We start from the raw sequence: 120331 nt of genomic DNA, 5'->3' as shown, positions 1-120331 counted from the left end.
AAAAATTAAAAATCTTAATTTTGCATTACCTTTAACATTTTCGCATTGCACACACGCGCACGCGAGCGATTGGTGTGTACATTTAATTGTGTATATTGGTGTGCACATTTAATTTTTTATATTTTTATTTATGCAGGAATATGTGGATTTTTTCCGTGTGTGTGTGTGTTTTCCACCCATAGACTGTAAAATTCATATTTAAAAACCTTTAGCAGATGAACGGAAGTTTAGACGACAGACCGGAAATGTGCACCAATGTTATTATTCCTACCGCCCTTGTGAAGAGCAAGCTAACATATACATTCCTAATTTCCACCAACACTCATGGTAAGATGCCTTAAAAATTTCCCTGATATACATAAATAGATCAATTAAAACGATACGTTTTGTTTATTACACCATAATAGATGTAAAGTCTGACAAGGGCTATTAGCTTGTTGTATTAGCTAGTAACGTTAGCAGAATTAGCAACATCAAGATAGTGTAATGATTAACTTACATGTGTCATAGATACATCGTACAAGCTGTCAATAAAACTTCACGGGAAATTATAGTTTTGTAATACACAAGCTAACATGGTAAAGTACCTTGACAGGGTGCAGGGTGATCAATATGATTTTGTTGTCATTTATCTTATTACCACAAATTGTATATAACGTTAATACAGTCGTGTGAAATGTAGAAATTTAATTAGAATAAATAAAATGGTGAGTTAATTAATACATACAAAAAAATATTGCATTTCAGATGTCTTTAGAGTTTGCAGGTATTGAGACTGTTCATAATGTCTCATTTTGTAAACCTGCAGATACCGTTTTTGCTGCTGTGAAGGGCTAGGTAAAGATGGATGCATTGGATCACATGTTAACAGACCCACTGGAGTCTGGATTGGACCAGGATGGTCGTGTGATGGAAGAGTGCATGTTGGGAAACTGTAGAGTTCGGGTTCCTGAAGATTTGCTGGAGGATGTGAGTTATCAGCCAACGTTTCAGTGATAGTTCCACCATTTTCATGCAATTTTGAAAACATGAGAGTAACCATCTCTTTATCTTGTGGGCATGTGTGTCTATGTGAGAGCAGCCAGAGATTTTCTTTTCAGTGATGAGTGAGAGCACATGGACAGATGTTCTCTCAGATGCTCAACGGACACATCTTCGTCAACTCCTGCCTCAGTTCTCCGAGAATAACAACTCCGAGCAGAACAGCATCATCAGCGACCTTTTCAACGACCAGAATTTCTTTTTCGGAAACCCCTTGCACATTGCCCAGAAGCTCTTCAGAGGTTATCCTCCTTCCCTTTTATTTTCAATCCTAGTATTTTTATTTATAAAATAAAACTTCATGCATATTAGTTTGTTTATCTCTCCGTAGATGGTTACTTTAACCCAGAGGTTGTCAAGTACAGACAACTTTGTGCCAAACCACAGAAAAAAAGGCACATCTACTCCCTTCAACAGTACTACCACAAATTACTCAAGCAGATCCTGGTCTCCAGAAAGGTACAGTCACAGAAGAGCTAATTTAGTGTCTGTTACATGATCAATGTTTATCTCACCATATACACTGCCATTCAAAAGTTTGAAGTCAGTGATTTTTTTTTTTTTTTAAGGAAATTAATACTTTTATTTAACAGGGATGCATTAAATTGATCAAAAGTGACAGTAAAGACATTTATAATGTTACAAAAGATTTCTATTTCAAATACATGCTGTTAGCTTGAAAGTTTTTCCTCTGTATATTAAGCAGCACAACTGTTTTCAACATTGTTATTAGTCTGAAATGTTTCTTGAGCATCAAATCAGAATATTAGAATGATTTCTGAAGGATCATGTGACACTGAAGACCGGGGTAATGACTGCTTAATAAATCACCTTTTCTATGACAGGAATAAATTATATTTTAAAATATATTAATATATAAAACAGTTATTTTAAATTGTATTAATATTTCACAATATTGCTGTTTTACTGTATTTTTGATCAAATAAAAGCAGCGTTGGTGAGCACAAAAGACTTTTTCTTTAAAACAATGAAAAATAGTACCCCAAACTTTTGAACGGTAGTGTAAACAATGCAGTATCCTTGCTGTTTCTTGAAAGTTCAATGCTAGATTTGTACTTGCACCATATAGAAAACTAGCACAACTGAAGTCATGTGATCCTCGACTGGTCGACACAGACCTGACAGGTAGTTGCGGAAGAAATCGAATGGTTGGTGCAACCTCTGCTGTAACTCTATGCAACGTACAAATGTGTTTTTCTCTTGTAATGTAGGATTTGCTGGATTTGGCTGTCCGTAGTGGACCCGAGCTTGCGGTAAAACGGCGGTACCCTGTCCCTTCTCATAAGGAGATGCTGGAGCAGAGGGTGAGACGTCGAGTGGCTCACATACTGAAGGATGTGAAAACAGAGTGTGGGGACAGTAATGTGTCATCTGATGAAGATGGTGGGTGTGATGCAGTGTGTGAACTTTTTCAGCACCATTGTGTGTTCATGTAATGATGATTTAATATGATGGTTTTATGTTCCTGTAAACAGATACAGCCTTTTGGTTGCCTGTTCCTCCGTCGCCCTCCTCCCCAACTGCAACCGTCTCTCTCAGGGTCCTACCCAGCCTTTCTACTCAGGACATGAAAACCAGAGGTCAGTTAAAGCCGTTTTAAAGCTCCCCAGAAATGAAGTTATAAGAAACTAAAGCTGATTTTCCATGTAGACAAGCCTGAGCTGGGTGAGAAGGAACTAAGAACCATGCTGCAGAGACACAGAGAAAAAAGAAAACGCCAGCCAGTAAGTTGCCTGAAGGGGTCATTTATTGTTTTTATTGTCCCTCTTCTGAGGTCCAGTTATAATGTTAGTAATATTTTGTTTCTTATAATATTTTATTGTAACCTTTTCCATCATCTCTCTGGCTGTAAACGGTTAATTTCTTTCCCCTGCTTTACCTAAGAAACTTGTGATGTCACCAAGTTTCAAAAGTGCAGAACAAGCCATTTCTGCAGCTAAGTTACAATAAAGGATCATTTTTAAATGGGCCGATTTAAAGATACAGCATGGTTTTTATATTCAGGGATTAAAGTTATCCGTCGCTGCGGCGGATTTCCGTTAATTGCAGCGTGTCTACGACGGATTTCCATCAATTGCAGGGTTCCCGCCTGTCCTCATAATTTTAAGGCCGTAAATATGCTTACATATTAATTTCAGTTTGAATAGGTCTTAAATCAAGGAAAGATGAGGTGTGTTCACCCTGCTGAGGGGGATGTGATCAAAGCCTGGAGTGGAGCAAAAGCACATTCCTCTCTGCACTCTAAAGCTGCGTTCACACTACCAGCGACTTTGTCGCTGCAGGTCGCCAGTGGCTGGCGGTTAGTTCGCTTGAGGGCGTTCCCACCACTGGTTGCCTAGTAATGTTTGTGAGTGACATTTAACGATGTTACTCTATGTTGTAGACAACAAATACGTTTTCTTGCCGCTACAAACAAACATTTTGGAAGGAAAAGTCTAAATATAAATGGAAATATAAAATCGAGATGTAAGTAGCTAAACCAAACAACTGTTTACGATAAAAGTATTAAACGAGTAACAGAAACAATCAGTTTGCAAAGACTGTATCAATCAAAGCTCAGCTTTGGGAAGATAAGATATACACAGCTAAATATTAGGAGACTGCGAGAAGATGAAATAGAGAATGTGATGGAGATGAGAGAGGAAGAGCAGGTATTGCATACTGTGCCCATGAGATTAACATTATTACAATGTATTCCTATTTAACACATATAAATGTTCTTTGGAAAATATAAGCTCAATTTAACAACACAGGCACCTATTAATTATAATGCCATAATAGTAGTATTGTATAAATATTAATATTTGTATTTGTCCTTGAATATGTTATATTTCACCAGTATCAGCATTGGGAGTGTTTGCGCAACTTGCATCATTAAGCCAGTAGGTGGCGACAAGTGACTGTCTTCATGAGTGAACAATTGAAACAGATTAGTCCAAAAACAAGTTGCTGAAACCAATCTTTGATGCTTATATAATTTGCTTATTTGCCTCTGGACACAGAAGTATTGCATTGGTATTTGATTGTAATGCAACATCTATGCAAAATAATCCTTGAATCATTTCTAATTTAAGGCCATTCCCGTTTCGAATATGTGATTTGTGTTTTGTCAACAATAAGCATAAACATTCTGCATTTCCATTTTGTAGTGTGGATCATTCATTGTAGCATTTAAATTGATTCTCATGTTTAAAGTCCCCATGAATTCAAAATTGACCATACTTTCTTTGTTTGCCTAAATTGATCGTTTTGTGGTGAACAATTCATCCATGCAAGTCAATCCACACAAAAACATTTTTTGGCTTCGTAATCTTTAATCAAAATCTGAAAATTCCCCTCCCCTCTGCATTGGAGGACCTTCCCTGATGACGTAGGTTTGACAGTTTAGGTGTCTGCCTAACGTCCGTAACCACGCCCCTCCAACTGACAGTAGACAGGCTGCCTGTGTGTTTGCGAGCATTGACAGCGTGTGAAAGGAGAGATGGCGAGGAGGTGCATTTTTGGTTGTGGCACTCACGGGTTAGTGAATTACATGCAGGTTACTATCATAACGGTTAAGGTTGCAGCAGTAATAGCAAATAAAAATAGATTTATAATTCCAATTAGTGTTACCATAGGCTTGTTGCATAAAGATCTGCCTCCATTTCTGAATGAAACACAAACTTTTCTAGATCCAATCAGGTGCTAGTTGGAAAAAAAGCCACGCCCACTATTTTGCCTCATTTAGTATTCCGTTTCTCTTGGAAATACGTCACAACACTGGAGAAAAGTCATTTGCAACTTCCGGTTCACGGGGACTTTAAGAATCTGTTGGGGGGGGGGGGTGTACCCACGGTGCATAGCAGGATTACTATAGCAAGGACCTCGGTATTTATAAAATCCTGCGTACAGTCCTGCTCATGCTGTTCACTTTTCATATAATCAACCTAGATAAAATAAAAAAATAACATTATATTATTTTTTTGTTATTATTATTTAATAATTATTTATTTATAATGGCTAGGTTAAATACAGATATTATATTATGTATAGTTTGTGACATTAGCTCATGTGGCGAGCAAGACGAGGTCGAGCTCACTTTTCGGCAAAAGCTCTGTTGGCTTTTATTATTTGAGAAATAAAAACTTGTGTTAAAGTTATGCAAATGGTTAATTATTTGTATGACTACATCACAAATAGTCCAGTCTTGTAAAATTTCATAAAGTGTGTAAATAATAGAAACGCAGTTCAAAATGGCCTTTCTTTAAATGCAAATGTTCTTTGAGTATTTAATTTGTGAAGGTAAAACATGTACTCACTATACTCCTAATTACAAGAAGAAGAAAAAAAACTGCTCTTAAACTGTGTGTGTGACAGGCTGTGGAATGGGGTTTGGCCGAGTAAACATTTTCAGTCAAATTTTTTTTTTTTGCTTTAACCCCTGTATATCAAGCTCTTTTTTTTTCAAATGGTGAGAGAAGACTGGATTCTTTTATATGACCTTTTTTTCAAGCATATGTAAAGTTACGTTGCGAAAAAGTTTAAATAATGAAAATGAGATTAAATTAACTAACTACATAAATGAATAAAAAAAATAAAAAAGAATAAACAAGTTATACATTAGTACAACACTATACTGAGTAGGAAAAAAATGTAATAATGATTTTACATATATAATAATTTCCACATTTTATATCATACATTTTTCACAGTATAAGTTGGGTCTTTATACGTGAAAATGTATAGCTGTAGCTGCCTTTTCAATTTTAGAATGGGGGTTCCGACCTGCACGAGGTGGATGATCATATATTATGGGTCCGGGACATCGAAAAGATTGAAAGCCATTGCACTAGAAGACAAGATTGATATGAGTAATGATTTTATTTATTGATGTCATTTTTAGGATCACCCTGACCTTATGATCTCCGACCTCCATCTTGGTGATATCATGTCACGAGTAAACATCGGCAGAAAAGGATCCGTTACAAGTGAGAATAATAAGCTCAGTTTATTCTCTTCAATATTAGATGCATGAATCATTGCAGCAGGTGGGAATCTATGTCTGTTTTGGCCTGTAGCCGTCTTTGACCTGGCCCTACCTAAGAAGAAGATAAAGGAGGAGAGGAAGAAGAAAAAGATGCGCCCTATTAAAATGGAATCGGAGGAGGTCTGTGATGTTCCGATGTCGGCAGCTTCCATGAACTCAGGCCTTAATGATAGCCCCACAGTTCCTACACAATCCGTTAAAGAAGAGTAAGTCTTTGTTCTGTACATAAAATACTTTGTCCAAAACGACCAGCATTTTAAATACCTTGCTGATCTGGGACCTAATCTGTTTCGTTTGTACCAAAGGCCCATAGACGAGTCCCAGACAAGCCCTGACAGAGTGGAAGAGATAGCAATGAGCTTTTTTCATTTGCTTGAGGACATCCTCAGACTGGAAAGTCTAGCAACATCCTCTGCGGTACATACAGCACCTATAAATACATACAGTATTGGTCAAAAGTTTAGACACATGTACTAATTCTTTATTATTACAATTTTCCCCATTTTAAATATTAAAGTCATTAAAAACTGTTTAGTGACAGATGGTAGTATGGAAAAATATGCAGTTTGCAGTATGATATTTAGTAAGAAGAAACTTCTATTTTTTTTAGCAAGGATTCATTAAATTGATCAGATATGACAGTGAAGACATATAGGCATATATTAGAATGATTTCTGAAGGATCATGTGACAGTGAAGACTGGAGTAATGACTGCTAAAAATTCAGCTATAATAACAGGAATAAATTATATTTTAAGATATATTAAAATATAAATTTTTTTTAATGATAATATTTCACAATATTGCCGTTTTACTGTATTTTAATCAAATGAATGCAGCCTTGGTGAAGTGAAGAGGTTTCTTTCAAAAACAATAAAAACATCTTACCGTCCCCAAACTTCTGAAGGGTTGTGTATATGGTATGGGAAATATGCAGTGAAACAATTAAAAATCAAAACTATATTATATATTACATCCACCGTGGCTTGGATATGCGCAATCTTCTACATGAGGTGCATCCTGGGAACCTCTCAAACAGTACTGAAGGACTTTCCATGTGTGTTGGACAGTTTTTGGCCTCTTGTTCATAACTACCTCGTCGATCTCATCCATTTAAAAATCTTTAGATTTTACAACTGTAGTATAGTTTATAAATAAGGGAACACATAGGAATAATTTACATTTGTCTGCGTAACTAATTTCAGCATTTTTCCTTTAAGTCAAAAGGTCTTGTGATCATGAGAAATATACATGCAGGCAGGAGTTTCCAATCTTTGCTGCAACATGAGATGGCAGAAATAACTGAAGGGTGTTTAATAGTATTTCACTGTCTTCCTCTTATGGTTGCTCTCAGTTGGAGGAGAAAGTCCAACAGTGGCAGTCATCTCCGGCCAGCGCACTCAACCCCTGGTTCTCCATGGCCCCCTGCTGGTCAGAGTTGGTTGTACCTGCTCTACAGTTTCTCACTGGTGAGAGCAAAGGTATGCCTGAATCTATTTTTTTTTTTTATGAAAAATTCATGCAGCTATTAATTCATGATTTATACATTCAATGATGCATGTTGATATTTGGGTTTATGCTTCATATCTCTGTTTCCAGCTGGTGTGATGGTTCTGCCTACTGGCTTCATACCTTTTGTGGAATTCAAGGAACTCTCCCAGCAATGGAAATGGATATGTACGATGATCCCCCCCATTTTCCTCTACTTGTGTATTTTTTGGGGATGCAAATATAGGCTCTTCAATTATTAAAGGTTATATATAATGTTAGGATTGGTAAGGTAAAAAAAAAGTCACATGATCCTTCAGAAATCGTTTTAAAATGCTGATTCAGTGCTCAAGAAACATTTCTTAATATTATCAATGTCGAAACTGCTTAATATTTTTGTGGAAATTATTTTTTTCAGGATTCTTTGATGAATAGAAATTTCAAGCAAACAGCTATTTTTTTTAAATAGATTTTTTGCAACACTTAATCAACACTTTTTTTGATTAATGATGCTTTATGCTTGTTGCTTAACGTTTACCCAAACTATCATTTAAAAGTTTGGAGGGCTCAGTAAGATTTGTTTTAAGCCATTATTACTTTACGGTAGCCATTGACTTCCATAGTAGGAAAAGAAAAATACTATGGAAGTCAATGGGTTCCATCAACTGTCTGGTTACCAACATTCTCCAAAATATCTTCTTTTGTGTTCTACAGAAGAAAGAAACTCATACATGTTTGGAACAACATGAGGGTAAATAATTGATGACAACATTTTCATTTTTGGGTGAACTATCCCTTTAATAAAAGTAATAATGGCTTAAAACAAATCTTACTGAGCCCTCCAAACTTTTAAATGATAGTGAATACTACAATTCTCTTAAAAAGAAATATTAGAATATTAGTTTTGTAAAGACCTCCAGTCAAGCCGCCAGTTGTGTGCATTTCTTCACACTGATCTGTGCAGGTCCGAGTCAAGATGGAGACAAAGATCTAAGTGCCCTGTGCCAGTTATGGCTGGAGTCAAAGGATCATGTGATTGTCAAGGTACTTAAACGGCTTTCATGCTTTTCCATGATGATGTAAGGGCACACTCTCTGATTCCTGGTTCTATGTTTGTTTTACAGCAGGAGGGTGAGGAAAGCGCAGAACTCACTCCTCCAACACCCAGAGTGTGAGTTTGACAGTGGATTACAGTGTGTTTACTTAAAATAAGCATCATATTCAAACAACAATTTCTTTGTCTTTTTAGTTGAGACCGATGCACACATGCTTGTCATTTCATGCGTTTTTTTCTCTTTATTAGGTGGACTGACTATGTGGTGAGGCCTAGTACAGGAGAGGAAAGGCATGTTTTTCAAGAGCAGGTTAGTGCCTGGGTCACGCCTACCCTGAGGAGGCGTCCTGCCAACGCATCATTTTTACATTGTTACGCTGCTTATGGAATGTAGTCTGTTATTTTTCCTTTTGTCATTGAAATATTTTTGTGTATTAGGAGCAGCAACGTTATGATCAGCCACATAAAGCCTTTACTTACCGAATGCATGGCTTTGAATCTGTGGTGGGACCAGTCAAGGGAGTTTTTGACAAGGAGACGTCGCTCAATAAAGCACGAGAGCATTCTTTGCTGCGCTCCGACCGACCGGCCTATGTCACCATACTATCTCTTGGTAACCACTGGGTGCTCTTTCTTTTGCAGTTCTGTTAGGGATGTTACATAGTTTAGTAAATGAGAGCCTGGTTTTCTTCACCATTTCTGGTGTCAGTTCACCAGTGGCGGTTCTAGAACATTTCAACTGGGGGGGGCAAGCTGGGGCCAGTTACATTTAGACCTTATTGTTGTCATATCATTTTCTAAACTGGACTGCAGGCATAAACAGTCAAAATACCATGTTTATAATCATCCAACAATGTATTTGCATTTCCATTATATTTTTACATTTTCATTACATATTCAGCATCAGTCACATTAACTGTATTCTACGATTTTTGTGGGGGTTTTTTTGCAAAAAGATCAGCAAATTATCCTCTAAACTGGCCTTTTTAGGGGGCTTTCCTCTCAGGGTGAATGAGAGGATGCATAATTGCTTTTTACCTGACATCTTTGAAAGACAGATGCAATGATTAATGCATCCATGGCCAGGATATAAAATATGACATGATTTTAAAAGTGACCTATAACATCGACTATGCAATACTCTTTAATTTAGTGCTAATAAAATTATTAAGCCTATTTGGAGAGAGAGAGAGATGTTTATAATGTGACAATATGTCAGTCATCGTGTGATAACGAAAATATGACTAGACCTAGACTACTTGTTCTGAGCAGGTGTTGTCAGTGAACAGGCTGTAAAACTTTTGGCTAAGTTACAGACACTCAATGATGAAAAACTGATGCTAATTATCTGGGAAACATTCTCTAACAGCAGTCAAGTTGTCATTGTTTGTGTCAAACAAGTTGTGAATTTGTTGTAACATTAAAACAGGAGATCATGACTTACTCTGTGCTCAAAGTGATGCTCGAAGCTCCAGTGGTTAGTTTCATCTGTGGGTGAACGAAACTTTCGGAAGATGTTGTAGCAGAATCACGTGAACAATTCCAGGATATGTTTTTTTTTTTCATTGGTTGTTGCGTTAAATCTTACCCAGATACGATAGTGCTATTTTCTGATTGGCTATTGAGTAGCACCTTTCTTTTTTTGATTGGCTGATAAGTGGCAGGGTCGACTGCAGAACTCCAGGGGAGACGCGCTTGATTCCCGCCGGTAGTGAGAGCGGCGCGGCCAGAGAAATTGCGGCATATTAAATATATTATACAGTGGGGGAAATAAGTATTTGACCCCTTGCTGATTTTGCAGGTTTGCCCACTTACAAAGAATGCAACGATCTATAATTTTAATCATATGTACATTCTAACAGTGAAAGACAGAATCCCAAAGAAAATTCCAGAAAATCACATCATATGAATTTATAAAAATTGATAACCATCTGATGAGGAAAAACAAGTATTTGACCCCCTGGACAAACAGCATGTTAATATTTTGTAGAAAAGCCCTTATTGGCCAGCACAGATGTCAAACGCTTTTTATAGTTGGTGACAAGGTTTGTGCACATTTCGGCAGGGATGTTGTCCCACTCCTCCCTGCAGACAGCCTCCAAATCTTTCAGGTTCCGAGGTTGTCGCCTGGCAACTCGAATTTTAAGCTCCCTCCAAAGATTTTCAATTGGATTCAGGTCTGGAGACTGGCTAGGCCACTCCAGAACCTTGATGTGCTTCTTCTTCAGCCACTCTTTTGTTGCTTTGGCGGTGTGCTTAGGGTCGTTGTCGTGCTGAAACACCCATCCTCGACCCATCTTCAGCTCTCTCACTGAGGGAAGGAGATGTTGGTCCAGAATTCCACGATACATGGCCCCGTCCATCCTCCCCTCAATACGATGGAGTTGTCCCGTCCCCTTGGCTGAAAAGCACCCCCAAAGCATGATGTTGCCACCACCATGCTTGACGGTGGGGATGGTGTTCTTTGGGTTGTACTCGGTGTTCTTTGCCCTCCAAACACGACGAGTTGAGTTGAGGCCAAAAAGTTCTATTTTGGTCTCATCTGACCACATCACCTTCTTCCAGGCCTCTTCTGAGTCGTCCAGGTGGTGAATGGCGAACTTCATGCGGGCCTGTACATGTTTCTTCTTGAGCAGGGGGACCTTGCGTGCGCTGCAGGATTTCAATCCATGACGGCATAGTGTGTTACCAACCGTTTCTTTTGTAACTGTGGTCCCAGCTGCCTTCAGTTGATTCATCAGTTCCCCCCTTGTGGTTTTGGGATGATTTCTCACCGTTCGCATGATCAGGGACACCCCACGAGGCGAGATCTTGTGTGGAGGCCCAGACCGGGGAGGTTGGCGGTGGTGTGGTGCTTCTTCCATTTCCTGATAACTGCACCGACAGTTGATCTTTTCTCTCCAAGTTGCTTTCCGATTCTCTTGTAGCCCATCCCAGCCTTATGCAGATCAACAATCTTGTCCCTGATGTCCGTAGAAAGCTCTTTGGTCTTGCCCATGGTGGTGATGTTGGATGCTGGTTGTTTGGGTGTTGACAGGTGTCTTTTATACAGGTAACGAGGTGAGGCAGGTGTATTTGATGTAGATAATTGGTTGGGATTGGGGCTGTGTCTTAAAGAAAGACTAACTGGCTTGTAGGAGCCAGAATACTTGCTGTTTGGTAGGGGGTCATATACTTGTTTTTCCTCATCAGATGGTTATCAATTTTTATAAATTCATATGATGTGATTTTCTGGAATTTTCTTTGGGATTCTGTCTTTCACTGTTAGAATGTACATATGATTAAAATTATAGATCGTTGCATTCTTTGTAAGTGGGCAAACCTGCAAAATCAGCAAGGGGTCAAATACTTATTTCCCCCACTGTAAATAGTTTTTCCGCGTGAGAAATACAATGTGTGGCGGGAGTGCGTGACAAAAGACCGAAATGAGTGACTGTCACGCTCAATGCGTGACACACACTGTAAAAAATTATTTCACACTCCACATTTAGGGGGGCCACAAGGGGGTCCAAGCTTGTTGTCACAGGGGCACTGCCCCCCTCCCCCTAGAATCGCCACTGCAGTTCACCCAAAAACAGAATTTGGATAATTTCAAGCTCATTTGAGATTCTTTCATTCAGTCAGTACTAGATATAATTTTAAATAGGTTTGAAATGGCATGAAGGTGACTATTCCTATTCCCTTAATTATTCTCAGAAAGCAATATCAGTTTTCAATTGAGGTCAAACGAAGAAAATGTTTCCTGTTTTCATCAACACAGTGAGAGATGCTGCTGCCAGGCTTCCTAACGGAGAAGGTACCAGAGCTGAGATTTGTGAGTTACTGAAGGACTCCCAGTTCCTAGCCCCCGATGTCACCAGTGCTCAGGTCAGACACGTGTTTCATGCTGTCGTATTTATCGTTATAACACATTAGTCACTGTTACACTCACACATTTTGTCCATTTTTAGGTGAACACTGTGGTGAGTGGTGCCCTCGACCGCCTGCACTATGAGAAAGACCCTTGTGTGAAATACGACATCGGCCGCAAGCTGTGGATCTACCTCCACAGGGACCGGAGCCAGGAGGAGTTTGGTAAGCAACCCTGTGACCCCTGCAGTGATGCATGTGCATTACATAAAAAAGTCAAAAGGTTTCATTGCCACAGGCAAAATGTGGTACAGTATGTGTTTATGTACTTATGAATGGCAGACAAGTAGAACAGGTTTAGTACTCAGAGAATAGCAGGCCGTGTCAGGTTTCCATATTCTGCTATTTGCAAATATGAACCTGCAAATTCAGATAAAACCAAAACAGTGTAATATCAGTATTAATAATATACTATTGTTTTTTTATATTTAAAATGACCTTTTATATTTATATTTTCAGTTTGTATTTTATTTTTGTTGTAGTAAATGTGCTTTTGTCATTTTTATTAGTTTTTATTTTATTATTAATTTTATTTATTTACTTAAAAACATAAACTTAAAAATGTGTTGTTTTTTACATGTTGCCTTGGCAGCTAACTGAAATAAAGTAAAAAAAAAAATGCATCTAATATTTATATTTGATTATATTTCAGCTTAGTTCAATTACCAAAAAAATTTTTATAATTTGTTTTAGTTTACAAATAAGAACACTGCATCAAACAACAATGTTGTCATAGAGTTGGCCATTTCTCTCTTAACAGTCCCCAGCAGAGAGATATAACCCTGCACACCAGATGCTTCCAGACCTTTTCTAGATTCACAAATAACTATGCAAATAAAGCTTACGAGTGAAAAGCTGGCATGCTGGCTTTAATGAAAAAATAATAAACAGATTCAGACACTAACTGTAATCATCTTTCTTGAATCAGAGCGAATACACCAGGCCCAGGCCGCAGCTGCTAAAGCCAAGAAAGCTCTGCAGCAGAAGCCCAAACCAGCACCAAAACCTGTAAGTGCTTCCACACTCACTCATGTCATTGTTGTCGCAGTAATTTGAAATGTAAACCGTCAATGATGGTCCATGCTGATTTGCATAAGCTGTTGCATACGTTTATGTTTTTGTGTGTATGTTTGTGTGTACTGTAGAAGGCAGGTGGTAAGGAGCCAGGCAGTAAGAATGGTGCTGCAGAGGCTGGCCAGAGCTTAGGCAGTGAAGGAGTAGCCATTGCATCCTCCAGCTTGTCTCAAACTCCTTCCACCCCCACACAGAGCACCCCTGGAACCCCTAAATCGCCCCTCCCTCCCACAGCAGCTACTCTAACCAAAGTATGCGCCCCAGAACCCGTCAAAACCAATCCCAGGTCAGTGGTTGGTAAACAAAATTATTTTATGTGTAGTTCAGCAAAAAAATCATAATTTACTCATCTTCACTGTATGTCTTTGCGGAACCCGTAAGACTGACTTTCTTCCGTGGAAGAAAATTCCAAGGAATGTTTATGCCACTGAGATTCTTAGAATTTTTTCTTTAATGTTGAAGTCATTCAGGTTTGGAACAACATGACGGTGAGGAAATGACAGAACTGTCAGTTTTGGTTGAACTGTTACTTTAACGTTTGTATTTTACAGGGACAAAATACTTTTCTACTTTGTCAAAACCATAACATTGCTCCAACATGGGGCTCAGCAGTGTTCGGGTGAACTGATTTCGAGTCCTGGCTCGCGATCTCTTTCCTCCTATCACTTTTTCTCCTCAGTTGAACTATCGAATAAAGGCAAAAAGGCCAAAAATATAATGTACTTGAAAGTGACTTCTGTGTGAGCTATGCTTTATGCATTGCTTCACTATTGACAATTTTTTTTTTACCTTTTTACCTGTGAAATTTGGCTGGAATTTTGCTAATGTGATCGCACCTTAATGCAAAACAAGGCTGATATTCTGCTGTATCCTCAATCACATGCTATATTCTTTATCATTTGACTTTCATAGTCACAATTTGACTTTTTTCCCCGCAGTGTCCTGTTGGTGTCTCCTCCCTCCATGTCTCAGTTAGGAACGTTGCTGTCTGCGAGTCAGCCAGGTCCACAGGTTTCCCAGCAGGCCTCTGCGCAGCCTGCCACTCGGGTAGTGGCACACTCGGCTGCCACTGGCTCTCTGCCTCAGGTGCGAGTGGTCACTACACAGCCCGGTCTTCCGACGTCCTCTGCAAGCCAGGCGGCCACATTAGTGCACCAGAGCTCTCACCACATCAGGGTGCCGGTCACTGTGGCGCATGGAAAAAACATCACGCAGGTGCACTACAGAACCTCTAGCAATAATGTTTGTGTGTTCAGTGTAAGACAATGGGTCCAACACTGTCCAGTCAAATGCATGGGTCACATTCTTGTTTGTCTTTCTTTGAACAGGCAGTGGTAACTCTACCACTAAGAAACCAGTCTGCAGGAAGTCCCATTCAGGTGCAGGCTTCACGGGGTCAGGCCAATCTTACTGTTCCAGGTCTTGCATCTGGTGTCACAGTAACCAAACCTCAGATGAGTTCCCCCTCCAGCCCGGCACACAAACCAACATCGCCTGCTGTATTGCAGGGTGTCACCAGCCAGAATATCATCAAACAGGTACAAACCTACTCAGAATGCATTAGACTCTGTTTACACCTAATATAAGGTGAGATTGTTGAGACAAATAAACATTATCATGCGCTATGATATACACCCATTACATGCCCTAGAGGTGTTTCGACAGTGCACATTCAGTGGCAGGGAGATTCAACCAAAATGTAAAACTGAACGGCATCGTAAGTCTGCCTGCTGCTATTAGGCTCTTTAATGTGCAATAACTAATAACTGAGTCTGATGTCTGATTTATATTAATTTATTTATTCTTATATTGTTTTACCTATGTTCTTAATATTATTAAAATAGGGGTTGTATGCTTTAGTTAATTTTGTTTGTGTATTATTTGTTTTTAGTATTATCATTATAGGTTATATAGCATGTTTCAGTTAATATATTATAGGGTATAAAATGCTTTAGTGAAAGTTTTGTTTTATGATTGTAGATAGATTGATGTTGTCTATGTGCGAGGACTGAATGTGGTTGCTGCTATTGTAACAAATCTAATTTCCTGAGAAGGATTTATAAAGTATCTATCTATCTAAACTGAGGATGCACAATATATCAGTATATTGTTTATTGGCCGTTGTAAATGTTTTTTTTATATATATATATATATCTTATCAGATGTTGGATATCTACATCATAATTTCCCTTATTTTAACATTTAGATTACATTTGCTGTCCTTTAATGTTTAAAGTTAATCATTAAAAACACTAATAACTTCAATCTCAAAATAAATATACTTTTTATACTGTACATTATAATGTTATGATGCCTAAATTTACTTTGAATTCACTCAGCATTTAAAATGTTAAATTTGATTTAGTAAAAATAATACAGATTTCAATATTATTAATTTCCAGGATTGGTTGCTTGCTTAAAAAACAAAAAACAAAAAAAAACCTCGCTTTTCTGGAACTGGAAATACCAATACATGTTTGGTACCAATTTTGTAACCAAAATAATTTTAATGTTTTTATTTTATTGTAGAAATATATCTTGGTCATTGTACATGTTCCTTGTATAATGGAAAAACAATACAAATTAAAAATATATATATTAGCCATTTATCAGTTATTGGCCATAACAAAAATAAAAAAAAAATAAAAAAAATCATTTATATTTAGCTAGAATGTATCAGTGCATCCCTAATTAAAACACAGTATGACAAACCGAGTATATTGTCTGTTCTATTTCCCTGTCAAATCTCTCTCACTTTTGTTTTAACCAGGTTGCGATCACTGGGCAGTTAGGTGTAAAGACCCAGAGTGGGGCCGGGATCCCTCTCACCGCCACTAACCTACGCATTCAGGGGAAGGATGTGCTCCGCTTGCCCCCCTCCTCAATTACGACTGACGCCAAAGGTCAGACGGTACTTCGCATCACTCCGGACATGATGGCCACCCTTACTAAATCTCCAATGGCCACTGTCAAACTCACCCCAGAAATGCTGAGCAGTGCCACAAGCTCAGGCAGCAAGAGCATCTCTGCCACGCTACATGTGTCTCCATCCCAGCCTTCACCCCCTACCTCGATCACCACTGCATCCACAACAACTGAGAACCTGGCTGCCAAAGTGCCTACCACGGGCACCGCCACCCTAGTAAAAGTTCACCCTGAGCTGAAGGCCGCCTGTGACACGGCCATCCGCCTCATGCCGGCCCTGGCCGTCACTATGACTGACCCCAAGGCCCGTACATTCTCAACCGTCACCTCGTCTGACTCTAAAGCAGGAACCACTATTCGAATAGTGCCAAACCTTGGTGTGATTCCTCAGAAACACGGTCAAACTGTCTCAATTAGCACAACCACCACAAGTACAAAGCCTGTCACGGTATCATCAGGGGCAGCAACTGTTGCCATAGCCACCAGTGGAGTGGGAGGGGCCAAAAGCGTGACACTGGGCCCTGCAACCACAGGCTCTACGCTTTCTCTGGGCACTGCTGCGGCCACAGTCAGACAGGTGCCAGTTAGTGCTACCGTAGTAGCCACACAAGCTGTAAGTTTATCTTTTAGTACGATATTCTGTTCATCAGCACCTTTCAAAACCAGTGATAACTAAACAAAATAACATGTAACTTACTAGGGATTCTGACAAAATGTTAATTGCTGCAGTCTATTTAAAAAATACTTGATTCATTTGAATTTATTTTTAAAATCGGGTTGAATGAATGATTCAATGATTCACACATAAGGACTTGACTTGTTTCATTACTGGATGAATCCGCGTTTTTGAACAAATTTCTTGAATGAATAATTCAATGACAAATATAAATGTTTAATGTCACTTGTCGCCACCTACTGGCGTAATGATGTAATTGTAATCGCTAAACTAAACTACAGACCACAAACTTTTGAACAGTAGTGTGCATTGCATTCTAAACCAAAACCTAGAACCTACTTACAGCATCATTGGTGCATTCTTGATGTAAAAGCTGTCTAGTATAAGGTTTTTTGACCAAATTGCTTGTATCCTTTCCTTTTGTAGAAAATGCAATCCCATAATGCATTGCGACAAGCTTAGTGGATAAAAATCCAAGATGTAAAAAAAAAAAAATGTTGATTATAAATATACTTAATTGAATTGATCCTGAAAAGTATTAATAAAAAAACTGTTTCATCTTAGCCTGGCTAACGTCTGGGAACCACATGCTCATTTTTTTTCGTATTTGAGGCATGGTTTACGAATGCCCAGAGCCGTTTATTGGGTGCTACGAATGTCTATCAAATGCGCCTGTACGTAGCTCATAGCCAATCGTTTCAATTATACCAGATGACGTATGTAGAGCGACAGAAATTATACGAGGAAGAAGTCGATGGGTCAGAGATTCAGAGAACAATATCTAAGGCTGGATCGAAAGGTAACTTCGCGTCTGCTGCCATGTTTGATCCATAGGTATAAACAAACCGCTTTGGTGTGTCGCATAGACGTCGTCATCGTCTTGGTGCTCCCTCCCCGTTCTGTGATTGGTCCCCTCGCTGAGGCGAACATCTGGTCCATGGAATCCAGGCTGCCTAGCAGCGTGAATAAAGTCGCGCTGCGCAAAGGCAGCATGGGGAAACCCAGGCTAGTTACATCTAATAAAGGGTACAAATATGTAAGGCTTATTAGAGTAGCACATCATTAGTGTTGCAAGTCTAGGGGTTCATTGCAGTTAGGATGCTTCCTATCAATGCAGTAGACAGGGCTTTGGAGCAGAGCCACTGTTTGTTATGCATAATTGCCTGTTATGATGACGTTGGAAACTCTAATCTTTGCTCTTTTCAGGGGAAGCTTCCCACGAGGATCACGGTGCCTCTGTCTGTCCTCAGCCAACCTTTGAAAAATAAGAGTGTGGTCACTACCCCCATACTTAAAGGGAACATAAGCACCAAGTGAGCATTCCGTTTCATCATCTAATATTGCTATAGTAAACAAACAGGCTGGACAAACTGATACGGAACTACCAGTAGTTCCCCATCAGGTTTTTAAGGTCCCAATCATTTGAAATCTTGATTTTCTTCTGTTTTAGTATCAGCAATCTGGGGAGGAACATTATCTTGACTACCATGCCAGCAGGCACCAAGTTGATTGCCGGGAACAAGCCAGTCAGCTTTGTGACTGCTCAACAACTGCAGCAGCTACAGCAGCAGGGACAGGCCACACAGGTTGACTCATCTGACTCCCAAACAAACTGAAACTGGTCTTACAAGCCAAACCATACATGTCTGTTAACTGTAACCGAGTATGTTTCTTTACCCAAGGTTCGAATCCAGACCGTACCGGCTCAGCAGCTACAGCGCACAGCCGCCAGCTCTCCGAAATCCACAGTGTCAACGGTGGTGGTCTCTACTGCACCCTCGCCAAAAACAAACCCAGACCCTCAATGAGACATATACCACAGCTCTAGCCTCTGAGAGAAAACATCATAAAGATTCATAGACCTCGAAACAAAAAGAGCATGTGCACAAAGTTCTGCTCAACTTTCCCATGAAAGTTGCGGATGGGCAAAGCGGTGTCAGATTCTAAGGACTGCTCTTGTCCTGACTCAGCTTTTTCTGTCATTTTTTTTTAGATTTTTGCAGGTTGAAAAGGAGGTATGATTTGGATGCTGATATAATATCGGTGTGAACCGGGAAGCAATTGCGCATGGCTTGTATCAGTCTGAACTTGGTTAAAGTGAATGGCCTTTCTCTAGATGATGTTGACATCTACACAGAGGCAACTTTGTTTATTTGTGCTTTTTATATCTTAAGTTCTCCTAATGAAATGTAATTTAACAAGTACTGTTGATATTCAGTAGCCACTGTTTGTATTGTAATAAATAAATGATTGTGCTACACAAATCAAACCTAAACAGCTGGTACCTTCATTTCATACCTTCACACCAGATGCCGTTGTTTACTGCAGTCTAGGGACTGACCTTGAACTTGAATTGTGTATATGTAAAACAAATAATTTGCCTGCTTTTTACCACTTCATTTCCATGATGTGGCAAGTAACATGAATCAAGCTGACCATGCAGTGTAAGTGACACAATTATATGCTTGTATATTCCTCATTTGAATTTCATTATAATACATTTTAATGCGCATACATCTATTATAGGTATTTAGAAGTGAATGTCATTCATACATGCGTTTGATATTCTAAAAGAATATCATGATCTGGTTTTCCTCTGGTTTGTCAAATCCTGCCAAGTGCTTCTGACACCTGTGATAACCACATTTTTACATGTCCCTTTTTAATGAGATATTTTTGGCATGTGCACATGAAAATCTTTTGAATCTTTTGCAGATAAATTATGCAAACATAAATTCATAAAATCCTATTGGAAGACAGCTTGCAAGCAGAGAAAAAAGTGCATTCAATCTTGGCAGTCATCACAGGCTCCAACTACTCTTCATCTGATTCCTGGAGCAAAGCCTTCTGGGGGCTAGAGTCTGAGGCAGGACACTTTCTGAGCCCCATCTCCAAGTCGCCTATCTGCCTTCCATCACACCATTTTGAAGACCTGGAAAGATCATGGGCACAATGTAAGTAAAACAAAGACAGAGGAAACGTTTTTGTTCATCCATAATGACAGTGTCCACTCACCAAAAAACTCCACAGTAGCAGATGCCTACAATCAATAGAGCCACAGCGTAATGCCAGCAGAAGCACATGGTGATGAACATGATGTTGTCGTGCTTTTCCTGATCCCAAGGTGATCCACTCAGAGGAAACAGCACAAACCCGATCTGAAACATAACGAATATTTTCATATTGTAATTTAGATTTTTCCCAGAATCATATTAAGTGGTTAATTTTCTTCACCTCTGAGTTTGAGATGTTGTCTTTACCTGATAGAACCATGTTCCTTGTAGGATGGCCAAACTGCACCTGAAAAGTTCCAGCACTGTGTTATCTCGCTTAAACACCTCCAACATTGTGGTGGCGGATCCACCAAACACCGCAACCAGAAGCAGAGAGTGAATGTGCTGGTCCAGAAGAGGACGATTGTGGACATGGAAATAGAAAAGGAAACCTGGAAGAGAAATGCCATGACATTTCAGCGGGTACTATGGTGGGATATCACTGCATATTTACTTAATTATAGGCTCATTTTGCTTGATACCTTCCACAAAGAGAGCCAAGGAAAGGGAGAGACGGTCAAGACCAACTGGCACATGGCGAGAAGTCATGCTGAGAACGTCTGCGATGCCAGAGATACCGAAGAACAAGTACATGGTGCTGTGCTGCCAATTCATCAGCTTCACCCAGCCACCCTGATACAGATGTGCATGAGGACCATCAGGCACAAACTGCTCTGCCATGATCCCTGGGGAGAGATTTTAGTGTAAAACACCAGAATCTTTTGTAAACAAATGGTAAAAAAAAAAAAAAAAAAAATTGTATGGAGGAGAGCAGCTTGGACAGTCTGCTAAACTTCTCCTTTAATGTAACACAAAAGAAATTAAATCATATATTTTTTTAACTATTCCTTTAAGACATGCGCATCCTGTATATGTTAATTTTAAGAGTACAATGTAAAAAATTATCATGATTTTACAGATGAAAGACTGTTAAATGGTTAACAGTAATTTCCTTACTATATGGTGAAAAACTGTAATAGATTTAACCTTACATTTATTGTAATTTTACAGTAAACTGCTGTTAAATTTACAGCTTTGGAAGTGAAAAAGGTGTCATTGTATAATTTACAGTGAAAACTGCATTACACTTCACATTTTCATTTAAATAACTATTTCTTTTTAGTTATGTACATTAGTGTTTTATGTTACATCTGTTGTTAAATTAATGTTTATTAAATTACTTTAGTGTCATTTGGGTTTAGTATTTGTGTGAATGACACTGTGCACCTTCTATATATTAATATTTACCTTCTCAGCTTTTTGAAAAGCTATTGTGATGAGCTTTGATTCATCATGTGACTGTTTTTAGGTGGTTGTCAGTGTATTGCAGAGGTACAAAGCACTTTAATAGGTAACAGTATTTAATGAAATACTGTTTTTTACTGTCAATTTATGTTAAATCTGTAAAACCTAAAATGTTGCTACTGTATTTTTTATGGTAAATGTCTGGCAAGGCAACCACAGCTGCCATTTCTTTTTCCACGCAAATATCACAACTACACGTTGTACAGAGAATGTTACCTGTAACTACAATTGTAACTCACCAACAAATGCAAAAAAGATCTTTAGAGCTCCTTCAATTAAGTCTATGCGGTTTAAGAGTACAGTGTGCATTTGTCTATCTCTGTCTCCATGTTGCCTCTCTCGTTTCCTCCGTATCTGTCGGAAAGGGTACTTAATCGACCACCACAGGCCAAACAGCAGGAAGAATGTACCAGGTAGTGCATGTCCCTTGAAGTTGGCCATTCTGCCCTTTAAACAAAAACAAAACAATGTGAACTAAATGAAAAAGTATATAAATATATTAAGGCAAAAATACAAATATTCCCATGTTAACTATGTGTTTGTCTGTGTATCTGTGTGTCTGTGTCTTTGTCTGTGTGTCTGTGTCTGTTTGTCCGTGTCCATGTCTGTATGTCTGTGTGTCTGTGTCTGTGTCTGTGTGCACTCGCGCAAAAATAGGATCCAAAAAAAGACTGTTGTTTAAAGCTGGCTTTGAGTCAATTTGTCATGCACACCAAAGTTCACTATGCATAAGCATAAGCTTTTATAGCTTATAGACAGTTAGGTCCTCCCTGATAATCATTAACTAAAGAAATAAATATGCAGATTTAACATTTTTTATTGATAGGAATTTATGGTTATAATGCTCATATCTTAGAAACTATTATCATCTAGTTACCTGTTGGGATCCGGGGAGTTTTTCCTTGCCAACTGGGCACAAAAAAATGGGCCAAGCCCAAAATGGCTAAACACTAAGCTTTTGATTGTCTTAACCACAAACTATTGGTCATGAATTATAGCTAAATTTAAGCAAATACACTACTTAAAAGCCATTTCTCAGAAAAAAACAAAGACAGAATATGGGAAGTTGTGTGTGAAGTTGTACGGTGATGCTCCAGAGCGGTGTCTTCTAAAATCTGCTGAAAAATATAATAATAAATGCATGTCTATAGCACATGAAGCATGGATGAAGAGTTTCATTGTTCTGGGCCTTTTTAGTTGCTTGTATTGGTGAACTTCACAGTAAAATGTCATTTAATGCTTTGGAATACAGACGAATATTGCAGAAAGGCTTGCTTCCTACAAATGAAAAGATTTTATCTTAAGAGGAATGATCAAAAGATTATAAGAATTTGGCTTGGCCCTTTGTTTTTGTTTTTTGCCCAGGAGGATACCAGTGAGATGGATGGAAATCAAGTTTTTCTCGGTAGACAAGTAGCACTTTTATTTACTTGTGTGCGTGTGGGAGAGTTTATTGTCTTACAAATCCAGTTGACTCTTGTCTCTGCAGACTAGATAGAAACTTATCTATCACTAAGAAAAAAAAATGTATCCTTGGTAACCATTGGATAAAATATACCTACAATGGTTAGTTAGTGTTACTGTTTAAAATGTGCCACTTAGAAATAGAAAATAGTTATTTTTTCCAAAAACAATATAAATAAAAACCCTGTAATTAAAGACATTTAAAAAAAATCTCTTGCTTGTTTCAAGGAAATTTGTAATTTATGATGATGTTATAATTCGGTAACACTTTACAATAAAAGGTCTCATTTGTTAACATTAGTTAATGTATTAACTAACATGAACTAACACTGTAAAGACTATTGTTCATTCTTAGTTCAAAAGTATTTAACTAATGAAACCTTATTGTAAAATGTTACAAAAAGTGTTAGCCTTTCAAAAAAGTCGCCTATAGAGACAGATTAATAATTTGAGATTGTGCTGTATTAGTAGCCTATTCACATAGTCCATAAAATAAATCATTATTCTTTGGTAATTTTATTTTTGCATTACGAATTTTATTGTATTTTCTTTTTATTGTGTAGGCTACCGAAAATTGAAGATGTAGAGTTGAAGGTGTTAGCTTGTTTGTGTACTCTACCTGAACGCTGGCCTGTGTTGTCACGGCGGGGTGCCCAGTGCTCCTGTGCTCCTGTGCGGATCTTGTGATGGGAATATCCTAGTTACCTCTCTGCAAAAAGCGCACCTGCTCACCTGCTTTACGTTATTAAATATGACCACGCCCCTCCTGCGCTTGACTGACAGCAACGGGCAACTCTAGTAAAGATGACCCCGCCCATCTGCTCCTGCAGTGCCAACGACTTTTTTTATAAGGTAGTGCTTTCAGATTTATTAATTACAACTTAATTGTATTTAATTATTGGCTTTTATACTGTCATATAGAATAATAGGCAGTACTTGTGCTACAGCTAACCTGCTCCGGGGCAGGTTATGTTCCAGGTAAGAGATCTCAAACCGAAATTGGATCAATAGGCTGAGAGAGAGAGAGAGAAATGCAAATGACATTGTTAAAAAACATACATAAAATCCTAAACAAAACGTTAGCATTTGACAAAATTAATGCAGAGTCATTGGTTGTTTAGCTTATACAATTATTATAAGGAAATATCAACCATTACATTCATAAAACTGCAGAATATAAATAAATTTTAAGCAGTCAAAAAGGAAATGTCCAACACAGGACAAAACACAGTTCTTTTCACAATACATGACACACAACCCCACCTTCAAAATTGTATTTTTTACAATTTTGCATCACAGATAATTCCCACGATGCAGTGGGAATCACAGTTATTGCTGGGTTAGACCACTATGAGGCGCGTCTCCTATTGACGCTTAAGGGGTAGCCTACCATGTGCGTCGGCATGTTGACGCATGGTCAAAAGCGTCAGTTAGATGACGCCTTGGGATGAGAACGGGCTGGTTATTTACTGTAAAGAGAAATAGCAGTATAATACTGGGTGATTTAAATAACTGTAGAAATTACAGAAAAGTCTAACAGTGTACCCAATTTTTCATATCAACAGAAAAATATACTCTTGAGACTCCACTGCTTCAGAGCATAGTTAATGATATGCTAAAGCCCGCCCACATGTTGACGTTTAATTAAGATAATTATAGAATAGAATTTGTAAAATAGGCTACATAAGTCCTAAGGGATAGTTCAAATTAAAGAAAAAAAAAGGTATGCAGGTATTGATTTTGTCCAGGGATTGTATTGTAAGTTAATGTATAAACCGTTCACGGAAGCTGAGACAAAGACATAAAACAAACAAAGCTTAAGCAGAATGAACTTTGCTCTCTCTTCTTTTATTGCTGTTCTGAGACTAAGCAACCTCACCAAACACTCACAGCAGCTGTATGGGGGAATGACGATTGACAGATATTTGAAAACTGTAGCGCCACCATGAGGAAAAATAATATATCAATAAAGTCTAAATTATAATTTAAACAGTGACCTGGATAAATGAAAATTCCAAAACAAAGAATCCTGAAATAGCGCAGTTCTTGAAGACGACATAGGGAGATAGAGAGATTACTCACACTTGTTAACATTTAAGTGACATTTAGGGAATCAGCGAAAAATATCTTGGAAATATCCTAGAAAATAATCAAATAAACCTTGTGGATTCAAAATAAACACTACAAAATTTCACAAAAAATCTTTTTCTCTCTGAAGGGGTTTTCTGAGGATGGTACGGGGGCCACCAGGGGGTCTTCTTTTGCATGGGTCTCACAGTAAGCCATCAGCTCAGCTGCTGCTTTAGATACCTGTGCCAAGAGAGACAAGCCAACACTACACATCCAGGAATAACATCCCATAAATCTGATATTCTTTACCCCTGAAATAAACACAAATTATTTTAAATCATTTCCCATTCATTTTAAATAGCTTTTGCAATTATTATTATTATTATGTTAATGAATACATCTAACCAAACTCTTTTGGCATGTGTCTTACCATCATCCTGTCAATATTAACCTCCAGTTTCAATTGTTCCACTGTTTTTCGTGCATCTGCAATCTTGGCCATGTTATTAGACATTCTGCTCTCCTGTAGACACCAAATTAACCCTGCAGGAATAAAACAAACCCCAGGTGAGTCCAGCTAAATGCATCTGGTGGATAACAGCTTAACTCCAGTTCTACAGATGTCTGATGTTTTAGTTCCCTAAACAGACAGTGCTATTGGCTCCTCTAGGCTATTAAAGACATCTCTGTTGCAGAGTTGCAGTAATTGTTTTGCTGGGTCTCAGCTGGTCGTGTTTTGGATGAGGCTCAGTGGGAGAGAGGAGTGCAGATATCCTCCAGAGAGCACAAATAATCTGCTCACTTATTAATATGCAGTCACTTGACACGTTCACTATCAATCTTCTTAATTTACTGTTATAGCTTAAAAACCCAAACAATACGTTTCCGTTGGTTTCGGATGTTCTTTTTGAGTTTTGCTAAATCTTTCTAATTATTTTTTTCATAGATTGAACACAATGGAAATCATTATAATTGGGAACATATAGATTTTCATATGTAAATCTTACAATGCAATATGAATGAGGTATAACCATTCGTCATATTATATCACAGTTTCAGTGCAATACAAATCTTCCTTTTTAAAGATTCCAAGTACTTTGCAGATAATTAAAAGAAATAAATCCCCCATTTTTTTTTTTTTTATGTTTCTACAAAAACAAAACACATATATTTAATACAGCATGCTGCTTATATATCCAATTGGCTTACCACAGTTTATCCAGATGTATCCGTGATGCTGGTAGAAGAAACGTCTTGTTATCGTTGATTGTTTGTTGTACACATTACGACCTGCAGGACTGAATGAAGAGATAGTAAGGAGTGGAGGGATGGGAAAGGCTGCCACCTCTCATAATTAGCTTTTATTCCTCCCCCATATTGGGCTGAAGAGGCAAGTCACAGGCATCATGGGGTGTGACCTTCAGCTGAATATCTCAGTCATGCATAATAGTGTATGAGTGATACCTGTCTGCCAACACAATGAGCTGCACTGAGCTTTTATGTTTTGTGAAAAAGTGCCATTTCAACAGACAGATAAATCATCAATAAATTATTGGTCAGAAGAAAATAATTAATGGAAATTTAAAAATGTTTATTATTTGTACTAGTACACCGTTAAAATAAATTATTGTTTCAACTTTTTTTTTAAAGTAAGTGTTCGTGCTGATTAAAATTTTAAGTTTAGTTAACTTAAATATCCAAGTTGTCACCAAGTACAACTTCACATTTCAAGTTGACTAAACTTAAAATTTTGAGGTAGCACAAACAATTACTTTTTTTTAAGTTGAAACAACCTTTTTTTGTCCTAGGGTACAGTGATGTTTTCCATGCCCTCATAACAAAAGTTTACAATCTGTGAAGACCAAACACTATTACAGTTTTTATTGATTGCTAACACACTATAACTGATTCAGTTGGCCCAATTTCCCAAACCATCCATTCAGTTCTCGAAATAACACATTTCACCTGCATTGCACACGTTCCAATTTTCTCAATGTTTTCTGCAAAACTACACAGATGTCCTCGTTTTGCACAGGTTTAATCCTGTTCTCATTCAGAAAACACAAGTACACAATTACCTCATTTATCCATGTGTAAACATTAAGTAGATAAAGTGATGACACACCACTCAGAATCACAGGATATAATTTGGGCCACAGGTGATTATGTGCTTTTGAAAATGAATCCTAATGGTGGAAGACAAAGAGGAAAGGAAAATTAAGAGGATAGGGTCAAAGGACATTTGTTCCTGATAAAATACAAAGCTATATATAACTAGTTGACCATGTTCTTGTGCATGGAGGGAAGTTGGCCTACAGGCTCATCTACGTATAGGGTTTTTATACACATACAGTATAATTACAGTGCACACTTTAGATGGGAGACCTTCACTATTCTATGTAAATACTGTAGCACATGTTGTACACCCTCAAACTCATAATTGTCAATTGATTTGTAGCCATGTACTTCTTACATTTGGTATTTTTGCAGAACAGAGAGACGACTGAGAGAAAGTCATGTCAGAAGATAAAAAAAAACGTTATACTATGGCAAATATGATGAATTATTTATTTATTTTTACTGTACTGACACTATACTGTATTGATACCAAGTTTATATTCAATTCTTTGGTATTTCAACTTTTCTTTTACAGAGCTCTTAATAGAAGTGTACTGAAAATAAACTTTTCTTAAAGCTTACTGTTAAACTTCACTGTGTCTCACCCCTCTATGTATGTTGAATGTATACTGTAATAGACCTTATTCACAGCAGCGCCATCTTTGTGGAGGCTGTGAGAGACAGACGTGCATCTCTTCAATGGGCCAATGGGTGATTTAATGTGTTTTTGGATTGTTCTGCTCATGAAACACTGGAAAAATATCTTTCCAAGAAATTTCAGTTGACAAAAAACTCCCGACAATATAAGCTGTGGAAAATTATAAGTAATCTATAGGAGCTTTATACAGCTTTTTACAGCGGATGCCAACATGGCACGTGAAAACACGGCAAGTCTATCCCTCACAGCCTCACTTTCACCTGTCATGGCGCTGCTCTGAATAAACATTCTGTAATGATTCCTGATTGCCAAAAAGAGGTTTTTGTAACAGTGTTCTGAACTGATCTCACTAGTGCTCTGGAGTAGTCTTTGTATTTGTTGGGTTTTGTGTGTCATCTGAGGCCAAAGTTTGATTCTGACAAAAGATAATATTTTTTTGACTAAAACATTTGAATTTAAAGTGGAAGTTTGATGTTTGTACAAGCTGATGTGTAGGTTTGAGATTTATTTTATTTTATTTTATTATTTTGTGTGAAAATAAATATTGGGCACCAGATAAGGACAGTGACTCCAGCAGAGAAGCTGAAGCGGTGGTTAAGTGTTTCAGTTCTCATCATTAATACCTGGGAAAGGATTGGTTGTTGAGCTCACTGCAGGTGGCTCAAAGCTCCTCTCTAGGGCTTTAATGTCAACTGGCTCATTAGCAGCTGTTTTCAGACATGATTTATTGATCTACAAGTATAGTGCAGATGTGAGAAATGTAGTTAAATCCAGCCTTGAATTATGAACTGAAATATGGGAGGGGGAGACATTTTCATATACAGAAGGACACAACAACATAGTGTCCTATATGAAACCATGATGTAATCTGACGTGTCTTTCATGAACGACTCATCTTCCCTTTGCACCATTCATTACAGTATATTGTGCAGTATAATGGTTTTGATATTTAGATGCTTTTGAATATGTTCACAAAGCGGTTTATTGATGTGAAACCAGGAATAAAAAAAATATCTAAAATTTAAATTATGCTTTAATTTCACATTTCAAGCACTGATGTTGTTAATTTATTTGACTTATAACTAAAAGGTTAATTTTCAAAACTTGACTGTAACTTGGCAATACTTTCAAAACCCTTGCTTCGTTACATTTAAAACAATAAAAATAATCATGCACCAAGTCTTGAATGCAGAGATTCCCTGCAGTAACATGGTGTTTAATTCACTTGCAGGCATTGAGCAGATTTACAATGAGCAGAATGTCTGAAAACAGAGAGTTTACAGCTGTTCTTTTGTATCATTGACATTATATGTTAAAGTCTTTTAGGACTCTGTCTTCGGTCTTGCTTCACGTCTAACATGTGCAGTAGTATCCAGAGATGGAATCGTTCCAGTTTCCAAACAGGCCTTTCTTCACTTCCTTAAGGTGATACACGATGCCAGCAGAAAACTTCTTCTTGTATCCTTCCTTCTTGGATTTAGACCACACTGTCAGGGAGCAGCCTCGACCCACCACAAAAGAGGAAATACGGTTATCCCAAGCCCGTGGCATGATGGGGGTGTCTTCATCAGGATAGACATGAATGAAACTGCCAGCACAGCTGTCATCATAGTAGTAGCTGCTGTCTTCGAACATCTGGGCGCAGAGTTTGCTTCCATAATCATCTTTCAGGGTGGCTGGGTCGGGACACTCTGCATTGAGCCCCTCGAAGCACAGAGCAGCCAGGAGAAGAGCGATGACCCCCTTCATGTTTTCAGCGTGTTGAGCAAAAAGAGATCTTTTGCCCTGACCTTTATACATGGAGCTTCTCCATACGAATGACGTGCGTGAGAAACATCAGGGTTTCCAACAGACTCCGTGAAGGTTGCAGCTGCAGCATTTACACAAAGTTCTTTGCAATTCTGTCAAATGTGTTCTTAGAAATGTTTATTTTAGATAATTTTCGTGAACTGAAAATGCATGCAATTTTAACAATATTCACAACCAACCAGCCATATCTAGTGCCTTTTAGTCAATAATTTCATTCATATCAAGACCGTGACATTTGGGTGTATAGCTTAACTTTTGCATAAACTATCATTATATCTGAGCTTGATAATGAGATTACACATGAGAACACTATTTCATAACTTTGACTGAAAAGCTATTTGGATATTGTTGGTTCTCAATGTGTTAGCATGATTTTAAAAGATTTAGTTCAAATCTCTGGTCCCAATGCACTGCCCAAATTCAAAGTATTGTGTAGGTTATGGCTCCATTATGTATCACTATTATACTCATGGGCAAAAAAAAGACCAAGCCCAAAATGTCTAAACATTAGGCTTTTGATTGTCTTAAACACAAATTATTGGTCAAGAAATCAGCTAAATTTAAGCAAATGCACTACTAAAGCCATTACTGTCTCTGAAAACCATCAGAAAAGTATTTGTGCAAATCTTGATAATTTCCTGAGACCATTTATAGACCACTAAATATTTAGCTTTTTTTTTTTTTGCCCAGAAGTGTAGACTGTCACATTTACTATAATCAATAAAGAGAAAATGAACAAACTATATGTGTCTGCAGAGATTCTGAAAACTGTTCTCTTGTCTCAATACATATACGTATTTTATTCTAAATTCTAGTCTGCTGACTAGTGTTTCTTCAATGCCAGGGGAAAACTTTTTCGATCCTTCCATCCAAACCCCTCACAGCCCAGAGCAGCGAGCAGAAAGCGATTTAAATGAGAAACCTTTGGTTTACCGACAGATGCTCTGAAGGTTGAATTCAAACAGCTTTTAGTTAAATAAATCTCTGAACTTTGAGTTAAGCAGTTTGAGATGAGAACAGGCTCTAGTCCGTTAATTATTGTTGAGTTTCAATAGTACATTTTTACCAGTCTGTAATTTGTTGTGTGCGATTGACAACTGACACCACAGAATTTGATATTCAGTGATGCAAAACTAGCCTACTTTACAGTATATCTTGGATTATGCATCCAATAATCTGGGTCAGAAGCAGTCATCAGTCATAAATTATTTATTTACTTACTTTTCCTCCAATACTTTTTGGGCTTGTTATCTGCTGCTGTTTTAGCACTGTGTGCAATCTGTAACATAGGTACAGAAAATTATTAATTTCAAACTATTGTTACTGTTCTTGACATTTCTGAATTGTAGAAAAATGTGTGCCTTGTGAAAGAGGACGATAAACAATTTTATTGAATAATTCTTATCAGAATTGTACATTTTCTTTTTTGGTTTCATAATGTTATTGTTGTATGGTGAAAAACATCACTTGCACACCACGGCAAGAACGGTGTCTTTTTTGGCATGCACTGGCCTCCACAGATCTGTAGCATTCATTTGTAGGCATGCAGACACAGATCTTGTTGCGATCGGTATCTACTTGTTTTTAGGTCGGGCATTGTGTATTATCGTCTTCATATTTTCAGTCTCTTTAGGTTTCATTGTCCTAGATTTGAATGCAAAGAGATAATCTGATCCATTTGTCAGTGTGAGAAACTTTAGGTTGCCAACAGATGCTCTGAAGGTTAAGAGTTTCAACAAACCTTCACAGGTTTTATCCGGCAAGTCAATATTTTATTTAGTGTTTGGGGTCAGTGTGACTGCATTTGAACTTTCTTTAGTTAAAAACATGGTCCCTCTCATCTCAGTTGAATAATTGTGTGACTTTTTTATTTTTTATTTTTTTACATTATCTATACACACACAGCTTGATTCGGTTGTTCTGAAGATATATAAGGTTGTTCTGAAGATAAAAAAGTCACTCTCTTGGTGTTTGGGGTAAACATTACCCCACATTAAAAATGAATGGGAAAAGAGAGAGAGAAAAAAGTTTATTAAAAAAAATCTTTCTTTTTTTTCTTCAATTTTCATATTTTTAATTTTTCAAAATAATAATAATAATAACAATAATAAATCAATAATTCCAGCATAAATCTGAAGATTTCCACACATAAATGAAGGCCTGGTACACACACATACACTGTAATTGAGTTTTTACCCTTCACTCCTGTTCATATCTACCTTTTTATTCGTAAGTAAACTTTTTTTATACATTTGGATTATTGAAAATATGTGATTGTAATCAAGTCTTGTCTTTTAGTGACACGCTATGTGGTATTATTATTGCAAAAAACAAGACAATACACTTAAACAAGACACTTCAAAAGACCTCAAACAACAACAACAACAACAACAAGAAAAATACAAAATAGACAAAAATACTGATTTAATGTTGGCTATTTTATAATGTTTAAATTTATATTCACTAAATATACATCACAGAAGGCAGCTGTTATACGTAAAATCATAAACAAGGCTATGTCTCTTTTGTAATGAGCTCGTTCTGTAACATTTTGGTGTAAATTACAGAACATTATTAATTTTAAATAATAAAGTGTTCATATTTCATTGTTTTAGTGCTTCTTGATAAGTGTTCATGTGCTTCTTGTTTTCGCTTATTATCGTAAAAAGGAAGTTAAACAATTTTGTTTAATTAATTGTATCAGATTTTCCATTTTCTTTGCTAGCTTGTTAAGTACCAGCTATATTTTTTAATATTATTAATTTATAAATAAAAAGTCACTGGCTCCCTTTGCCGGAAGTGACGGCATGTCAGATCTGTTTTGTTCCTGTCGTGGCGGGAATACGCGCTACTGACGGTCAACATGGATGTTGAGATGAAAGAGACAGACAGTGAACAAAGTCAAGTCGACGGACAGCCTAAAAAGGATGATACTGCACCGAAAACATCAACGACTGCTTATGAACTACCATGGTACTGTTTGTGGCTGTTTGTAAGCGCGCTGTCGTGGCATTTGAATGAATTGCATGTCGTAAAAGATAGCGAGCCTGCAGCATTTTTTTTTTAACAACAACAACTGAACTGCCAAGCAAGCTCTTCTTTTTTTGCAGTTTCATGTTCATTGTGATAAGTAATTGTGATTTACGTGTGTTATTAATTCCAGGGTAGAGAAATACAGACCCCTGAAGTTGAATGAAATAGTTGGAAATGAGGAAACTGTCAGCAGACTGGAGGTTAGTGCGACGTGCTGTATTAATTTGCCTGATGTGGTGAGTAGACTTCTGGAAATATTGACATGTTCCCTCTTTTGCTCCATTATTGTCGCAGGTGTTTGCAAGAGAAGGAAATGTGCCCAACATCATCATTGCTGTAAGTTAAAATATGCTTTCACATCCAGGTGCCATCTGAATTTACGTTTGATATGTCACTATGCATGCACTAAACCAATAACCACTTTTGTATTTAGGGTCCTCCTGGTACTGGAAAAACTACCAGCATTTTGTGTTTGGCTAGAGCTCTTCTTGGCCCGACCATGAAAGATGCTGTTCTTGAGCTGAATGCCTCAAATGACCGGTAAGAAACACTTAAGGTGAAGGGATTGTGAGTGGAAAGTAATGACAGTTTTCAAACTGGTTTTCTGCAGATATTTTGGGTGATCATATTCTTTTTTTTTTTATGTCTGTTTCTTTATATTTGTTTGTATATTACTTATTCCAGAGGTATTGATGTTGTAAGAAACAAGATTAAAATGTTTGCCCAGCAAAAGGTCACACTCCCTAAAGGTCGCCACAAGATCATAATCTTGGATGAGGCTGACAGGTAATAAAAGTATTTTTATTAAAAATATTGATTTTTAAGGGGAAAAAAATATTAGTGATGCACCAACATGAAAATTCTGTGCCAAAACCAAAAATTATTGATGTACTTGGCTGAAAACTGAAAATTACCCTTTTTTTTATAGTTATTAATTTCTTATTTTAAATTAGTTTTTCTTTGTATAATTATATTAATATTATACATTTTTTTTAACTCAGTAATTTGAATGAATCTAAAAATCTGTTTCTGTTTCTTCCTCTGCATTGTTTCTTGTCTATGGCTCCCACACCTACTTATGTACTACGGTGGCGCTGGGAATTTGTTTTGCCCAGGAGTAAAACAAAAAGACATGAACTTTCTTTTATTCCAATTTTTTTACAAGTAACATACAGGTGCTTGATTTTATGAATCCTGATGTATTTCAGGGTTTTTTTCTGTGTGTCTGTGTTGTACTACCTCACAGAAGTCGATGATATTATTATTATTTTACTTCACCTGTTTTTTTAAATTTGTTTTAAATCAGATTTATAAGATTGTTTTGAGTATGTTTTATGTTTGACACATTTCAGGGTTTTGTGCTGCAATATCCTGCCTTTTCAAACTTTAAATAAAACTAAACTAAACTATACATTAAAACGTGGGAAGCAGGACGAGGCCGAGGGTCATGAGAGAACGGCCTTCAGCCCCGTCCTGCTCGCAACAATTAAATATCAATATATTGACTGAAACCTGAGCGCTAAATACTGAGGGGTAGGGGGTGGCATGGCATATGTTAAAGGACATTTTCGGCCGATAATTTTCAGTGACCAAAATGTTGGTGCATCACTATTAAAAGTTAATATTAGAAATATTTTTAAAATTATCAAATGTATGTTTTCGTATTTCTAAACTAGCATGACAGATGGAGCTCAGCAGGCTCTCAGAAGAACCATGGAGATTTACTCTAAAACCACACGCTTTGCTCTGGCATGTAATGCATCAGATAAGATCATAGGTGAGCAAAGTGCCACATAAATAACATAATGCTTGCTGTTTATTATAATTGTCATTTAAACATGCTCAAAAAAGTACATGCCAGCACAGGCATAATACAAAGGTTTTTCAGATGATCCTATCATTGTGTTGCAGAGCCCATCCAGTCCCGCTGCGCTGTTCTGCGTTACAGCAAACTCCGAGACGACCAGATCATGATGCGTCTCACGGAGGTGGTAGAGAAGGAGAACTTGCATGTCACCAACGACGGCCTTGAGGCCATTATCTTCACCGCTCAAGGGGACATGAGACAGGTCAGGTCAATTATCTTTTTCAGGGATGTGATTCTTCCGGATTAATCTGGAATTCCGGTTATTTCAGCCTAAAATCATGACCCACGTGAATCATGCAAGATCAGCAATAAAAATCAAATCGGGGGTGGTGGGGGGTGTTTGGAAGTTTTGGGAAAGTCATTGTAATTTGTTTCAAAATATTTATATAATAGAATATTCTTAAGTGATCATATTAGTTAAACAAACTACAATACTTAACGTTCATTCGATCCATCCGACTACGGCATTTCCATCAGATTTCGTTTTGCAGCGTTGAGCATTTTAACCCATCGCACTCGTGTCCGTTGAGTTTATGAGCGTGATGACCAATCAGAGGCGTTCAGATTAGTCATCGCTGAAACGAATAGTTTTATCCAGTGCGCTGACTGAATTCTTCTGACTTCCATCATAAACAACAAAGTGCAGATTCGATGTAAGAGATTCATGTCGCACGTTTCTGTGATTTTTAACGGGAGTTTTAAGCGTGCTTAAACTCGCGCTAGACCCAAGTTATGGACAGCCTCACGATCGTTCCTGGCACTGCGTATCTAGGCCTATAGCACGAGTGCTTTTATTAGGCTTGCTCTTTATACGCAAAAGTAATACGTGCATCTGGTAGGCAAAAAAAGTGCGTATCATATGTAGCCTACGGCGCTAAATTGCTTATTGGATGCATGTAAAAGGTCATTTATGCGTATAAAGAGCACGCAAAGCTCAATCGGTCACATTCTCTTCTCCCTTTCTGTACGTACAGTTTATTCCAGTTAATATAATTTATTCATCATGCTGATAAGATTGTGTAGTCTTCATTTTCTAATGCGTAAAAAGCATTAATATAATTCATAAATGGTTCTTCTTAGGTTGTTTTATCTGTGTAGCCAGAATATGATGTGCAGTTTACCAAAACACAAAAAACATTTTATGTTGTCTATTCCTATTGTAGAAGTTTAAGTGGAATTTGATTTACTGAATGAGATTGATCGGTATTGGAAACACAGTTGTTTTCTTTACAGAACTACAGAACAGTTATCGCCCTTACATTTTCCCCAAAGATAAGTTAAGATGTCCTGTTTTGTATTACTAGAAATAAATGATAGCTGTTAAATATATTTCCATGTGTGTCACTCATCACAGTTCCTGGTAGTTCATGCAGTAAATGGCTGATTCAGGTGTTTAAAAAGTAAAAAGTGCTTTACGCCGGGTCTTAAAAAAATGTCCTGCTTTTTTTCACTCGCACAATCACATCCCTGCTTTTTATGTATATATTAATATACATAATAACACATATTATTTGCATTTTAGATTAACATGTAATTAATGATAATAATAAAAATTAATAAGATTAATAATGTATTATTATTTATATATATTTACTATTTACCTACCATTTGAATATTTTTTTCTATTATTATAACTATTGTATACACACTATTTCAGTTTTTACTGTATTTCTTTTTTTTTATTTAGGCTCTGAATAACTTGCAGTCAACAAATTCTGGATTTGGTTACATCAACAGTGAAAATGTGTTCAAGGTATTTTTGGATAGGTTTTGTTTTCTTTCTAATGCATGGAAATCCTTTCAGGATAAAAATGTATTGAAGTACAGTGTTGCTTGTGCAGGTGTGTGACGAGCCTCATCCTCTGCTGGTTAAAAGCATGCTAGAACACTGCGTCAACGCCAACATTGATGAAGCCTACAAGGTATCACTAAACATTTGCCCTTGAAAATATACCGTATCCTTTCTTTTTTAAAAAGACACTAGACAAAAATAATGCTTCTTTCTACAGGTTATTGAGCAGCTTTGGTCACTAGGATACTCACCGGAGGACATAATCGGAAACATCTTTAGAGTGTGTAAGACCTTTCAGATGGCAGAATATTTGAAGCTGGAATATATTAAGGTATTTATTGCCCTTGTAGAGTCTCCATAAGAAGCTTTAAACTTTAAAGAGGCACTTTTAAAGAGTAATTTATTCTCTTATATTGTGTTGAGGCCTAGTGCTATTGTTGTTTTTTTCCATGAGTAAAAGTATCTGATAACAGTGATGGTACAGAGATAGAACAATCTTTATTTTAATCACACATTTGATTCCTCAGGAAATTGGCTACACGCATATGAAAGTGGCAGAAGGGGTGAACTCTCTGTTACAGATGGCTGGTCTGTTGGGTCGACTGTGCAGTAAGACGGCTGCGCCTGATGCAAGCTAAAGACAAGAGATGTTACCAAATAATCACACTTCTCCTCATTGTTCTTAATCTCCAGAACTTTTATATTTTGAATAATTATACAAATATGACAAGTTGCAGTAATAAAAATGTAAAAAAAATCCTTTTGATGCTTGTGAATGATTCAAGGACCTGTTTTTGGTGTCTGAGTACTTTGGTGCACAGGTGCAACATAGTAGAACTAATTCCATTTACCTAATAAGAATTTAAGGCAATTTATAAATCATGATTAGGTTAATTCCAACAAAACATTTCCTTGTTGTACCATATGTTAGAAATAGAACAGCAGAAGAAGTGATAGTTTTAGAGGTTTCATTTTAAACATAGCCAATGACAATTTTAGAGCAAGGAGGAAAAAGTATTATCAAGTTGCAGACACCAAATTAGACATAAGACTTGTTTGTATATAATGTTCCCCCACTAAAACGTACCTTTTGTCCCCAGTAGTTTTTTGTTTAACTTGTGATGGAAAGGACAGGTTACTTTTCTGACTCATCTGTCACACCTTTATGAAACGGGCTTAAAAAAGCTCTTGATATGTATTATTAACACATTAAGTTCCCCTGTTGCGTGAAGTATTTTAAACGGTCTTGTAATAGTTGTAGAGCACTAGTCCATATTCGTTCACTAAAGCTGAATTGAACCATTGTTTATCGATCAGCAGAGCTGAACATTATTTAACATTAAAAGTTTGATCATAGAACACTTTTTTTTTTACTTTACAGTAAATGCACATCAAGATAAAAATAAGATCTAATGTTAAAATCAAAATTAAAAAAATTCTCACCTCATTTCATTCTGATACAAATGTTTTTCTTTTTGGTGCGTTCACGTATTCTGATTCTGTATAAAAGGGAAAGGACAAAGTGAGTGGTGCCGTCTTGTGAATTAATAGAAATATTTTATCAACCAAACCAAAAATTAACATATTACCTTCCTCACTTTCATTTTTCATGTTTTCATAACTACAGCTGTCTGGTGAAACAATGCCAAACACAACAATAAACAAAGAAACAATGTTTATTTATTTAATGGTACAGTAATATGTAATGGCACACAAAAAGTTTAGGTAACACGTGCATAATAAAATATATATATATATATATATAAATTGAAAGTCAGGGCAATTACAAAGTACGGTCAAACTAGCGAATAATAAACAAACAAATAAAATAAATGTGTGTAACATTGTGACTGAACATTAATATTTGCTAAAAACACCAACCTGAGTCATGTTGCACGTCTTTTGTTGGAAAAACATTCTCGTATGTTCCTGTATGGAACGTGACGTGACATATCATTAATAGAACTGCTTTAAGCATCTTGTCATCCATTTGTGCAATGTATCATGCACCTATGATCTATTTTTTTTTTCAGTGTGTGACTTGTGTCCTCTATTGAAATAGACATAAATCATTTATCATCAACTGCTTTTTGACATCACCGGTTCAGAGGTATCCAGTTTAAAATGTGTCACTTGACCTAATTTTTCTGAAGAAAGCGAACCGTGCTCAACGGTTGAATTAGACTAACATTTACCTGCATCATCGTCGTTTGCATAAAGGGAATTTGGAATTGGGTCCCTATAAAAATAAAAAGGCATAAAGCATATCAAATACAGACTGTAGCGTAATTTTGAGCAAGCTTAGCTTTTGTAAACCAAAATCTTTGATTAGTATCTGACTTGTTTTCCTCACATAACCATTATGAAAAAAACACTCACACATATGTTGGTTCCAAGATGCCACGTTCTACAGCCGAAGCAAAAACACGCATTACTTTAGGCTACATGTTCATATTTAAAAATGCTATTCAATCATAACAAGTGACATCTTAATATCGTATTAACAATGACTCTTACCATCTGTAAGGTTCTGATAACTCCAATGGATGTCACCTGCTGGAAAACAGTTGAAATAACCCAAATGATTCAACATATTGAAAGAATTGCCCTAAATTGGTACCATAGAGATGAGTTCAAACATTGCAAATTTAAATAGGAAATTCTTACTATTCGCAGGCATGTTCGCCATTGATTGCCTGTGAAAATACATTTAGCACATCTGTAATGTTTTCTTCATTTTGATCTTTCTATTATGACTAAGAAAAGACAGTTAATTTTCTTAATTGAATCATTACAGCCTCTAATGGCTTTCAGTTATGTACAAGAACACCCCCCTTTTCCCGACTCAAAATAATATGGTATTTTAGATAAAGAGTAAAGTGGATGTAAATATAACAGTAAATAAAACTAAATGACTCAACAGCAAGTAGCTGAATTGGTTATTGTTCAAAAGACCTCACCTTGAAGTTGAAGGCGTCTCTCTTTGGTTTGGTCTAATCACTAAAAAAATGACAAGATAGGAATAAAATCTCATTCATGGATAACGAAGAGCGCATTCTGAATTTCAGCTTTCCTGTGACAGAAAATGTGTGATTAATTCTCTTCAGAATGTGATGAAAGAGGACATAGTTTACCTGTGTTAGATTGTCTGTTGTCATCAAATTTACCGTCTAGATTGCTAAAATCAAAAAATTATAAATAGTATTATTATTATTTATTTATTTTATAATAATAGTATCCATTATTTGTAAGCACGCATTTGCATATATATATTGTTTATTATATATATATATATATATATATATATATATATATATATATATATATATATATGTATATAGTGTATATATGTATATATTATTTGGTCAATAAGTTAAGCAATTCTATACAAGAAAAGTTATACAAGATTCAACTCATTTTTAAAATAATACTTTTAATATGATTTGAAACGACTTAAATATCCAAGTTGATTGTACTTACAAATTTAAGGCAGCCACACTTTCTTACAGTGTATATAATATATGTCTATAATGTATATTATGTAATATATTCATTATATTACATAGTTGAATTAATATTTAGTGAACATTTATAAATAGATAAAACATTTAACTTACAAAGGATCTTGGTCATACAGGTCATTGTCTTCTTGTTGCATATCTCAAAATAAAAAATACAACTTAATCAGATGACAAAGACAAATATATGTATAGGGCACATGTAAGATAAAGGTAAAGCAGCTGAGAAAAATGATAATGCATTGTTCTAAAGCTGTTGTGATGTCAGACCACTTACTAGATTTCTTTCTGCAGCACAGACAGAGAGCATAAACACAACCAAGACAAGCCACAGAAACGAGGGCAAGGACAACTCCTTGCTGGCTTTGGACTTCAATCATGCCTTAATCAATACTAATAAACAAAACAAAAAAAAGATTTTCTTAGAAAATATAATTCTCTTCCATCTAATTGAATTCTTTCAGAGGTTTACAGATGTTCTTCTACATAGAGTGAGGAAATGAGAACAAATTGCAGCGTGTTATCTATTCATTACCACAAATACAGCTCTCACCCCTCCGACACAATGGCACTTGATCAACGATAAGTGAATTATTCATATGTGAGATGAGTGAACTTGATAGCCTTCGATGCAGTTAACATTAATTTGTTAGCAGCTAACTGAACCACAGGATGCAAGTTATGTAACCATCAATAGTTCCTTTTTTTTTTTATAACAGGTCATTTAATGTGATGAAGTGGTAAAAGTATCTGACAACTTTCAAAACTAACTTCTTCCCCCCTCCCCATCCCCCTTGAATTATGTAGAGTATTAGTTGGTGAGTTGTTACCTTTTTTGAGGTACCGATCTCCATTCTGATTAATTTAGCTTGAAGTCGAATGAAGGACTAATGAGAGAGAAAAATGAACCTGAGTGTTTCCTGTTTCAAACTGAATCTAACCACATCCGTGCAGAATCATGCCGGACACCGGTGAAGAGACCACCACAAACCCACAGCAACACAAAAGACGAGGCGAAAACACAAGTCTGCTAGCTACATGTGAGTTTACTGTCATACAAAATGTCAAACCTTTGAAATGCAGCCCCTTCATTAGCATTCGGTAAAAAAAAAAAAAAAAAAATTATTGCAACCAGAAAGAGAATCATAGAATTAGGGCAGATTGTGATTTCAAAGGTTGAGTTTATAACGAACTCACATTTTTGGAGGGTCTTGAGCTTATATAGGTTTGTAAGTGTTTGCAAGACATAGCTTTTTTAATGCTAGGGTGATGTTTCATTATTTAAGCTTTATGACATTTGAAAAAGTCTGTAGGTGGTGTGTGGGTATGTTTTTCCGCTTTAAGCATTTTGTAACATTGCTTTCTTACTACAACAATGGCTTACATTTGACAAGAATCTTCATTTCAAGATTATTTCTTATGAAAAGAGGGTTAAATGATTAACGATACGTCTAATTCAATTCATTAAAAGTTCATGTAATGTTACACAGTATTTTAACGTTTTACAAACTAAATATAAAATAAATGAGTATAGACATTGTTTTATATTTATTTATATATTTTTATACATATTATTTAAAGAATGTGTATGTACATTTTATATGCATATATATATATATATATATATATATATATATATATATATATATATATATATATATATATTATTTGGTCAATAAGTTATGACAATATGTTTTAGATTGCTTTAACTCATCAGAATAAGTTAAGCAATTATATACAAGAAAAGTTATACAAGATTCAACTCATTTTTTAAATAATATTTTAATGTGATTTGATTTGAAACGACTAAAATATCCAAGTTGATTGTACTTAAAAATTTAAGGCAGCCCCACTTTTTTACAGTGTGTGTGTGTATATATATATATATATATATATATATATATATACATATATATTTTTTTTTACAGACACATTGTATTATTATTAAATTAATAATTATTAGAATTGAGATTTGATTGAAATTTTACATGGAAAGATTACAGACCACTGTGTTTTTTCATCAGTAATGACCAGATTGGATTTTAATTTTTTTATTATTGTAGCAGGAAGTGATGCATGAAAAGAAACAAAATCATGCAAAAACAATATCGACATTTTGATATGGTGTTTAAATGATTACAGAATTTGGACCCTCGTCAAAAATTACCATACAAAATGAACATACAGATAGGGAATTAATCTTTTTCATCGTTATGTTAAATATGTGACGGCGGTCTAAATGTGTGAACTTATTGGAGGCGTTCTTCATGAAGCGTGATGGTAGGCTTCCTTTCTATGCCCCATTTTTGGAAGCTCAGCATTCTGTTGTGGCTTGATGAGTGGAGGTTGTGAATCTTCAGTAAACAGAGGATGATACTGGGTGAAAACAATGGAAAGTGTGACTACAAGCGAACTTGACATTTCACAGCAAAGAATTTGCGAAAGCCATTTTTTACCATTTAAGTTAAGCTAGTGGGGTCCTAAAGCCTGAGACCACAACTAAAAATTGCTTGTCTATTTTAATATAATTCACTTATACACTATATTATAAGCAGAACAATTTAAGTGAAAAGATGAACATAGTCATTTTACATTATAATGTTCATAATGTTTACAAAGTTTTAGTTTATCTACACTACAGCTTTAAATCCCAGATTTGCAAAGTGGCCTCAGACCTCTGGAGCGCACTACACATGTTTGTATATAACATATGGTGTACACGTATGAAAGCATTTATGAATACTTACAGGCACTGCTGCTCAGGCTGGAGGACATGTAACTACTCCCTGCACCGTAGGAACTTCCTGCACCTGCTCCAAAGACCAGTCCTCCACCGAGTCCCAGTCCTAGACCCCCAAGACCTCCTCCTAGCCCTCCGCCCAGCCCGTATCCACCTCCGAGACCCAGACCGGCACCTCCACCCAGACCTGCACCTCCTGCACCCAGACCTAGACCTCCTCCTCCTCCTCCTCCTCCTCCTCCTCCGACCACGGTCTTAGACATGTGCACGGTGACACCACCTCCAGATCTCAACCTGGTCCACGAGACAGATACGATGTGATCGTTGAGTGAACAAAACCTCACATTAAACTCATGTTAAACCTCCTCACCTGTTCTCTTCACTGTCCAGGAGTTTCTTATAAGCTGTGATTTCAACATCCAGGGACATCTTGCTGGCTAGAAGCTCCTGATATTCTTGACCGTAATGAGTAATTTGCTGAAGAAAATGCCCATTTAGATTTAGTAGAGTCTGAGTGACGCCTTTATTTAATTATTAATAATGATTGTCATTTAGTCTTAATTGAGTTTACCTTTCTGAGGTCATCAAGCTGAGATCTGAGAATTAGAACTTGATCCTGGTACGTCTCCGTGTGGGAGTTGGAGTGACACTCTGCCTCCTCCGCCTGAGACTCCACCTGTAAGTTCTGTCATTGGAGAGGGCAGCAGTTATTCACAAGAATGCCAAAAAAGGGGCAATCTGACATCTTTTACCCAGTGTTAATCTCCCTTGTTTTGACGCACCAGAGTTTTGAGCCTGTCGATCTCCCTCTGCACAGAGTCAATCTGTAGTTTGTAAACCCGCAGCTCCTCTTTGGCTGTGGTGAGTGTGTGAGAACTTGGCTGTGAAGACATCATGGTGAGCTATATAGACGAACAAACGAAAAAAGGCTGTAAGTTGATCTCAGTCTGGCCGAAAACATGTGGTTATGTCATTACACCTGCAATACAAGGACTCGGCACTTGGGGGAAGCAGTTTGTTAAAGATGAATCAAGTAAGACTATAAAGTCATGTAAGGATAGGGTGACCACCGAAATTGGGAGCTTTTGAAATGACAATATCACAATAAGAAATATAGGTTAATACTAAAATTGACCAGCAAAATCGCATCTACCGTCCTGCATCAGAGCAATAACCAGGTGGTCACCCTATGTAAGGATGCATCAGTCTTACATTAGTCATTACCAAAGGTTCGTATAATGTACATATTAATATTAAGCATCAAATTACTATAAGATTCTATATGTTAATAATGCATTAGTTAATAAAAAATGAGGATTAATTATCTTTAATATTTACATTCATATTTATACATTTATATTAAATAATGTACTTAATTAGATTTAGTTTAATTGTTAAATATTCATTTATTAGAACCACAATATAAAAGTATATATTATATTATATTTGAAAATTTTATATAAAATTTAGTGTTTAATGTTAACTAATGTTAAAGGCCTATACAATCTGGTTATTTAAAGGGATAGTTCACCCAAAAATGATAGTTCTGTCAGCCTCAACCTGCATTAATTTTCTTTCTTCTGCTGAACACAATAGAACATATTTTGAAGAAAATGGGTAACCAGACAGTTGATGTACCCCATTGACTTAGTAGGGGAAAAAATACTATGAAATCAATGGGGTTTGGTTACTGACATTCTTCAAAATATCTTCTTCTAGAAGAAAGAAATTCATACAGGTTTGGAACAACATGGGGGTGAGTAAATAATGACAGAACTATCCTTTAATATTTCAAATAGCTTGCTTATAACAGAGCAAAGGTTTCATACACTGTCCTGCACTGAGAGGAGGGCGTCCTGCTTGCTGCGTTGAGCCAGGGCTTCATAGTGAGCTTTGACTTCAGTCAGCGCTGAGGTCAGATCCTGGGCCTGGGCTGCGTTATCCACTGAGATAGACACTGCTGACTTCACACCACCAGTCACAATGTTTCTCACCTCTTTCACTTTCTAACACACAATCAGACAGACATGTACACAAGCTTAGGTCATTGGGGAAATTCATAATTCACTGTATTTTAACAGTGCTGAAATGAAACTGAGGTATGTTGAAATAAATGGAGGTATCCTGCACACTCACAGCGTCATACACCTGCTTGGACAGAGCAATATGATCCTCCAAACCACCGATGATGGTTTGCAACTCAAAGATGGAAAGGTACAGATTATCCACTTCCTGATGGAGGAGAATTTGTGAGACTCGTTCATCTGTAAATCTATGGGAAACCTCCTGATGTATGTTTCATACCTCTTTCAACGCAGTCCAATCGAGCTCCAAAGTTTTGGTTTGAGAGGTTTCCTCATCATACCTGAGTAAAGGAGGAGAGAATGTGCAGGTGTATTAGCAGATGTCCTCTTGACTGGACCTTTCGTACCCCAAAGGCTGTGACAATCACATATACAGACTCATTTGAGAAACTTTAAATGCCTTACTCATTATGGTACAATTACTAGATTGATGTAGAGTATTACAATCAAACCACAAAGTGCCAATAAGAAGACAGAACTACATGAATAGCAGTTAAGCAGAATATAATTACAAATGTCCACTGAAATGTAATGACAATTTAAATTGAATGAAAGTGCTTCTAAAATTAGCTTTATCAATTATGTTTCTTTAACACCATATTTTAAACTACTGATCAAAAGTTTGTGGGCTGTATTTTTTTAAAGATGCTTTTGAAAGTCTTTTCTGCTCACCAAGGCAGCATTTATTTGATTAAAAAAACAGTAATATTATTACAATTTAAAATAACAGTTTTCTATTTGAATACATTTTTAAATGTAATTTATTCCTGTGATGACAAAGCTGAATTGCAGTGTCATCCTTCAGAAATATGATTTGATGCTCAAGAAACATTTCTTATTATTATCAATGCTGAAAAAAGTTGTGCTGGTTGATATTCTTCCGATTGAGTTTTGTTTGATAGAAAGTTTAAAAGAACATACAACTTTTCTTTTCTTTTTTTACAAGATTATAAATGTCTTTACTGTCACTCTTGATACATTTTTAATGCATTGTTGCTGAATAAACGCATAAAAAAAATTAGAAACAAAATCTTACTGACCCCAAAAATTTAGTATATTTTTATACATGAATGTACATTTCTTTTGCTGCAGTGAGAGATTCACCTGGCTTGAACATCCTCAATAATGCCTTTATAGTGCTCAATCTCAGCAATGATGGCCTCTTTAGTAACGGTGAGGCTGTCAATCTGAGATTTATAGGTTCCGATGGCAGAGGTCAGAAGGATGGAACTGCTCGCAGGTCCTCCCTGCTCTGGGTTAGTAAACATAGAAATCTTAGCTTTTAGTACTGCGTTGTGCTGCTCCAGAGACCGGGCCTGTGAAACGACAAAGTCATAGTCATTAAAACCTTATCTTTTCTTTTTACTCATCCGAAATGAATCCAATTTAGCATGATATTTGTAAAAACGCTTGTAAATAAACCCACCTGAAACTTTCACTCACCTTATCAATGAAAGATGCAAATTTGTCATTGAGGGCCTGCAGCTCCCCCTTCTCTTTCATGCGCGTGATCTGCACTGTGTCCAACGACGGGAGTGTGGGATCGATGCTGAGCACTGGACCGGCACCTGCGTCCACCGTAGTGGTAGAGCTGATGAAGGACGGGTTGAAACCATAGCCTCCGATTTTGAAGACTCTGCCCCCCAGACGGGCTCTCAGAGGAGCCACACCAGCCCTCATCCCCGCTGCTCTGGCTCCTCCGGCACCCAAGCCGAATCCGCCACCGAAAGCGAGAGCGCCCAGTCCTGCTCCTGCACCAGCTCCAGCCCCATAACCTACACCCAGACCTCCTCCCAGGCCAAAACCAGCTCCGGCTCCTGCTCCACCCCCCCTCGACAAGCCGAGCGAACGGGACAGAGCCATGCTAACACCTCCACCACCACTCCTAGCTCCAGAGAACAGACGGTTGCCTCCATAGGTGGCTCCAAATCTGACGGCTCCCCCACTGATACGCAAGCTTGAATCTGTCATATCTGCACTCAGAGCTGGGGTCCAGGCCTTTGCCGAGGTGCTCAGTCAGGATGCCTAGCTCCAACTTTGTGCTTTAAATACCCAGCTCTTTGAAGGGCCGCCCAGAAAGGTTTGCTGTCAGTGAAAGTCACATGTCCTGGCGGACAGACAGCCAAGCGTCCCCCCTGCAGGCACTGATTTCTCTCCAACATGTTTCAGTAATTTAACAGCCTTGGTATGTGAGGTTGAGAGAAACAAAAACCCTGCAACTATGTGCACATTTAAAGAGAGTCTCATATGATTGAGATTTGGAAAGTAATTATTTGAGTAAGGCACTTTTTTTATTGATTTGACTACACTGACACTATTGGATGAGAACAAAACTTGAACTGAATTGAGCTGGATCGTAACACTATTGTCTTCCGTAGAGCTGCTTTATAGCTAATTAGTTTCATTATTGACGAATTTTGCAATATCGACAGTTATTAAACTGAATCGAACTGCGCTGATTCATGACACTGTTGCCTTATAGCTAAATTGAATTAGTTTCATAATTGATGAACTTTTCAGTTATTGAACTGAACTGAATCAACACTGAACTAACTTCAGCTGAATAATGACACTATTGTCGTTTTTAGAGCTGCTTTCCAGCAAAATTTTAATTAGTCTTATATTTGATGAAATGTGCATCATTCATACTGTTCAGACTTGCCTTGCTTATAGTCTTTTTTTATTACTGTCAATGTTAAAAACAGTTGTGCAGCTTAATATTTTTGTGGAACCTGTTCTACATTTTTTCAGGATTCTTTGATGAATAGAATGTTTGAAAGGACACCATTTCCTTTGCAAGATTATAAATGTCTTTACTGCCACTTTTGATCAATTTAATGTCCTTGTTTGTGTACATTCATAGAGAGCATCATTATTGCATTTTAAAACGGTGTAGTCTTATTCATCCGCGCATGGGAGAAAAACAGTGAATTCATGTTACTGAGCTGACAAGTCTGCAAGAGCAGCCTGTCATAAATCAAAATGACTGTGACAGTGAGAGGCAGGTGAAATACTTTTTTTTACCCCAAAGGATAACATGTAGTTGCTGACAGGTATGCAGCGTGCTGTAACAGATTCTAGAGTGTAATGATGGGTCAGCCTATGCTATAACTGTTACTTAAACCTCTGAGCTGTATCTTAGTTACAGGAATCAACTCTTTTTCTTTCAAATAAAGAGTTACAATAGCAGTCAGAATGTGCTAGTGTCCGCTGCATCTATAGGCCTGAGATGGAAGAGACGTGGAAGTTATTGTCCCAGGATAGCTCATCCCGACCCTGATACACCATCCAGCTGATTCCAGGCTTTTAATCTGCCATTTTTAATCAAGCCTCTCAAATCAAACTCTTTGTTAATCATTGTTTCACATGATCACCCAGTATTGTAAGACATAGATAATGCAATTCTGAGATTACTAATGAAATATTGGATTAGTTGTACAGATTCATACCTTTATAAACACATAATCAGATTCAGAGACGCAGTGTGGTCTCATTTAAAGGCTCAATCCCAATTCACCCCTTGCCCCTAGGGCTAAGGGGTAGGGCTACATAGCCCTCGAAACGGAGATTTTTCAGAGGCACACTCCAAACGGAGGGCTACGAGAAAGTTCGCAGAATACATAGCGAATCACCGGCGAGATGGCTTCACAAACGGTTAGCTAAACATTTAAATTTAGCGCCAGATGACACCACCGTGCACTTTATTTACTCTTATAATAATGATATAGTCATACAGAATACAGATACAGAAAAGACATACATTTCGACGAAGGAACGTTATAAGCATCATGTTTCCTCAAAGTTATAAGAGCAGCTGCGCTGATTGTCAGTCGTTGTCATTAGGGTGACCACCTGCTAATAAGCCCAAGGGGGGACAAGGGGTATGTTTCTGAGGGACAATGTGGGACACTGCCTGGCGCGGCGGTGCCCCCACCCCACGGGCAGACTCACTGATAGTGGTTTACCCATTTCTAGCACATACCACTTTACATGGTATATTAATAATGCCCTATTCCCCTAAACATGTGTAATTGCTGATGTATGCTCATGAATAGGCTAACCAATGTGTATTTTTTTCTAAATAAAGATTCATAATATTTTGAACATTCAATGAATTGACAGATGCACTTCCACTTACGATTTACTTTAGCTGTTTAATTTGATTTATTTTTCATTACAATGTATTCACTTTAAATAAGTAATAATATAAAATTATAGGATTAACAGGAATTGTAGTTGCTCAACACCACAGGAACAGTTAAAAAAAAATCTTAACTCACAACTCCAGAGAGTTGGTGCGCTCACTGCGCTGTCATGACAACAATGAAAAAGTTGACAACAACCTAGTCAGCAGTTCAACTGAGGTCACGTGGGTGTGCGCTGTGCGCGCACGCGCTACGCGGGACGGGTGGTCACCCTAGTTGTCATGGAGAAATCCTGTAAAAACTCCGTAACGGCAGAGCCATCGCCGACGACTGATGACGTATCGGGTTCATGAAGGGTTGTTCCATTTCGTAGGGGAATATTTCAACCCCTTGGCCCTTGTAACTCTGTTTTAAGGGCCAAGGGGTAAAACAAGGGGTAGGGCCAATGGGTGAATTGGGATTGAGCCAAAGACAATACACAGGCTAGTAAGAAAATAACACATTTATGTCTGGAAATGGTCTGCTTTGTCATGCTTTCCAATAACAAGACGCAAATGATGGTCTGTAGTTTTGGCATGGATTATGCTGCAACTTTGCCAGAGGAAAAGCAAAAGCTTTCATGAGTGTCCATCCACGCATGTGGTCTTCTTAGTGATCACTGCTATACAGATGACTCCAGAAATACAGAAGTACCAAGTCTTGCACAAGCGTTTAAATAAAAATAAATGTGGCAAAAATGCTCAATTTGTCTGCATGATGTGTAGGCAAATAAGCTTTATTTGTACAAGAAAACCATCACAACTGTAAGAGTACCTTTAATAACAAATTAATCAGAAGAATAAATCTGAAAGAAACATCTTAATGATGATCTTTTAGATCAATGTGCTTTGATATTGGCATGATGAACACATGGTTCTGCTAAATGCTTGGTTATGGCAAAATCAAGTGCATAGGATAAACAAAGTTGACTGAGTTCCTCTCTGCAATATTGTTTCATCTTCAGTTACAAATATACAGTCAAATAATAATAGTTACTAACAGCAGAATAGTAAAGTTCATAGTATTACATCAGTGCCCTCCTTATTCGTCAGGATTAACCCATTTGATTCCAAATTTGGTCACAATTGTAGCCGGTGAGAAAACATTACAAAAAATAAAATCCATATATTGTATATGTTCTCAGGCAGTTTTGAAAAAAGAGAAAGGTAAAAATGAGTGAATATTACTTAATGCTGTTTCATTAATGTAACAATACCTTGTCATTCAAAAAAGTTAATTATTCAACGTGGGACACTGGGTTTCCCACCGGGGCACAAATGTAACCACTGATATCTTGAACAGAGCAATCTAAATGATACATTAATAATAGGCCCTTTAAATATTATGATGTACTGAACTTGGTAGTTATATCTGTATTATGACATTATCCTCAGAGGGGCAGATTGGAATTAAACCAGTGGTCAAGTGACAATTTACACCACCAGCCATGTAACAAATGTTCACATGAAATCAACACATTCTGCTCTTTCATTTATAGTTGACAGATGTGTGTAAAATGCTAAACTTTTCGTTTTAAACCATTCAAATTCAAAAGTACAAATAAATTGAGGGATTAAATGGATTGAATTCAGCACCTTGGACAGCACCTACGGAGAATCCCACTTTAAGATTGCCTAAAACCCACCATCCAAATCAATTCCATTTATAACACATTAGGCTCAGCTGTTATTAAACTAAAGGACAGTCATTATTCAGAGACTTTGTAAAGTCCGCCATAAGGAGATCGTAAGAAAGCCCAATCATATTCCCCAACGTGAACAAAGATAAGCTTCCTGCTCATCTTACATATTCACAAACGCCATGTTTCATTCGGCCCGTTATGAGGATCCAGCAAGTCCTTCAAACACGACACCCTCGCGCTGTTTCGCGTCAGTGTTTGTCGGCGGATGTTGCGGTGGAGCGGGGCGAGCGATCACGCAGCGGCTCAGTGAGTGCTTTTGCCTGAGCGGGACAGAGGAGCCACAGTTATCCCGCTCAAATTCCTCCTGTGCCCTTAGCATCTTCCTCTTCTTCATCTTGCTTTTGTGAATGTGGTAGGTGGTCAGTGAGATTAATATAATCCCTATAATGACCAACCCCAGCACCAGAAGAGCAACGGTGGACGAGAAAGGCTGGAGCACGTGCTGAACTTTCTCCGCGCGCGTCCCGTTAGTCTCGGATGCCCCGTTAAAAGCGCCCCACATAATCTCAGATGCCTTCATTATTCACAATCCGTGAATTCAGGTTTACAATGCCACGAGAACTGCTTTTAAATATCCAGATTTATTTCAATTAGCCATCTCTTATGACAACCCTTAAAAGGAGAAAAATATGTTTCAAAACTTAAAAGACGACAAACGTAAATAACTGTCTTAAATTTAATTTACTGACTTCCTAGACAACAATAATTGCTTTTGGAAGATAAAGAATGTTAAATAAATGTCTTATCCGTACCTGATATAACAGCCCAGTCGCGTTCACTGAATTGGTGTGGGAAAAGGTGTTGGTTTGGAAAGACGACTTCCCACAGATCTCTGACGTAACCTGTATTCATTACGCATTCTGCGAGCCTTCTCCTACAACGCTGTAAAAACCTTTCGTGGAGAGGTTTACGTTTAATACAACTGTCTTTTTATAACGAAATAAATAAATCACAACGTTGCAAAAATGTCGTCTTCACGTAAGCACATCCCCTTGCGACGTTTTCGTAACATCCTAGTTCAGCATATGCCGTGGTTTTTGTCAGGCACGATTCAAAGTAAAGTGGTTACCAATAACATAAATCAGCATTTGTGAGAGAAAGATAGAAATCAAATATTAACAACTAATATAATTTGTCGTGAGGTAAAAGCGTCTTACCTCAGAAAGCGTTCTGTCAGACTCCTGCGCGCGCTGCTCCAATCAGGTAAAGTTTTTGAATGAGAAAACTGTCTCGTGCGCACGACTAAAAAAAAGAAAAGAAAAGTAGCCCATCTTCCATCCACGATGAAAAACTAGGAATAACCATAGTTACTTAAGTGTCTGGCAGTTGTGGTAAAATGACTTAAATGTGTCATATTTCTTTAATTCAGACGCGTAATCAGCAGCCCAAAAGAGTGTTCTCATATTCACTATCCAGTTCGTGGTCCCCTACTATTTGTCGCCATTTATTTTTAATGACGCACGAGGACTGCTCACTCGGCCAAATAAACCCCATGAGAAGGAACATTTGGAGCACCAACGGCTAGTGAATCAATGAAGTGCTCCAGTAAACACTTAACAGAGAGGGATCGCGTGGACTTGAATTTAAATGAGACAACAGCCTATAACAAATCCCCAGAAAGATACAGCTAGACTAGAGAGATGGTGCTGTCCGGTGCTGAAAACATACATTTTCCATTTTGAATAGATGATATCAATGTAAATTCCTTTATGGTTTTAAACTATCAGACAATGTTTTTTTAAGCAGTTGCATTGTGCCACCTCTAGCTATGCCTTTAAAAAAGTAACAAGGCTGACATTTCATTACCAGCCTCCTCTGGAAACTAGTTTTTTCGAAAAAATTATAATTTAATGCTGATATTTTGCAAAGACCCAGTCTTAAATGATTTTTTTTTTGGTCCAAAATCATGGTAACAGGGTTTTTTAATCAGGGTTGACTTAAGTCCCCAACACAGACTGCACAAAGAAAAGAGAAAAAAAGAGACACTTACTTGTCCTTTACTACACCATTATATACTTAAAATAATAATTATTAAACCATGGTTTTTGTCTGAAAACTCGATTCTGATACTTGAGCCGTGGATTATCCCTAATAAGCGATTCAACCACAAGCAATGACCGAATCAGAATACAGTATAATAAGATGTGAACCCATTCACCCCAGCAACAAAAAAAATTACAATTTAAATCACATAATCCTCATAATTCACAACAATGCTGTCACCACGGGGAAATAAAAAGCAACGATTCAGGGAGTAGAAGAGGTAAATAGCACCTTGGGCATCTCATTAATTCAGGTTGTGGATCATAATGTTCTACAATGTTACAAATTACAGCATATGGAGAGGCGCTCTCAAATGCATCCACCAGATCAGAGGCACCAGTTGTGATAAATCTTGGCTTTTCTGTCGCTAACGACAACAAGGTACATCTCATCCTCTCCCAAAAGGCACTGCAGTCGATCCATTCTTAATAACCAGGTCTGGAACAGAAGAGCCACTAAAACATCAAGCAACAGACATCAACTAGCTTGGAACCACTTCGCAGCTTCATCTTAATCTTTGAGATGTACAAAATATTTTTTCAAATCTGCTTCCATTAGCCTGAAAAGAACAGTTCATCCAAAAATCCAACGTTCCAAACCTGCATGACTTCCTTTCTTCTGTGGAACACAATGAAAGAAATTTTATAGCAGAATGTTCAAGCTTGTCTTTTTTTATTCAATGAAAGTAAATGGCGACAGTTTTCAGTGAAAATGATTTAAATTTCAGTCTGGTTCTTACACAAAGCTTTTGTGCCGCTTTCAAAGACTTGGAATACAGTACTCAAGGTGCATGGACTACTATTATAATGGTTTTAATTGTGCTTTTTGTCATTATGCACTTTTATTGCATGGAACTGCTAGAAGAAAGTCATATAGCTTCAGAGAGAGATAGATTCGTGAGAGAGAGAGAGTATAAATGATGAAATAATTGTCATTTTTAGGTAAACTATTTCTTTAACAACCTTTCTTTGTTAAACAAAACAGTAGCTGGAATTTGTATCATCATTAACATGTGCATGAAGCTCTGGGTGCACACTGCTACAGAGAAATGTCTGAAGTGCTACACACTCCTCAGTGCTGAAACAGTCATTAGAGGGGAGAAATAGCACCGAGGGAAATAGCTTTTCCAGGCAGGATGAAGGCGCCTAATAAACTCACGTCTGTGATAGATGACTACACCCACAAACCCAGAACACAAAAAGAATCTATGCAACCCAGTCATACACAAACATAATACATCAAGCTGCATGCCTGTCACATCCACCACAAACACTACGAGTACTGCCTGCCTGCAGTCGTTCGGGAAAGGTGATAAGTGATAAGAATCAAAGAATGATAAACAAGTCATCTCTGAACTACACAGAGAGAGTCAAAACATTAAACAAGCCCACTGCGAGAAGAGTCACTCCCATCATGTAGTAGTACAGTTTAATGTGATATATTGGATAGCACAAGTTTGACAAAACAATGACAAAATTCACATTTGGAAGATATATGCCTCCACCACCAACACAGATCAATAATTTCGAATCATTCTGCACTTCAGCTTCTCAGATTTTCTGTCCAATTAAATGCTCTCTAGAATCTTTATATTCCTTATAATAAGCATGTACAGAAATACATTATTTCTTAATATTATTGTTGTATAAAAAAGGACTAAAATATATTATTATATAATAAATTATATATATATATAATAAAAATACATTATTTTTGACATTAGTATTAGTATTTTGCAATGCGTTAAAAAAAAAAGGTAAAAATTATAAAAAGTCGACAGCGTCATGTAAGCAAACTCAATCCCTCATTGAGCAATGATTAACTTTAGATTTTTATTTCCATCCTATTATTTTCTATCCTGTTAATAATCTTTTCATTGTGCTAATAAGTGATAATTAAAAGGACTGTTCACCCAAAAATGAAAATTGTCATCATTTACTCACACTCAAGTTATTCAAAACCTTTATGAGTTTCTTTCTTCTGTTGAACACAATTTTACAGTAACCAAACAGTTGACGGTAGCCTTTGACTTTCTATAGTAAAAAAAAAAAAAAAACTATGGACGTCAATGGCGTCTGGCATCTGTCTGGTTACCAACACTCTTTAGAATATCTTTTGTGTTCTCATACAAGTTTGGAACAACTTGAGGGTGAGTAAGCAATGACAACATTTTTGGGGGAACTATCCCTTTAATAAATTACGTGAACTTGACCAGAGCATATTTCTGAAAGTTTGGAACACTTTTTTTTAGAAATATGTCCTTAAACTACAACTCAAGTATATTCACTGTGGTACTGTATAGCAGGAGTGACTCAGGACACCTATGCTATATAACAGTGATTGTGGAAAACTGGCTGCCAAATCAGAGTGGGCGAATAATTATATCTCCAGAGGATTTTGAGAAGCCATTAACGGATCTAAAAACAGGGTGAATAAGGTCACCATGGCACAATGCAAGGTTATGCTGGTGCTAAACGGTGGCTTTTTGTATAGTATAAACCCAATCCAATCTCCCTCTCGACATGAGCCACCTAAATACAGACAAAAAGACAATTCAGAAAGATAGATCTGTGTTGAATAGGGGACAACAGCCACTAAACCAAAGTTTTCTTAGAGAATCCTCCATTTCCAGCAGAAATGAGTGAGAGTAAGTCACAGATTAAGTGACAGTTCAATGTGACAGGAAGGCAATATTCAAACCAGAAATAATGAGAGCAGTTTAACAGTAATAGGTTATAGATGGCACCTGGGACTTCACAGTGGTTCTCTATCAGGATTGGCATCAGCTACGCTGCTTTTTTTTTGCTTCACTGCAAAACAGGAGTTTTTAGGTAATTTGAGGCTGTCTGGCAAGACGCCACATGAGAATTCAATTCCTGTCTTGAGGAGAGGATGTAAAGAAGGGAAGAGGCAGGAAAGGAAATTATAACCTGCACACTCACACAATAAATCACAAAAATATGTGCAGCACTGAATCTTAAAGTTTCCATCACAATCAGGAATATTTTTATTAGTAAAGGGGCATTCTTAATATTCAACATACAATTACAATGAATAAGAAACTCTGAAGGGGAAGATGGGTATAGGAACCTTTTTTCCAAAGGAACTAGCTGCGACTGCCCAATAAATGTAACACAAGCTCCTCGTCTTCGGCCAGCGACAGGCCAGTGTCCAGAGGAGCTGCTGTGGACTCCTTCCTGGGCTTCTTTCTGCCCACCTGTGTCTGCTGTACTTCAACATCACCATCATCATCCTCACTGCTGTCGCTGCTGAAACTTCTCTTCCTGCCACCATGGTCTGATGAATCACTGCAAAGACAAAGACAAAACAAGAGTTAATGTAAAGCTGTGAAACCAGAATAGAAGGGAAAGACCAGCTATATACTGTATACAGGGGAAAGTGGGGTAAGATGTGCCAGCGGTGTCACCCCATTAATCTAGGAAAATGCACACATTTTAGTCATGTAAGCCTATATATAGCCTATTAACCTACAATTGCTTTAGCATAAAATCATTTTTCCATATTGTGTACAATGAGTTTTTCCTGAAAGTCTTTGTTATATACACTATCATTCAAAAGTTTGGGGTCAGTAATATTTTTAAATTATTATTTTAGATAATTATTTTTTGAAAGTGTCTTGTGCTCACCAAGACTGTATTTATTTGATAAAAAAAAAAACAGTAAAAACAATAATATTTAAAAGAATTGAAAAGAACTGTTTTCTACATTTTTTAAATGTAATTTATTCCTGTGATGGCAAAGTGGTTTATTTTTTATTTATTTATTTTGTAGATTAAATTGTTTTTCATTTTCAGCAGCCATTACTTTTCTTCCGTGTCACATGGTCCTTCAGAAAACAAAGGATCATCAGAAATCATCTGATTTTGTGCTCAAGAAACAATTTTATTACCAATGTTATTTAACATTAATATTTGTATTATGAATGTTAAAAATAGTTGTGCTGCTTAGTATTTTTGTGGAAACTGCGCTAATTTTTTAAAGAATGGAAAGTTCAAAGAACAGCATTTATTTGAAAAAGAAATCTTTTATAACATTATAGATGTCTTTATTGTTTAACAATTGAATGCCTCCCTGCTGAATAAAAGTATTCATTTTGTAAGATTTTTTTTTAAACTACTGACCCCAAAAAAGTTAAAGAAAAGGTAAAAACCTTTTAAGAACCTACCTTTAAAAAAAAAAAAAAAAAAAAAAAAAAAAAAGTTTAAAAATTGTTTCACTACATTAAAATATTCTGAATATCAAATGTTGCTTGGTTGATTTATGGATTTCTTTGAAAAGGGTACTGAATTATTGAAATGACCATCAAAGAATGTTCATAATTTTAATTAAAAACACCTTGCTTTAAAAAAATGCTGCTTTTTGAGAAGTCTAATTTTAATGGCTTTACCTTCAAGATGCGGTCTTTTAATTTCAGTTAAAAGAGACATTATATTTGCTTTATATTTTGTTTTACCTCCATCTTACTCCATCTCCTACTTGCAAAAACAAAAGATCCTGTGATGTGCTACTCTTACTTAATCTTTTAAAGACAGCCTGATGCGCCACAGTGTTTGTAAAAGCAATAATTTGAGATGCATCTGGGAGGCGTTGACAATTCCAACCATCAACATGCATCTAGAGGTAAAGGGCTTTTTCAATGTACCGGCTCATGTGGGTGACCTTGATAGCCAATGCAGACAATTCCCAACTTAATTAAATGAGTTAAGGCTAGAATGATGCACTCATGCACATCCAGGGCAACGAATACTATTAAAGTCCTGTCAAGAGACCTTGAGGTGTGAAAAGCAGTCCTCTGGTCTGATTTATAGCAAGAACCAAAAATTCATCTATTTTGTAAAGGAAATGTTATTGGACTTTCACTAGAGCTGCACAAAAAATTATTAAAAGATCACAATCTTGATTCAAACATCCATGTGATCTTATTTTTAAATGACAACGATTCTACCATGTCTAATAAACCTTTGACAAAATTACACCGGAACATTTAAAATCTCACCCAGGAAAGCAGTTATCATGAACCGCATTCGGGCAGGCTAAAAGCTGGCGTGCTAATGCGTGCCAGGGCCAATCGCATTTCCACTGTCACTTCCTGGGCTTGATCGGGCCTCGTCGGGGATAACATCCAGGGTTTTTTGGCCCGCCGAATACCTTTGTCCAAAGCGGGCCATGCAGCTCGGCCTTGAGGAGTGGTTACGAACACAGGCGGAGTTTATCTGAGTCTTGAGACGTCAGCGCCGCAGATGATTTCATATACAAGCTAACATATTTTTGCGTATTTGTGCCCGAGTTATGATCTAGTAGGGATCTCATCTAAAGTTGGTTCTGCACAGCTTTTCTACATAATTAAACCGTGAAGAAACCAGGAAGGATGACAGATCAGCACAGAATTTAATTAAGTTAGAGGGTCTTAAATGGTCCTAACTTAATTACATGAGTTAAGACTTAAGAATTGTGCACTCATGTATATCCAGGACAACTAATATCATTAAAGGCCTATCCAGAGACCTGGAGGTGGGGAAATCTATGCTCTGGTCTATAGCTGTCAGGGTTGTATCTAGCACACATCATTAAGTGGTTAAGGGCTTCTGGTCTTACAAAGTTTTAAATCACAGGCTATGTCCAGCCAGCTCAATGACTCAGGATTAGGGATGTGCAAAATTATGTCTTCAAAATCAACTAGCTAAATAAAGCACCTCTGGTATATATATAAAAAAAAGCAATTATACAAGAGTACACTATTAGTTTTTAAATATTTCTATCTTCAAACTATTTAATAATTATGTAAACATTTTCATAATTCATCAACAGTAGATAATTTGCAATCGTCAATCTCATTCCAGTTCAACCTATAGCATGAGTTTGGTGCGTGGCTACTGTTTCAGGCGGAGCCAGAGGGTGTTTAGCCGGTGTGGGACCATGGCTGATGCGTTACATGGGGTTGAGACATTCAATTCGGTTACAGAAGTGCAAGCCAAATTTTGCTCTGCTTAGACCTTCAAAGATGAAACAAGCCATGAACACATCAAAGCGAACAGGGCATTGCGATGCAACGCGCTACAATGGACACTTCAATGTCATACAGCATTATCATGCACCCATTAAGAAAGACAAATGTTCCAGTTATATAGTTTACTTTGATGTGTCCAATGTAGAATGCCTCAAACAGTTGTGGCACATAATATCAAAAAATGTGCCCGGTGCAGATACGTTGGATGGGTTTATTATAAGCGAGACGCTCGTGTTCGCTCTAGAGAGAGTGTTAGGGTGTATTCACACCTGCCTTGTTTGGTTCGATTGAATCGAACTCTAGTTCGTTTCCCCCCTTGGTGCGGATCTTTTGGGCAGGTGTGAATACAGCAATCGAACTCGGGTGCGGACCAAACAACCGAACCGAGACCCAGCTGAAGAGGTGGTCTCGGTACGGTTCCAAACGAACTCTGGTACGGTTCGTTTACGGTGTGAACATGAACCGACCCAATTGCAAGAAAGCACTGCGCCTTTGAGTTAAAAGGCTTCCGTAGTCGGAGATTTTGGCATAATGGTTTGTGTTATTGTTTAAGTGCGAAAGAGAATTCCATTCCGGCGCGCTGTCTGGCCACACGATACTGTTGCGAGTCTTTCTGCGCGCCGTGTGTGCGTCATTAGAATGGAATGAATGAATGAGTGTGTGCATCAGGACATTCACATACAGCGCGTTCTCTTTAGTCTAATCGCGCATAGATGCAAAAAAAGCTTTTGCAGTTCATGTATTGTAACTATCGTTACATTATAAGGATGACGCTGCATTAAACTGGACAAACTTAAATCGCAAGCGTTAACATTGACAGCACTTGTTAGCAGTAGCCTATATACAATAAGATTCTCATTATTTGAATGTGTGAACATAGCCCCTCTCTATGAATCAAAACTTTATACCTTATCCGTCTTCTGCGCAGTTTCTTCATATTGCGTTTGTACAGAATAACACAAAATTAGTAAAATAACAAATATTGCAGTACGAAATATCTCCATGCTGAGCCTTTTTTGCATTTCCTGATTTCCCTACTTGAGAATCCTTGTCCAATGAATGGACGACCTTAGCACACGTGTGGTTTTGTTGACAAATTTTGGTTCACTTGCAAAAAGAGCAGTGTGAAAGCGAACCGTACCAAAAAAAAAAAAATAATAATTATTATTTGGTCCGGACCAAAGCAAGTGAACTATCGGACTTTCCTGGTGTGAATACACCCTTAGTCTTACTTATGACACATAGCAACCAGGGTTTCCGTTGTCCGTTAATTACCGGACATTGGCTGGGAAAAAAATGAAATGTCCGACAAAATTTAATCTCTCCGGTCAAATTGTCCGATTAAAATTGCGTAATAATCCCGCCCGCCTAACACAATATGAATTTGAGAATAAGCCTAAAATGTATAAAGCAAAAATACACCGACCTTTGGCTATGTTATAAAGGAACAGGCTCTACCGTTTGAAAGTTATTAAACAACATCACATGCTGCATTTCAAATAAAGCGCACGCCTAGAACGGCTGTATCGAGACGTTGTGAGACGTTTCAAATATGGCCAGGCTCAGGCAGGCTAGCCTTAAAGGAACACTCCACCATTTTTTTTATTTTAGCGCTAGATCTCTTATTTAATAGCGAACTAAATGAATGATCTGCTAGTTAACTGGAGATGTTTTATTTATTTGTATTAGGTACATCCGTGCCTCAATGTTTCAAAAAGTGAATGTGTGTGAAACCATAGTAAAAAACAATTGGTGTTGATTGGACGTTCATGTTTTTTTCCGTCTATTTGAAAGTTAGGCTAATAATAACATGTTGCATTCTATACGGCCTGATTATGTCATTTTTTAAGTTACATAGCCTGCCTCCAGTTTTCCTCAACTTGACTAATTAAGAGGCGATATTTGACCGGCATATCATCAAAATGTCCGTTAAACGAAACCTCTGCCGGTCACTCTGACCGGCACCATTTTTTTCTAGCGGAAACTCTGATAGCAACACAGCTAAAAGTATCCCTAAAATGTTGGACCGTTTATTGAAAGTATCCGTAAGAGCTGCACCTGCAATGTTTGAGTTGGTGGAGGGTTGACTCGCGAAAGGAGTGCAACTAGTGTCGAGAAACTACATATGTTACCCTTTAAAACCTCTTCAAATTATAGTTAAAACTTTTGTTATGCCATTTGAGATTTTTCTGAAAAAAAAAAAACATCACTTATTTTTATTTGCAAATATGAGTGAAATGCTGAGCCCTGTAAATTATGACAGAATTTTTTATTTTGGGTGAACTATCAGTTTAGGAACTGTGTATTGGTTTAATTTTGATTATTCGTGCAGCCCTAGTTGTTGAATCCCCTCCTTTGATCTGTTAACTGCTGTGACAGGATCAATGAGTAAGTCAGTTAAACTTGAGAATGAATAACTGAGAAGAGAGTCGTAAATGAAAGACCAGATCAACTGATTCATTCACAAACATTGATGCTTTTCACATGAACCTTCTTCATTAACTGACCAATCATTTATTTCATTGTAACTCAGCATTCCTTGTGACTGCACTCTCCCTTTTAGAAATATTCCCAAAGACTTGAACAGCATCTTGCTAGTCTGGATGCAAAGTACTGGCAGGGGCAGAGGTGAGACAGCGCCAATAAGATCCCATTAGATTTATGGGAGGGGGGTATCTGTCAAGACAGCAAAGCAGGAAGACAGGAACCGCAACAGGAAAGAGCTCAGGGTTAGTGATGCCTCTGGCTCCAGTCCCGAACAACAGCCTTCGATATGACGGAAGAGAAAGTGGTTGAGTGAGCCAAAGGAAGAGGAAGAGAGAGATTTATCAGATTTACAGCGCCGGAGCCTCTCTTGCATTCGGTAAGTGTAGCCATGCAGTAAACACCCCGCACCAAGTCATTAATCAGAACCACTGCTCCTGTCTATGCCGTATCACCTGCACCGCTACACCAAGAGTGTTTGTGTGTGTCGGCGAGCGTCCTAATGTGCGTACACGAATGACAGAAAAACAGAGACATAAAGGTGCAGGCCGACAGTTGGAAAGATCAACGCCAAAGGAGAACAGAGGACGTGATCAGGCTTTACAAGAAAGACAAAAAGCGAGTGTTAGAAACAAAGAGTGTGAGAGTGCCAAAAAAATACATAACGTATGGTCCTACCTCTCACTTTAAATCTGGATGTAATTATGCATTTTATAGATTCTCTACAGACAACTAAAGGATTAGTGCCTAATGCTGCCATGGGGAAAATGAATCATCATGATTCATTTTCCCCTGTAGAGGGATTCCTCCTCTAAGAGGCAATTCTGCAGCGGACCTCAGTACAAAAAGAACACCGGATCAGCATGCCTGAGCCTAATCGAAGGCTACAAACTCAATACAAGCAGAGAGAGCTGAGAAAGCCGAGGCGGTAATTAAGTATCAGAAGAATCAATTCCTCATTTCGGAATAATTACGGCCTCATGATGTGGTGTCAGACTGATTGGCTTGATTTACCAGTGTAATGGTTTTTCCACTAACACAAAACACTGCGTACCCTTCGCAATGCAATGATGATGGGAAAATATGATACTTGGTTCCACTCTCAAATATAGGGATTAAATTTGAAGCTGTACACAATTAGAAACTTCATATTTTAGAGGATCAATATCAGTTAGGCCATGTCCTGTGCCTTTTTAGTGCTCCTAGCTTTTCACAAAAAACTCAATCGGCTTTCATTGAGATGAATTTCAGAGCTTTAAAATGCAGCACGACCTTTGAAAATGATGAAAGTCATTCATGTTGTTCACAAAAGCTTCATTCTTACCCATCTTCCTTGGAGGAGGACTCCGATTCACACACTTTGTCAGGGTCAGGAAGGCTGCTGGGATCAAATTCTTCATCAGCACCCGACAGGTATGCTACCACCTCTTCATCCTCATCCTCATCATCGTCATCAGGAGCAGCAGCTGCTTTGTTTTTCTCCTGTGTAACAGAGGGAATACGTACATTTCATACTGTTTTTTTCAGATTTATCCTTGTAATATACCAGATAATAAGTATAAATACAGAGTATATGATATCTTTTGCAATTAATATTTTCTTTCCCATTCACACTTTTGGGATTTAGCCTGATTACCCTTGTGATTTAATTTTAGAAGTCAGTGCTTAATATAGGTTTAATCAGGGTCAAAAATGTTTTGTGATCCCATTTGTAGTCAAAAATGCATGTTGCCATATTGCATTTTTAGTGTAAATACTGATGCGCCCCTGACGCATGCTGATGGATAGCCAACTCACCTATAAAAAAACCATTGTGCAAAAAAAAAAAAAAAAAAAAACCTCATAAAACAGCAACAAAAAAAAAAGTGAAAAAATAGTACTTTTAGAGGTACAGCAGCATCTCACTGGAGCATTACATTAAAGGAACAATTTATCTACCCCTAAAAGGTGCATATTAGTACCTTAGAGAATAGACTACCATGATAGGTACATTTAGAGAGAAGTTACAAAGTTGTCCCTTTAACTTAAGGGTATTGTCCCAGTGACAAGCTGTTGTACCGCTAAAGGTAGAATTTTTGCACATATTTTCTGAGTGTATTCGAGTCCAGCTGAGCAACTGCCTTTGAGATAAAGGCTAATGCTAATGGATAGATCTCTCCAGGTATTCTAGACCTTCTTGTGGCCATTGGCAGTACTTCTCATCCTCTTCAAGCGACACCTCTCCCTAAATATGTCCACTCTTTGATCATTTAGAACCAAATAGTGTCCATTTTTTTCAGTGGTAGCGTTGAAGGAATCAATTCCAGCTCGGTCTCTGTTCTTTAAAATTACCAAGAATCTAACAAATCTGACCCTGTGCCGGCAAAAAACAGGTTTATTTTCCCACTGGCCTGCTCCACCTTCAGACTGACTTCTTGTGCCCTCAGGCAAGCTTCTTAAACCTGGTACGGTTTGTCTGACCCTGTGTTCTGATCTTTTCTTCTTTAGTTTAGGTAAGACATAGAAAAATGAATAGCTGTGGCCAGACAGCAATTTCTTCCTCCTTTTCTTTTCCTTCTGGACTCTTTCTACACCCACACTGTGTACATTCAAATAAATACAGTACTACGCACATCTAAACAGAATTTCATAGATACAGATATTAGGTATAATAGATATATACCTAGTTTGGTAGAAAATTAATTTTCTGCATCAATCTTGTATTGTAAAATGAAGCATACAAATTGAACTGTGGTTGGTCACTTCACACATCAGACAATGTCTTCCTGTCCAAGTTGGGTGGCACTTTGACTGAATAATCTACAATGTAGACCAGCCTTTTGCTGTCAAAGTTTTGGTTACAAGGGACTGTGTATATCTGTGCTTGGACCTGATAAGGGGTCTGTTCAGGTACAGGATACTCAGCATTCAGCAGAGTTTCTGCCTGTGCTGTAATCTAATCATGCTTTGTAAGTCCTATTTGAATTCTGCTGACAGACCTGCGCTTTGAACAGACCAGTCTATGTGCACTGAATAACGCCAGAGTATGAGAACATAAATATAGTATAGTTAGTATAAAACTCTCTGGAATAAAGCAAGAACTTCAAACAAAACTAGAGCAGACAAAAAGAAAAGGAAAATTAAAGTATACATTATTCTCTCAATAGACATTTACATCGATAGTCTGGCGTTATAATTTATTTGCTTTTGGTGTACTGTGGAGTGGGTAAAACAGTTTTTAATGGCAGGCTAGCAGTTACCGTTGACTTGCGCTAGCCTAGCACTGGCGAACTATGCAACTGGAAGGACTGGATGAAATTATTTGAAAACTGTCTCCACTGATAAATAACACCCAGGCTAACTTGGAAATGAGGTCCGATGTCCAAAATCCTGAACCACCCCTTTAAGAGTATTTTTAATCAAATAAATGCAGCCTTGGTGAGCAGAAGAATTTCAAAAACATAAAAAAAATCTTACAGAGCCCAAACTTTTGAATGGTAGGCTATATGTAAGCTGTAAATAGTGGATTCAGGCATTACATTAAATGTTACAAAAATATAATTCTGAATTATAAAAACATTATTTAAATTTATGTAATATTTATTATTTAATACAAAAGGGATTTCTGGGATGCTGGTTAGATAGATGCTGTCAGAAACATTTTAATATCCAATATTGGCTGGAAAATATATTATATAGCCTAAGTCATATATATATATATTAGTGCTGTCAAACGAGTAAAATATTTAAACGCCATTAATCGCATTAATGTCATAGTTAACTCGCGATTAATCGCAATTAACCGCACATTTTTATCTATTCTAAATGTCTCTTGATTTCTTTTTGTCCCATTATTTTTTCTCATTTTAATGCTCTTATCAACATGGAAAACTGGATCAGCTTGCTTTGTGCAAATGTTTTTTATTGAAAACAACATTGACATATACTGTGTTCAATTTCACACTAACATTCTCACTTGGAGCAAATAATCTCTCACACAATGTTACACTGTCCATCAATAAAAGGGTGAAAGAAATACTGACGAGGTCCTGATATTGACGAGGGGGCGGAGAATTCGCATCAGCTGTGTGTGTTTGCTTGGCCATCATCAAGTGGTATTTCAGACTGGACGTGCTGCGATGATGATAGCTCAGTTCACAACGGCAAAACACACAGATCACTTTGGTCTTGTCATTGGAATTTGGCAACTTTTTAAAAAGTAAACTTTCCATTCAGAATCTTATTGACATACATTTCGGCGTCTCGCGCTCGTCATCCACTCAAAACGTAACGTTAACCAACTATTTGGCCGGCTCGCAAGCCTAAACAAGTGTGTGCGGCGTGCCTGTTGTTTTGTTTCTGTTCTAGCTAGATCCGCTTGCGCTTTGGTCGACGAAGCAAGCCATTGAAATGAATGGGTTTCATAGCGCATGCCGCATCCTGTTGCAAAAGCATGTGAAAAAAACTACAAAGTTTTCTAGGCCAAAAAGACAGTTAATCGCGCGATAAAAAAATTGACGCCGTTAAAATGGGTTTGCGTTAATGCTGTTAATAACGAGTTTAACTGACAGACCTAATATATATATATATATATACACATACATACAATATGACATCAGTATATACAGTGTATCTCTAAAATAAATAATATATTCACTACATACATTTCCATGATTTAAAAAAAAAAAAATGTATTTGAAAATGTGCTCTCTGGAAAAAAATATATTTTGGAAAGGTAAAACTGAGAATTTTGAAGAGAAGTTCAGTAAACAGATGGTGTGATATTAATGAATATCTCTGTGATGACTGCCACCGATTGAACAACAAGACTTTGAAAGGTACATCTATTTCCTCAAACTGACAGGAAATGAAGCAGCACTGCTATCTGTAACAGCATATGCTGTCAAAAGGGTGATTCAATAGCTCTCTAAATTAATCTGGACTACTCATAACGATGGACAGATCGACCACCAGTCAGGCTGTTAAGTCGAAGGAATGAATGAATGCTAAAAGAGCGCTGAGATTCATTGTTAGGGAGGTGATGAATAGTCTCGAGTTCTTGGACAGTCCGCTGCATTGATCAGATGACAAACGAGAGGAGAGCAGCAGCTGCATTTCCATATGGATGCGCAGAGCTCAATCCCCCAGCGAGGACAGGCAGAGAGAGACGGGACACATGACAGCTGCCAGCCTATGAATTATGGGCTGTCTGCGGGAGGGAAAGGCCAGAGACTGAGGGGCATCTCTCCCCTCTGACTCCCTGTGACAGGAATTCCTCATTTCAAATCAGAAACCATTTAATGCGCCTTTGAAATCATCAAAATTGCTTTAAAACCTTAATTCACGTACACAACCAGCACTCATCATTAATATCTAACTAGTTGTTACAGCTTTCCGAGATGACTTAGGGATCCGGTTGACATACCTCTTTTTGCTGTTTGTTCGCTTCCCTCCGAGCTGCTTTCTCCTTCAGTCTTTTCTCCTGTTCAAAATAAGAGATAAAAGAAATAGACTTAATAAAAAGCTGCACTATACTCAGATTTGGTCATGGCACAATATCATAAACATGTCAAACAGCCAGAGGTGGAGATTATTACATACGACTCAATTTAACTTTAGTGCTCTGCATTTCTTTTGGAGAGAGATTGAAGAGGACTTGATGTTTGTCTTGTGTCACTTTCTAATATGAAGGGTGACTGGACTGTCAGACACAACTATACACATTACTAGTGACTCGCAGATGTCTGGGAGACGGGAAATATTAAGAGGTTGAGGGTTGAATGGAAATCAGAAAACTGAGTGTGTAATAAAACCAATGTCAAGTGCATTTCATTGGCTTTTCATTACTTTCGAAATGTCAAATGATGCTAAATGTGGTAACATATCAATTGGTTCACTTGGATACATCATTGAACAAATATCAGTGCCACAGCATTAAAGTCAGATACAGCGGTAGTTTGCCGTTAAATATGTCTAAATGTTTTGTATAAAATATTAAACTAATACTTTTTAAAGACAGATATCATTAGTTAGATCACTTTAATCAAAACATTTCAAATAATTTCACTACTGGTTTGAGCAGATATTATCATTTTTTGCCATGTTCCAGGGTACGCTTGTGGTAAATTGAGGTAATTTATTAAGAATAAATATTGTTTTAATTCATAATTAATTACTAGGATTTACCCATGTACTCAAATAAAATTTCCAACCAGTCAGCCTTTGTTATTTTCTCTTATTTTTACTATGGTATATTTTATTAATAATACAAGTTAAATGATGAAATACATATATAATAATAATATAGCTGCAAGCAGCAATTATCAGGGCCAAGCACAAAAAGGAACAATGTGACGTAAGCAATAAGCAGCTAAAGATGTTTTTAGATTATTTTAATCAAAATGGCTAAAAAAAAAAAAAAAAAAATCACAAAAACAATCACTGTAATATGATTAAATTGCTTATCACTTGATCAATAAGTGGCGCTGTTATCAAATTATTATGGTGTGGTCAGTGTTAGGTGACCAATATGCAAAGTTTGGACTCAATATGCCAAATAGTTACCGCCAAAGAATTAGTTTGGCATCATGCCAACAAATTTGTTGATGCGTTACTCGAGAACGGACTGGTCTATCGAAAAGCTTTTGATAACTTTTTGCCAACATGGTTTGAAGATGATCTGAGCCAATTTTGGTGAAAATCAGACCAATGGTCTGTTCGAGCAAATATGCTATAATTGGTATCATTGTTCTCGGCATGACCCAAGGAATCTATCAAGTTTCGTTAAAATAGGCAAAATTAATAAAAAGTTATTAGCATTTTTGGAAATGTCTTTAAACTTTGAGTAAGCTCAGCTTTTTGGTTTATCAAAAAACCTTTGATAACTTATTGCCTACATGGTCTGAAGATGATCTCATTTGATTTTCATGAAAATCTGAGCACCTGTCTAGGAGTTTGAAAAAGTAGATTTTGGGAAATTTTTCATATGATGTTATATGATGCAATCGATTAGACTTGAGCAAATGAATCAGAGGAAAACATAAATTTGTTTCTAGCCCTTACGGTTCAAAAGTTATTAGCATAAATGTAAGTAAAACTTTGGACAGTTGGTGGCGCTAGAGGGATTGAGTAAGAGACTCCAAATTTGCTGTGGTAAATGTTTGGACTGACCTCTGTCAGTGAGCCAAATTTCACAACTTTTTACCATATGGTTCTATGGGCTGCCATAGACTCCCATGGCAGCAGAAAAAGAAGCAGTAGACGACGACTAACGGATACATACACCACACCATTCGGTGCTTGCCTGGCCCCTAAATATACAGAAAGGTCTAATTCATTTTCATAAACAGAAAATATCATGACTTTAATGACAGTGTCGTATAAGCTAACTCTCGTTTTGGTCGATCGGATCACAAGTAGATGAGGGAGACACATTCCCTGGTGTTTTAATCCGTCTCTTTTGTCCACTTTCGACCACTTTGGTCCTGATTTCTTCAAGGGGAAGGCCTTTGGGTAGGTAAATGTATGGGCCTTTTCAGAACTTTCGATCTAATTGATGAAATAAGTTCACGCAATTTACATATGAATGCAACCAGAGACGATGGAAAAACATACGAAGAGCAGCAGCTTTCGTTTCTGCTCTGATAGCCCCAAGAAACGCAGAGTGCGTGTTAGAATCAGGAATGATGAGAGAACATTGTGCTTGGTACTTGGATCCTCAGCCGACAAATCCCGTCTGGCTAGTGCACTTACCATGTATGTATTAAATCAGTAGGTGGACAGTGGGCGGTCTTTTGTGGCTGTGTGAAGGCATTTGACCTCATGAGCGTTTCCACCAAGACCGCAATCTGGTCTAATGCGTTTTCCACTACCTCTGGAAGTGGTCAAAAGTGGACAAGCTCAAAACGTTTTAGACCCCGTTTACACCAGTATTTAGTGTCTTCCACTTGTGATCCAATTGACCAAAAAGCCTTAATACCAGGTGTAAACAGGTTCTTAGATATGCCATTAATATATATATAAAAAAGTTATATTAAATAAAGTTTAAGCATGAGCTTGACCAGAGCATACCTGAGAAAGCCATAAATAGTTCACTCTATAAATAGGTTACCATCCACCCACAGATCCACAAGGACACCATGGTACTTTTTCATAACAAAAATATCTTAGGAGGTCTAAGGACTAAGCCTACCCTTAAAGTTAGACAAAGTTAGACTACCCTTAGAGTTCCTGACACGTCACATATGCAGCAAAACCCATCAGCGGTTTTAAAGGAACAGGAAAAAGTCTAGGCGTTATGTTAGTCTCTGAATCTAACAGGGCTCAGTTACAAATGCTATTATGCTTGAGTAATAAAGACTCCATGAGAGAATAAAAAATAAATAAATAAAGTCAGTGTGTCTGATTAATGAGCATGTGCACGTATCTGATGGATTACTGGGTAGCTGCCTCTCAAAGTCTATGACAGCACTATGACTAAATAAATTAGAATGGTTAAGCTTTTCACAGGAACTTTCACAGACACACGACAATGTGTTCTGCGTTCTGCCTCGTATCTTTCAGAGAAAAAAAAATAAAAGAGGAGTTTTTACTGTATGCCAGTCTTCATGTCAGCACTTGACAGCACTGGCAGGAGAAATTGGCAGGAGAGACTGGCACCAACATGTTTTTATTTTAGTTTTTGCTTGGCTGAGAAGTGAAACACATAAAAATGTACTATCCTGGGTTAACATGAACAATAACATCTCTTTTAAAATATTCTGATATTTTAATATTCATGGCCAATTAAAGTCAGTGTAAAATGAGTTTGCAACCCTTTTTAGTAACACAATTCTGAAATAGTATATTCGATGAGACACAATTTGTAAAAACCAATTTATTTTATCTATTGGGAATACAACCTGACCAGATATTATAACATTGGCTAAATAACGGTTTGGCTACTGGGGAACATTGTTGTATCAGAGATTATGCTAAACAAATGTTTTATTCATTGAAATGACGAGGCAAAAAAAAAAAGGCATTACATCTTATTTCATGCTAGGAATGTGCCCGAAGCCTAAATCCAAATTCAGGCATGGAAAATGAATAAACCATTCTACGGAGCCTCTAAAGGGACATTGTTAGGCTTGCTGTGGTAGTCGGTTACATTACAGTACATCAGATTTAACTTATCACGTGAAGATAGTAAGGAGGGAGGATTTGGTGCGCAACAGATCCTGGGTGTAATTGACAAATATCTTACCTTGTAAAATGTTTGGTCAGTCCTGCCGCTCCCTATACAAAGTATGCATTCAAAAGCGATTTCAATACCCGCATATTGATAGCGGCTCCCTGATGCCTGCAAATTAATTACCCAACCATATAATTGCGAGAAAACGCAAAGCACTGAAATATGTTTTTCTTCTATTTCATTTCCATCACCAGTACCTTTAGGGGCTCCGTAGAATGCATTATTTCCTTTCCAAACATAGTATTTGGCTTCAGGCTCATCCCCATTTCACACTGACTTTAATATTTGTTTTTTCAATGGATGATTCTTTTGGTTAAACAGAGCCAGATAGCCTAGTGCAAACTGGCAGATGGCCTAGTGCAGAGATTGCAGGAACTTTTTTGTCAGTCAAAGCTCTAACCAAAATATTTACTTGTACCCCCTGAGACTTTAAGTTCATATTTGGGTAATTTAACAACACATTTGCATATGCACAGTTCTTTGATTTAGGTTATTGGTTAAATGCAGGTAAACAAATGATAAATTATACATTTTTTACTTCCTCAAAATTAATAAATATGTAATCTTTTAGAAAACATTTAATTTTGATTGATTTTATTTTAAAATATTTATTTAACAATTTAAATGTTTATGATTATTGATTTTATTTTAAAATATTTATTTAACAATTTAAATGTTCATGATTTAATTAATTATTTGTTTTTATTTCATTACTATTTTAGGAAACTAACTTTGGGCTTTAACTGGAATGGAGAAAGGCCAGTCCTCATCTGTGTCCAGTTATAGGAATAGAAACCATTATTTTTGTGCTTTCCCAGTCCCAGCGATCGATTCCAAAAAAAACGAATAAACTGAAAACTGCATCAGACGTAAACCAGGGATGTGCTTCACCAAACTTGACTCTTAACAAGAAAACAATCTCCACTGGAATGGTGCAAATAGTGTAATTTTGCCAGAGAGAAATCCTTTAAAAGCTTGTCCAATACTCAGAACTACAGTAATAAGTCAGAGGCCCAATCTCGAACACTAATGCCTGGAGCTTGAAGCCTCTCTGCCTGCACAGGTATCTCAGTTATTTTCGATCTGCCTGAACCTGCGAGAGCACCAGCCACAGGGCCAGAGTGTCTTTTCGATTGCCCATTGCCCTCAGCTCCTTCAATATTACTTTAATCTGAACACCTGGAGCTGAATACAATGAATCAAAGGCCTCTCTGAATCATTTTATTAAAGGAGGAGCCACATGGACTTTAGCATGAACCAGGAGGATGGAAAATATGATGGTATAGTTGATCTCACCCTGTGTTTCTCCTGGATTTTACGGCGGTACTCGATCTTGTCAAACTCCTGGTCTTCTCTGCGGAGTCGCTCTTTGGCTGCTTCCACGTTAATGCCAGATATCTCTTCGTCCTCCTCTTCATCTGGTACCATGGTCCTTTGCAGCGGAGGCCACTGCTGCACCTCCTGCACACATATATCACAGTTCATTTACACTGCGTTTCATGACTATCCCTCACATATGAGTTCTGATAATACAAACCTTTCCCTCTTCAGTGAAGATCTTCTTAGTGTTGACCTTTAAGTTTCTTTTATGTATTTTCTTTGCATCTTTGAATTTGGACTCCCTTTGTTTGTTATTCTTGGAATTAGCATCTGAGCCCTAAAGAAAGAAAAACATGTTTTACATAACCATATGTAATCATAAAAGCTGTCTTTTCAAACTCCCTGGAGCCAAGATTAAACCTACTGAAAACGAGAATTCATAAACAAGCTCCGGAAGCAGTTCATTCGATCCCTTCATTCAACCAGGGCATTGACACCCAACACCACTCCACACTATTGCTTTCTCCTTTGCAGTCATTAAAGTTGAGTGCTGATGACATGTGAAAAGGTTCAGATCTTGAAGAAAACCACTTTCCACTTAACTCCTCTGAAAACTAAAAAAAAAAAGGTACTTGCTCATCTGCACTTCCTGCACTTCTGCACAAACCGTAACAGCCTTTAGCCTGATCACATAATTTTGAAAAAGACTATAGACGCATCATTTTGAAAAAGACTATAGACGCAATAGTATATCTATAAAAATTAAAATCAAATCATTTACATGGTTCTGACTAATCAATATATATTGACAATTGAAAACTGTAAATATTGTTTTATGTCAATATTTTAATTGATTTTATTATTAAATATTATGCAGGGTTTATATTATGCATGTTTTAATTAGTTGAATAATTTTAGGGCATGATAAAATCTATTGTGTGTATGTGTGTATATATATTGTTGTCACACTACCGTTCAAACATTTGGGGTTAGTACGGTTTTTAATGTAAGATGTTTAAGTCTGTAATGCTCAACTAGGCTGCACTTCTTTACAAAAAAATAAAGTAAAAACAATTCTGTGAAATATACTGTACTGCAGTATTTGATTGTGAAGCCTAAAGACAAATCAGGTAATTTCGACATGACTCACAGGTCCGCGTCTCTCATAAACTTGCCAGGTCTGCACAGGAGTCATGCTGTGTCTCGGAGGCATATTGAGAGAAGTGTTACATAATTTAGCATGTCCTGATATCTGCAGGCCTACTGAAACAACAAGCTTTGAACGCAAAAGTGCACAGAACTTGAATAGAAGCCCTCCTGAATCACAGTGCAATGGATAAGCTGCATCTCAATTATTTTCCTCTTTTAGAGTCAAGGACTCATTAGAATATGCAGGTTTACAGCTGAAGTGTATAATTTGTGATTTGGTATGATGGATACAGGAACATCCTGTTAAGATATAATAATGTATTTAGATTTTCCTGCATGGAAAAATGTGACTATTACTCTATTACATGGCCAAAAGTATGTGGACATTTCCTTCTGAGTAATAAATTTAGCTATTTCCGTCACAATTATTAACAGGTGCATAAAATAAAGCATAGTCATGACATTCATTTTGAAATGGGACCCTTTACTGCTGCCAGTGAGCACAAAGCGCAGACCATCAGAAATGTGGAATAACTGTAATGACACCAGACGTGTGTTGTTTATTTACCTCATCGTCTTGGCTTTCTTCATTGGTATTGAACACGTCTTTACGTTTGACAGTCAGCAGGTCCAGATCGTCGTCCTCCTCTTCTTCATTAAAGCCACATAGCAGAGCTGCAGGCTTTAATGTCTCCTCCTCTTCTTCTTCTTCTTCCTCCTCAGACTGTGAGGACTGAGACTCAGCTTGTTGTCCTTCGAGTTTGGCTTTGAAGCTCTGCAGCTCATCTTCAGACTCGTGTCCTGCAGCACCGCTGTCGTCCTGCGCACCTCCGCTCTTTTGCTGCTGGGTCTTACTGAGGAACCGGACCCGTGGTGCCACTGCCAAACCCATTGACCTGACAGTGATGAGATCACACAAAAATGAAATCGAACGATCAAAAGCCTTTTTTTTTGGTTCTTTTATGAGAACCAAATTTTTTTTTAAACCTTTTTTTAAAATCAGAGACAGTTTTGGCCAAAACAACAACAAAAGTTTATAAAAAACATATATATATATAATATATTAATAAAAGCTAAATATTTAAAAAATAAATAAAAAAAAGTTACATGCTGTTTTAAAAGAAAGTAACTATTCAAATATGATTATAATATGACTGCTGAATATATATATATATATATTCCCCCTTTTAATAAATAGATAGAAATTTGCCCACATGAAAATAATTTACCGTTTGTAAAATGTATAGTAATATTTTTTTTTTTAAACAGTTACATGCTGCTTTAAAAAAAACTGTTCAAATAGGACCATAAATATGACAGATAATTTTCAAAATCAAATAGAGACAGTTGTGGACAGGAAAACATGAGGAAAGAGAGCCGAGAATATAGACACTAACCAATGATTTTTTTTTTTTATTACGAATGAAAAAATAAGTATTAAACGGTCTCTTCAAATCAGATGGTGAAGGTTTCTTTTAGGAGGATTTAATTGCATAACAAAGACACATAATTTTAAAGTACTCATGCGTTTGTTGAAAGAGGACACACACGCAAACACATTTACACAGAAGACAGCTGGTACTGGGCATTACTTCACAGCATCCACTCACATGGCATATTCTGGGAGTTTGAGCTGGAAAACATCAAAGACATCTTTGTTCTTCATCAGATAGACTGAGCGGAGGTAGGACACAAAACACTGCAGTTGAGAGGAGGGGAAAAAATAGAAGAGGTATTACAGAGGATAAAATCTGAAAACTTATCCCTGATAAACACATTAGTGAGAGTGCACAAGCAGGCGTTTTGCCCGATTACATTTCACGCTGCTCATCTCTCTATAATAAGCCTCACAAAGCTCAGTCCCGAGCGTGGGGCAGACAATCAGATTATCCTAAAAGCATGGCTCTGCTCTACAGTATAACATCAACCTTCAGTGTTCAAGTCGAGGTGTGACAGACTGCACAGGAAGTCAGGTCTCCTCTTTGACCTTACCCTCTGCGCCCGCTCCTTTTGGTCCATCTCCTGCGCCAGGAAGGCTTCCAACTTCTGCTGAACTGACACCAACTTCTCTGGGTTCACTCTGAGAACAAATTAAAACAAACGATTAAGTCAATGGCCTTGTTTACACTTGGTATTACAATCTGTGGTCAAGGCAAGTATATATATCTAAAATGGATATACAATGTATACTGCTTAAAAAAATAAAACAGTTTTAAACTGTAAAAAATAAAAAGGCTTATTAATACTTAGTTTATTAACTGATATCAAAAACAGTTTATTAAAAATTAAATGGTTTGTAAAAAAAATCATATACATATAGATCACATATATTGTATATATCACACATATACAATGTATATGATAATAACACACACACACATATATATATATAAAATAAAAAGTAAAAACCCATACAAATAAAAAATATTTTATATTCTTGTATTATTATGATGTTATTTTTATTATATTATATATAGTGTCTGATAATGAAATATATGTAAATAAATAAAAGTAGATCATGTAAAGCACACAAATTGACATCTCAGATACTCAACTACAGTAACAATGACTAATAGCAAACATAAAATCAGGCCGGTGGAGACTGCAGTTTCATTCTCTCAGCAGATATCACTGATTATAATGATCACATGAATTAAACTGCCATCTTTTGTTCTCAGCATGCACATTTCTTCACAAAGACCACGCATTCAGTCTCTGCATAATGCTGATGAACCAGCATCCAGAGAAGAAACAGGCCACATTTCACACACAAAACTAAACATTTCCAAAGCCCATCTTATTTTCACTGTGTAATCACACAGGAAAGAGCAGCTGCACTCACTGGATTTTGTTAATGGGAACTTTTTTCTCTTGAAGCTGTGCAATCATGCCTTTTTCCTCCGAGGGCAAAAGGACCAGAAGCGCCTCACCTTCCTCCTTATACCTACAGAGAAATAGAAAGTTAAAAGAAATAATTGCACTCAAAACATGTCCTCTTTTCTTTGACACAGAAAACAAATATTAGCATTCAGGTTTGGAACGGCATGAGTAAATGATGTCAGATTTTTTATTTTTGGGTGCACTATCCCTTTAAGGTCCCACTGGGTGGTCTGCTGCAATACAGGCCTCTCACACAAAGATGTCTTTTTTTAAACACTCAACTCTATGAGTGCTCGCGTTAAAGCTTTCTGCTGAGGGTGGTGATCTATGAAGGGGAGTTACTGAGGATATCGATTCCACACTGAAAAGACAAGTATAGCACAAAGAAAATAGACAGCTTTGGTGGACGGCAGGTGTGTGCTGTCTCGCTCTAAGCGTTGAGAAACTTGACATGTTTCTGTAGCTAGACTGTAGAGCCTAATACTTGCCCTCAAGGTGAAACTAACAAGTCAAGCCAGAGTCCAAAAATGGAACTCAATAGTTGAGCTGGCATTAATCCATCATGGGCAGTGTCGATAGACAAATCTGTACAGTGGTTGAATATGAATTATCAGTGCAAGTGTCAGAAAACCTACTGTTTATTTGAGAAATATATAAAACTAGTTATATATTCTAGTGTGTTTTTAAGAGCATCAAGGAATAAGAGCACATATAGAAGTCATTGCTGTCATTTTAAATGAAATGTTTTATGACAGCAATGACTTCTATATGTGCTCTTATTTGCACTAGAGTGTTTACAGTTGTAACACTAGATGGCAGATTTGATCATTTCCTCATCACTTCCATATTCTCGATCCATATGGAAACAGTGTTGATCGAGAATATGGAAGTGATGAGGAACAGATCAAATCTGCCATCTAGTGTTACAACTGTAAACACTCTAGTGCAAATGCAATTCCTGTTAAGATTTGTACAATGAGGTTTCAAAATGTAAAAAAAAGTTTATAATACAGTGTATCAGGGTTACCTGGCAGCTCTGCCAACTCTGTGAATGTATGTGTTTGCATCTTCAGGACAGTCAAACTGAAGCACCCAGTTCACAGCAGGGAAGTCTAGGACCAAAAACAAAAATGTTCAAATATGGCTGTCAATCAAACTGAATTCTTTGTAGGGCATGCGGATTAATACAATTTTAAACAGATATTCAAAAACATTTGCTGAGATTTGTAGTCAATCAACACAATAAATTGACAGCACTAGTTTCAGTCATTTAAACCAATATGGGCAGATGTCCACAGAACAAATTTCCATTACCAAGTCCTCTGGCAGCGATATCTGTGGCAAAAAGGACTGCAGAGGTCTTGCGGACAAAGTCATTGTAAACCTCCACCCTTTTCATCTGCTGCTGTTTCCCATGCAAAGCAAGTACGGAGATACCAGGACGTAACCGGCAGAAGACCCGGAACAGATACTGAACCTGAACATAAGAAGAAAAAACAATACATCTCAAAAGCATTACACAACTACTAATAAAAATAAATAATTACATTATATAACAGAATTACACTACTAGTATTCATAATGACCATCCTGAAAATAGATTTGTTATTAACCATTTTAAAAGGAATTAAGTTATAACAGCACACACAATAATTCAACAGGGGTTGGACAATGAAACTGATTTAGACCACAATATTTTATTAGTATGGTGTAGGGACTCTTTTTGCGGCCAATACAGCAGCAATTCATCTTGAGAAAAGACAGATAAAAGTCCTTCACAGTGGCCAGAGGGATTTTGAGCCATTCCTCTTCCAGAACAGCAGCCAGGTCACTATAGATACTTGTGGAGGAAAACTCCTCTAAAATACCACAAAGTGACTATTTAGATCTGGTGACTGAGCAGGCCATGGGAGATGTTCAACTTTTCATGTTTCATGTTCATCAAACCATTCTGTCACAAGTCTCGCAGTGTGTACTGGTGCATTATCATGCTGTTACACGGCACCCCCTTCAGGGTACAATGTTTGAATGGTTCGGTAGTCCTTGGCCATCAAGTACAGTAGGGAATGCCATGATATTGGAGGCAGCCCAAACCATCACTTATCCACCTCTGTGCTTCACTCTGGGCAGCAACAGTCCGGGTGTTAAGCCTCTTCAGGGATTCTCCACACCGTAACTCCCACGGATGTGGGAAAGACAGTGAAGGTTAACTTAATATTGCGAAATATTTTTTCACCATATAAGTGGTTTTATTGTATTTTTGATCAGATAAATGCAGCCTTGGTGGGTATAATTGCCTTCTTTCAAAAACATTTAAAACATCTTACCAATCCCTAAACATTTGAACAGTATTGCAAGTTATTTTTTAAAATTTACACAAATTCTAAAATACAATATTATAACAAATTTCCTATGTATTCTCTGAGAACATACACAGTGATGAACTACAGAACAGAAATAGTTTGAGCACTTACCTCTTTGCAACAGGCAAAGAAGACTATGATCTTCTTCTGAAGGTGACTCCTCAAAAATGAGAAGAGCATGTTGATTTTCTGGTGCAGCTCACACACCACATAGTTCTGTTCCAGAGTTGCAGGAGTACTGCAGAGAAGATTAGTGTAAAAGATCTGCATGCCCATGATGTCAAAAAGCCACTGACATTAAGAGCAAGCTGACTGAACCAACTGACAACACAAATTACTATAAAAATCACGATCTTACCTGAACTTGGCCTGCTCATGGACCGACACATACTCTGGGTCCTTCAGGCTCAGTCTGGCCAGATCTTTGACAGACCTGGTCTGAGTGGCGGAGAAGAGAAGGGTCTGTCGTGTTTTCGGGAGGTTTTCAACAATGGCATTGAGTGTGTCAGCGAAACCCATGTCTAGAATCCTGTCGGCTTCATCAAGTACTGCCGTGGAAGAGGATGCATGTCATGTTATTGAAAATAATGGGATGAAAATGAGACCTGTCCTGCACACATATACACCACAGTTGAAACGTTTGGGGTCAGGATGCACGGAATTGATCGAAAGTGACAGCAAAGACTTTTACATAAGATTTCTATTTCAAATAATGCTGTTCTTTTGAACTCTGTATTAGTCAAAGATCATGGAAAAATGCAGTTTCCACAAAAATATTAAGCAGCACAACTGTTTTCAACATTAATATGAAATGTTTCTTGAGCACAAAATCAGCATAGAATGATTTCTGAAGCACAATCATGTGAGCATTTTTTAAATAAATGCAGTTGCTTGAGCATAAGTCTTTCAAAAACATTAAAAAAATATCATCAACCCCAAACATTTGAACAGAAGTGTATTCACTATCTAAACATCATCTTACCAAGCATGTGTAGATTTGAAGCATGAAAGGTGGACGTCTCGTCCATGTGCTGCAGCAGACGTCCTGGGGTGCAGATAATGATATTTGTGCGATGGATCTTCTCTGATTCACCTTTCAGATCCTGCAGTCATTGACAAATAATAATCAATTATTACACAATAAAAAAAACCTAGATACAAACATGCAAGAACCACGCCAAACACTAAAAACTAGCGAGGCACACCTTTCCACCAATTATAAGGCCGGCAGAAAATTCATGGTTCTTGCCGATCTTCCTCAACACCTCAAAGGTCTGATAGGCCAGCTCTCGGGTGGGAGAGATGATGAGAGCGCCGAGGCCGTCATCCGCAGTCCACTGTTCACGATACAAGCACTCCAAAACCTGGAGACAGTATTAGAGAGGCTTCCAAATTAGGTTTGAATTCTGAGTAACACTGCAGAATGAAAGAACTCTCTTATACCCAACCAAGGCCGCATTATTGGATGAAAAATACAGTAAAAACACTAATTCTGCCAAAAATGATTACAACTGCAATATATTTTAAAATGTAATTTCTTCCTGTGGTACAAACTTGAATTTTCAGCATCATTACTCCAGTCTTTAGTTTCACATGATCCTTCAAAAATCATTCTTATATGCAGATTTGCTGCTCAAGAAACATTTCTTATTTTTATCAATGTTAAAAACAGCTGTGCTGCTTAATATTTTTGTGGAAACCAGGATACACTACCATTCAAAAGATTGGGGTACGTTTAAAAAAAGAAGTTTTATTCAGTAAGGACACATTAAATTGACCAAAAGTGAAATTTATTATAAATAAATACTTTTCTTTTGAACGTTCTATTCAATGTATTCTTTCTATACAAAGACATCAGTTTCCACAAAAATATTAAGCAGCAAAACTGTTCAAAATAGACAATATTAAGAACCATAATTACGAAAAATAATTGATAATAATTGAGCATCAAATCAGCATATAAGAATGATTTCTGAAGGATCATGTGACACTGAAGACTAGAGTAATGATGCTGAAAATTCAGCTGTGCCATCACAGGAATAAATGAATTTGAAAAAGTATTAAAATAGAAAACAGGTCTTTTAAACTGTAATAATATTTCACAGTATTTTTCTGTATTTTTGTTCAAATAAAAGCACAAGAGAATTATTTTAAAAACATTTAAAAATAAAAACTTAATTATTCCAAGCTATTGACCGGTAGTGTACATATTTCCAAAAAAATTATATAAATCTAAAACAATATTAATATAAACAAATTACCTTTTATATATATATATTTTTTTTTTTTAATTTTTTACAATTGTGTCCATATTAACACACCTATCTAACTTCTTGAAAGAATACTGGGTTGCGCTATTTAACAGTAAGTGTACTACTCAGACTGTAAAAAAATAGGTACTACTACTTAACGAAGAAAATACTGGGTAACATAAGGTAACTACATGGGTTAAGGTTAGGTTTATGCACAGGTTCAGGGTTAGTACCTAGTTATTAATCAATTATTGCAATTACTGTAATAAGTACATAGTATGTACATGGGGAACATGACTCTAAAATAAAGAGCTACCGAATAATGTTACTTACCAAGTTAAAACTACAACAAACCTCAGAGGTGTATTGCTTACCGGGATGAGGAAGGCCAAAGTCTTTCCAGAGCCCGTCTTTGCAGCACCAAGGACATCTTTACCTCGCAAAGCAAATCCAATAGTCTGCCTCTGAATCTCTGTGGGCTGCCTGTACTGAGCCACAAGAAGACCTAATGACATGATCAAGATCATTATTAAGGTCAAGAAGACATAAGTGAACGTATAAGCATGCAAATAAACAAGATTGCTCACCTTTCAGAGTCTTTTTTGAGAGTGGAAAATCAGAGAACTTAACAGCCTCTTTGGAATTGATCTAGGAAAACAGTTACTCATGTCAAAACCTTCACAAGTAAATCAAGTGGCATGTTTTAAAATGGATTGGGTGTATTAGGACCTCAGAAAATATCAAAGTGATGTATCAGATGTAGCATTTAAAATGCAAGATGCAGACCACTGAAACACGCCTGAACACTTAACATGCTTAATCAAATCAATCCAAATCCTTGATACGTTAAGATTTCTATCAGTTATGTACGTACACATATATGTGTTTTGTCCCAGGCCTCAAGAACCAGTGACCACTGAAAAAATATGTTTATGTGAAGACCTGAGCTGAAAGGCTTCCTGACCAGATACAACTATCAGCAACACTTGAAGCATGTCCCACAATATCCTAAGGACTAGTAAGATTTGTGCTTGTTAACATTCTTCTTAAATGTCAACGGTTTACACGGTAACTGATCTATCTGTCAAGCCAGATGTCACAACAGGTAAATAAACACGTGGCAGCCCCTAGAAACAAGCAATAGACGCCAGAAATGCTTCATAATTTCAGCAGATTCAAATATCTTACCTCCGAGTATTTATTCACCAGTCTCTGTATATTTTCTCTCTCCACCTCCCAGTCGCGTTTCTTCCTAGTGGTCTGTTGAGCTCGTTTGACTCTGGTTTTCGTTTTATCGTATTTCTTTTTCCATTTCTCAAAATTCTTTACAGGGTCATCGGTTACCTTTTTCTTCTCTTTGTTATTTTTCTCCCGCATTTTCACTATATTTCGTAGACTAGGTCGTGTGTGACCAACGTAACAACACGTGAATGTTTACTTCGTGAGATGTTTTGCTCGCAGTGAGCGTTGCTGGTTAAGTGAATCAGCGCCATCTAACGACCCGGGGCGGTGAGACACTTAATGACCTAAAATGATGCTATTGGCAAGTAAGCGCTATTCAAATAATTAATATTTTACACATTCCATTCTATTTGAACCTTTTATACATTTTATAAATCTACTTATAGTCTACGCGAAGAGATCATGGTATGGAAGAATGTAAGTTATTATTTACATCATGGGTATCTTGGTCTAATGGTCCACTATAGCCTATCTCAGAAACAGTTGCTTTGTGGATATTTTTTTCATTAAAATGTAAAAAAAGATCATGTTGTATTTGCTACTATAAGTTTTGTGTGAGTGCTGTTCCAAATATCAACAAAAAATATAACATACTGTACTATACATATGATAAAGATATATTATTGAATGTAATATTCTTTAACTAGAACTAGGGGGATACAAAAAGATTAATTGTAATGATAATACTTTTAACAATAACGTTTATTTAATAAAAACACATACATCGTGTATACTGCTTCAAACTGTTTATTTGCAAACCAAATAACAATCTTCTTCAACCAGAAATGCAAACAGCAGTAATCGGGAGGGTGAAAGCAGAATTTCAGTAAAGCATAACCATCCATTGTGAGTGAACAACGCGGTTCTCATTAGCAACAGGCTTCTCTGATGAGAGTAATAATATCCTTTTTTTGAAACAAAGGAGACATTTTCATATCTTTAAAATAGTATTCAGTATTTATACGACATCATTTATACAGTGTAAAGGCACTATGCCTCGCTCTGTCTCTCAGATATAAACATATTTACATAAATATAAAACAGAACAAAAATACAAAAGGCAAACCCGGTCACCTCTCTCTTGTAGCAGATTTCAGGCACTTTCCTGTAAACTCAAATCAGTGCAGTTGAACAGCACATCTCGTAGTTTCTAAAAATTACATTTGAAAGCCTGCAATAATCAGAAAGCGCTTTCTTGCAAATTATATGTACTACATTTATATATTGTGTCAAAATCATGAATAGTAATCTCACATTTATGCCATACAGTCAAATCTTCAGCTCATACTCTCAAAAGACATTCATACAAAAAAGCCTTCATCGCCTGTGTGAATGTTACTAACATAGGGCTCTTTAAAATGACATACTGAATGATATCGTAAGATCATATATCAAACAAGCAAAATGCTTTGGTCCTTGGAATGTGTCTAACGTATGTTTTAGGGAAACTCTTTCTCTAAGATAAAAAAACAAAAACAAATCTCATAGCGAGGCAACTACAGGCTTTAAACTCTTTTCCACTCTATACTCACATCATTTTACTGCTATTCTTTCTTAAGACTCACAGCACATTCACTCAAGTACTCTTGACCCCTACTTACTAAAGATTCCCTACTTGTCTCTTTCCACAGCAAAATTATTTCAATTTTGGTTAAACGAAATAAACAAAAAAGTACTCTGGCAGAACCTACTTTAAAGTAGGTAAATTGAGAAATCCAGTGTGTCATTACAGTAACAAACAAAAGGCTCCTTGCGTCACAAGTGAAGAGTTTGTCTGCTCATAAAGCATTTGCTGGGATGGGTGTCTGTTCTATGGCAAGACCTTTAAAACAGATCAGAAATGCTTTTCTCCCATCCTCTGTAAAGTTATATGCGTGTGTATTACTACCGGTAAGATGGGACTTTCTCCATCTGGTGATCCTTCAGATGTTCCTCCATGTCCTTTCAGGTTCATTCTGCTGTTCAGCTCATGCAGGATTGAGTAAAAAGTGGGTGGGACTTTCTTAGGGCACTGAAGAGAATTCCATTCTCTGTACACTTAAGTTACAAATCAATGTTATTTCATTTTTGGCACAGATGTCTTTATTTCCTTTGACAGATTCTTGCAGACTCATATTAGGTCCTGTGGAGGAAAGAAAGAGAGAATGAGCTTAAAATGGTGAGAAACAGATGTGGATGCCAGCTGCGTAGGTGCACGCAGTACCCTATTTGCCCATGATCCTCCTCTACCCAGGCCACGATCTTCCCTTCCCAGCCAGGCACCACTGCATCATCCTGGAAAACCTGAGAGAAGCCAGTAATCTCCATTACTTTCTGTTTACACAATATATGTAACATTTTAGTTACATTTTTTTAATTGACTTATTTCATTTAAATCAGTGGTTCTCAGCCTTTTTGACTGTGCAGTCAAAACATATTAATATATTTTTAACAGAAACGGGAAATATAGATATAGATAATTTAAAGGTGCAGTAAGCGATTTCTGAGAAATGCAGAAACGCTTTCAACAGCGTTAAAAACACCTAAACAAACAATTTTGTGAATATTTGTTAGATGTTTGTTCTGTGCTGAAAAAAAGGTGTTTGTACATAGTCCCCCTGGCTGTGTAAATAGGAGTTGATTGAATCGATCCAAGGAGCACCAAAACACACTTGTAGCCAATCAGCAGTAGGCGGTGTATAAACTCATGATGGGGGAGGAGAGAGAGAGCGAGTAAGGGGGACATTTGTCGAAAAAGACTATAGAAAGAGAGATGGCTGAGATATATTACCAAAGAGGAAAAGGTCAGAGGAATATACCATATTGCTCCGAATATAAGACGATCCCCCCTTTTTCAAGATGTACCTTTTGAAAAAAGGCTTTTGATAAAGAAAATGCTTTTATTTGAAAATAATTTTCATACTGCATATTTTTCATATTTAAATTTTTGTATTGAAAGTATGGGAAATACTGGTAAAATGTACCAAAGATCACATTAATAATTTTTTTTGGGAATACCATAAAAATAACCTGTAGCCCATCTGAATTATATTACAATTAGGCTATCATCTCATAGTGAAAACCATGTAGCCTACCAAAATTTCATTAACAGTAGAAGTGAAATCTTGTTTGTCTACTTTTGAAATCTAGGTATCGTCTTATGTTTTAAAATCACGTACAGGGGAAGTTTGGTCCTGTCAGCGAGGCACGCAAACATGACAGTCACATGGCTCTTAGACAGTAATTTTTTCACTCGTTTTTAAGCGTTGTTAGCGTCTTTTTGTGCTCGCGGTCTTTTAACATTACACTCTGACACGCCATATTTCTTACACTTGTTGTACACGTATTTGGCGCCACCTATTGTTGCGGGTGTATTATTGACATGTAAAAGTATAGACCCTGAATATAAGACGAACCCGTTTGTATTTCTAAGAAAAAAAACATCGTCTTCTATTCAGAACAATACGGTAATTGGAAAAAGAAGGGTTACAATCAGGCAAGAGCTTTAGAATCCATGTTAATATTGGAAAAGCTTTCCAGCGCTGGCGAGACGTTAGAGAGCAGGAAGGTCTGAAAACAGACTTCGAGGTTGCTTTGTTTCTGCTCGATAAGTGAGTAACATTTTTTTTTTTTTTGCCATTTTATAGATCCAAGATATGTTGTTGTATGCTGTTGTTGAATCTGAGTCATCCATCCTTGCACATAATTTTTTGTCTGTGTTGCATAGAGTGTTCATTATTTTGGGGGCGAAGCAATTGAGGGAGGACTGTGTTTGTTTGGGTGTTGATTTCAAATATTAACAGTGTTTCTCAGAAATCACTTACTGACCCATTAATTAACCACAATTCATTTTGTGATTCCAGAAAGTTTCACAAAGTGCGTGTTCTTCAATAAAAAACAATAGTGTTTATATTGAACTTTCTGGAATCACAAAATGAATTGTGGTTCATTCATTTACATCTCCTTTGAATATTGTTATAATTCTGTTCATAATATAGTATGCATTGAGGGAAAAAAATAAACAATTTCAGTTTACATAATTTATATAAAAATTATTGATATATTTTTAATAGCATTAATTTTACTTATATTATTAATAATAATATATTTTTTAGATAATTTTTAAGTCATCATGTCTGTGATTGTGTCTGTGATAAATCAGTGGTAAATCTCCCTTGAAAGCTTTCTGAGGTTGAGAACCCCTGATTTAGATGCTTGAATATAGAGAGAATATATTCTGTTGATTGATTATGTGGCATTACCTCTTCCTTCACAGTGCCAAACTCTGGATCCAGTGCTTTAAAATGGTACCGATAATTGCCTTCTCGATCTACGGCATCCTTGAAGTCTCGCAAGGTAACCTCCCCCAGCCTGCCGACATAAGACAATGGAAAGTTTCATAGCACATACCTAAAGTATACTGCATTATCGAGATTTAAGACTAGAGACCCACTCAAGCCAAATATATGTGTAACAAAGAGTTTGACTGACCTCTTGGCGATGTTGATCATGAATGGCGTGAGTGAGCGGTCAGTAAAGTACAGGACTTTGGTGCACGCTGAGGAGTTTAGCGCAGGGCTGCTGTGAGAATGGGCAATTTCTGTAAGCGAACAGAGGAGATTCTTCACTTTAGTAGTGTTTTAAATATGCAGCAATATACCTACCGAGAAACCAAGTACAAAATAAGGGGTCATGAATTGAAATGGCCAAAGATTTCCCCCAAGAACCCCCAAATTTCCCCTGATTTTTTTGTCATATAAGAGGTCATTGTGCTATATAAAGTTTCAGAACTCCAAATGTCCATGTTAGTACAAAAACAGCTTTTAATTGCCAAGCTGGAAAAGCAACTCGTTTTGTACTTCCCGGTTTTTATTACATAATAGAGATTAATTCATCAGCACAAGACTGCCTCCACTGTCAAATCAACGTCTACTTCTGCATCATTGCTTCTTTAGTCCCGCACACTCACATGTTATATAATAATTGCTACAACAGGATCACTGGACTAAAAATAAAATGACCTTTCAAGGGATCCTAATTTTAATGTGGCAGTTTATTTTTAAATGTTTGTTCGGTACATTTCACTGTGGATTCTTTGGTAAACCCGTCGCACTTCAACACAGGCTTTTACAGAAAGATATGGACCCGACAGTAATGCCACAACATGTAAGTAACTGTATTAATTCTAATGTCTAATCTGTAATCACTGACTTTTGATATATAAGGACTCATGAAAAATGGTTTATTGCTGTTTATAAGCCAGTGACTAAACGGTCAAATTCACATTGTTCCTCTTAGTCCTGTCATTTCCTGTTTTGGGATTAGGATGTATTCTTACTTGAAGTAGGAGGCCAGGAGTCTCCATCTGAGTGAGATGCTTTATGTCCTGGAGATTTGCCTCGGTTCTACAAAGGAACAGATTGATTTGAGAAGAAAGAATTCTGGGGCAATGTAGATCGGGTGCAAAACCCGCTGTGTGAGAATGAGCGAACATTCCTCGTACCCTCCTCTCCTGTTTGTGGCGTGTTTCCAGGTCACAGAGGCGATCCATCAGGCTGGCCACACCTTGCTCAAGAGTGTCCAGAGTGTGATGCTGAGGGTCGTGACCTCCAAAGCTGTTCCTCAGACTCCGCAGAGCATCTCTTACTAACTGGAGCTCCTCGGCCTACAAGAGACACAATTATATAGATCTCTATAGATATAATATAATATAATTGAGAAAAGGCTTTAGTCTTATTTACCCCATGGTGTGGTTTTGATGTTGTGACCGGCGGTGGGTGTGAGTAGCCGTTGTTTTGCGAGCCAGGAAGCTGAAACATAAGACAAGTCTTTACTTGAAACTTTAATGATTAAATGGAAGCACTAAACATACTCTGCAATGTGTGAAAACAAACAGCTGTGGGGAAAACAGTCTAATATGTATAGGTGTGTTACCTCTGTCTCATGGCTCATTAACTCTTTGAGAATACTCTCCTTGTGCTCCAGCTCCCTCTGCAGGCAAGCCTGAGAAACACAGAGACATTCTCTTTCACACATAATCGTCCTACAAAAACAAGTGCAGGAGTCTTCAGCTACATAATGAGGGCTCAACAATAAGGATTTTTTAAAATGCTGGCCTGTTTGCATTTTCACTTGCAAAAAAGAAAACTTTACAATTTTTCAGCTGCATATTTTTAAGTTTCAAAATCATTATACTGTGCATTTAACATTCATAGTACAACTAGAAAAATATTGAAAGTATTTTCATCATATATTTTTAATTATATATTTATATTTTTTTTACATCATAGCTTTACACAGTAATATTACTTTATAAATTAGACAAAAAGAATTCCGGTACTTGCCCTTGTGACATTTTTAATAGCAAAAAAACAAAAACAATTAAGTTTTAAAATCATTTACTGTACATTTAACCAACATTTACAAATAAAATCATACTAGACTTATGTTCATTATATATTTTGTTTTGTACATTATATATTTTGAATTATAATATATTTGACATTAATATTACTTTATGATTGAGACAAATGTAGAAAAAAAACAGTTAGTTTGAAGCAAAACTTGTATATCGTTTTTTTTTTTATTAATCATTAATTTGCAATAAAAGCTGTACATTTTACTTAACATAAATGCATAAAGTCATAAACAAATTACCTGGTCCTCATACCATCTATAAAGAGGACTTTATTCACACAGGAACAACAACTTTGGGCTGTTGCATCGTGTTTCACACCTTTAAAGTCACATGTTAAATTAAAAATAGTTCAAGTTTCAAAAACATGTCTCAAGCTGTTTTTAGAAGTAAGAACAGGTTCTCCATTACACCCCCTCACTCTTTTTGTGTTTGTTTGCTTAACAGAAGCTCTATGCATGTGCAAACTGAATTGACTTGGCCATGTGTGTCGGTTCCATCAACTAGCCCAAACCTTTCTCACACTGGTAATGCACTGTCCTTTTTGTCGAGCCCTGATTATGACAACGCTGTGAGAGACAAAGGTTTATGATGTTAAATTATAACACTATCCCATCATGCAGTTCTCCTTCACAGTCTGCAGACTCTGTGTTTGATGTCGTACCTGCTGGCTGCTGCTGTCTGTCAGCTTGCGCAGTGCCTCATCCAGCTTCTGCTGTTGCTGCTGCAGAAGTCGATCTTTTTGGCCCAGTTCTTTCTGTGCAGCACAAAGACAATGTGTTTAATTACATTACATATGTGGTTTAATTAGGAAAGCTCTATGATCAGCATCTTTTATATCTTTTATAGAAATAGCATCTTTCGATATGAAGAAAACTGCAAGCTACTCAATGTACAGTCAGTCTACTCTTTTGAAAAAGTAGTTAGCTTACACTAAAAGTTACTAATCAAAAGTAGTAACAAGACTGAAGATATTTGAGGGGTGAAAAAAAAGCAAAAGTTACAGTTTTTTGATAATATCTTTCTAAATGTATAATTACCAGATAAAAACAGAAGATCTAAATTAAGATGACAACATTAAACAGATGAATGTACATGATATATCACAAATAAAAATAGTAAACACTATAATTTATATAAAAAACAAACTAGTAGAATTTGAATAAATACCATATATTATGGTGCATTTTTTTATTAAACATGATTATATTTTTCATATCACAAAAAAATAAATGCCTTATATTCACTGAGAAGTCTGCTCCTCTCCTCTAGCTTCCTCTGTAGCTCAGCCTGAGAAGATAGACACAGATAATACTTGACAACCGGTCTCAGATATGGTATAACTGAAAAGAATTTAATATCCATAGCATAAAGACAGATGCACTCACATTTTGTCCTGCCAGCTCATCTTTGGCCATACTGGTGCGCAGGAGTTCCTGTTTGAGCTGCAGGACTGAGGACTCCTGCACAGCCATACGCTGCTGAAGAGCATCCTGATGACACGGGACAGGGTTAATCAATCTCAACATATCTAACTTGCTCTGCTTTATGCTTTTAAGTGTGACGGTGATGATACCGGGGGCAACTTTTTGGCCAATGTTGCAGAGCGATGTTGCTTGTTCACTTTCCCATTGAGAATTGGCAACAAATTTCAATCTGGATACTTTAGATCAGTCGTGAGCCCTGTGTCTCAACTGGTTGTCAGCAACATTGCTCAAAAAGTTGCCCCCGGTATCATCACCTTGAGGGTATTATTTATATTTATAGGTTTGGAGGTGAGTAAGACTCACTTTCACTCCTTGCAGGTTGCGAGCCTCCTGTTTGAACCTCAATAGCTCCCTCTACATGTAAAAAAAACAAAACAACAACTCACATCATAGACTAGTTTTAAAAATATCAGGAATGGACAAGATCAGCCCATCAATAACTAACCGAAGACCAAACCGAAAAATACCACATTGATTATGAAATGATCTGTACTGCATCATGAAGTAATCAAACAAATTTAAATCATATTCAAAAATATGCTAAAACATTCCAGAGATGGAAAAGTAATATATTACAGTGTGTGTTTCCGATTCAGGGGGAAAAAATATAAAATAAATTAATTAATTAAAAAGAAATAATTATTTCATAATATTAATAAAATGTATTATTACTATTATATTTACTCACACACAATAAATATATATATTAATAATTGCATTAGTCTGCTATCAATGGCTCAAGTCTCCGTTACTATCTACTAGCTCTAAAATGACGTTTTGTAATGTAAGGACAAAAACCTGACAAAAGTCTTGGAGTCTATATTTATATATAAATACAGATGTTGTATTTCAAGACGTTTGTCAGGTTTTTGTCCTTTAAATGCTCTTGTATGTAGGACAAATTTCTTATGCCTCTTATCACAAACCTCCGTTGCTAATTACAAAATGTAATTTTAGAGCTAGTAACGGAGACTTGAGCCATTGATAGCAGACTAATGCAGTTATTAGAGAAAGAGAGAGAGATTAAACGTGTATTTATATATATAATTATATAATAATATGAATAATGCCCACCTTTAGATCTTGACTCTCCTCCATGCTCTGGTCCAGACGACTTCGTATTACAACCTGTAGCACAACAACAGAGGGTTTTTGCTGCTTCAGAACAAAACCACATATATTACTACATATTACACTAAACACAGAAGGAACTGGTTCACACGACAACCTTATAGAAAACAGAGAAGAACTGGAAGAGAGAAACAGACATCGAAGGAGAGAAACGGATACCTGCTCTCTCCCACAAACAAAGCAAAGTTCACCGTGAGAGTAATATGATCTGCCCTGACAGAGCTTAGTGAAAGAGCAGGAGAGAATGAGAGAGATGGGGGGAGGGAGGGGCATAGGAAGTCACATATTATCAAGAGGGAGGGATATGCATGATATGGAAGAAAAAGAGGCCAGTTTGGGGTAAAACACAATTGTGACAGAAATAAAGATACGCACCAGTTGCTGCTCTGCATTTTCAACTCCCTCACCCAGGCTAAGCGTCACCTCCTGCTCATCCTCAGGTAATGAACCGTGCAGAAGGAGAGCCTACAAAACCACCTGTTATAAGCCACAAGCTCTCTAAAAGCAATACAAACTAAATTAGGTGATAATATATGTTATTGTCACCTGTAGGCTGGACACCATTGTCCGTGCCTCCTTCATCTCCTTCTCCAGCTGTTCCTGTTGCTCACACAGTTTGTCCTCCCAGGTGCAGTCACCAGCTAGACCATCATGCCCCGAGACAATGGCCTGGTCACACAGGGCCAATTTCACCGTGTCATCTAATGGTAAACAGGGATGGATCAAGACTGTTGTACGTGGACGAGACCATCAATGTCCAGATGATTGATTGAAATATATCAATACCTGATTTAATAGTTTTCTCCCTGGACAAGGTGTCTAACAGTCCTGCCTTCACGTCTGATAGGCTGATGGATCCTTTGGGACTGTGGGTGGGGCTCTGTGAACTGAGGCTGTGGAAATGAACAAAAAATGCAGTTTCTGACGTGGGGCTAATAACTTTACAGTCAAAGTCGGATTTTGTCTAACACATTCCTTTTTATTACACTGTTGTATTTCTAAATACAATTCCACTAATTGCAGAATCACCATTGAGTTGTTCCAAGAGTGAGTTATTGTAATTTTTGTTTATCAGGTGCTGCATCTGGTGTCTCAGAAAGGCAAAGCTAGATAAAAAATAAACAGTCCTGAAGCAAAGGAAGAAAGTGCCTTTTTAAAGTCAGTTGCCATGGAGACCCCTTGCATATATGAACAGCCAAGTCTGTCAGGATCTGAGCTTCTGTTTGATCTGATGCCCTATCAATAATGCACCGTTAATCCGTTTCAAAGGCACAGGCTTATGAGCCAATGTCTGGCATGCATTAAAATTATAACACCTTCAGTTTGAATTATGCTATACAGCGCTTCTTTATCAGCTCAAAGACATTGTAAAGAAATCCATATGAATTGAGTGGTTTAATCTTAATAAACACAATACTTCGCAAGCGCTTTCAGAAACCCTCCACGTTCCCCAACTCCACCTGCATAGATCTGCAACGGGTAATTCATGTATGCTATATTGTACAGCAGCAGCATAACTTTCTTGTTCACAGCAGCGTATCATGTATATGTATTGGCAGTAGTAAGTCACGTACTTGCTCTGAAGCAGCAATAACAGCAGTGCTGCCAAGATCAAGCATATCAACATTGTCATAGCCATTACCATGCAAAACACTCCGAGAGTTGTCACGACAGAACTATGAAGCTATATAATAGGGTTGGGTATCCTTTGAATTTGAACAATTCCGATTCCGCTTATCGATTCCAATAAGGTAAAAAAACAACAACTTAGATTTCTTATTGCAAAACATTTCATTGTGGCTGAATACCATGAACAAAAATCAACAGGCTAAAGAACACTTACACAAGTAACTTTTGCCTATGGTTTAAAAATACCATATAAAAACAACTAGCCTAACTAATATAAATTTCAAGCATTATTAAAGACAAGTAAACACTCAGTAATTAAAAAAGAACAAATTAGCAATTGCACAAATAAACACAACTGAACAAAGATACGACTGAAATAAACAGTGTTTTAAGATTTTCAGGTATTCAGGAACAGAATTTGTAATCAAATGTAAAATAACAGTGTATTTTATGAATACAATATAGGCTACATAACAAATATATACAAGAACAGTGAATGAATTTTCTCTTTATCTTTGTTGTTTGATTAACGTTATTATAGAGACGGCAGCTTGACTATCAGGCTGCTGTCACTTTAAGACAGTGGTCTCAAACTCGCGGCCCGCGTGGCCCCCTACTTGACATTAAAGTTTAATGTTAGTGCGGCCCGTCGTTGCGTGTGCCGCGTTTTAAAAAAAAAAATATTTTTTTTATCCCTTTTGGGCTACCATAGATAGTCTCATGACAGCTTACGGTGGGTTTGTCAATAGTTGTCATAGACAACCGTGAAGTACAAACTTTTACTGCGCCTGGAAAAAAATGAGCGCGTCGCTTATGAGCGCGCTTGCCGCGCGCCTACATTTGAAATAACGAACTTGAGCAAGCAAAATATGTGAGCGCGATATGTGAACATGCCACGAGCTACTGGTAGCTCGCGAGCGACTTGTTGGAGACCCCTGCTCTAAAACAATGTGAGAATAATCATTTTGAGCTTGTAATATGTGTCCAGCAGGTTGATAAGAAGGTTTGCTTTGATTTGTGCAAAGTCAGTAATTTGCCTGAGACACTATACATGTGTAGAAATAATTAAATAAGAATGAATTCACATTTAGCGCCCCAAAACGCGTAGAAAACGCTAGGCGCGCCGCGTTCTCCTTTTTCCAAAGCGCTAGGGCGGTTGCGCTCCGTAGGCGTCTGTCGTTGCTAAGCTACGGTGCGCTTGCGGCATTCTGAAAAGTTGAGATGATTTTATCTCGATGCGGCGCGCACGCGCTTGGAAAAAACGAGCGCGTCGCACCACGAACGCGTCGCTTCCATTATGAGCGCGCATTCCGCGCACCTACATTTGAAATAACGAACTTGAGCGCGCAAAAGACGCGATATGTGAACAGGCCCTAAGACGGGCAGACATGACTGCAAATATTTGTATTTCAAAAGCAATAATCGTTTTTCTAAGTATAATAAAAGGAAATGTGCCTTCCAAAAAAAAAAACATTCAATATCATTAATGTGTTGTATAAAGAAAATAAAAAGGACATAAGCAAATATACGTATCACAAATATGTGTTATAAGGAAAAGAAAAAGAATGTTTGTAAAATGAAGTAACACAAAGATTTTGTGTATAAGGATCATGAAGATTGGATCAGTTGTGCTCCTTTTTCGGAATACTTGAATACTATTTTTTGTGGAATACTTGATGCGGCCCAGCCTGACCCAGACTCTACCTCCAGCGGCCCCCAGTTAAGTTGAGTTTGAGACCCCTGCTTTAAGAGCTGCACGGATCCAATATACTGTTACACAAGTCTTCTTGCGCTTGAACGGTTTAAAATCACAATAAAATGCGCACAAAGAAAACGATAAGCGGAATTGAAATGCACGTTTCTTGTCGAATCACCGATTCTTGCAAATTTGGAACCGGTTCTCGATACCTATCCCGATTTATGATTAATGCACATACATAGAGCACATTGCATATGGTAAATGGAAACTCAAAAACACACCACATTGGTTCAAACAAGAAGCTGGTTTGAGCTTCCATTTTTCATATTCACGATAATAATATCTTTATGAACTTTTTTGTAGAGTCAAAGTTGTGTTGTAATGGATCAGAAATTTCTATTTCTATTAATTTTCTTTTTTTTTAATATCTTCATTTGTGTTTTGAAGATGAACAGTCTTATGGGTTTGGAATGAATGGATGGATGATTAATTGATGACCGAATTAGAATTTTTGGGTGAACTAAGCCTTTAATGTTACACTATAAGTTTTCTGATCAGCGTATTGGCTTCTATAAACCCAAACATTGATGGTCTAAATAACTAGAAGATAAAAAGTTTTTTGTGGCACCAGATTGTAAAACCTCCTTTAGTTCAAACAGGATCTTCGTCATCTTCATCTTCACTTTCATTGTAAGAGTGTATGGTAGGAAAATGTGAAAAGTATGAATATAGAGATTTCTTTAAGTATTAGTTTTCCACATGAATTAGACTAGTAGAGGGGTGAAGGCTTGACACCACAATGTCTTTCAGGCCCTGGGGCGAAGGACATGGATCTAATCTTAAACCATGATGGGTTATCCAAGTGTAGTCCTGGCAAACCTGTCTGTGAGGGGACAGCAAAAGATTGCAGAGCCAACAACCTCACTCTTTCTCTGTCTGCTGTCTTAATGCATGCCAAGTTGAATTCTCCTACATCAATTCCCTTCTAAGCAAAGTCACAAAAATGAAAGAACAGTCCTGCACCCATTGACACAAATGACCTTCACATTAGACAGAGTGTGAAGACTATGCTGTCATAGTCAATACTAGACTTATATCGGGGAATAAATCCCATCCACCTCATTGGTTCAATTCGTTTGCAGTGAAAAGTAACTGACATTTCACACAGACCAACACACAGAGCAAATGGATCCCGCCTGGGTGACCTTTAGAGAATTCATGTTTATTTTCCGACAGAATAAGGCCTGGGGATCCCCAAGTCAAAATTCAATGTGTGGATTTAGTGCAGTAGTTTAATAAAAAACAAAAAAACAGCCAGAGTATATCATGCCTGGAAATCTCCAAACATTTTTGAGCTCTGCAAATTATTTTACTTATGTGTGATGGATAAAGACAAAGGACCAAGGGTGATCCGCTTTGTCGTCTTAACAAAGCAACAATGCTTCTTCTCGAAAGAAACAGAGCGCTTGTTGTTGTTTTTTTTGTTTAGTGTGTATGTTGTGCTGGCTCTCATTGTCCTGATCCAGGCTACAGACCACAGAGACCCTGAAAGAGACAGCCCGTCGCACTCCACATTACTCTCTTTGTTTTATTTTTCTCACGTTGTGGGGAGGGGGAAGGAGGGGACCATTCTCTTTCAAAACCAAATCCAGACCCCCCTTCTGATTGTGACCCACACAGACACTAAAGACACTCACTTATTCAGTTCAGTTTCTCCACAATTTTATTCTCCCTTTTGTGCTGTGTTTGCCAGAAAAAAAACATTATAATTAATAGATGGACACAGAGTTAACTGAAACTCATGTGATCCAAACTAGACTGGAAAAATCACTCACTATTAAATTAAGGGTTTTTACTGATCTTTGAATCTCTGTTCTCAAAACAAGACTCTAAAGACAATGTGCGCATTGATATGAAACAGTTACTCCAACATAAAACAATGGAATAGAGGGCTTATTAAAGAGGAAAAATATATATTTATACATTTTCTGAAGAAAATGCAAGAGCAATTCTAGGGTGGTTGCCGGGGTGTTGTTAGGTAGATGTTAAGGTGTATTGTGTGCTTTTTAGTGTGTTGCTGTGTGGTTGCTAGGGTGTTCTAGGTGCAGGGTCGCCAGGTCTGTGCAACAAAAGTAGCCCAATGGCCAATCAAAAGTAGTAAAACATTCTCCACTGAATTTGTACGTCGTCTGGGGATGTTTTGGGGTAAAAGTAAAAAAAAAAAAAAAAAAGTTTTTACAATATTCTGATCCTAAGATTTGACTCGAGTCCTTCCATTGTATACTACTGTTTAAAAGTTTGTGGTCAGTATAATTTCTTTTCCAGTACAATTTTCTTCGCTAAAAAAAATTATTTTATTTAGCAAGGATCAAAACTGGGATATTATTAATCAAATGATCAAAAGTGACAGTAAAACTTTTTAATTAAAAATGTAAAATACATTTTTATATAATACAATTTATATAACTGAATAATATATATCATTTTTTAATAAAAAATAAAAATGTATTTGAAGTTTTTTTTTTATTTCAAACCAGTTCTTTCCAACTTTCTACTCATCAAAGAATCCTGCAAAAAAAAAATGCATCACGGCTTCCACAAAAATATGACGCAGCAAAAGTGTAATAAGAAATATTCCTTAAGATCTAAATCAGCATATTATAATTATTTCTGAAGGATCATGTGACAATGAAGACTGAAGTAATGGATGCTGAAAATGCTTTGCCATCACAGGAATAAATTACATTTTTAAATATATAAAAATAGAAATCTGTGATAATTGTAATATTTCACAATATTACTACTTTTACAGTATCAAATAAATTAAGCCATGGTGAGTAACATTAACATTAATAAATCTTACTTACTCACACTAAAGTCTTACCGACTGAAGTCATTAGTGTTTTTTAAAGATAAACTAATCTTTAGTTAGTAATCTAGATTACTAAAGGTAATCTAAATGTAAAAACAGCTGAAATGAGCATGAGAATTACATATTTAGTACAGGGCAATGCAGATAACTTTAAAAATATGGTACTAATTATATATATTGCACATCCAGTCGCTTACAACAAATTTATCCTCAACACATTTACCAAGATTCAAAGTATTACTCCGTAGCAGAGCAGATCAGTTTACACATTTAATATTAAGTCTAGATCCTGGTTCAAATGTATTAGTAATAGTAAAAATGATGCTTAGCAAGCACCACTAACAAGACAATGATGTAAAAAATCTTAGATTCAGTGTACTGGCTGCACAGAGGACATGAAATATAACACATTCAGCATTGCACAACCAAGCATTTCAAATGGCCTTGAAGTGTACAACATCAGCAATTGCTGTAGCTGAAACATCCTTTATTCATAGCAAAGATGGATGGAAAACGACAGCTAGGGAATGACTGACTGATTCCACTGGAGAGGAATCAAAGGGAACCCACCAAGGCAAAGCGATCTTCTAGTTATAAATAAAGATCCGCTATAGCTGTTTTCTCTGGATGAAACACAAGCCTGCGCTGAGATTCTTTTTATGCTAAGTGTTCTCACCATTCTATTTGAAATGGAAAACAAAAAGAAACAAACAAAATGTGTTCCATTTTTCATAAGCTACTGCAGCATTCACTGACTGGGTTTTATATAACCGCTGATTGAATGCAATGGGAACATACAGAACTGTTGCTTCATGGTGAAGCCTGCCCTGATGATTCAGTCTTGCTTCACAGTAATCTTTCTAACAGAGCTCGCTGTGATATGGCAAGCCGTTTTAACTTTTATTCATTTCCAGGATATGAATTGTTGATATCAACAATTACATTTTTGATATCAACAATTACATTTTTTGATATCAACAATTACATTTTTTTGATATCAACAATTACATTTTTGATATCAACAATTCAATTGTTGATATCAACAATTGAATTCTTGATATCAACAATTCAATTCTTGATATCAACAATTCAATTGTTGATATCAAAAATGTAATTCTTGATATCAACAATTGTATTTTCACTAGTGAAATCTCACCATAGACTGCCATTCAAAATCAATTGTTGATATCAATAATTGATTTCTTACTAGTAGAAATATAATTTTTGATATCAATAATTACATTGTTACTAGTAAAAATGCGAATTCCTGATATCAATAATTAAATTGTCACTAGTCTAAATGTCTATTCTTGATATCAACAACTGAATTGCTACTAGTAAAAATTTTCATTTTTGATATCTGAAAATGTATTTCTGATATCAATATTATTTCAGATATCTAAAATGGCTTTCTTACTAGTAACAATCACATTCATGATATCAGAAATGAACATTGTCACTAGTGAAAATTGAATTATTGATATCAAAAATGAACATTGTTACTAGTAGCAATTCAATTGTTGATATCAAGAATAGACATTTCAACTAGTGACAATTTAATTCTTGATATCAAAAATAAAGGTTTTTACTAGTAAGAATTGTATTTCTGATATGTGAAATTGGAATTTCAACTAGTAAAAAATCTATTCTTGATATCAACAATTGATTTTGAATGGCAGCCTATGGTGACATTTCACTAGTAAAAATACAATTACAGATATCAAGAATTATAGTTTTTACTAGTTGCAATTCAATTGTTGATATCAAGAATTATCATTTTAACTAGTGAAAATGTAAATGTTGATGTCAAGAATTTGAATTGTTACTAGTGAAAATGTAATTCCTGATATCAAAAATTGCCATTGTTACTAGTAGAAATATTATTCCTGATATCATTAATTATAATTTTAACTAGTGAAAATTGAATTGTTGATATCAAGTATTCATATCCTTGAAATGAATAAAAGTTAAAACGGCTTGCCATACTGTGATCCTCCCGAAACATCTTCTACACTGATAAATATTACTAGATCTCAGGACTCGCATATCAAAGCGCAAAAATGACCAACAGTGCAAATAAACATGTTCTGCTTCTCACACAAGATTAGTCAGTCTGAAGGGTCATTAGATGATTCTCATGAGAGCTCATCAGAAGTCCATCACAAACCCAGAAGTCATTTGGAAGAGTTGCAGGAAGCTCATTAAAGTATGTTTACATTTCAGCGTTAGTAATTGGGAACAAGAGCCTGTGTTATTTAAAGAAAAAGGCCAACGTCAACATAACGGAAATTCTCTGCCGCCAGGGTGAGAGTTCGGGAATTATTTCACTTCTGATAGGCTGTTTTGAGGAGAAGAGTCTGAGCAGACATATCCGGCATTCTTTGCACTGTTGTAAGGAAAACAAACTGCTTTAGAACAAAACAAGAGAGGAATATTCTTCCAATATTTCCTGTCAAATGCACATGCATTCATGGCACTTCAAAGTGTCGGATTTAGTTCATATTGTGTTCTATGCATATGACAGATGACACAGACACAAAATGGGATCTTAAAGCACAGCACAGGTGGCACTGACATAGAGAATTGATCCAAAATCTTGTGTGTGAGCTATAGTAGAAAGGTAAACTAGGTCAGACACTCTAAAGCAGTGACAGCTGTCATTCACAGCCACACATGTTAATAAAATGCAGGTCCATTCACTGACAACCACTAAATCGCTGAAGGTCGGCAAGCCACTGTATGTCTCTGTGAATCAGGCGTTTGCTAAGAATTTGCATAAAACCCTTCTCAATGTCATTACATCGTCAGTGGTTTATGTAGCGTATGTCACCTCAGTCTGCCAACTCTTAAATGACTTCTGGTAGCTTTTTCTTCTTCTAATAGCTGTCAATGTGAACCTTTTACTGAGAAGCATTAAAAGGTTTTATGACCGCATCAGAAAAAGTGAATTGGTGAGTAAAATCTATGTGAATCAAACTGGACTACACAAACTATACATTAATGAGGAAAAAAAGGGAATTGCTAAAAACACTTGCAAGCGTGGAATAGTTGACACAAAAATAAAAATTGTCATCATTTACTCACAATATGTTGTTCCAAACCTGTATGACTCTTTCTGCTGTGGAAAAGAAAGTTTTGGTGAACACTGACACCACTGACAATTCTCAAAATGTCATCATGTTCCACAGATGAAAAAGTCATACTGTTTTGAAACAACATCAGTGTTGAGTAAATGATGACAGAATTGTCATTTTTAGGTAAAACTTTCCATTTAAAACGTCCCAAAAAATGCAGTGACAGTCTTACCATTTGAATTGCTTGGCTCCCATTTTGGCACTAGAGTTTCTAGCCCTCTGCACTACGTTTATTCATCAATAGAACATCAAGAAGTTTAGGAATCACCATCGTTCTTACAGAAAACTTCTTTAGAGTCCTGTCTCAGCACACAGCGTCTACAGCGTTACCACTAACTAGCTCCTCTTTATCACCACGCTTGGAACTGACAGCAGATCCTATCCGCAAGTTCAAAGCCTCTTCAGATGCACTTGTTGTTGTCCATATGGAAATCCTGTTTTCAATCCGTCTACAGTGACAGGAGAGAGCGACACTGCTCTGTCACCAAGGCAGCTGCATCCTTCCCCCTCCTCTCCTTCTCTCTCCGGCTGTGTGTTGGGCTAATTATTCCTCTTCTCAGTTCAACCTGTTCACAGGCGACTGCTTCACTCCGTAAAGCTCTCCATCGCTGAGATCTGCATGTCCCTGTCTAGTTCTTGTGCTCCCTCCCTCACTAGCTCCTCTTTTTCTGTGCGAAGATGTCAGACTCGGTCCGGCCTTCCTCTGTTTACCCTCCCCCTCCAGCCCTCCCTCTATTTTGTCTTCTTTTTCTCTGCCCTGCCTCTCTCCCCATCTGTTAGAATCAGTATTTTGATGGAGGGGAGCTGGTACATGGACTGTCTGGCTTGTAGATAGGCACAGATCTGCTATGGACAGTTTGCACTTCTAATTGAACATGACATTCAGGTGTGTATATATACATATATCAGGCTTTATATACAGTATCTCACAAAACTGAGTACACCCCTCACATTTTAGTATATCTTCTCAAGGGACAATACTATAGAAATGAAACTTGGATAGATTTAGAGTAGTCAATGTGCTGCTTGTATAGCAGTATTATTTACTGTCCTCTGAAAATAACTCAACATTCAGCCATTATTGTCAAAATAGCTGGCAACAAAAGTGAGTACACCCTACGTAATAATAGCTGTACACCGTTTAACCATGCAAAGCCACATGTCCTATTCATCATTTTCATGTTTTTGTCTGCTTGACAGGACCATACAAATTTGTGTATCTTGTATTAGAGCAGTTAAAATTTGTGCTTTGAGTACAATTCTCTCATACTGACCACTGGATGTTCAACATGGCACCTCATGGCAAAGAACTCTCTAAGGATTTGAGAATTAGAATTGTTGCTCTCCACAAAGATGGCCTAGGCTATAAGAAGATTGGTAACACCCTGAAACTGAGTTACAGTACAGGCCTGCATTACTTTTTTGCCCATATCAGCTAATACTATTTGCATATATATATATATATATAAAAGGGTCAATTACAAAGTTTATAAAAGCATTTAAGTTTAAGCATGACTTCAAATGTACCTTCATCTTGGCCCTTATAACAACTGTAAATAACCATCAACTAGCCTACAGGGCAGTGAGCTATTCAGATCAGTCAAGATTTGACTGATCGAGTGCCTCTTAACTTCAGCACAAGTCACTGACCTAGACAACGTCCTAGAATAGTTTCTTACATAACACTCATGTTATGTGAATACATTTAAAGGGGTCATGAACTGCATTTTTATTATTATTATTTTATAATGTTTTCTAAGGTGCACTTAGTATGATTTTTACATAAAAAAAAAAAATCACATAATTTAGAAATAAAAGGCCATTTTCTACCCTGATTTTAGCCCTCTGATTTGAACGCTCTGTTTAAAGGGGGCGTGTCTGCTGTGAGACTTCAGTGTAGACGCCCACTGATGTGATTGGCTAACATCTTTGCATATTACATTACAAGTATTACATGTGGAACTCTCTCAGACTTTTACTACGTTTTTACAATTACAGCTGTTGAGACTAACTAATTGTGAAAAGTGTTGATTATAGCATTATATTTAGATTTACTCCCATCGCATGACAGGTTGCAGTGATGAGCATGTAGCCGATCACAGACATGTTGAGCGCATGAATGCAGTGATCTCGTCATTGCAACTCGATTTCTGCACTCTCACGAATGCCTTCATCAAGACTAACATTGCAAACACGATGTAAATAAGAGATTTCAAAGACTCCACAATGAAATGTACCGAACAAACAAATAATGCCCAACTGAGACATTTAGGAAGTAAAAAAAATGCTTTCCTAGCATTTGGATCCTTTGGAAGGTAATGTTATATTTAGTCCAGTGATCCTGTCTCTATCTTCTCTCATCTAACACGTCAGTGGGCGGGGCCAAAGATGTGATGATGTAGAAGTAGGCGCTGATCTGCAGAGGCAGTCTTTCGTCACACCATTATGTCTTAAAATCCGGAAAAAGTCGTTTTTTGAGCTTGGATTCATTAAAAGAAGTTTTTGGACTAATGAGGAAGTTTTGAATTCTGAAACTTATAGGATGTATTTTATAGTACAATGACCTCTTATATGTCGAAAGATCAAGGAAAATTAGATTTCTCGATTCGTGACCCCTTTAAAGACATCTGCAAAAACGCATAACGCCTCAGCGTACAAATGATGTTCTTTTGATGATCTTTTGGATAATCAGGTACTGAATCAGCTCCTTCAGCTAAAAGACCCATATAAAAAGAACAGTCACACATTTTATGGTTTTCACTGGCAAATCATGATGATGCCTTAGAGAAAGCCAGCGGGCAGCAACATCTCAGGCTTTACAAAACAAGCAGTGAGAAAATCCTCGTGACAGCCTCCTCCAGCCAATCTATGTGTTCTCCTCTCATAAAAGAAGAGAGAATAAAGAGAAGGGGTTGTGATAACATGTTTTTGTGCATTTGGTAACTAAGAGATATGGTGAAAACTGATGACACTGAAGCAAATGATTCTCAGCTGAATGTATTCTCAATTTACAAGCGTATACTGTATCTACATCAGCATCTTATTTTCTATTTATCTGCATATTTTTGGTTCAAATATTGATTTTCATTAAATGCTTTGAATGCAACTTAAATGTATAAATATCTCATTTCTCATGACTTTATTTCTTTCAGTCCTTACAAATATGTAAATGTTACCTTTATTAGACTTATTTACTTTTTTAACTTTTATATTTTATATATACTTTTATATCCCTTCTATATGTTCAAACTATTAGTTAATTCAGTGTAAAGTAATATACAGACTGGCTGCATTTTAATTAACCATCAATATCCAGAATTTACCCAGTAGATCTAGCTTCTGTCTCCTCTTCAAATGACTCCTTCTGTCCCTCATATTGCTGGACCAATGCTCGGACACTCCAGCAGGGGTTCTCACTGTCCTCCTCACTACTGCAGCCACGACTAAGAGCAACAAAAAAAAAGAGAGATTAGAAACTGTAAAATGCTGTTTCAAGGATGGATGATTTTTTTATTTGGAAGCTAAACGGATTGTCAACACTCTCTCAAATATTTTTCATAATTCTGGCCTGTTTCAGGCTTATGTAAACTATTTTCAAAGCTTCAACAAAGCATATTAAAGATTGTTGCTAGAGTTGACAGCAAAGCATAAGTTGAGGATGAAACTGCAAATCTGATTTTCCATATGCTGCCTCTGAACTGAGCGGCAATACCCTCAGACAGCAGCAAGAGGGCATCTGTTCATCTGTTAAAGAAACAGTTCACTCTAAAATTAAGTTCTTTTTTGATCATCATTTACCCATTGATATGACTTCATTTCTTCTTAGAAATGCAAAAGCAGACATTTTAAACAATGTCCTGATTGGTCTTTTTCATGCATTTACAATGAATGGGGACTGAAGCTTTCCAGCTTCAAAAACGCTGCTAAAGTACCATAAAAGGATTATAAAAGTCCAAAATGTAAGAATTTTTCACTGATAACATTTCACCGACTCAATTGCTTTGTTCATGAACTGGACATTGTTACTTCTCTCGTGTACGCATCAAGAAGAGTTAGGGTGGATGTCAAGATTTTCTGTGCATAATGACGTCAATTTCAGCCTCACATAAAGTTGGCAATATGAAGGTGAGTAAATGATGACAGAATGTTATTTTGGGTGAACTATTCTTTTAAGCAAAGCCAATGAATCTTCTTAAAATGAGAAGGAGAGCATGTCCAAACTTCCGTTTAATACTGTAAAGAACAGTTGCTCTACGACAGCAATTCTACTTCAATGAATAAAAGTTTACAAAACTCTATTGAAGAATGAGAAGGAGAGAAAAGGCACAATATGTACCTCCATTCTTGTCTTAGATGGAAGACGGAGCGGCCAGGGCGTGCGGCATCCTGCCTGGCTGCTGCCAGTGCTGCTGCTGCATTCTGGGCCATGGCCATGGTGGAATGAGGCCTGTGATTGGCCGAGGAGCCAGTGGAACTCCTGCCTACACTAGCTCCAGCTCTGTGACTGGCTGATGCGGAGGGTTTAAAATGTGCAGCCAGAGCGAGGATGAGCCTCATGGCGGATTTCAGGTTCCCCTCCACAATGTCTTTGAGGACAGAGAGAAAGAAATAAGTAGGTCTATCAGCTTAAGTGTGATTAAGAGTCTGCTCTGTAACTCACCCCTGGCAGACGTCTGTGGCATCCTGATCCGCTTGGATGACACAAACTGCAGAACCTTCTCCACATTCTGCTTCTTCTCCTGATCGTCCCGTGGCACATAATGAATGCCATCCAGCAGCTCACCAGCTTGCCAAATAAATAAAACACATCTCAATACCAAGTTGTGCATTATATTAGAGTCTTGCAATAATTGTGGTATATGAAGTATAGACTTACCCACTATCTCAATGAGGTGTGCTAGGACCACACCATCTCTGAGATCCTGTCGTAGATCACTCACAGGTTTCAGTCCAGGCTTCTTCCTCAGCTGTGCATTAACCCAAGACACATAGGCAGCCAGTTGCTGCTAGAAAGACAAACATGTCATACATGTGAATGCAAACTTATTATAGTCTATCGCTCAAGGGCAGATTGGGCAAGTACCCCCAATGCCAGCGCCCAATAAAAGCTTTTTGCAATGTGTCCACCAGGTTGATATAATATTGTTCTATTAATGACTATATGTGCTGTTAAACTGCATCCCAGAAAGACACTTATTATTAGTGCTGACCGTCCTGGTGGAGAGGTTGCACAGGATGTGCCTGTGTTGATACCCACTAGGATACCCGTTGTCAAAAGAAATTTATGCCTCAGTGCTCAAGAAGCACCAACTGTGACAGGCCAAGTCCCTCCCCATTCACCCCGGACCGGTCAGCATCACCCATGGATTAGTCTGACTTGCACTTTCTCTGCCTGGTCACAAAAGGAGAGCTTAACTCCCCACGCTCACGCTTCCTCTTCAGCAAATACATGTAGGAACACATAAAGACTGCAGTGAGGTTTGCCGCAGTTCTACCCTCTGGCAAATGTGCTGTGCACTGAACAAAATATGATTTTTTTTTTTACAGTGCAGAAGAATGTGGGGTGGCTGCAGGAAAATATTACAGCAGGTGGAAAAAGCAGTTTCTTATGTGAGCTAAATAAGCCCAGCAATAACTTAATGACACAAACGAACCATAAAGGTATCATAAAAGTCATCCATCTGACTCATATTTCAAGTCTTATAAAACCATACAATGGCTTTGTAGGAGAAACAGACCAAAATTTGCATGCTATTCACGGATAATATCTCCCACAATTGAGCTGTTATCCAATGCGACAGAAAGCCGTGAGTTGTACTTGAGAACCTCTATTGAAAGAGGTCTATTGAAATGTCTTCAAAATGTCTCTTTCTGTGTTAAAAAAAAAGACAAAAAGTTTTGGAGTAAATGAAGAAGAAAATGGAAACGATAAGTAAGATTGTGGGGTTTTTTTAGATTCATTTTTTTTATTCAGCAAGGATGCATTAAATCGATCAAATGTGACAGTAAAGATATTATAATGTTACAAAAAAATTATATTTCAAATTAATCCTGTTTTTGAACTTTCTATTCATCAAAGAATCCACAAGAAAATGCACAGCTGTTTTTATCATTCATTGATAATAATAATAAATGTTTCTTGAGCACCAAATCAGCATATTAGGCCGCATTTTCATTACATGGTTTAAGTGACCCAATTCAGATTTTTTTTCCTCCCATGTGGCACAGATCAGATATGATCCATGAACATGTAAGCAGGAAAAAAGCACATGTATTCCAATGCTCTCAGATCGGTTTCAAGCCTCATTCATATGTCGAAATAAATCTCATATGATTTGGATATGTGCATTTGTCTGCCATGTAAGCGGACAGATCGGATATTTCTGTCAATGCGACTCGTACGTCATACTTCAACTCAGGTGGACACCAACCGTGATCACATGACTCTTTTCAATGGCACAATGGATGCTCAACCCACTTAAGAGACTAAAGTTTTGCTGAGATTTAAAGATGGTGCGGGAAGCAAAAGCTTGTATAATAATTTCGCCTGCGTCCATTGCAAATCGCTCCTCTATACTTCCTTTTCAGCCTAAGCTTTTCCGAGTCAGTGTGTATACCTTGGGTTGTTTCGGCAAGTATATCTGTCGTGACAACTCTCAGAGTGTTTGGCATGGTAATGGGTATGACAATATTGATATATTTGGTCTTGGCGGCAGAATAGATCTGCTACACTGCTGCTGTTATTATTGCTGCTGCTGTAGGTTATTGCTACTGCCAATACATACACGACACACTCCTGTGAGCAAGTAAGACAAGCTGCTGCTGTACAATATTACATAGATGAATTACCTGTAGCAGATCTATACAGGTGGAGCTGGGAACTGGAACTACTATAGCAAATGCTAACCAAGTATTTGAAGGTTGAGCACGCAAGCTCATTGGCTACTGATACAGCAGGAACCAATCAGCTGCCCCATATAGAGAATTCAAACAGGTTGAGTTAAGGACCTATTAGCATGGGCAATCTAGAGTTTCATGACAGAACTTTGTACATATCGGGTAACTTTTAATAGAAGATGTTAGCTGGACGACAAAAAAAGAAAGGGATATAATCAACAAATTGGAATTGGGCTGCAGTATAAATGCAGTCTTAGAATGATTTATGAAGGATAATAATGTGACACTGAAGACTGGAGTAATGGCTGCTGAAAATTCATCTTTGCCATTACAGAAATAAATTACATTTTAAAATATATTCAAAGAGAAAACAGTTAAGGTCCGAAATTCGCGTCCGAAATTTTTGCACGTTAAAAAATAAAAACGACCTCATGTTTTGTCAATCACGTTTACACACTGCCTCTGAAACTTTCTTCCATCATAAAAAAATTCGGATCGGGTTCGATTTTCTGCGTTTTTCGCATCCGTAGCAAGCCTTTTGAATGGTGTTTTGACAATTCAGAGCCAACGAATGACGAATACGAAAAAACGCATACGAAAATCACCTTTAGGACTACTTTAAATTGTAATACTATTTATTACTACTGTTTTTACTGTCTTATCAATCAAATAAATGCAGTCTTGGTGAGATTAAGATACTTCTTTTTAAAATAAAACAAAAACCTTATCGACCCCAAACTTTTGAATGTAGTGTATGACCGAAATTGGACATCCATGATGCCAAATGTCACTCCCTGACAAAATACAGTCTGCTATTATTCTAAAACTGTGGGTAAACTTTTCCTGGGGCCTCAACCTCCCAACCAACATCTAGTAGTTGTGTCATGACCCATGACACGTGCACAGTCAAGAAAACACATGCACAACAAAATGAGCTTTGCGGGTTTTTCACAGGCACCCTTCATGCACCAACTGTGCACAGTAGCGTTTACTGATTTGCCACATGGTGGGCTGACTAACACAATGCAAGCTCTGTCTGAAGCATATCTGTCTCACTTCAATCTAACAGCGACCCAGAGTGACAGACTTCTCAGGAAGAACAACTAACACAGAGAGCATTCAGCACAGATCCAGCGTAAGATGCTGACTGTGCTGTAAAACTGGAAGGTAGCAATAGTCTTGTGCTGCCAGCTGTACAAATGAGCTGTCTGTTCCCACAGCGACACTACAGATGGATATATCTCCATCACTGGAACCTGCTGCTGCGCTGTATTCTCACCTTATATTCTAGGTGGAACTGACAGCTGGGATTCATAACAAAAAATCAATGATGGTTTGAGAACAGTGCTTGATGGTTTAATGGTTACAGCCGCAGGGCAGGCAGATGTAGAAGCACTCAGTCTTAGGTAACATCAGTAGGGAATGTCAAATGATAGTGCACATAGTTAGAAATGGAATAATATGCTTAACACCTCCTCCCGCACGTAACACCAGTTGTAAGAGCATGATGATATAGCTAGTAATCTTTTATTGTGCAAACTGTGGTTTTTATGGCATAATTCATAATTTACTGTACTGTTTTTATTTATTGTTTTCATTCACCCTTTCCTGTTCAATGTTCATAATTAAAACATTATTTTCAAAGCATTATTAATGCAATTGTAATTCAAGTGTAAATACATTTATACCGCATATATACCTCTGTGGCATTAAACAGTATCTATAAATGCAATATTAATAGGATTGTGTCTCCCATTGATTAACAGATGTCAAGATTATTCTTCACTCAGTTTGGAAGTCTTATGGACTGTTAATGACATGTTACTGCTAACAAACTACTAAAATTAGCACTTTTATGTGGTCTATATGGCATAATGTATTTAACTGTTTTTTACTTATAATTTTATTTCATTTTATTTTTCAATATTTATGATTTCCTATTTAAAACATTATTTTCGAAGCATTATTTCTGCGATTGTAATGCCTTTGTAAATACATTTGTATCACATAATTTATACATATATTTACAATTGTTGTGAAGCATTGTTGTGAACGGTCCCTATAAATGAAAGATTAATGGGATTGTCTCACATTGTTTAACAGCTGTTAAGACTATCCTTCTCTCTGTTTAAACATCTTATGGACTGTTACTAGCATTTTACTGCTAAAACACTTACTGAAACTATCACTTCGTTGTGTAAACTGTTGTATACATGCCATAATTTATAGTTTGTTGTTTTTATTGATCATTTCAAGTTTCAATATTCATAATTTCACATGTAAAACATTTTAAAGCATTCATTTTCAACTCCAAATCTCATGAAAATGCATTTATTTATATAATACATAAATATCTATACATATATTTATGTTTTGGGTGATTTAAACGGTCTATAAATGCATTGTAGGCTAAATATACAACTTCTGCGAAGTGTACACATGACACAGGGCTATTATTACTGCTGTTAACCAATAAACACTGACGGTAAAACTAATGTATACGATAAAGTGTCTCACAAGCATCAAATACTACATGCAAAAAGCAGCTATCTGTTGTTCTACAGTAATATCTCACAGAAGGCGCAAACAATGCCGTCGCACTCTTCGGAGTTTCATACGTAAAACGCCTTTTAAGTTGCGATAGCTACTGTGTTTTAACTTTTCATTGAGCTTCGACTTATCAGAACTCAAATGAGCAAATGAAAAGAATGCACGTGTAAACAGGCATGAGGGTTAATGAGTTCAGTAGTATCAGTACCTCATTAGGACCCTCCTGCAGCACGTCAAGCAGATTTCCTTTAGACAAGGATGCGATCATTCTTCCGACTTCTCATCAAGGTGAGAGTGCGCGAGGGGGGAAATGGTAACGTCCTTACTCAGAAAAAGCGTTTTGACCGCATATCGGAGGAACTGAGGTAAACAAAGGAAACTACAGAAAACACCTCAACCAAGGCAATGGCCATATGTGCCACCCCGTTAGTTCGCTAGACCTGAAACAGGATACGAGGTGGACGCGGATGGGGAGGAGAAGTACTGCGCATGCGTCCGCAGCAGCTGCTCCACGGTCGTTATGGCGACGCTTGAGCTTACGTTGGCTGCTTTACTGTCTCCAGCTTATGCGCTGCAAAGTCTGGTCTGGGACAGTGGAACATTCATATTGTAGCTTTTATAAATAAAATTACTCATTTTAAGTCCACTTAAAACTTGTTGAAAATAAAGCACAGTAGATGGGCTCTAGTCTGGATATCACAGTCTGTAGTCCCTCCTTTTTTAAACCAACACCACAGCACAATATGTAAAAATCATGATGTGAAATCTGAACATTTGTAAGCAGTTTTACTTTGGCTTCATTGTGTACAGCCCCATTAGACCACATCCTTCCTGCCTGCCTCATGCTTCCTGCCTCTATACTTTTCTTCTTTTTTTTTTTAAACTAAAAATCGAACCCACAACAAATAGATATTTTTTTAATTAAAAAAAAAAGTATAGAGGCAGAAGCAGGAAGCATGAGGCAGAGGCATATGGCAGTCTGTGATATAGTGATATCACAGCAGGCGCATCACTATTTTTTTAAATTAAATGTCCATGTCTCCCCCTGCTGTAAGACCTGAGAGGGTCAAACTGAAACATGACACGAAATTGTCAATAAATAATAATTATCTCCTTCAATTTGTTAATAGTGGGAAGCCCAAACATGTCGTCTAAACAATAAATATTTTGTAGACAATTAAATAAATAAGCTGTATTGAGTCCCTGACTTTATTAAAAATGGAATTCTCTTTTTTTTTGCGCAAACTGTGGTATATAATGGAGTAATTTATTGCCTATTTTTATTTATATTTACTGTTTTTATCATTAATATTTATAATTTTCATTTATCTTTTCATGTTTTAATTTTCATTAATCAATAATCATATTTTTTCAAAGCATTATTTTGTCCATTTTAATTCCTGCATTAATGTATTTATTTGTTAATTTCATATAATATATTACCAATACATAATAATCAGCATAAATGCACGATATACAGTTTATATCTTCTGTGCAGTGTACATGGCACAATGGTTTTTATTTATCTATCATCATCTTTATTTAAAAAAGTATTAATTATATAATTAGAAATTATTTTATTGATAGTGATAAAAGCAGATCATCTAAAATATTTAGTAGACAGTTAGCTAAATAAATAAGCTCTACTGAGTCTGTGGCTAAGGTTTACATCTGACCTGTCTTCCACTTCTGAGGGTTTTTTATTGTGATCATCATCATACTTAACTTACAGGTTTGGTTTCTCCACAAATGGTGAATGCAGCATCTTGCTGATCTACAAAGTCATAAACATTTCATCGGTTTTGATTTGTTCACTATTTTAACAGCACATGAAACCAACCGGTTGATGAGTCAAGTCACTCCCTTTACACTTCAACACAGCGTAGAATCTATTTAGGATCTGACTCCGACTGAATCACATCACAAAAAGAGAATCAATAATCAAACTAAAATGTTGTAGCAGCTAAAGATAAGCGGGTTGGTTAACTTAAAGTTTAAACACGTTCTCAGCAGCCTCTCAACATTAAAACTTAGCGTTAGCATCCATAACAATCTATCAAAAAGCAATTCTTAAATTTTGAGCGACCTAACGTTACCTTAGGTTTCTCACGTTTTCTTGACGATATCATCAGCAAGTTTGTTGATTTGCATTCATATAAATATAGTTAAATTTCCGCCAGTAAAAGTAAATCACTGCAGCAGACTCCTTAACTTAGTTTCTATGGTTACTAGAAACAGTGGCACGTGCGCGAAACAGCCATTGGTTTGTTCATTGCGAGTTTAGATTGTTTCAATAACTGACATTAAAAGAGAATGCAAATTCAACAGCGCAACTATTTTCAGTCACCCATGTCGTTATGAAAGCACAAGTTTACCTTTACCCTGTGCTGTTTTATTCTTATTATTATTAAACCGTATTAGTGGTGTGGTGTCTGTCTCCCTCTGCCGTAAAAGATGCGAACTGTAAAGTTGATTTTTGGGATGTCCAGTCTTGCTCCTGAATTTTTTTTTTTAAATTTAAAAATAAATCCCATATGACAAATGTTCAGCTGTTGTACATTTGTTTATTGATACAAAAAAAAAGTGCACAAGAACAACCATACAGTATATAGTAACAAAATTTAAAAAATATATAAATTTGTCAATAATTATAAACCTTATCGGCTTCCGATGCAGTGTTTTACAGGTCAGGAATACAGCATTTAGCACATCAGGCTCACTGCATGTTAAAGACAGTATTGGCAATCTGACATGCTAGTTATTGATAAATGTTTACCACATCCGGAACAGCGTTTGAGTTGATTAGGATTATATTTCATATAGATCAAAAGAAAGTCACAGTCTCAAATAATCTTAAAACAAACAAAACCAAACAATTTACAAAATGATACGCAAAAGTTAATACAGAATCCAGTGTCTCCACTCAACCTGGAAAATTTTATTCAAGCATTTCTAAGCACCTTTCAATAGTATTTCATATCTTTTTCTTTTGCTTAATGCATGCAGAGCTATTTTTTTCTCATATGCTTGTTTTTTCATAAATACTTGTCTAGATACACATCCAATGTTTTACTTGACTTAGTCTTATTTCTCTTTGCTCACAATTTATCAGTGCTGCATTCAATGTAGATACATTTTCAAAGACACTTTAGCTTCCAAATAATGCTATACTTCACTTTTTTTTTATTTTACTTTTAAGTTTTAATTGAGATTTAGATCATATTTATTTTCACATTTATGTAAATATTTCAGACCGCATCACAGCCTACTGATATTTCAAGGGATATAACTCCACTTGGCACATACATACACACACGGGCACCTTTGCTATTACATAACATAAATTACATGTTTTTTAACAAGAGGCGTATACTTAACATGTAAATTACATACTGCCCATTTCTTTTATTTTTATTTTTTAAAACTAGAGCTGTTGAAGCACACAATAAAAGCTTCAAGTACCGCAGAACTGATCTATGTCTCGAGAGCAGAAGTTAACACTCATCGCTCACAGAATGTCTTTCCATGTGTCTGTTCATCATCAGTTTTTTTTAATATATAGTGGGAAGGTTATGGAAGTGTAAGGCCATGCTGGGTTTGGATTGACTAGACATTTGCACCGACCAGAAAAACAATGACAGTGGGTTATCGAGATCTTTTAGGTTTATCATGTTTGCTAAAAATGAAAATACTAGTGCTGTCAAATCAATTAATCGCATCTAACATAAAGTTTATAAATATATAATATATACGTGTGCTTATATATATTTACACATACATATACTGTACTGTGTATATATATATATATTAGTGCTGTCAAATCGATTAATTGCGATTAATTGAATGAAACAAAAGTTTTTGTTTATCTAATATAGAGTATGTGCGCATATATATATATTACATATATATGTGTGTGTGCGAGCATGTATACACACACACACACACATTTATATACAGTATATATACAGTATATATATATATGCATACATAAATGGGTGTGTACACAAATACATATACACTGTAAAAAATTATATGATCAATAAGTTCTGACAACATATTTTTACATTGATTTAACTATCAATAAGTTAAGCAATTTTTGTCTTTTTTATAAGTTATACAAGATTCAGCTCATTTAAGTCAGTTTAATGTAATTTAAGTTGAAATGACTTAAACATCCATGTTGATTGTACTTCAAAACTTAAGGCAGCAACTTTTTTTTTTTTACAGTGTATATATATATATATATATATATACATATTATACAAACAAAACTTTTATGTTAGATGCGACTAATCGATTTGACAGCACTAGAAAATACATAAAAACCCAAAGCTATTAAGATATAGAATTTGTACAGGTTGCATATCCTGTCCAAAGTTTTATATAATAAGTGAAAAAATCTAAAAGATTGCCGTTTTTTAGCCAGATGTCTCATATGTGTTTAAGAGATGGGATATATGCTTTAGAAGGATCTCAGTGTCATCTACATTCAGCTCAGAAAAGCATGGACTCAATGATATGCCTCAGTTTCCTCAGCCAATGGGCAAGAACCATTTCAAACAAAAACATTCCTATATAACCACAATTATGATACATTCATAAACTTGCAATTTTAATCATACTTCATACGAGTAATCAAAACATTGTTCCTCCATAAATCGGAGTATTCACGTTTAAAAATGATGGATTGAAAGATTTTTTGAACAAATGAACAGTTATAATTAATGTTTTTCGCTCTTTATTAGGTTAACACTTTATCATACAACAAACAATTTAGACAGTAATGAGCACCTTGTGACCAACACTGACTTGTTAGTACTACTAGAAATGGTGGAGAACTAGCCACCATAAAAAAGAAGAATGTACTGAAGGAAATTTTAAGACCGAAAAGGTCTCTTGGCAGTTTGGACGAAATCTGCCCAAGATATGAAGTCAAGGCCAAAGCATGAGACAGGATGGTCTGTGATCTAGAAGTGCACAGAGCCTGGAAAATAGCACCTATTCACTAGAAACGAGTACCAGTACTGGTACCGTGTGTAAATTTAACAAAGAGCGGAATGACCCCTGAAGAGGTCACATTCTAGTGGTGATTTAACTGCAATGGTGAACTATTGTACAGACTTAAACACCGAAACAACATGAGAATAAGTGCTCTGAATTCAATTTAAAGTCAACCATCTTACCCTGTTTTCACATCCCGGAAATTTCCAAGCTATTTCCACACATTTAAATACGGTGTTGTTTATACAGATATCAGACACACTTCTTGAGGCTCTTAAGTGAAGTTATAAGTGTTGTCTTAACCGCCAATGAACATTCATCAACTTTTTCCTTTTAATTTTGTTTGCTTATTATTTACATACTGTTGCAGGATGGATATAAAGAAAAAAGACTAATAATTAAAAAATAAAAAGTGCAGAAGTCAACAAATGTATTATACACAACTCCAAAGCCACAATATAGCACTGTTGCAATGAAAAAACAAATAAGTGCATTTAATCATGTAAACTTGTAAATAAAGCCGCAAAATGGAACATAATCAAAGAAAACGTTGACAAAATGTTGCTCAATGTGTGAAAAAGCAACAACCTGTAGTGGGCAGTCTGTCTCTTTGCACCCGAATTTCACGATCTGAAGACGTGCACGGCTCGAACCACGTACTGTCGGCAGATGGGACACTCGTTCATACGTTTCCCGCATTTGCTGCACGTGACCATGTGGCCGCACTCCAGCAGCACGCAGTCAATGGGGGAATCCATGCAGATCTTACACATGTTCTCCTCCTGGCCACTGGGCTCAGCAGGATCAGCTGGAAGAACGGTGAGAGATTCAACGTGTAAAAATAGTATTATCACACACAAATTCAGGAATTGTATTTTTGATTTAGCATTTTGGGGCTAACTGCCATGGTATCCATAAAACATACCTGCTTCTGTTTTTGTATTTGACACTGAAAGTAAAACAAAGGATGTCAATTTCAGTACAGTTTGATGAACAACAAAAAATAGACTATGATGCTTTAAGTTACACTATCGTTCAAAAGATTGTGGTTGGTAAGATTTTTTTTGTCTCATTCTCACAAAGGCTGCATTTATTTGATCAAAAATACAGTAAAATCAGCAATCTAGTGACATATTTTTACAATTTAAAATGATTTTTTTTCATTTGAAATTTAAAGGTGCTCTAAGCGATGTTGGGTGTCATCAGTTCTTGTTGACGTTCGAAGTATTGTCGAAACAAAACGGAGGCTAGCTAGACCCTCCCTCCTCCTCATCCAGTCCCCTCCCCCTCCCTTGTGTTGGTTAGGCGAACATGAACGTCCATTTAGAAAAACAAAAAATGGATTTACCCACCTGTCCAGCAAAAACAGAGCTACCTGAATGTCGGATTGGAAGCCCTTCTGCCGCCGGAGTTCTCGCCACCTTTTGGCTGGAACACTGTTTGTTATGTTTCGTGGAGCGGGTTGGCCCAGTGTGTTTTTGTTGCCTTTTGTGGAGCCTGGGCTGTCTACATAGACCACGGTTTTTTACAGTGTGTTCATGGGACAGGCAGCTAGCGGATAGTGAGGAGATGTTTGCTGTATGTGACAAAAAATGTTTTGGCCTAAAAAATGTGTGACATCGCTTAGAGCACTTTTAAGATGTAATTTATTCCTGTGAAAAGCTGAATTTTCAGCATCATTACTCCAGTCTTCAGTGTCACATGATCCTTCTCAAGAAACATTTCTTATTATTATCAATGTTGAAATTGGGATTGTGCTGCTTCATATTTTTGTGGAAAGTATGAGAAGTATTTTCAGGATTCCTAAATGAATAGAAAGTTCAAAAGAACAGCATTTATTTGAAATAGAAATCTTTTGTAAACATTATAAATGTCACTTTTGATCAATTTAATGCATCCTTGCTGAATAAAAGTAATATCTTTAAAAAAATATATCTTACTGACCCCAAACTTCTGAATGGTAGTGTAGCTATATTATAAACTGATGTTTTTTTAGTTGCATTTATTATAAATTTATTCCAATCTTAGTTATCAATTTATTTGTTATTTCATAGCAGAATATTTATGATATATTGAAAAAAAAAAAAGAAGCTAAACAATAACCAATAATATTTTTGTAAAACATTTTAATGCATTTTTGAATACCATTATAAATGAATTAAAACAAAGCTCTTAATAATCAAAACTGCAATCTTTTGGTTGCCACCACTATTATAGTTTCAGGGCGATCATACAGAAAAACGTACCCAGGTTATGAAGGTCTTTCTGATCATTAAAGAGGAGGGTGACCTTCTCCATTAGTTCCCATTTCTCACAGCAGCCCTGATAGTTCACAAAGTTGCGTGCCAGAATCTCTTTCAGCTGCCGCACGCTGAGGCCTTCGATGTCCTCCACCCTGCTCAGGTCAGACAGAGAGGCTCTTCTGCTGTGCACCAGCGTCTCCTCGCTGTCTGTGGACTAAGAACACGTTCACACAGCAACAGAATACAGTTGTCAGTCCTGTATTTGAGTCCTTAAAACAGTTATATTCACACACAGTTCAGTTATTTGTGGGAGTGACAACCACATTCAATCTATGAACTCAGGACTCACAACCACTTTTTTGGGGAGAAAAATGCTGTGTGAACGGAACCGGACTGGACAACTACTTGTTTATCACGTCATACAGTGCACTAGATCTGCTCTGCACTGCACAAACACGTATCTACTGTGTGTTGCGGGTTGTAATTTTGGTAACTTACAGTGACAGAGATATGAGCTGTGTGTTATCTAAAGGTTTTAGATCCAGTCACTGTATTGCTCCCATCAATTTTGTGTTTTTCACACGACTCAAATGCTCCGCTCTCCACCCAGATCTAAGCTACTGTTGGTTAATGAAGATTTGACGAATGATCTCGCGTCTCGATTGGACACAGTGTTATATCACTTTAGTCACTGGTAAGAGTCCAATCGAGACGTGAGTCCCGTAGCATATTCATAATGCTGACAGTATTCGAGACGGTACTGTGGGTTGCCGTTTGAAGTAAATGTGGTTGTCAATCCCAAAGATAAAACATGACTGCATCACGATGAGAGGCTACTAATACATTGAGAAATACAGTGATGGCATAACGGAAATAGTTGTTCACATACCTCTTCCTCATCATCTTCATCATCTTCCTCACCCTCTTCCCCATCTGCTTCTTCCTCCTCCTCCTCCTCCTCTTCATCGTCCTCCTCCTCCTCCTCCTCCGTGAGGGGTTCAGATTCTGCAAGTGGACGGGAAGGCAGAGGAGGCGCAGGCGGCTGTGAGCGGGATTGGGCACTGCCGCTGCCTCTGGGAGTCTGTTGAGCCAGCACCAGCTCCACCAGCTCCTCCTTCTCTCGACACATCTGCGTGGGGGTTTGGTGCAGGTGGAGATAGTCACGGAGGTCCTTCACCTTCAGCCTCATCAACTCTGCCCGCTCAAAGAAGGTGCAGTGGAGCCGCTGACAGGTGTGGCACAGCCGCGGCCGGAGATCCATCTGCACCGAGCAGCGGCTGCAAAAGTTGTTCTTGCAGTCCACGCAGACATGCTAAGAAATGCAAAAAACATAATATGTTATATCTAAACCGATTTAAGCATTTTTGCTGATTTCATTTCAAAGATATCTGTGAGAACAATGGATTGAAATCAGCAAAAATGCTTAAATCTAATTTTTTTGCTTTAACAGCAGAATTTGAGTAGACTTAACCTGATTTACCGTTCTTGCGGCGTCAAACTGGCCTCCGCAGGCCTTGCACAAGTTATCGGGTGGTGCTGGAAGGGGGCTGGTGCCCGAGTTTGTGTAGGCCTGGTGCCATGAGCTGCCGTTTTCTTCCACGGTGGCGGTGATGTCCACACAGAGCAAGCTATAACATAAGGTCTGCACAACCCATCCTGCACATACAACACAGGTATTACATAGAAAATATAGACATAAATAGGTATACTTATCAGTCAAAATGTTTGCTATTATTTAATATTAACCTATAGAAAATGTGGCTATATGATGAAGGACTAGGGGAAGTGACCCTATCAAACTAAACCCAACATATATAATTTCAAACTCAACCCAACAAAGAAACTTAAGTTTTATGTTTAAAAAAACAAAACAAAAAAACACTTCAATATTGATTAGCCAGCCTAACTAATAAAAGAACTGCAGATTAAACTGGACAAATATAAATTACAGTAATAGTCTCTAAACATTTTCAGCATCCAAGAACCAAGTAAACATTTCTTCTTCATATTATGGTCATTCTAACCTATTTTAACTTAAGAAAGTCTACAGTCTGTGATGCAATCTTTTACCTGGCCGAGCATTTTTAATAGGGTTATCAACCAGTATTAATTATATACTATTAAATGTTTTATTAATATTTTTTTCCATCTAACACTTATTTCAGCTTTATTTAAATTACCGAAAACAATTTGTAATAGTTGTAATAGCAGTGCTATCAACGGCTTTGCTATTTTGAAATTAAACTAGTGAATGTATGTGTCACATTGGCTTATTAAGGTCATTTAACAAAATCAAGTATGATAAAAAAAAAAGTAAAAAGGACAGTTCACTTTGGCCCTGCTCGTTATCCAAGGAATAAGTCATGGTAAAGTGCAACAATACTGCGATTTCTCTATTAAACATTATTGTGATGCAGTAAGACATTTGCAGGTATGAAAGAACCTAAGGAGCTGCCTACCAAGACAACTTTACTGGAATGGGCGCTTATGATGCCCAAAAATGCTGTCTAGGTAGGCAGCTCACTGGGTTTTGAGATACAGCCATAGACAGTATCTTGCAGAATATAATTAGGTAACTGGATGCATTTGAAATCTTACCCAAAATATCCGTTGCAAAGTCCTATTACAGCCATAATATATGTGTTTAATCGGGAACGCATAAACGATAAAATACTATAGGAATGAAAACGCTCTGTAGAGAAATATAGGTGAAATCGCTCTGCAGTTCTCTCGACTAACGCAAAGAAGCACGACGTCAGAACGTGTAATCACGCGAGAAAAGCCGGAGCCTGTAGGCTACTCCAGTGTTGCCATGTTTGGTAATTTTGATTTTTTTTAATCAACTTTTTAAGAAAGCTCTTCAAATAACAAACAGCATTATCATTGTTAAAAACACCACAGTAAATCCAAGAAGCATACATTGAAAAATGAAAATAAAGTAAATAAATTATATAATAATTTAACAAATATAACAAATAAAAACAAAATAATTACTTACAAATAATAAATTAAACTTGGGCATAATGACTTTTATTAATATACATTGCAAGTAATTTATAAAGTTGCCAAAAAACTGAAATATGTTTCATGAACTACAATCTCAAATACAATCAATCTCGATTGTGGAGCCTTCTACTGTATGTGTGTATTTGTCAGACGAGAGTGTTTATTTTACTAGCGAGATCTGGCAACACAGTTTTTTTTTTTTCTCTCGCTTATGCACCGGTAGTTTAGTGATCTATACTGCCATCAACTGGGCTGATACTACAATGTTAGACATGATGTATTTATAAAATATAAGAAATAAAATAAAATATAAAATAAAAATGGCATGGATAAATATATAGAGTAATAGTATATATTATATTATATTATATTATATTATATTATATGAGTAATAAAAAAATAATATAGAGAACACTAAATGTATCAACAAATCTCATCTCATCAGTAACATTATATTATGATCATTACATTCAGATTACATTCAGAATCTATCTATCTATCTATCTATCTATCTATCTATCTATCTATCTATCTATCTATCTATCTATCTATCTATCTATCTATCTATCTATCTATCTATCTATCTATCTATCTATCTATCTATCTATCTATCTATCTATCTATCTATCTATCTATCTATCTATCTATCTATCTATCTATCTATATCTACATAATATATACTACATAAAATAACATGGATAAATAT

At 37.0% G+C, this 120331-nt stretch overlaps 11 protein-coding genes across 14 annotated transcripts; 2 read left to right on the top strand and 9 right to left on the bottom strand.

Annotated features, from left to right (window-relative positions):
* Positions 1 to 223: 223 nt before the first annotated feature.
* Positions 224 to 19779, top strand: nfrkb (nuclear factor related to kappaB binding protein). 2 transcript variants are annotated; one of them, XM_056237065.1, is made up of 26 exons: positions 224 to 327; positions 809 to 969; positions 1082 to 1283; positions 1373 to 1500; positions 2274 to 2445; positions 2538 to 2642; positions 2713 to 2786; positions 5945 to 6029; positions 6120 to 6294; positions 6394 to 6505; positions 7442 to 7568; positions 7687 to 7764; positions 8540 to 8619; positions 8700 to 8746; positions 8879 to 8939; positions 9068 to 9242; positions 12390 to 12496; positions 12580 to 12703; positions 13467 to 13546; positions 13684 to 13898; positions 14551 to 14827; positions 14941 to 15150; positions 16383 to 17150; positions 18420 to 18526; positions 18664 to 18799; positions 18896 to 19779. In XM_056237065.1, the coding sequence occupies exons 2-26, from the start codon at positions 844 to 846 to the stop codon at positions 19019 to 19021; spliced, it is 3897 nt and encodes a 1298-aa protein (XP_056093040.1). In that variant the 5' UTR covers positions 224 to 327; positions 809 to 843; the 3' UTR covers positions 19022 to 19779. The 2 variants fall into 2 exon arrangements, with proteins under 2 accessions (XP_056093040.1, XP_056093041.1); XM_056237066.1 differs by having other exon boundaries at positions 253 to 327; positions 832 to 969.
* A 205-nt stretch (positions 19780 to 19984) lies between these two features.
* On the bottom strand, positions 19985 to 23776 carry tmem45b (transmembrane protein 45B). Of its 2 annotated transcripts, none has more exons than XM_056237069.1 (6): positions 23655 to 23776; positions 21811 to 22013; positions 20749 to 20952; positions 20474 to 20658; positions 20229 to 20371; positions 19985 to 20145 (listed from the first exon to the last, which is right to left on the bottom strand). In XM_056237069.1, exons 2-6 carry the CDS (start codon positions 22010 to 22012, stop codon positions 20028 to 20030), a joined length of 852 nt encoding a protein of 283 aa, XP_056093044.1. In that variant the 5' UTR covers position 22013; positions 23655 to 23776; the 3' UTR covers positions 19985 to 20027. The 2 variants fall into 2 exon arrangements, with proteins under 2 accessions (XP_056093044.1, XP_056093043.1); XM_056237068.1 differs by having other exon boundaries at positions 21811 to 22018; positions 23655 to 23774.
* A 1086-nt stretch (positions 23777 to 24862) lies between these two features.
* gng8 (guanine nucleotide binding protein (G protein), gamma 8) lies at positions 24863 to 26464 on the bottom strand. Its single transcript, XM_056237088.1, has 3 exons — positions 26315 to 26464; positions 25536 to 25648; positions 24863 to 25345 (listed from the first exon to the last, which is right to left on the bottom strand). Exons 2-3 carry the CDS (start codon positions 25617 to 25619, stop codon positions 25217 to 25219), a joined length of 213 nt encoding a protein of 70 aa, XP_056093063.1. The 5' UTR covers positions 25620 to 25648; positions 26315 to 26464; the 3' UTR covers positions 24863 to 25216.
* Positions 26465 to 29146: 2682 nt separating this feature from the next.
* On the bottom strand, positions 29147 to 29668 carry LOC130072137 (syncollin-like). The gene has a single exon (XM_056237092.1). It carries the CDS (start codon positions 29628 to 29630, stop codon positions 29235 to 29237), a length of 396 nt encoding a protein of 131 aa, XP_056093067.1. The 5' UTR covers positions 29631 to 29668; the 3' UTR covers positions 29147 to 29234.
* A 2834-nt stretch (positions 29669 to 32502) lies between these two features.
* Positions 32503 to 37149, top strand: rfc2 (replication factor C (activator 1) 2). Its single transcript, XM_056237102.1, has 11 exons — positions 32503 to 32663; positions 32854 to 32923; positions 33018 to 33059; positions 33157 to 33263; positions 33408 to 33509; positions 34400 to 34500; positions 34635 to 34792; positions 36278 to 36343; positions 36432 to 36512; positions 36600 to 36713; positions 36910 to 37149. Exons 1-11 carry the CDS (start codon positions 32554 to 32556, stop codon positions 37018 to 37020), a joined length of 1062 nt encoding a protein of 353 aa, XP_056093077.1. The 5' UTR covers positions 32503 to 32553; the 3' UTR covers positions 37021 to 37149.
* si:dkey-183i3.6 (LAT2 domain-containing protein) lies at positions 36909 to 38829 on the bottom strand. Its single transcript, XM_056237103.1, has 6 exons — positions 38762 to 38829; positions 38578 to 38621; positions 38264 to 38311; positions 37972 to 38013; positions 37826 to 37881; positions 36909 to 37016 (listed from the first exon to the last, which is right to left on the bottom strand). The coding sequence occupies exons 1-5, from the start codon at positions 38812 to 38814 to the stop codon at positions 37832 to 37834; spliced, it is 237 nt and encodes a 78-aa protein (XP_056093078.1). The 5' UTR covers positions 38815 to 38829; the 3' UTR covers positions 36909 to 37016; positions 37826 to 37831.
* Positions 38830 to 42136: 3307 nt separating this feature from the next.
* On the bottom strand, positions 42137 to 46768 carry si:dkey-183i3.5 (uncharacterized protein LOC566445 homolog). 2 transcript variants are annotated; one of them, XM_056237112.1, is made up of 11 exons: positions 46168 to 46768; positions 45829 to 46040; positions 44945 to 45005; positions 44777 to 44872; positions 44470 to 44646; positions 43423 to 43542; positions 43212 to 43325; positions 43011 to 43117; positions 42878 to 42934; positions 42648 to 42838; positions 42137 to 42276 (listed from the first exon to the last, which is right to left on the bottom strand). In XM_056237112.1, the coding sequence occupies exons 1-11, from the start codon at positions 46693 to 46695 to the stop codon at positions 42257 to 42259; spliced, it is 1683 nt and encodes a 560-aa protein (XP_056093087.1). In that variant the 5' UTR covers positions 46696 to 46768; the 3' UTR covers positions 42137 to 42256. The 2 variants fall into 2 exon arrangements, with proteins under 2 accessions (XP_056093087.1, XP_056093088.1); XM_056237113.1 differs by having other exon boundaries at positions 42884 to 42934.
* Positions 46769 to 50734: 3966 nt separating this feature from the next.
* On the bottom strand, positions 50735 to 51209 carry si:dkey-183i3.9 (uncharacterized protein C11orf87 homolog). Its single transcript, XM_056237093.1, has one exon. The coding sequence runs from the start codon at positions 51128 to 51130 to the stop codon at positions 50747 to 50749; it is 384 nt and encodes a 127-aa protein (XP_056093068.1). The 5' UTR covers positions 51131 to 51209; the 3' UTR covers positions 50735 to 50746.
* Positions 51210 to 55624: 4415 nt separating this feature from the next.
* ddx10 (DEAD (Asp-Glu-Ala-Asp) box polypeptide 10) lies at positions 55625 to 81808 on the bottom strand. The gene is made up of 18 exons (XM_056237081.1): positions 81529 to 81808; positions 80928 to 80988; positions 80715 to 80845; positions 79294 to 79452; positions 79071 to 79191; positions 78447 to 78636; positions 78200 to 78326; positions 77040 to 77202; positions 76753 to 76837; positions 75688 to 75789; positions 74838 to 74925; positions 74456 to 74544; positions 73414 to 73741; positions 71914 to 72033; positions 71673 to 71837; positions 66570 to 66626; positions 62490 to 62647; positions 55625 to 55961 (listed from the first exon to the last, which is right to left on the bottom strand). Exons 1-18 carry the CDS (start codon positions 81715 to 81717, stop codon positions 55760 to 55762), a joined length of 2535 nt encoding a protein of 844 aa, XP_056093056.1. The 5' UTR covers positions 81718 to 81808; the 3' UTR covers positions 55625 to 55759.
* A 1889-nt stretch (positions 81809 to 83697) lies between these two features.
* On the bottom strand, positions 83698 to 109852 carry dixdc1b (DIX domain containing 1b). The gene is made up of 20 exons (XM_056237106.1): positions 109584 to 109852; positions 104805 to 104934; positions 104589 to 104714; positions 104265 to 104514; positions 103252 to 103371; positions 91381 to 91487; positions 91141 to 91295; positions 90970 to 91059; positions 90538 to 90591; positions 89767 to 89817; positions 89365 to 89469; positions 89213 to 89266; positions 88641 to 88733; positions 87496 to 87564; positions 87303 to 87371; positions 87065 to 87226; positions 86900 to 86966; positions 86053 to 86161; positions 85824 to 85932; positions 83698 to 83865 (listed from the first exon to the last, which is right to left on the bottom strand). The coding sequence occupies exons 1-20, from the start codon at positions 109641 to 109643 to the stop codon at positions 83698 to 83700; spliced, it is 2148 nt and encodes a 715-aa protein (XP_056093081.1). The 5' UTR covers positions 109644 to 109852.
* Positions 109853 to 114862: 5010 nt separating this feature from the next.
* On the bottom strand, positions 114863 to 119378 carry zgc:171740 (uncharacterized protein LOC795694 homolog). Its single transcript, XM_056237111.1, has 6 exons — positions 119218 to 119378; positions 118100 to 118275; positions 117509 to 117931; positions 116623 to 116833; positions 115302 to 115325; positions 114863 to 115184 (listed from the first exon to the last, which is right to left on the bottom strand). The coding sequence occupies exons 3-6, from the start codon at positions 117878 to 117880 to the stop codon at positions 115000 to 115002; spliced, it is 792 nt and encodes a 263-aa protein (XP_056093086.1). The 5' UTR covers positions 117881 to 117931; positions 118100 to 118275; positions 119218 to 119378; the 3' UTR covers positions 114863 to 114999.
* Positions 119379 to 120331: the final 953 nt, after the last annotated feature.

This window comes from Rhinichthys klamathensis, unplaced genomic scaffold (genome assembly GCF_029890125.1).
Source record: "Rhinichthys klamathensis goyatoka isolate OS25496 unplaced genomic scaffold, OSU_Roscu_1.1 h1tg000477l_1, whole genome shotgun sequence".
Taxonomy (NCBI): Eukaryota; Metazoa; Chordata; class Actinopteri; order Cypriniformes; family Leuciscidae; genus Rhinichthys; species Rhinichthys klamathensis.
The sequence above is the reverse complement of the archived record's forward strand: the minus strand, read 5'-3'. Positions and strand labels throughout refer to the sequence as shown.

Bases quoted from the DNA above. Each gene is read 5' to 3' on its own strand.
- si:dkey-183i3.9 (XM_056237093.1), bottom strand. From the start codon at position 51,130: ATGAAGGCATCTGAGATTATGTGGGGCGCTTTTAACGGGGCATCCGAG.
- zgc:171740 (XM_056237111.1), bottom strand. From the start codon at position 117,880: ATGGATCTCCGGCCGCGGCTGTGCCACACCTGTCAGCGGCTCCACTGC. The intron at 116,834-117,508 runs GTATGTGAACAA...ACGTGTTCTTAG, and splicing joins ATGAAGATGATGAGGAAGAG to TCCACAGACAGCGAGGAGAC. The intron at 115,326-116,622 runs GTACGTTTTTCT...TTTTACTTTCAG, and splicing joins GAAAGACCTTCATAACCTGG to TGTCAAATACAAAAACAGAA.
- dixdc1b (XM_056237106.1), bottom strand. From the start codon at position 109,643: ATGATCGCATCCTTGTCTAAAGGAAATCTGCTTGACGTGCTGCAGGAG. The intron at 87,372-87,495 runs GTAACACACCTA...CTTATGTTTCAG, and splicing joins TAATGAGCCATGAGACAGAG to CTTCCTGGCTCGCAAAACAA. The intron at 86,162-86,899 runs GTAAGAATACAT...GTTCGCTTACAG, and splicing joins CTCCTGGCCTCCTACTTCAA to AAATTGCCCATTCTCACAGC.
- nfrkb (XM_056237065.1), top strand. From the start codon at position 844: ATGGATGCATTGGATCACATGTTAACAGACCCACTGGAGTCTGGATTG. The intron at 13,899-14,550 runs GTCAGTGGTTGG...TTTTCCCCGCAG, and splicing joins CCCGTCAAAACCAATCCCAG to TGTCCTGTTGGTGTCTCCTC. The intron at 15,151-16,382 runs GTACAAACCTAC...TGTTTTAACCAG, and splicing joins GCCAGAATATCATCAAACAG to GTTGCGATCACTGGGCAGTT.
- LOC130072137 (XM_056237092.1), bottom strand. From the start codon at position 29,630: ATGAAGGGGGTCATCGCTCTTCTCCTGGCTGCTCTGTGCTTCGAGGGG.
- tmem45b (XM_056237069.1), bottom strand. From the start codon at position 22,012: ATGGCCAACTTCAAGGGACATGCACTACCTGGTACATTCTTCCTGCTG. The intron at 20,953-21,810 runs GTGAGTTACAAT...ATCTCTCCCCAG, and splicing joins GATCTTTTTTGCATTTGTTG to GGATCATGGCAGAGCAGTTT. The intron at 20,372-20,473 runs GTAAAGACAACA...GTTATGTTTCAG, and splicing joins AAGGAACATGGTTCTATCAG to ATCGGGTTTGTGCTGTTTCC.
- si:dkey-183i3.6 (XM_056237103.1), bottom strand. From the start codon at position 38,814: ATGCGTGTTTTTGCTTCGGCTGTAGAACGTGGCATCTTGGAACCAACA. The intron at 38,312-38,577 runs GTAAATGTTAGT...CGTTCCATACAG, and splicing joins TGCAAACGACGATGATGCAG to GAACATACGAGAATGTTTTT. The intron at 38,014-38,263 runs GTTGGTGTTTTT...TTGTTTCACCAG, and splicing joins AGACGTGCAACATGACTCAG to ACAGCTGTAGTTATGAAAAC.
- si:dkey-183i3.5 (XM_056237112.1), bottom strand. From the start codon at position 46,695: ATGACAGATTCAAGCTTGCGTATCAGTGGGGGAGCCGTCAGATTTGGA. The intron at 46,041-46,167 runs GTGAGTGAAAGT...GTCGTTTCACAG, and splicing joins TTGCATCTTTCATTGATAAG to GCCCGGTCTCTGGAGCAGCA. The intron at 44,647-44,776 runs GTGAGTGTGCAG...ATTGTGTGTTAG, and splicing joins CCAAGCAGGTGTATGACGCT to AAAGTGAAAGAGGTGAGAAA.
- rfc2 (XM_056237102.1), top strand. From the start codon at position 32,554: ATGGATGTTGAGATGAAAGAGACAGACAGTGAACAAAGTCAAGTCGAC. The intron at 33,264-33,407 runs GTAAGAAACACT...TACTTATTCCAG, and splicing joins CTGAATGCCTCAAATGACCG to AGGTATTGATGTTGTAAGAA. The intron at 36,344-36,431 runs GTATTTTTGGAT...TTGCTTGTGCAG, and splicing joins ACAGTGAAAATGTGTTCAAG to GTGTGTGACGAGCCTCATCC.
- ddx10 (XM_056237081.1), bottom strand. From the start codon at position 81,717: ATGCGGGAGAAAAATAACAAAGAGAAGAAAAAGGTAACCGATGACCCT. The intron at 80,989-81,528 runs GTAAGATATTTG...CTGTTTTCCTAG, and splicing joins TGGTGAATAAATACTCGGAG to ATCAATTCCAAAGAGGCTGT. The intron at 78,327-78,446 runs GTAAGATCGTGA...TCTTCTCTGCAG, and splicing joins CATGAGCAGGCCAAGTTCAG to TACTCCTGCAACTCTGGAAC.
- gng8 (XM_056237088.1), bottom strand. From the start codon at position 25,619: ATGTCTAATAACATGGCCAAGATTGCAGATGCACGAAAAACAGTGGAA. The intron at 25,346-25,535 runs GTAAGACACATG...CTCTTGGCACAG, and splicing joins TTAATATTGACAGGATGATG to GTATCTAAAGCAGCAGCTGA.